Here is a 144,179-nt window from a genome sequence, read left to right on the forward strand (position 1 = left end):
TATATACAAGGAATGTTTAGACCTAACTATTTTCTTAAAAAAGAAGGCCAAGTATTTTGAAACTAATACCAAACTATTCCATTTTAGTTTCTAATTTTAAAGTATTGAATCTAAATTTCTAAGTGTAATTTTATAAATTGTTCTTAATTGAACTAAAAACTTGGTGTTTTGATAATACCAATTTTTGTTTTGTGAGCTCATACTATTTTTATTGGTATTTGTTTACATGGAATGGGAAACCAAGTTTTTTTGCAAGAATTACTTTTAGCTATGTTTTTTCAAAATGACATTTCTGTTGTTGCTTTTTTGGTTTAATTGTGTACTAATATTTTCAGTTATTAGTTTCATAGAAATTTGGCATTTGCTTCACTTTGTATCAGATCAACAAACAAGAATAGACAGTACAAATGGGTATTTGTTGGTTATTAGTTTTCAAAAATTTTATTGTCTATGTCATAGTCTCACCAAAGGTTCTAGTATGAGCTACATTATAAAAAGAATGTACATATGTTGTAATATTTCAATTAATAAAACAAATGGGTGATTGAGTCTGAGGACATGGATTGTACAACTAGGAATGGATAATTCCTATTAGAGATGATACAATTTATTATGTAAAGAAGAAACCTGGACTTCACAATAGGAATTAAAGACTTGGTGCACCATAAAGTAAAGGGGATGGTTTGTGAAATTAAATGGCATTAGAAAAATATTCAAGCCCATCTTTTTTGAAATAATACAAGGAGTAAGAGGGAACAAAATTTATAGAATGATTGTATGAGAAAGGATGCATTAGTAAGGGAGGGACAAGAAACTTGCTCCAAAAGAAAATGAGGCATTTGGAAGAGATGATGTGGATAGAGTACTAGATTCAATTTTACTGCAGACAAAAAAGATAAATATTGTATGATTACAATTTCCAATTAATGGGTTATGTTGCATTGCCAATGTAATAGATATGGGCAAATAGCAAGTGAAATATGTGTTGTTTTGAATATATCTGTGATGCAATTGTGAATTGAAATTTTCCTAATTTGTATATTGGTCGTGGTTATGATTATGCATGGGAACATGTGTCGTATGGTTCCATGAAAAAATAAATAAGTTAATATAGTAAATAATAGTAACTACAAAGTGTATGAAGTTAAGACTCAAGAAGAGTCCCATAACAATTTATCCTAAATGCTTATTGATATCATAAAAAAATCAATAAATGAAGTTAAGGATCTCAACTATCTATTCAAATTGCAAAACAAGTTCACTTCGAACAATTGGGTTCTGAGACTCTTTGTATTAATGTACAAATCTATACCAGAGATGTTGTGTTTGACAAAGATGGTGAATGTGTACATTAATATATTTGTTTACAAAATATTGTTCTAATAAGAAAACAATATGTGAAGGATCAAACGAATGTACTCGGGCCGATTATGCCTTGTTGTAGTGCTTGTATAGGCTTTAGCCCTTATTGTGCATGAGCCTCTATTCCCACCACAGGGAGCTTGGCAATGAGGATCACGAGTCCCTGTCAATATCCAAATTCCTTGGTTACTCATGAGAAATGTCGAGGAGCTACTAAGAGAGTTCATGAGCATTATAGAATAGTTGGTGTGTGGTAGGTGTCAGGTGCAATATTAAGGATATTTTAGGCATCCTTTTCCCCATTTTTTGCCATTTTTCCTCATTGAACCTAAAATTTCATAGTACAATGTCACTCCCTCTGATAAAGAAGAAATCTTTTTCTTTTGGCGTATTATTATGCTATTTTTTGCTAAGTATTGAATGAAATGATGCTTTATTTTGGATTACTAACCAAGGTATCTTTGGAAGAGTTATTTTGAATGTTTTTCTTTCAAGTGTTGCCATAACCACTGATAGAAGTGGGTGAAAAACTATTTCTATTACTTGTTATTACATGGTGTGAGTTGTTGTTACAACCTGGGTTTGTCATTTTCTGCTGTTACACCAAGACATTGTTGTTACAATGCGAATTGTCAAGACTGTAGCAGCCATTTTCAAAGGCAAGCTGTCAAGGGTGCATAAAGTAATTCCATGTGGAAAGTTAAGAAGATTTGAGCATTTACAATTGTGTCTAAACAAGAGTGGTGTAGCCACAACAAATCTTTATTAAAAGGAAGTTTGTAACAATTTATATCTTTTTATTATTTTTGTAGCTTAATCATCATGAGAATCACAGATTCTCATGACTAATTCGTTTTCCTAATTTTGGGCTTTGTAAAGACTTTATAAAATATCTTATTCTCATGTGAAGGAGGACGGAACAAAGACAATACCAAAATTTTGATCTTGTACTCTTCAACTATTTTTAATACAAACATATATCTGGTGATGTTACTACAATTTCTGTGTTGAATTTTTAACTAAGCTTACGTTTTACTCCTACACCCAGCTAGGGAGGAATGACCCTCCTCTTTAGCATGGATCACAATGTTGACGGTACTTGTTTCTTTAATATGTTAAGTGTGGATCTATTATTATTGTTGTACACATTCATTGTGGGATAGATACACTTCTGCTTTCATATTTATTGTGTGATGTTGCACAGGTTAATAAATTCCATGTTATTTAATTCTTGTTATATCTTTAGCTGATAGTGTATGCGTGCCTATATTTATTATGAAGTTCTTATGAAGTGTGGATTCTTTACTTGCCGAGTGTGTTTCATTTCTGTAGTGTGTCTTTTAATTCCTGCAAGTGTACATTTCCATTCTGGAAGAGTGTTGTAATTTCTGGAAGCATGTTCAACGATATTTCTTTTATTTTACTTGATTGTTACATGTATCAACATAGATAATGCAGATGCCTTTGAAATAAAAAGACTTACCCTAGTTTATAATTAACGATTATGGTCTAGTTACTTTAGGAAGTGATAAAATCGACCAAACATTTTGGCGCCATTGTCGAGGAAGGTTGTCAATGATACAGTCAGCCAACACTTTCTTTTAAAATTCCTTTTGATAGAGTATAACTAATTTTAGAGGCGTTGGGTGATAAGACAAGAGGTAAGAACTTGCGCATTACTCTAATATATCTGAGCAGGCTCACCACTGTAATAATTATGACACTTAGGGTGTGTAAACTTTTGAATTTTCTTTTGATAGAGTGTCTTTAATTTTATAGGCATTGGGTAGTAAGACGAGAGGTAAGAACCTGCGCATCACTCTAATATACCTGAGTGGGCTCACCACTATAATAATTAGGACACTTAGGCTGTGAAAATAATTACACATAGGGTCCATGTGTATAATGTATGAGTGAAGAAGAAGCAAAACATAGGAAATGTAATAAATCTACAGGAAAAATGGGTAACAAAAAGAATAAGAAAAATAATGATCAAGGGAGAAAAACATTCATCCAAGAATTGATCTCAAAAGAAGAAAGAGAGCAGTCAACACCACATAGGGACATGAGAAAAATAGGCCCATAGAAAGTTGTTGCTTCTACATCAAAAATAGGAGTATCTGGTTCCTTTTTTTTAGGACGCCATTATCCTTAAACTAGCATACAAACTCCCAAATCTATAAACTAAACTCAAGAACAACAAAGAGAAACTAGTGGCTAGGATTTTGGATTAGAAGGACAAGGGGAACCAGTGGGAAATATCAAGAACCAAAATTAGAACAACATTCTTTTGCTTTCCAATACCCAGACTCAGGTAGTGCAGTCAAACAGCTAGCCTCGGAATAATCTGAGAAATTATCACAAGAATCCTCATCTACAAAACATTTGTTCGAACAATATTTGTTGGCATTATGATTCTGGTATGGCTCTATGATACAGATGTTGTACTTGATGGCAACACCCTCAAGTGGCAATGCTCTGATCAGGCTCTCAAAATGTTGGAAATTAAGAGGTACGCAGGAGAATAGTTCAAAAGGTGCGTACCGGCAGGTACGCCAGCCAGGAAGTGCGTTCATACCCGCAGGTTACCCGTTCATGAGGTGTGTACCCCCATTTCACTCACTTCAAGGCAGAGAAGCGTGCTCACGTGGGGTTACTTATGTTTGGCCCGTGGTATTTAGCCCGCCATTCTTGATTCTATGGTTTTGGCCCGTGGTATAGGATCTATTTGAGCCCGGTTTGGATCTCTTGTATTGGTTATTGATGGTTTTGTCCCATGGTGTGAATAAGGGCTTAACTATAAATAGGGAAGGAGATCACTTGGCTAATGCATCTTTTGCAAATTGAATATCTTAAGATCTGAAATATTGGGTTATCAATTTAAAAGCTTGATCTATATAAAAGTGAAGTTGAAAGTGAATCTATGAAGGGTGATATCTCGGGCGCATGATCAGATCTGGGCATCTGGCTATCTATGGCACACTGGGGGACTGCCAATTCAGCCCTAACCAGAGGTACGCAGGTGATTAACAGTGGAAGTGCGTGGGTACGCACAGCAGAAGAAGGCGCACTGCGTGGGTACGCAGAGCAGAAGAAGGCACAGTGTGTGGGTACGCAGCGCGACAGAGGATCAGGTGCGGAGTTACAGTGAAAGTACGCGGCACTTCAGAAGCCGCAGGTGCGTAGATACGCGGCGCGATAGCATCTGAGAGGGCATGGCTACAGTAGCAGTACGCGACGCGATAGAAGCAGTGGGTGCATGGGCACAGTAAAGGTATGCGGCGCGTTTAAAGGAACAGTGCATGGATACGTAGAGCAGTTCAAGGATCTCTGCGGGTATACGTAGAGGTGCAGAAGCTGAAGTGCGTAGCAACGCATGCCAGAGAAAGAAAAACTGCATATCTATATTAAGGCATTTATTTGACTGACTTTTCTCTGTTGATAAGGTGTTCTGGGTTTAGTTTACTGTTACTATTGATCTGGTTACTGCAGTTGACTGGGTGATTTACTTGTACTTGATGATCTCTTGATGTTTATGGATCCAGTTTGAAAATTTATGAAAAGTGGTCCTTGAAAGAAAATAAGTAGGGGGGTTGTAGCTCCCTTCCAGGAGAGACTGGAAAATGAGAGAGAGTTGTAGCTCTCTGCAGGTTGTAGCCTGCGTACTGGTAAGGGACAGCACCAGTACAAAACCATTGTAAAAGGAGTTTCTAATTTGAAAGAAGATAGAGACATATTGCAGCAGGTGGTTTTCACCCACATTGGGTTTCCACCTTATATCTGGTATTCTTTGGTGTTACTATCTGTTTTTCTTGTTCATGCTCATTATTTTTATGATACTGACATGCAAAAATAATTCGAAGTATAAATAAGGAATATTTATTAAAAGAACTTGATAATACTGATTCACCCCCCTCTCAGTATTATTTCCAATAATTGGTATCAGAGCGGGTCCTTCAGAGAAGCTTGATCGCTTGAAGGAAGATCATTCATCATGAGCAACTACGAGAGGGAAGCATCAATCAGGCCACCAATCTTTGATGGGACAAATTTCAATTATTGGAAGGTAAGAGTTACTGCCTATCTTCAATCTCTTGGTACAGAAGTTTGGGATATCATAGATACAGGCTACACTTTTCCTTCAGCTACTCCTACAGATACGGCCGAAAAGAAGAAATATGAAACAAATGCTAAAGCAGTCAATACTCTGCTGGGATGCTTATCTCAAACAGAATTCGTGAAGGTTATGCAATATAAATCTGCAAAAGAAATATGGGACAAGATTGTCTTGAGCTACGAAGGAGATGAACAGGTAAAGCGTTCTAAACTTCAAACCCTCAGGATTTAGTATGAGAATCTCAGAATGTATAATGATGAAAGTGTGGCTAACTATTTCCTTCGGGTAGACGAGATTGTTAATTGCATGAAAAACTTAGGTGAAGAAATAAAAGAGGCTATTGTGGTTGAAAAAGTTTTAAGATCTATGTCCCCCAAGTTTGAATCTAAAGTATTTGCAATAGAAGAAAAGGAAAATCTATGAACTCTTACTATGTCTCAGCTACACGGAATTCTAACTGCTTATGAAATGAGAAAAGGAGGTCCATCAGACAGGAGAGAAGCTACTTTCAAGGCTTCAGGCAAAGGAGACTACTATGAAGCAAGTCACGCACCAGAAGAAGAAGAAGAATCAAATTTTGTCAGAAATCTTCAACGAGGTACTGGAAGGTTCAGAGGTAAGTTACCTTTTAAATGTTTTGCTTGTGGAAGAGTAGGTCATTATGCTGCGAAATGTCCTCATAAGGATAAGATTGACAAAGGAAAGGAACCTGCTAGATGGAGCAAGAAACAGAATGCAAATAAGAAAAGCTACTACACTCATGAAGATAGTGATGGTCTATCAAATAGTGATGAAGATGAACGAGGTAATGACTATAAACTTTTAATGGCATTTGAAGATGATGATTACATGGATGCTATAGATGTGGATAGCTTTCATGAAGAAATTTCTAGACTCAAGACATGTATAGAAGAAAAGAATATGATCATTGATACTCTACAATTTCAGATTGATGAAAAAGAAAAATATCTTGAAAAGTTAGAAGGTGAAATTGTTGGTCTTAGAAAAGAGATTGAGAAAACAAAGGCTATTAATCTTAAGTTTGTCAAAGGATCTGAAACTCTGGATGATATCATCAATGTACAACGTTCTCCACTAAACAAGACAGGTCTGGGGTATAATGGAGAAACTTCTCAGGCATCCACCTCAAAGAGTTATCTTGATGCAGCAAGAAGGAATGAGCAAAAGCACAATGGAGATCACCAGGTAAAGCAGGGACCAATTACATCAAGAACAAACAAAGACTATCAGGTAAACCAAGGGCAATCCGTCTTAAGGATGAACAAAAGCTACAACCAGCCACAGGTAAAATCCTCTCAATTTGCTTCAAGAATGAATGACAATAGAAATTACAATCATTTGGCCGGAAGATTTGATAACTGCAGAAGTTTCTTCAATGGACAATCCTTCTCTTGCCATAACTTTGGTCACAAAGCAGCTCAATGTGTTGCATATAAAACAATCATGACTAGAGAAGCTCAAAAACAAAGAAGTATGACCGGGAATACAAAAAGGACCTATAACAACTTTTCGGTTCTTGAAAATGAAGTTGAATGTTCTATTTGCAATAACTTTGGTCATGAAGATTCTGAATGCAGGAGCAGGTTTCAGCAGACAAAGGAACAAGCCTCAAGCACCAAAACATGGAGAATAAAGGAACCACAAACAGAAAGATGTGGGATAGCATTTTATGCAGAGGGACAGGAAAATCTATGGTACATTGACAGTGGATGTTCGAAGCATATGACAGGTGATAAAGAAAAACTTGAATCATATTCCGCTTTAGAAAAGGGAAAGAAAGTTTCTTTTGGAAATGATACTCCTGCAGCTATAAAAGGAAAAGGCACTGCTCAGTTAAAAGAAAAGGTCAAAGCTGGAAATGTTTTGTATGTTGATGGATTGAAGCATAATCTTCTGAGTGTCAGCCAGATGTGTGATCAAGGAACCGAGGTGATATTTAGATCAAATGGATGTCTTGTTCGTGATCTTGATACAGGTAAAACAGTGATCAAAGGTGAAAGAACTCCAAATAATCTATACATATTTGAAGAAGGACAACAACAATGCTATCTAAGCAAGGATGATGAACACTGGTTATGGCACCGGAGGTTGGGGCATCTAAGCTTTTCACAAATAAGGAAAGCATGCAAATATCAGGCAGTTCACAGTCTTCCAGATATCAAAATTCCAGACAACACCATATGCAAATCATGTCAGTTTGGAAAGCAAACCAGAACTAACTTTCCGGAGAAGGAAGGATCAGCTAGCATGCCTCTTGAGCTAGTACATACAGATGTATGTGGTCCTTTCAGGAAAAGGACACCTCGAGGAGAAGAATACTTGATATTATTCATTGACGATTTCTCCAGGTTTGTCTGGTTAGGACTTATGAAGCACAAAGATGAAGCATTCGAAAAATTCAAATCCTTTAAAGCCTTGGTTGAAAATGAATCAGGATACAAAATTAAGTGCCTCAGATCCGACAGAGGTGGGGAGTTTACCTCAAATGAATTTTTCGATTTCTGTGAAGAACATGGGATAAGAAGAGAATTCTCTACAGCTATAACTCCTCAGCAAAATGGAGTGGTGGACAGAATGAACAGAACAGTCCAACAAATGGCTCGTGCTATGCTTGATGAGTCTGGAACTCCCGCAACTTTCTGGGGTGAAGCTCCATATGCTGCGGTTGTTATTCTCAACAAAACAAATGTCTGGGTGAACAGCACTCAAACCCCTCATGAGCTCTGGTATGGTGAGACTCCTTCCGTAAAGCACTTCAAAATCTTTGGGAGCAAATGCTATATTAAGAATACTGATGAGCAACTTGGCAAACTTGAACCTAGAGCAGATGAAGGCATTCTTCTTGGTTATTCTCCACACAGCAAAGCATACAAGTGCTACAATAAAAGACTTGGAAGAATTGTTGACAGCATTGATGTAGTGGTTGATGAGAAGGGATACATTCCTAGGCAAGTAAATCATGAAGATATCGAAGAAGATGAAGACTACCCTCAAAGACAGAATGATGAAGAAGAAGAACCTCAAGAAGAACCAGAGGAGCAGATAAGGATAGAAGAGAAGACTCCATCCAGATATGTTCAGAAGAATCATCCAGAATCTCCGATTTTGGGGCAGAAAGAAGCAGGTGTACAAACAAGAAGAACAGTTGCAGAAGCTTCAAGCTATTTGGCATTACTCTTTTCCACTGAACCACAAAATGTGAAAGAGGCATGCAAAGATGAACGTTGGGTCAAAGCAATGGATGAAGAACTTGAGCAGATCGAAAAGAACAACACTTGGGAGCTGGTTCCTAGACCAAAGGATAAGAATGTTATAGGGACAAAATGGGTCTTCAAAAATAAATTGAATGAAAATGGAGAAGTAATTAGAAACAAGGCCAGACTTGTTTGTAAAGGGTATGCGCAGCAAGAAGGAATAGATTTTGAAGAAACCTTTGCTCCTGTTGCAAGACTTGAGGCCATCCGAATGTTCCTTTCTCTCTCAAGCTTTCAAAACTTCAAAGTATTTCAAATGGACGTGAAATCAGCCTTTCTGAATGGAGACTTGGAAGAAGAAGTATACATTGAGCAACCAGATGGTTTCATTCTTGGAAATGATCCAAATCTTGTATGCAGATTGAAAAAAGGCTCTCTATGGTCTCAAACAAGCTCTAAGGGCTTGGTACTATCGCTTGGACAAATATCTTCATCAAAAAGGTTTTTCAAAAAGATCAGCAGATAGCAATCTTTATATAAAAGTTGAAAACGACAAATTGCTAATACTTGTTGTGTATGTAGATGACATTATCTTTGGGAGCAATGAAGAAGCTATGAGTCAAAGCTTTGCCTTGGTAATGCAGAAATAATTCGAAATGTCCTTGCTGGGAGAACTGACATATTTTCTTGGTTTGCAAATCCAACAAAAAGAAGGAGGGATCTTTTTGTCTCAAACCAAGTATCTCAAGCAGATTTTGAAGAAATATGGCATGGAAGATGCAAAACCAGTATGTACACCCATGGTCACAGGATGTAGCCTCAATGCAAATGATGAATCAGCAGCAGTGCATCAACCAACCTACAGATCTATGATTGGAAGTCTACTTTATTTGACAGGTACCCGACCAGACATAATGCATGCAGTAGGAATAGTTGGAAGATTTCAGGCAAATCCAAAGGAAACTCATCTTCAGGCAGTAAAGAGAATCTTCAAATATCTGCAAGGAACTCAAAACTATGGCTTATGGTATCCTAGAGATACAGATCTCACACTTCATGCTTATACAGATGCAGATTGGGCCGGAAGCGTGGATGACAGGAAGAGCACAAGTGGTGGTGCATTCTTTATGGGTTCCAGATTAGTATCTTGGTTCAGCAAGAAACAGAGTTCGATTGCCTTGTCTACAGCTGAAGCGGAATATGTCGCTGCTACATCTTGCTACACTCAACTCCTTTGGATGATGTAGAGCTTGCAGGATTTTCAAATCACTTGTATACCACCCATCTCCATCTTATGTGATAATACAAGTGCAATCAGCATTTCAAAGAACCCAGTCATGCATTCAAAGACCAAGCACATACCGATCAAGTATCATTTTCTCCGGGAACAAGTACTTGAACAAAAGGTCAAGTTGGAGTATGTTCCTTCTAAGGAACAAGTTGCTGATATACTCAACAAACCATTGCCCAGGGAGACTTTTGAATACCTCAGGCAAAATCTTGGGGTTGTTGATGCATCATCTTGTTGTTGAATCTCTTCTGATGTACGCAAGGCTCATCTGGGGTATATGCGTAACAGGTGCTGGGTTGCGGATTGATCGAAGACCGAATGGCACAGGTTCAGGGGGAGCATATAATGCATTGTTGGCATTATGGAGGAAGTACAGAAGGAGATCATGGATGCTGGTCTGAATATTGCTGCAATATGTCCCTATCTCTTTCATGGTCATTTATGGTGTTTGGTGGATTATGGTTCTTCTTTGCAGATCTGGTTTATAGTGAGCATGTTCTTAGGGGGAGCATAACCCTTTGCCCTTGATGTCAAAGGGGGAGAATGACGTTGAGGATCTTGAGGTTGCCATCAAGTCCAAAGGGGGAGATTGTTGGCATTATGATTATGGTATGGCTCTATGATACAGATGTTGTACTTGATGGCAACACCCTCAAGTGGCAATGCTCTGATCAGGCTCTCAAAATGTTGGAAATTAAGAGGTACACAGGAGAATAGTTCAAAAGGTGCGTACCCATAGGTACGCCGGCCAGGAAGTGCGTTCATACCCGCAGGTTACCTGTTCATGAGGTGCGTACCCCCAGTTCACTCACTTCAAGGCAGAGAAGCGCGCTCACGTGGGGTTACTTATGTTTGGCCTGTGGTATTTAGCCCGTCGTTCTTGATTCTATGGTTTTGGCCCGTGGTATAGGATCTATTTTAGCCCCGGTTTGGATCCCTTGTATTGGTTATTGATGGTTTTGTCCCATGGTGTGAATAAGGGCTTAACTATAAATAGGGAAGGAGATCACTTGGCTAATGCATCTTTTGCAAATTGAATATCTTAAGATTTGAAATATTGGGTTATCGGTTTAAAAGCTTGATCTATATAAAAGTGAAGTTGAAAGTGAATCTATGAAGGGTGATCTCTTGAGCGCATGATCAGATCTGGGCATCTGGCTATCTGTGGCACACTGGGGGACTGCCAATTCGGCCCTAACCAGAGGTACGCAAGTGATTAACAGTGGAAGTGTGTGGGTATGCACAGCAGAAGAAGGCACACTGTGTGGGTACGCAGAGCAGAAGAAGGCGCAGTGCGTGGGTACGCAGCGCGACAGAGGATCAGGTGCGGAGGCACATTGAAATTACGCGGCGCTTCAGAAGCCGCAAGTGTGTAGATACGCGACGCGATAACATCTGAGAGTGCGTCGCTACAGTAGCAGTACGCGGCGCGATAGAATCAGTGGGTGCATGGGCACAGTAAAGGTACGCGGCGCATTTAAAGGAACAGTGTGTGGATATGCAGATCAGTTCAAGGATCTCTGCGGGTATACGCAGAGGTGCAGAAGCTGAAGTGCGTAGCAACGCTTGCCAGAGAAAGAAAAATTGTGTATCTGTATTAAGGCATTTATTTGACTGACTTTTCTCTGTTGATAAGGTGTTATGGGTTTAGTTTACTGTTACTATTGATTTGGTTACTGCAGTTGACTCGGTGATTTACTTGTACTTGATGATCTCTTGATGTTTATGGATCCAGTTTGAAAATTTATGAAATGTGGTCCTTGAAAGAAAAGAAGTAGGGGGGTTGTAGCTCCCTTCCAGGAGAGACTGGAAAACGAGAGAGCGTTGTAGCTCTCTGCAGGTTGCAGCCTACGTACTGGTAAAGGACAACACCAGTACAAAACCATTGTAAAAGGAGTTTCTAATTTGAAAGAAGATAGAGACATATTGCAGCAGGTGGTTTTCACCCGCATTGGGCTTCCACCTTATATCTGGTGTTCTTTGGTGTGACTATCTGTTTTTCTTGTTCATGCTCATTATTTTTATGGTACTGACATGCAAAAATAATTTGAAGTATAAATAAGGAAGATTTATTAAAAGAACTTGATAATACTGATTCACCCCCCCTCTCAGTATTATTTCCAACAATATTTAGAAGGATACTCACCAGAAAAAGAATCAGGAGAAATTCCAATGGGGGATAACAACAACAATAACGGAACAGATGCCACTGTTACCACTTTTCAATTTCCAATAAGTGATATAAGGGTAGAAGCCCCTATGAAAAATATCCCTCTATCATCCCTTCCATATTCCTAGGGATTGACTGCAGGATTTATGACTACACTTTAGATGCTCAGAAGCTAAACTATTTCCTACAACTCTGAAAGGAGTAGAATTAGATGGTTTATGGGTCTAGGTTCTACCACTATCTGAACATGGGGAGATATGAAGACTACATTTCTGGAAAAATACCAGGAATATTGTTGAACTAGAGATCTAGGAGAGGAGATATTCAGAATGACACAAAAGGAAGAAGAGAATTTAGAAGATCACGTGGAATAGTTCCATTATAGTCTACAAAGGTCCAAACATAGTGATCTGGATCCAAATATTTTGAAAATAATATTGGTTCGAGGAATGAGAGATTATCTTATCTCAAGAGCCATACGATGATATAATAAAAATTTTCTTAAGATGTTCATGAGGATCATCACGAGGAAGAAGCATGGCACAAGATTCCTCTGTTAAAATATAGAAATTTGCGAATGGAGGTGTGACTAGAGCTTAGATTGGAAACCTGTTCAAGAATCTCAAGAACAATCTTATCAGTAACTTATCTACCCAATTGAAAACAACACAAGTGAAAAAACCATAGGATGAAGTTGATAAGGCCTTTGTCATGTTCTGCCCAAAATGTAAAGAGAAACATTCCCTGAAGGAATGCAGAGTCAACAACATTAACTTATGAAATCTTTGTGACCTGGAGCATTCTATAGGCTATTGTCTAGAGCTCCCAAGATTGAAGGCATCACTTAAGGAATCAGTTGAGGAGGCTCAATCTTCTTACTTTATTGGGTCCAGGAAGCCTTGGTAACCATGACCACTAGTTATGTCTTAATATTTTTCTTTCAATCCATGGAATAATGTATATAATGCTTAGCAATTTCCATGGAAGTATCCCACTCCTCTAGCTCAATTTCCTTCACCATGGAACCACTGGTCTCTTTATCCACCTTTTTAGTATCCTCCATCTCAATCGTACTCTTGGCCTCAGAATTGGAGGGGAAACTCTTTAGGACTAGTCCCTCTTTCATTACGAGTGCAGCAACAATTGCAACTTCCACCTCTCTCATCATCTGCTACCACTCCTCCCATACATCCCCAATTACCTGTACAGTCTAACCCTAACCCAAATAATAAGTAAAGGTCATCTTTGTATGCTCTGTTTTGGGAAAATCATCCTAGATTGTTTCATTTCTTCAGTTTAAAAAGAATTCATGATCCTAATGCTCTTTTTAGAATCTCACTAGTATAAACCATCTCATCACTATAATATGAAGTGTAAAATAACTTGCCTACCTTTCCCCATCAGATGTCTTCAATTCTAATTCACTTTTCCCTAACCTAGTTCATTCTCTAACCTAATTCACTCATCCTTGTGACTACCCAACCAAATCAAATCAAACAATCCTCTACACTTTACATCTAGCCTAAAACCCTAAACTATCCAGCCCTCTTGGTTGTGATCCTTTGTTGAGATCCCTCTCCAGCTTGGTAGGGCAAGCTACCAAGTCAAAAGATTGGTCTTTGGTTATCGCAGCTGGACTCTTCCTCAGCCTTGGAGATCCGAAGGAGTGATAACAGTAGTAATACATGCCATTAATAAATTTAGGCACTTCATTATAGGTTATCAAGTATTTTTCCACACTAACCACTCTGCCATTCATTTCTTAATGAATAAACTTGTTACTAATGGTAGGGTTATGATGAGCCTAGGTATTGTAGCAAGAATGTTGCAACTCTCAGGGCTACCAACTTTACTTATCAACTCGGGTTTTGTAAAAACTTGGAGATGATTGTGATATATACACAAGTAGAAGTGAAGGTACTGCCTATTGTCATTGCTCATCTGGAAAGAGACCCCAGGGCTTCCAAGTCAGACTTCTAGAGGGTCAGAAGAAGCTTGATTTTGATGGAAGGAGAGAAAACCTATTCTAGGGGAGAGCTATTCTACTGTAGAAATTAAGAAAACAATCATGTAATGCTAAAATCACACCAAACCCTAGCTAACAAATTAAACAACTATACTAAGAAGAATTACTAGATCAATCACTAGCCTAATACTAATTATCTAAGTTGCACAAGTAAAAGCATCAAAACTAGACTAAGGGGTAAACAATGGAAACTAAGCTAAGTCTGGGTCTAAGCGGAAGAAGCAGTCGGAGGTCAAATTGGTGAAAAGAGGATGTGAGGGAGCAATAATGGTTGAGAACCATTGGATTAGGTGGGTGAAAGGCAAACGAACAGCTGAGATCGGATCGTAGGAGGGTACGTAGGTAGATGGGAAAACAAGGTTAACTACAGGATGGATGACTGAGATTATATCACCCGAGTGGAGTCAGGAGATGGATAGACAGGATTAATCGACAGATGGATGACGAAGATTAGATCACGGGCAAAAGAAACGTGTAGAAATGGTATCAAGTGATGCAATGGCCGTCAGATGAAGAGACAGATCGATGGTGGAGATTGGAGTGCTTAAAGGAATGTGTAGAAATGATGGAGTAGGTTTAGAGGTTGGTGAGCAGTATTTTTCATTCCCTCAAAGCTGTAAGCAGTTTTCTCAAATTTCATGCGATTAAACTCCCCGGCCGACATGTAGCATGGGGAAAAACCCATTTCATGTGCCCTCAGGTGGATAGCGATCAGAGAGAAATCCACGTGATATGGCACGATAGCTATTGGATCTGGTGAGGCAGATCAACAGTGGATTTTGACCGAGCAGGTCAGTGAGCGGGTGCATGATAGCTATCAAATCTGACGAGGTAGATCGATGGTTGGGATTTAAAGTGCACGAAGTCAACTACTAAAAGTGAATTCAAGCAGTGATTGGTTAGTTTTGCTGTGTGAGGTAATCTATGGGTAAAACCATTTGAACGTGGATTAACAACTTCTGCTTAGCTTTTCATGCTGAAGGAGAATGAAAGGGATGTGAGGGAGATCAAATGACGAGAAGAGAGTGAAGGAGCAGATGATCATAAAAGGAACATAGTAACAATGTAATGAACCCAGTTACTGTGTTAAACAATAAACTCCCTGTGAAAACCAAAACCCTGAGTTTTTGGAGTTGCTACAGGGTTTCTTCCTCACATCATGGTCCCAAAGGGAGGAAGTGAGGCCGAGACACCTATGAACAACCTTGTGGATATTTTTTTTGCCAACCTACTAACTGAATGAAATCATAAATAATCTACTATGCACTATTGTAATGAGACTGCAACTACTTAAACAAATGAACAGTTAAACCATAAACCTCTGTAATGGAAATGAACTACTTAAGCAAATGAATAGAAAACAAGAAACTACACTACTTAACAATACAATAAAGAGGAGCTTTGGCTGCTAGGGTCGTGCCCTAACCCAAGAGCTTCAACCCTCTGAGTTAACTCAGTGTTGGCTCAAAACAAAACTCATATTCATTATAAAAGAACACTGTATTACATCAAAACTGTTACAAGTCTGCACTTGGACACAAAGTAGAGTAAAATGTCCAAATACTTATAATGCTTGCTAACTAACTACTGGTGACTAAAAAAACTAAGGTCCTAAGCCTCTATTTATACATCTGAAGTATCCAATGACCTCCCTCAAAATTAGGGAGGTGCAGCTCCCAACTTAATGATAAACTTGTGCTTTCACTTTCACTAGCTCGGCTACCTTCTTGGGGAGGCTTGGCTCCTAGCTAAAGATAAACCTGTAATTTCACTTGCTTGGCTGTCTTCTAGTACACCTGATTTGGTTGTTTGCACCTTCGCTTACTTGGCTACCTTCTAGCACTCCTAATTTGGCTGTGTGTACTTTTAGCTGATGGAGGGATATCCGAATAGAGGGGTATTAAATGAGGAGGATTTACCTCCTGTAATTTCTCTCCCTTGTCCCATCCAAGTTTTTACCAAGGTATTTTACCATAGTTCCTTGCTTTTCCCTTTTATCCAACTCGAACTCATCTCATAAGCAAAATATAATCAAAAGTATGCAATAAGTTGTGCGAGTAGTTGGTTTGAATAAGTTAGGAGGTGAATTAAGGTGAATTAAGGCTTGGTGAGCACCATTATTGCAGCAATAATGCTTCAACTCCTGGGCTGCCTACTTTACTCTTATCAACCCGGTAGTTCGTAACAAACTTGGAAGCGACGGTGCTGTATGCACAAGTACTAGTTCTTACTACAGGCTATCACTTGGTCAGCTGGTGCAAGATCACTAGGAGCTCAAGCCAAATTCTATGGATTCCAAAAGAGGCTCTATATGTGATGAAAGGAAGGAAAGCTTACTCTATAGAGGCTACTCTAATTGCAGAAAGGAAAAATACTGAAATGTGAAGTAAACCTAGCAAACCCTACTTAACCAACTAATCTTCTTTTGTACAAAGCACTATGAAAACCATGAAATGAATGCCATTACCTACTCAAGGAAGTAAACAACTTCTACTCAAGCTATTTCTAGAAGTAAATGAGCAAAAAACATCTTTTTGGATTTTTATGTATTTTTATGTGAAATTGACATGCATGTATTTTATTGTGTTTGAAGGTGGAAGCGAATAGGTAGTGTTGAAGGGTGACTTCGGGGTTTGAGGAGATGTAGGATGGTGTAGATGGGTCCTAGGAGGTCTCAGGTGGCCTTCTGGAGTCTTTTCCCACACTCGACCTTCAAAAGAAAGCCTACAAGAGAATCTGCAGGAGGACACAGGGGATCTATAGGAGGTCTACAGGAGGATGCCGAGAGCAGTTTTGAAGGTTTTGAAGGTGTGAGAGTGGGTGGAAAGGGTAGATGAAGGTGGGGATGATGTGTTAGGGCATTTAGGTTCCACCAAGGATCACGAGGAGAGGGAAAGATGGTCGGGAGAGAGGAAGAAATCCTATGGAAAAATGCAGAAACTAAGGAGGATTTGAGGTGAACTTTGGGTGACCTATAGGGCATAGATCAGGGAGAGAATGTGATGTCTGATAGGCTGACTTGCTATGAGAAGAGATCTACTACAAAAGAACTGATAGTCAAACAATGAGATCAAGCAAGCAAGGAAATTAAGTACATCAAAAAACAGAATTTTGCATCAAGCTAATCTAAATTATGAGTTATGGAAAGAAATGCTAAAAAATGCTATAAGGAGAGAAAGCATGGAAGAATAATTATTGCAAAGGTAGAAATGAACATGGTGGAAGAGATCTAAACCAAAGAATTAACCTTCTAACAAACTGCAAACACTAGAAATGCTATGGAGAAGGAAAATCTATGTTTTTGGGGCAGCAAGAGGGTCTTTGCCTCATTTCATGGTCCCAAAGGGAGGAAAATAGGCCAAGGCACTATTTCTAACCTTTTTAATCTTCATTCTATCACTATCAACCTGCTATAGAGAACACAACTGAAAACAACCTTCTGAATCACCAAAAGCAACCTATTCTTAACCAAGAAAGAAATTCATCTAACAAAAACTGATCCATAAACTAAAACAAAGAATATAAATACAAACAAGAGGAGCTTGGCTGCTTGGATTGGGACCTAACCCAAGAGCTTCAGCCCTCTGATATAACTCAGTGCTAGCTCAAAAAGGATCTCATCTATATTATCAAAATAGTAATAGCAATACATGAAACTATCACCAAAAGTAAGCTCGAAGTTGAGTAGAGTTTTACAATAGCAATACTGCAACAAAAATTCAACAAAAATTCGACCCTAGTGAGGCCCTAGGCCTCTCTACTTATACAACTGAAGCTCCCAACAAATTTCTTAAAATCAGGGAGGCTTGGCTCCCAAAACTCGAGATAAACATAAGTTATCCTCCACTTGCTCGGCTGCCTCCTAGTGCATTGATTTGGTTGTTTGTACTCTGAGCTGCATAAGGGGAAATTCAAAGTGGGGAGTAATAAATGAGGGGGATTCCCTCCTATAAATCCTCTCATCTATCCACTTCGAATTATTGCTGCCAATTATCCATTGAATCTTTGACTTTGTCTTCAAAATTTAACAAAAATCTGCATTAAACACATATTAGACCTCATGGCATCATAACTAACCAAACTCACTCCATAAGCATAAATATAATAAAAAAACATGTAATAAGCTGAGAGAATGGTTGATTTAACTATGTGAGGAGGCAAAATGAGCCCATATAATTACCCATTAATGGGACTCATCGTCACCCCCCACTGAAGGTGTTGCTCATCCTCTGAGCAGCTTAGTCCATCTCTGTTATAGACATTTTTGTGCCTTACAGCTCTAAGCATGAAATGTCCATAAACCAAGGGATCCTAAGTCCCTAAAAGTGTTGTTCCTACCCCTAGAGGAACAAGGTCAACCAATTACAGCTTCTCCCAGAAGTTCTCCACCAGAAACTGCTCAGAATCAGTCAAATCAGGATCATTTCAGCTGCTCCACTAGCCAGCTGCGTTGCATAGCACCCCAGTACACTAGCTAGGTGCGTTGCAATGCACCTAAATGCACTACTAGGGTGCGCTGAGTGGGAAATGACAAATGGCAGTGTCATTCTGCGAGGTGGACAGACAATGGAAACTTCCAGAATCTTCCCCAATGACACTTGCCTCACTGAGTTCGACCAAAGATGAGTAAGAGGCTCTCAGTCTCCAAGTGGAAGCAAGAACTGACGGAGAGAAGCCACAAGTCAAATCATAAGCTGACTCATCCTCTTTGCATACATCTATATATGGATCCCTCATCCCAGAGATCTAGAGGCTGGAATTTTGTACTTTGCAGAGAATTGCTGTTGGTTTTGAGATAAAGATTAGTGCAGTGGGTGATTTATGCTTTGTTGGAGGTGAAGAGGGGATTCCTTTGCTGGGGGGTTGATGCTGGATCAGGAATCATCGGTTGTAACTCCTCCTCGACCTTCTTGTTATATCAATAAAACTATTTGAGTTTCTCCTACATGCTTGTGTATCAATGATGTTTTGTTATATTTGCATGTTTAGCTTAAATCTGATCCTAAGCTATTTATGAATGTAAATCCATGTCTTTGTGTAGTTTTCCTCTTCTGTGATCTTGCAGGAACTTGGTGAAGCTGGGCAAGTGAAGGAGCAGGTAGCTGGAAGCTGTCAAAGAGGAGAGAGACTGGATCAAAGGACTAGCGCAAGACACAGGTTAGTTCATCCTATCTCTCTTCATTTACAGTTCATAAAGAAGAATACGAAAGTAGTTTTCCTTTTGCTAAGGCACTGTCACACCTGAGTGGGATAGGGGCGTTCTGAGTAGACACTTTTCCCAACAACAAAATGGCGACTCTGCTGGGGATCGTGTCTAGTTAGTTTGTTTGTGTTTCTCTTGTTGTTTGTTTCATAAACACAGAAGTAGCAATCGAACTGCATTTGCCCTTATCAAATGCAAAGTAGACACCTGCTACTTCAATCCACTCACTGGATTTGTTTATGATTTGAAAAGCTAATTCACAAATGATCTGATGACCCTTTGTGATAGCTCTTAGTCATCCTTTAAATCATCCCTCTGATTGTACCTTACTGATTGCTTTTACTCGGCCAAAAACCATAGATTAAATTGCAAACCGTGACCCAGATCCCGGATAGAAGTCTCGTTTCTGCCCCAGCACAGGCTCTTTGAAGAGTTTCTGCATTTCAACGCAGGTCCCGAGAGGGCTACCTACACTGCAATTCAGTTTCTCTGTACAACAGGTGCGCTGATCAACCTTTGCCCTGTGCAGCTGAGGTTCTTTGCTTCATTTTGTCCAGTTTTATCTCTGATTTTTGCAGCCTGTGATCAGTGTGTGTACCTATCTGAAAACTCCTTTTCTTTGCCTTAATTCCGCCTCCTTTGTACAAAAAGACTGTAGATGTTCTTTGTGTGTTTTTTACATCATTTACAGTTTTCCATTGAAAGAGTAAAATAGTCATACTGTCGTCCTTGGATTTAGATCTGTTGTAAGTCTCGATTTTGATCTTAGGAGAAAGTTTCTTTGTTGTTGACAGTCGATTATACTTTTACTTTTACCTTTGGTTTGAATTTGTCACTTTCTAGTGTCGAAACGAGTGTTTATTTCAAAATCATAGAGTGTCGTAATATTCTCTACCTTTTTGATTTCGAAAAGAAGCTTGTTTGTGTTTTTCACTTGAAAGCAAATTCAGATTTGTACATCAACTTTCTTTTTAGGCATCAATATTAAGAAAGTGAAAACAAATACATGCATATGTGCATTTGCATATTGATAGTTTGTATGGCTTGATTTAGGAAAAGTGCATTTACAGTGTGCTCTTTGCTCTTTGAGAAAAGATTGTGTCTTTCTTTTCCCCTTGTAGCTAGGATTTTCATTGCTGAAAAGAGATAAAAGCTTGCTTATCATCTTTAGATTGCATTTAGGAATTACATCTACATCTCGTGGTGAACCCAAAAGGCAAACTTCATAAGAAAGATCAACTTAAAATAAATTGAATGAATCTAACAACGCATTGGAACTTAACGCACAACATAGAGGTCTAGGCTAGAGACGTGTTCCGGCGTCGTAAAACCTGGTAACTGTTGTCCTCACTGATGGTTGGGTGATTCCTCCACTGTGAGACGATAAGTGCCAGTACGGACTTGTGCTCCCACGTACCGTCAAGTATATATTGGGAGACCCCTATAGGCTTAAAACCTTTTATCCATAGGAAGCCGTGTCGGCCGCCCTACTGATCGCAATGCATCGAACACAGCATTCGGGAAGATTGACTGCCGTACCGTAAAACGTATTCTGCAGTTTTGTGATTGGTTTGGTACTCTCTCTACCTAGATCTCCAGAGCAGTCCCTTTTGTTCCTTTTCAGACTCCTTAACGGAAAAGGTCCATCTGAGCACTTGTCACTTCAGGCTCATTAAAAATCGAAGGATACTAGAGTCATCTTTTGTTTTTTCTCGACTCTTTAAAATTGAAAAAACAAGTTGTGTCTAAAGCGTCTAAAAATTTATTTTAAACGGAATATTCATCACCCTTTTCCTACGTTGATCTTTGGTGGCGAGTCTACCAACCAAGGAATTCCCCTTGGTGGAAATCCTAGTACCTTCTCCTCTTGGGGAGATGTTGGTGCACCCCATATGGCCACATTGTCGCTTCCAGGACTGACAATTGGCTTGCCAGTCTGGCTCTTCTCAACCAATGTCATTCGGAACACCACTATTCCTGAACAATCGAATCAGCAGTTAGACCAGTCCAGAGTTACCCACCAACCTTCTACTTCGTCTAATTCTTCCTCTCCTCCTTCCTCTTCGCTTGATGGGGCTGGCAAAGCCAAAAGTCAAGTTCCTAAGGAGAAGAAGGAAAAGAAGAAGAAAGAGAAGAAGAAGAAGGAGCCAAAAGTGAATGGGGGCAAACGAGTGTCGTCTAACAAAACTCCACACACTGCACCGACCAGGCCTAAATCGCCATGTGTCATTTGCAAGGGAGACCACTTTCACAGAGATTGTCCTTGCATCCCTCGGATACTAAGGGACTGGTCTCCCCGTTTGCACAATCCGGTGTCGTCAACCTCTGATGGCCATGTTGAAAGCACACCGTCAACTAGCGAAAGTGAAGCCTTAGGACGAAAAGGGAGAGCTAGATCTCCCTGTAAACTATGCGAAGGCGATCACACCATCCACCGTTGTCCCTTCTTAGACAAAGCTAAAAGAGTTTTGGATGATCGTCCGGTTTCACCGTTACGACTTCCTCCTGGATATAAGAAACTCTTGCCAAGTCCTTCGTTAGTTGAGAATCCAGCTGGCCCTCTCAAGTGGTCAGCTGAAGCGCCTGTCATTGAAGATGAACCAGATGAATCCATGCCCGACGAAAGTCAAAAGGTCGAGGCGGCAGTTGACCCGGTCTTGCCTTCAGAGGTTTTATCTTCGAATGACACAGTCACTGGAGAGAACAAGGATGACACCGTCCAAATTCTCTTCATCAACACAGACTCCGACGAACACGGGGGCAACCTACCCATTCCTTTACCGCAGGAAGGAAGTTCTTCAGAGCCGTACCCGGCCGTCTACTCGGTCCCACCTCTAAGAAACCTAGTTGTCTCCTTCGACTGGAATCAACTAGGCAGACCCCATTTACCAGCAAGCATACCATTCAGAATTATCGTCCAAATATATAGAATGGTCATGGCTGGTACCATCATAGATGAGGGGGCTTCTGTGAGTATCCTTTCCTCTACTGCTTGGAAAGTGCTTGGTTCACCATCACTTTTGCCTGAGATGAGAAATCTGACAGGCTTTGATAAAGGAACCAGTCGACCTTTAGGGATCCTTCCCAATGTGCCCATAACATTGAGAGGGAAGACAGTTCAAATGAACGTAATGGTAGTCCAAGGGCCCTTAGATTACAATCTACTCCTTGGGCGAGACTATATTTATTGCATGGGAGCCATCGTCTCCTCACTCTTTAGAGTAATGTGTTTTCCGCATGAAGGAAGAGTGGTCAAGCTCGTAGACCAGCTTTCATTTCCCGGATCACGCATAGCAAATAGTCATATACCATCCCTAAATGGTCTCTTCATGCAAGAAATGTCTCAATCCCCAGTCCGTCCTCCAGATGACTGAAACCCAGGGGGCATGCGTCCTGGTCTGCTTCGGCAGGAAAACTTCGGGAATAGGGTAGGTTTCTGCAGGAGAATATGACTATTCTGTACCCAGTCCGTCAGTGGAAGAGGGGTTATTCTAGAAAAAGATTCTCTTGTCAAAGTTATGTGAGTGGCGCGCGTCTCTGCTCACCTTTGTTTATTTCGGTAGACATCGCCGAGGAAGTGTTTCATTTGTAACGCGAATGAGACAATCTTTGGTAACCTGTAAGAGGTAGGCCTTTCCTGATAGAACAAATGTTTTGTCTGCAAATTGAGGGGTAACCTTGAAACCATATTTTATACCTGGGGGCATGCAAACCTTTTGGAATGCAAGCAAGGGGCGGCTATTTATTTTTTAAATTTTTAGGTCCTCCCTTTAAACCCGTAGGCTAACCCTTTAAACTCGTAGGATTAGTCGTTTCCTAACTTGCATAAAGAAAGGATGTGGGGCAAAAATCTAAATGTTGCCGTTTTATATGAGACATTCTTATCATATGACTGGATTATCGAGTAATTTTAGCACATAGTTCAATATCGTTAAAAAATAAACATAAGACCGAGCAAGTGTTTCAATCCGCATTTAAGCTCGTTAAAAAATGAACTATCCTCCGGTAAATAACCACCGTGAATGTAGCATTATCAGCCATTAAAGCCTTGGTCATGTTTGCACCGTCACCTCCACTTTCCCATTGGCCGATCATTCACCTCCATTGGATTGTTTACCCATTTTGAGGAACAGCTGCGAAGAGTGATTTCACTAGCCATCCTCGTGACACTGCCGTGATTGGAAAATTCCAAACCTTACCTCGAATCAACTGCTACCCATTTTATCACTCGTTCCTCAAAAGACGAGTCTTCTTTAAGGTCTTTTCATCTGACTCGTAAAATATGAAAAGATTGCTGAGTTTTGGCCTTCCAGCTCGTTAAAGTGACCGGAAGTGCTATCCCTCCTCTAGATTTTAATCTTTTTGGACCTGAGGGATTATTGCACAAAAATATCGAGCGCTTGTGTTGTTCGGCTCGTTAAAACTATCGAAAATTCATCCCTTCTATATTGTTTTATACTTTTTCGGACTTAAGGGATTAGATGACGAAAAAGGAATTCCGGAGTTAACTTTATGTACCTTTTCAGACTCTCTAAAAATGAAAAGGACCGAGTTATCTTTGTCGTTAGACTCATTAAAAAGATTAATAGCGACAAACTTGTCTTTAGACGAGAACGAGTTTCACTATCGCTAGGCTCGTTAAAACATAGCGATGGGTTTTCCCGAAGGGAAAATTATAGAACAAGCATATGTTATCCTCCTCAAGCTTGACAAAAATAAAGAGGTACTGGTCAGCAATGACTGGGGAAAAATTGGGAAGAAACTCAAAGAATCTTTATTGGTAGCAAGTCACTCTTGAACATGACACTTCCACTCCGTGCCTGAGTCGGGTTGGGTTGTTTCATTCACCGGTCACATCACCATGGTCATGCCATACCATCCACATTTGGGGTAAATGCTACCAATCCATCACATAAGTGTCACCGACATGTTCAAGAGAAGTCACCCAGAGAAGTCACCCGTGTCCCATCCACTACCATACATTATACTTCATTCCTTCATGACCGCCATCCTGAACCATATATCATCAGATCGTTTTCACCTCCATCAAAATCATTTACTCCGTTCTGTGTCATTGATGTGGGATTCATCAAGGCCCTCCTTTGATGGATCACTTCTTGTCGACACCAGCTCATTATCCAAGAAGTTGATCTAGGAACACCTCATTCAGTACTTTGAAGCTTGCATGCCTCAATGACAAGTTTCTCACTTCCGGCGACAGGTATACATCAATGACTTTCGACCGAAAGATTTTGCGTGGTGTTCGACGCCAAGTCCTTTATTCACACCACGTGAATTGTACTACAGTACCTTGAGGGTCATCATCCTTATCGGTGATTCCTCTCGCGCTTGTTAACAGTTTACATCATTGACTGGTAATCAAGCGATGTCTTTCCATGTTCGACTTCAAAACATTTTTCACATGGATCGACTTGTACTTCGAGTGAAGATCGGACGAGATTGAAGACCCCGAATCTAGTTTCATCCATCCGGGCTGCGATATATATTTAGGAAAAATAAAGACATTGACATGTACAACATTGCAGCACAGATAATCATCCTACCAAAAGGATGATGACTTCATCAAAATCATCAGTCTACCATCAGATGATTGTCTGTCCTGTGTACATAAAAATGAATTTATAAAGCTGAGCATGGGAATGCCCGCCTCAGCTAGATCATGAAAACAATATGAAGATAATGTATTGTATTGTATCTTATTGCAGGTCTCCTCCCAGCATTGAAAGAACTTCGGATCCTCCTAATAAAGCATTTCACCCGATAAATGGCGTCATACTTTAGGGGGCAACTGTTATAGACATTTTTGTGCCTTACAGCTCTAAACATGAAATGTCCATAAACCAAGGGATCCTAAGTCCCTAAAAGTGTTGTTCCTACCCCTAGAGGAACAAGGTCAACCAATTACAGCTTCTCCCAGAAGTTCTCCACCAGAAACTGCTCAGAATCAGTCAAATCAGGATCATTTCAGCTGCTCCACTAGCCAGCTGCGTTGCATAGCACCCCAGTACACTAGCTAGGTGCATTGCAACGCACCTAAATGCACTACCAGGGTGCGCTGAGCGGGAAATGACAAATGGCAGTGTCATTCCGCGAGGTGGACAGACAATGGAAACTTCCAGAATCTTCCCCAATGACACTTGCCTCACTGAGTTCGACCAAAGATGAGTAAGAGGCTCTCAGTCTCCAAGTGGAAGCAAGAACTGATAGAGAGAAGCCACAAGTCAAATCATAAGCTGACTCATCCTCTTTGCATACATCTATATATGGATCCCTCATCCCAGAGATCCAGAGGCTGGAATTTTGTACTTTGCAGAGAATTGATGTTGGTTTTGAGATAAAGATCAGTGCAGTGGGTGATTTATGCTTTGTTGGAGGTGAAGAGGGGATTCCTTTGCTGGGGGGTTGATGCTGGATTAGGAATCATCGGTTGTAGCTCCTCCTCGACCTTCTTGTTATATCAATAAAACTATTTGAGTTTCTCCTACATGCTTGTGTATCAATGATGTTTTGTTATATTTGCATGTTTAGCTTAAATCTGATCCTAAGCTATTTATGAATGTAAATCCATGTCTTTGTGTAGTTTTCCTCTTCTGTGATCTTGCAGGAACTTGGTGAAACTGGGAAAGTGAAGGAGCAGGTAGCTGGAAGCTGTCAAAGAGGAGAGAGATTGGATCAAAGGACTAGCGCAAGACACAGGTTAGTTCATCCTATCTCTCTTCATTTACAGTTCATAAAGAAGAATAAGAAAGTATTTTTCCTTGTTTGTTGCTAAGGCACTGTCACACCTTAGTGGGATAGGGGCGTTCTGAGTAGACACTTTTCCCAACAACAATCTCCTCATCTCTGATGGCCCTGGTGGCCTCCCTAGCATCCCAAGCTTCTGATGTTGTTTCCTCTTCCTTGTCATAGAAGCCTACTTTTTTGTCTATCTCTTCCCACTACCTCTGCTTTTCTTCCTTGGTTCTCCCTTCTAGCATGCCTAACAGCAGTGGTGGACTTAGTTTGAGGCCAATCTAATTGACTTACAACCTCTGCATTGAGTGCTTGTACATTAGCACTCTCCTTAGTGCCTCCTTCATCCTCATTGGGGAATGATATTCCCTGATTTTCAGACTGTGTGGTAAGGTGTTCCATCTCCTCATACATGCATGCACATAGTCATCCCCAAGTAACCTTTCCATGTCCTTAAAATGTGCAATGGCCTATGCTTGATCACTTATATATCTAGGGGCAATTTTAGGATTTCTTGCAAGCAGCTGGTGTGTGCTGATGAGAGCCATGGGATCTGATGGCTCAGCTCTGATCATTAAGGGCTCATTCTGCTCCTGTATCATCAACTTTATTATTTATGTTGCCCTTAACTCTTAATGATTCATCCATGAGGCCATGGCCATTAGTTATAGGTCCCCTAGCATAGCATTGAGGTCCCACACATTCATGTCTATGAGGGCCATCATGGAGATAGAATTCTGCCATTTTTGCCTTGTCTTCTGATGAACTTTGGTCACACAGGTCCATAAACTACCTATAATCTTGGAAAGGCATTATGCCTCTCTATGCCAAAGTATTGATCTGAAACTGTAGCCATTGGTCCTTGAGGCATAATCCATAGGATCTTGCTGGTGTTCTACATTGCAGTGCCTCCATGGATCAACTGGCCATGCATGCCAGTTGGGCCTCTTTCTCTTGCAGTTGTCGTCTTAGCAATTCATTTTATGTTTCAAGGTGATTTCTTGTGACTGCTTCTCTATTTCTGACAACACTAATTCTCTGCCCATTTCTCTGAGTTGATTCTCCATATGGCCAATATCTTGAACTCCCTTAGATTTGGCTATTTGCATCCACCTATGGGTCCTTATTCTTTCTTTTTCCAACTCAAATAATAGTGGAATTGCAAATTTTTATGGAATGATTCTTCCCCCCTCAAGAAGATTGTAGTAAGAGCCAAGACTAGGCTTGGGGTCAGGTTCTTGTTCCTCTGTTGCTTCCTCCTTCCCCTGTGGTTGTCCTTCTACCCTTTTATCAAGTTTTTCGGTCTCCTGTAGTCTTGACAGGGTCTCCTATAGAATAGTCTGTGCCTCATGTAGAATTGTTTTTGAGTCCTGTAGTTCTACTTTTTCCTTCCATGTGGGAGATCTGGAAGTCCCATTTCATAAGTGATAGATGCCTTGGAAGGGGATTCCTTTCCTTGGGCAGAGGGTGAATCTTCAATAACAATAGGCACTTTAGAAGAAGGCTGGGGTTTCCCTGTTTTGATCCTTGTGCTCTTCCTAGCCCTGAAATACATTGAGGTCTACCTCTTCCTCTTTTGTTTTGGTTTAATTGGGGTGCTGAGGGTAGTGAGAGTAGCTACTACCTCTCTTTCTAGGGTCTTAGGAGACACTTCTGTCTTTTCTGCCCCTTTTTCTCCTCCTTCTGTCCTTTTCTCTGTCTCTATTTGTTTTGTTTCTCCCTACTCTATTTTAGTTTCTTTCTTCATCCCTTCTTTCTCCTTAGTTTCTTCTCCTTCTCCCCCTTGCTACTCTTCCTCCTCACTATCAGAAGGACTGATATCATAGGTGAGGGCCTTTATGTCATCTTTTGCTGTCATGTTTTAGAAAATTTCCCATGCTATGGGGATTATGAATGTATGGAGGGCTTCTTCCACTAAAATTTTGATTAACCCATGGTGAGACTGCTGATCTAGACTCTCTGCCTTAAAGTTAATGCTGGAGTCTATGATGGACTATAGGAGGAAATAGGGGATGCTGAGTTTCTGGGGTGTTGGAGTGTCCATGCCATTTCTCAGCTCATGAAGGATTCTAAAATGGTAGCCATAAACTATGCTATACCTACCTTCACAAGAAACATGTTTGATGATTTGGTAACTAACCTCATCCCAAGGGTAGGGTATGCTTGTCCTTTTAATGCCATTTTTATCTTCTACAGGATGTTCATTGTTTTGGAAGAAGTTTTTCTTGGCAGCCTGTCCAATTGGTTTTTCATCTTTGCTCCAAGGTAATCCAAGAGGAAGGGTAGTAACCCTACTGATAAATTCTGGGGTTATTTCCATGGAAAGCCCTTTAAAAGTGATAGTGGCATGGGTTCTTCAGTGAGGGACTAAAGAAAGGGAAAATTCCTGAGCAACTTCCTCATCAAACCCTTAGAATTTCTCAAAAAAGGTCATCCAATTTGCCCTTTTGAATATGGCTACTACTTGGGGATTTTCATGGAGCCTGGTTGAATTAGTGGGCTTCTTCCTCATGCATCCTCTTTTCATTATGCTTATACCCTTTTGAACACCAAATGTAGAGATGGAGACAAGAATTTTTAAGAAAACAAGAAAACAGAGGAAAACTATGTTTTTTTTTTTAAACAGGCAGACATTTTTTATGTATTCCTCTTTTTTTATGGACTCAATTCCTTCTTAAAATGATATCATTCGTTGCACATATTGATAACCAAGGTGGGTATGCATGGAACCTACCTCCTCAAGCCAGAAATCGAGCAAAAACCCATGTTTTCTCCTTAAAAACAACTTACTGCCCCTCCTGTAGAACTGCCTGTAGGTACTCTTGTAGAACCTGTAAGTGCTCCTATAGAACGCCAATAGTAGGAGGATGGATGAGAGCGATGGAGAATGATGGTTCCAAGGCTGTGGGGTGACAAGGAGCTTGTTGCATCTAAGTTGACGAAGATAGAATGAAAGAAAAGGTGGTGAGAGTGCTTCGAGGAGAGTACTTATTAATTCTTTTAGTTATTTCCAATGATGGGGGTGAGTTGGAAGAAAAGTACGTTGGCCATATTTGGATCATTGGTCCCCACCTTCCTTGTCCTCATGGTTTATTTCTGCAATAACCTCTCATCATTGAATTGGAGTTTGCATACCCTCCACTATCTGTCCTTGGAATCTTTCTCTGAGTTGACTATGCGCATGTGTGGGTGACATCTTCGAATGAGTGCAGTCAACTAGATGAAGGTTGCAAAGTTTAACTGCCCACCTTTTCTCATTCAAATCAAACCATCTCATTCGCTTATGCATATCTTTCAATTACACAAATGCAATGGAGGAGTGCGTTAGTCACTTACCTTTGAGTCGAATGTATGTGTTGTGAGGTATTTTGGCTCCTTTTACTGTTGCATGCTTGTATTTCCTTTGCTGCATGCTCTCTGCTTTTTGATGTGTGGCTATTTGTCTTGTGCAGGTATCCTCTGGCTGGATCTAAGCTTCAGATGTCTCCTTCAATCCTCATGGTTGCACTTCTTTTGTTGTTGTGGCTTGATTTTAATGGGATCAGCTGCTATAGGAATTCCTACAGGAGCTCCTGTAGCTACTTCTCCCTTTGAAATTTTATCTTATTTCTATTCTGGGAGTTGTGAGGATGATGCCAGAGATGCTGATGGAGATGGAGAGGTGATAGGTAAGTTGCAGGTGAGATTTGAGGTGTTTCTGCCTTTACTTTTTTTGTTTTTTTCAAAAAACTGGTTTTCTGTGTTTTTCTGTGACAAGAAGGAAAAAATGATGATAATGATGTGATGTAGGTGTGGAATGGATGGAAAGGAGGGTTGATAGATATTGGAGGGATTACATGTTATTCATAAATCTTTCCAGGCCCTCAAACTTCTTTTTGGAACCATTTCGGGTTATCTGTAATTCCTACTAGAGTCTCCTATAGAAAACACAAGGTCCCCCGTAGAACACACAGTTTCTGAAAAAATAGCACAGTGGGGTGGAAGAAAGGTCAGAAATGAGGGAGAAGAGTTTGGAGGAGATGAAATAGGTGCTAGTGTGAGTGTCAGGCTTCTGTGGCATCTTCTCTTCCTCCCTGTGGTCCTCCTGCAAACCTGCAATGCACATTAAAATTCAATTTTCTTTTTCTTATTTTTATCTTTTTTTGAAAACAACTAGGGAACCTCAAGGAGGTTTTCTGCCTAATTTCTTGCCCTGGGCACCTCCAAGGGAGCTTTTCACCCAAGGATCTTATTCTCTTTTTCTTTTCTCTTTTTTTGTTTTGTTTTTGGCATCACTGGGCCGCCTCAGAAGAGGTTTTCAACTCAATTATGGGACTCAAGCGCCTCATGGAGGTTTTCACTTCAGTCCTTATTTTCTTATTTTCTTTTTCTATTTCTTCAGTGAGTGGGTGAAGTGGAGGCTAAGACATGCTCCACTACCATCACTTTCTTATTCAGATCTTCAATGAACTCTCGCTTGGAGAGGGGCTTCTTGTAAATTTTCAACCTATGTCCATTGACAAGCACGGGGATGGCTTCCTCATCAATGGTTTTGATTAGAACTGAACCATTGTCATTGCATTTTTCCATCTTGTAGGGTCTCAGCCATCTTGTCCTCAGCTTGCCTTTGAAGTCTTTATACCTTGAATCATAGAGCAGTGCCCAATCTCCCTCTTGGAATTGCTTCTCCTTGACATTTTTGTCATGCCATATTTTCCTCTGTAGCTAAACTACCTCTGTGTGTAGAAGGGCCTGCAATCTTTGTTCACACAATCCATTGAGCTGGAGTAATCTTTCCTTCTATGCATGGCTGAGGTCTAGGTCTATCTGAGTTTCCATCCTTAGTGTATTGAATTCAAATTCTGTTGACAACAAAGTCTTCTTCCGATAGACCAATTCATAGGGTGTGAACCTTGTGGTGGTCTTCCATGTTGTGTTGTAGGCCCAGGTGGCCTCAACTAATCTGTCCACCCAATATTTTCTGCTACTGCTCACTACCTTGGTTATAATTCCTTCCAAAGCTCTATTAGTGACTTCCACCTGCCCATTGGCTTGTGGATGGTAAGGGGTGGCAGTCATGTGCCTGATTTTACGATGTGTGAGTAGGTCTTCAATCAAATTGGAAGTGAACAAACTACCTTGATCTGTGACCAATTCTCTTGGATACCCGAACTTGTAGAATATGTTTTCTCTCAAAAACTCAACTACTTTCTCCTTTGTTGCTGCTTTGATTTCTTTTGTTTCTGCCCACTTTGTTAGGTAATCGGTGCACACAATGATGTATTGCTTTTGTTTTGAAGGAGGGTTGATAGGACCCACAAAGTCCATGCCCCACTTCTCAAATGGCTCAAAGGTCACTTGAGGTTGCATGGGCATCTCATCCTCTGGAGTAGGTTTCCCCATCCTTTGACACCGATCACATTGGGTGGTGTATCTCCTCACATCTTGATGAAGAGTGGGCCAATAGTAGCCTGCTCGCAAGATTTTGAAGGCAGTTCTCTTCGCTACAAAATGATCTCCACAAGGCCCGTCATGACATGTCAGGAGAATGTCAAAGACTTCCTCCTCCCCGACACATCTTCTCAAGATCCAATCTGGGTCGAGTTTGAAGAGATTACCTCCAATCTAGGTGAAAGGGGTGCTTTTCCTTACTATCTTGCTCTTCTCTTTTGAGGACAGGTGTGGTGGAAACTGTGCTAAAACCAAGTAGTTTGCTATATAATCAAACCATGGAGAGAGTACTGAAATAGAAAACAGATGTTCATCTGGCATTTGGTCATCCACCATTCCTTCTTTACCTGTAGGCAAATTTACTCTAGACAAAAAGTCAGCAACAACATTTTCTTTACCAGGCTTATCAACAATGGTCAAATCAAACTACTACAGTAAAAGCAACCATCTAATAATGTGAGCATTTACATCCGGTTTGTTCATTAAATATCTAATTGCAACATGATTAGTGTGAACAAAGGTTTGATAGGTTGTGATATAATGTCTAAATTTGTTTAAAGAATGCACAATAGCTAGGAGTTCCTTCTCGGTTACCATATAGTTCAACTCCGCCTTTGACAAGTTTTTGCTTATAAAGTATATGGCATAAGGTAACTTTTCATTAATTTGTCCTAAGGCTGCTCCTATTTCTTTGTTTGAGGCATCTGGTTGAATGTGGAAAGGTAGGGCCCAATTTGGGCCTCTCAAAATTGGGGCAGTCACAAGTTTGCTTTTTAAGGTATCTAGGGCTTCTTGACAGTTTTTCGGCCATACAAATTCGACATCTTTACCTAAAAGACCAAACAACAGAGAGGCTAGCTTGCTAAAATATTTAATGAATCTTCGGTAATACCCAGCTAAGCCTAGGAAACTTCTGACGTCTCTCACATTTTGAGGAGGTGGGACCCTTTGGATGATGGCAATTTTGTTAGGGTCCACCTATAATCCTTGTTGAGATATTGCATGACCTAGCACAGTCCCATCAGTCATAAAAAATTCACATTTTTCCAGACTGAGAGACAGGTTCATTTCAATACAATTGTCTAAAACTTTTCCTAGGTTAGATAAAGCTTCCTGAAAGTCAAAACCATAAGGAGTAAAATCATCCATATATATTTCCACTGCATCATGAACCAGTTTAGAAAATATACTCAATACCGCTCTCTGGAAAGTGGTTGGAGTGTTGCACAAACCAAAAGGAAGGACTCGGTATGCAAAGGTACCCCAAGGACACATGAAAGTGGTCTTATCTTGGTATTCCGGGCTGATTTGAATCTGATTGTACCCGCTAAACCTATCTAAGAAGGAGAAAAACTTTTTCCTCGCCAGACCATCTAACACTTGATCGATGAACGGTAAAGGAAAATGGTCCTTTTTAGTGGCTTTGTTCAATTCCCAATAGTCGAAACAAATTCTCCACTTGCCATTTTTCTTTGGCACTAGCACCAAAGGAGAGACCCATTCACTATCAAAGATGGGGTAGGTGAATCCTGCATCCAGTAATTTTTGCAATTCTTCCTTGACAATGTCTTTAAGTGCTGGATTCATCCTCCTTTGAGGTTGCTTGCAGCTTGACTAGTTTGTAATTTTCCTTAATGTATATATGATGGGTGCATATTGAAGGGTGCACCCCCTTCATCTCCTTATAACTCCAGGCGAAGGCATCTAAATGTTTTCTCAATAAGCTGCACAACTCCTTCTCCTGGGAAGTGGATAGGGATGGATTGATTTCCAAGGTTCTTTCTGGCCCAAACTCTATATTCTTAACACGGAGAGAGGTCGGGTCGGCCACACAGATATCAGTTAAGGGGTTGTTTTGGGTTTCTCTCACTATGTCCTCTAATGGTAAGACACTGGGGGGTGGATTCTGAATTAAATTCTCTATCATACTATCCTCATCTTGCAGTTTCCCCGCCATGGTAGTTTCTAATGCACAAAGTGCTGCAGAATAGATTTCATCCTCATCATCCTCCTCCAGCAAGAGAGGTAGATCATATTCTAGCAAGGGTTGGGCAAGAGGATAGAGGATTAACTGTTTGGACATATGCCTGTTCTTGATGGTAATGTTCCCAGCTTGATAGTTGATTTAGGCATCGACAATAGCCAACTAGGGTCTTCCCAGGATGAGAGGATACCCAGTGAGATTTTCCTTCGGTTGGAGAACTAAGAAATCAGCAAGGTACTCACAGGAATTAATGAAGACCATCACATCTTCCACAATCCCTTCAGGGGTCATGGTGGAGCGGTCTCCTAGCCGCAGTACTGACACGGTCTTCCTCAAGGAGCCCTGGAGGTTAAGTTTGAGCATTGTGTCCTTTGTCATCACATTAATGGCAGCTCCAAGATCAATCAAGGTATGTGGGATCATGGTGCCATTGATGTGGACATCAACTACTGGGCTTCTAGGGTCCAAATATTTCAGACAGATTACCTGCCCTAACATCAGGTCGGATAGTTGTCCTATGACATTGATGGTTGGGGCATCTCTCTTGCACCTTCCTGTATGCCTAAAGCACTTCTCTTTGATCACCCTATTGTAGATAGGAACATATTTTATGGCTTGGAGAAGTGGTATCTTCACACATAACTGTTTCAATTCTCCCATAAGTTCAGTTTCGTCTGGGTAGGCTGTGTTGTCCCAGATAGTCTTTCAGGAAATGGTGGAATTGCTTTAGGTTCACTTTCCTCTTTATCTTCCTCAACCTCCCTAGGTGGAGGTTGGCTATCTGGGAGTACTTTCCCAGATCTCAGGTTCCTCTCCAGAATCTCCATAGCATAAGTTGGGCATGATGGTTCCCCACTATATACTTGTTAAGCCTGTCTATTGTTTGGGTTTGGGTTCAACTGGGCAGGCATTTGGGGTTGCCTTGGTGGAGTAGGAGGCAATGGTTGTGGTTGAGTAGGTGGTGGAGGAAAAAGAGTAGGAGGAGAGTTGTGCTGGGAACTCCACCCCTGATGAGATACATTCCACTGAGGTTGTGGCTGAGCATAGGATTGAAATGAATGAGCAGCTAGTTGGGCATGATATTGAGATGGAAAGGACCAAGGAAGAGGCATGGACCAGGAAGGATGAGCAGGAGGGCCCCAAGAAGGTATGGAAGTGGCTTGGTTGGGGTTGTAGTATGTCTGGGATGTCCCTTGCATCCCCTGCTGGTATGGTCTAGGTCCATGCGATCTCCTTTGGTTCATGAAATAGAGTGGTTCAGTGGCTCTTTCGGCCCGTTGGTATACAACTTTAAGTATGGGCAAGGAAGGGCACTTATCTGTAGAATTATCATCTTCACAGACTAAACAAACCTCTATAGAGTTCAATGGACATTCATTCCTAGGATGCCTCCCGGTGCATCTAGGACAAAATATGGTCAAAGCCCTCTCTTCTTCCTCTTGTTTCCTTTCGATATGCAAGGTATCCATTTGCATGGCAAGAGTCTGTAGCATCTCACTCTTGAAGTCTTCTAGCATGTTTTCGAGTTCACCTTTGATGGATGAATTGGAAGAGGAGGTACTGGCTATGGGTTGACTCCCCCTACCTCTCTTTCTGGCTACTCTAGAATGGTTTCTAAAAACAGTCTTTATGTCCTCATAAGATAGTTGGTAGATGTCTCCCCCGGCTAGTAGATGGAGGGTGCCTAGAAGGTATTCTAGGATTCCCTTGAGTAGGACCAACTTCAAAGATTCAGGGTGAAGTGTCCACCTGGCCCTTTTGTAATTGAGTTGGAACCTCTCTTCATAATCTTCCAAGGATTCATCACTTCCCATGGTCGTTTGGAAGATTTTTTCTTTGGTATATTTTGACCTACAGTAGTCTCGATATTTGTCATTAAAGGCCTACTGCATCTGAGCCAAAGTTACGATGCTATTTCTAGGTAACCCCATGAACCAGTGCAATGCTACATCCTTGAGAGTAGAAGGGAATAGTTTCAACTTTTGCTCATCTTCTGCATAGTCATAGGTTTGATAGATGACAACAAACTCAAACAAGAAGGTGTCAAGATCTTCTGTAGTCAAACCATGGAAGTGAGGTAGGGCTGAAGGGCTTATATTCTTCATTTTTGTGTCCCCATTGGTCTTCCTAATGGGAAAGGTACCCTATATTCTCTCTCCATTTCCCCTAGCATTTCTGTTTTCAGCCATTGGCTCAGGAGGGATGCTTTCTTCTTCTTCTTCCCTTATAGTTTCTCCAAATATCTCTGGTTGTTCACCTAAAGGTTCTTCTTGATCACTGCCACTGAAGAAGAGAGAAGGTTGGCTGTGTGATGTAGTGGGGGTGTTGGGAAAGAATTTTCCTAAATTATCTCTATTCCTACGAGGCATGAGAGGAAATCTTTTTGGTTGGTTTTTGTTTGTTTTTTCACTAATTGTACCTGCAAAATTGAAATGGATTGAATAACACAAATTGCAACTAACTGAAATGAAATTTGCAGAATTGAAAAGGAAAGCAAGGAAATGCAAAAAATGAAAGAAACAACTATTCTACCTTTGCTGAAATGAAATTTGCAGAATTGAAAAGGAAAGCAAGGAAATACAGAAACCGAAGAAACAACTATTCTACTTTTGTTGAAATAAACTACTTAGCATAATGTTGTGATAGAAAATAGAAGAAAGCAGTAATCACAAAATACTTTGACACTTCCCCAGCAATGACGCCAAAAAGTGGTGAGCGCTAGTATTGCAGCAATAATGTTGCAACTCCTAGGCTGCCTACTTTACTCTTATCAACCCGGTAGTTCGTAACAAACTTGGAAGCGACGATGTTGTATGCACAAGTACTAGTTCTCATTGCAGGCTGTCACATGGTCAGCTGGCACAAGATCACTAGAAGCTCAAACCAAATTCTATGGATTCCAGAAGAAGCTTTATATGTGATGTGATTAAAGGAAGGAAACCTTACTCTACAGAGGCTACTCTAATTGCAGAAAGGAAAATGACTGAAATGTGAAGTAAGCCTAGCAAACCCTACTTAACCAACTAATCCTACTTTTGTAGAAACCACTATGAAAACCATGAAATGAATGCCATTACCTACTCAAGGAAGTAAACAACATCTACTTAAGCTATTTCTAGAAGTAAATGAGAAAAAAACATCTTTTTAGATTTTTATGTGAAATTGACATGCATGTATTTTATTGTGTGTGAAGGTGGAAGTGAATAGGTGGTGTTGAAGGGCGACTTCGGGGTTTGAAGAGATGTAGGATGGTGTGGATGGGTCCTAGGAGGTCTTAGGTGGCCATCTAGGGGCTTTTCCCACATTGGGCCTTCAAAAGAAAGCCTACAGGAAAATCTACAGGAGGACATAGGGGATCTATAGGAGGTCTACAAGAGGTCTATAGGAGGATTTTGAGAGCAGTTTTGAAGGTTTTGAAGGTGTGAGAGTGGGTGGAAAGGGTAGATGAAGGTGGGGATGATGTGTTAGGATGCCTAGGGTCCACCAAGGATCACAAGGAGAGGGAAAGATGGTTAGGAGAGAGGAAGAAATCCTATGGAAAAATGTAGAAACTAAGGCAGATTTGAGGTGAACTTTGGGTGACCTATAGGGCATAGATCATGGAGAGAATGTGATGGCTAATAGGATGACCTGCTATGAGAAGAGATCTGTTGCAAAAGAACTGACAGTCAAACAATGAGATCAAGCAAGCAAGGAAATTAAGTACATCAAAAAACAGAATTTTGCATCAAGCTAATCTAAATTATGAGCTATGGAAAGAAATGTTGAAAAATGCTATAAGGAGAGAAAGCATGGAAGAATACTTATTGTAAAGATAGAAATGAGCATGGTGGAAGAGATCTAAAGCAAAGAATTAACTTTCTAACAAACTGCAAGCACTATAAATCCTATGGAGAAGGAAAATTTGTGTTTTTGGGGCAGCAAGAGGGTCTTTGCCCCAGTTCATGGTCCCAAAGGGAGGAAAACATGCCAAGGCACTGTTTCCAACCTTTTGAATCTTATTTCTATCACTATTCAACCTGCTATAGAGAACACAACTGAAAACAACCTTTTGAATCACCAAAAGAAACCTATTCTTAACCAAGAAATAAATTCATCTAACAACAACTAATCCGTAAACTAAAACAAAGCATATAAATACAAGCAAGAGGAGCTTGGCTACTTGGATTGGGCCCTAACCCATGAGCTTCAGTTCTCTAAGGTAAATCAGTGCTAACTCAAGAAGGTTCTCATCTTTATTATCAAAATAGTAATAGCATTACATGAAATTGTCACCAAAAGTAAGCTTCAAGTTGAGCAGAGTTTTACAATAGAAATATTGCAACAAAAATTCAACAAAAATTTGACCTTAGTGAGGCCCTAGGCCTCTCTACTTATAAAACTAAAGCTCCCAATAGCTTCCTTAAAATCAGGGAGGCTTGGCTCCCAAAACTCGAGATAAACATAAGTTATCCTCCACTTGCTCAGCTGCCTCCTAGTGCATTGATTTGGATGTTTGTCCTTCGAGCTGCATGAGGGGGAATTCGAAGTGGGGAGTAATAAATGAGTTGGATTCCCTCCTATAAATCCTCTCCTTTTTCCACTTCAAATTATTGCTACCAATTGTCCATTGAATCTTTGACTTTGTCTTCAAAATTCAACAAAAATCTACATTAAACACATATTAGACCTCATGGCATCATAACTAACCCAACTCACTCCATAAGCATAAATATAATAAAAAACATGCAATAAGCTGAGAGAATGGTTGATTTAACTATGTGAGGAGGCAAAATGAGTCCATATAATTACCCATTTATGGGGCTCATCAAGGCCCATATAATTACTCGATGATGAGGCTCATCATCACCCCCCTACTGAAAACGTTTCTCATCCTCTGAGAAACTTAGTGGCTCTGGTAGCCTTTTTGACATATTATGCTTCTTCTGTGGTCTTTTCTTCTTGTTTATAGCAGCCCGCTTTCTTTTCTCCCTCTTCCCACTATTATTCTCTGATCTTCAAGCTATGTGGTAGTGTTTTCCATCTCCTTTAGGAGGCATGTATATTATCATTTCTTAGCAGCTTAAACATATCCGTAAAATGTGTACTCGCTTTCCTTTGGGCAGCAAGATACCTAAGTTTCAGCTGAGGATCATTTGAAATTAGATTATGGATGCTTATTACGGCCATGGGATTTGATTATTTAGCTACTTCTCTATCCCTGAAGCCACTTAGTCCTTTTGTTTCTTCCTGCTCTTTCTTTTTCGTTTCAATGCCTTCTTCCTCTTCTTTTTCAGCATCATGTTTCTTTGTATTAGTGTCTTCTTTATCCATTTCATCCCCATCTAGCTTTGTATCTTCTTCTTCTTGTTTTTCCTGCTCCTCACTGACAGAAGGACTAACACCATATATGAAGGTTTTGATGTCATCCTCTGTTGGTAAGTCATTTTAGACTATCCATGTTATAGGGATCCTAAGGTTTTGGAGGGCATCCTTAATGAGGATTCTGATAAACCCATGGTGAACTAATTATTGGGAATTTCCTTTCTTTTCTTTACTGCTAGAGTCCATGAGTGATTGCATCAAAAAATAGGGTATGCTGAGGCTTTGATGAATTGGTGTTTCTACCCCAAATATTAATTCTTCAAGCATTCTAAAGTGGTAGTCATAAAAACATTGTATCTACCATGACATGAGATATACTTGATGAGCATCTTGCTTGTGAGGCTTGAAGAGGAAATGAGAAAAATCTTTAGAAAATAGAGTTTCTTGTGCATCTAATACACTAGATTTTTAGAGGAAACTAGCCACCGTTTTACTTACAAACCAACTACCTCTTAACCTTACAAATTTTGATCAAATGATGCATATGAGTGACTGAGTAGGATACTTACCTATGGCCTTAATGCCACACTGTAGTTGTCAAAGATAAGAGGTGTTGTTGATGGTCATTCTTCTTCCTCCTTTGTTGTCTACTGATGGTTATCTTTCTTCCTCTTCTTCTATCTATTGATGGTGTCTATGACTGCAGATCTGATGCTACTGAATGGACAGAGGGAGTAGGAGTGTGTGTGAAGATAGGGATGATGGTAATGGATGAGGTGATGGGTCCCTGTAGAAAACACAATTTTCACCTGAATTAGAGCAATGAAGTGAAAAACAATGGAATTTATGGAGGGATGCATGGTAAGGAGTGGAGGAGATGAACATATGTGAGGCAGGGCCCCCTTTGGATCTTCTCTTTTCTCCTTGATTGTCTTTCTCATCCTCCTACAAATACAATTATGTTTTTTTCCTTTTTCTCTTATATATATATACATATATATATATATATATATATATATATATATATATATATATATATATATATGTATGTATGTATATATATATACATATCTATATCTATACACACACACACACATATATATAGATATATATCTTATTTTTTTTAAAAGACACTTAGGCTACCTCAGAGAGGTTTTCACCTAGGGATCTTCTTTTTCTTTCCATTTTTCTCATCCTTGGGCCACCTTATGGAGGTTTCAATCCAAAGATGGGACTCAGGTGCCTCATGGAGGCTTTCACCTAAATCCTTATTCTGTTTTTTCTTTTTTCAGTGACCTAATGAGGGAGGAGCTGAAACTTGCTCCACCATCAACACTTTCTTATTGATACTATCAATGAACTCTTGTTTAGATAAAGGCCTCTTCTACATTTTTATTCTGTGTCCATTAACTAGTAATGGAATGGCTTCTTCATCTATAGTTCTGATCTGCACTAAACCATTGTCATGGCATCTTTCCACCACATAAGGTTCGAGCCATCATTTTCTTAGCTTGCCCTTGAAGTCTTTATACCTAGAGTCATATAACAATGCCCAATCTCCTTCTTGAAATTGCTTCGCCTTAATGTCCTTGTCATCCAATATTTTCCACTGAAGCTGAACTATCTTTGTATGGAGGAGGGCCTGCATTCTGAATTCATCTAAGCCATTCAAATGGAACAATATTTCTTTCTATGCATAACTGAGATCCAGATCTAGTTGAGTTGCCATCCTAAATGTGTTATATTCAAATTCAATGGGTAGCAAAGCCTTTTTCCCATAGACCAGCTCATAGGGTGTAAAACCAGTGGTGGTCTTCCATGTTGTATTATAGGCCTAGGTGGCTTCAGCTAGTCTCTCTGCCCAATCCTTTCTGCTGCTGTTCATAACCTTGGTTAGGATGTTCTCCAGTGCTCTGTTGGTCACCTCCACTTGCCCATTAGCTTGTGGATGGTAAGGAGTGGAGGTCCTATGCTTGATTTTGTGATGCTTGAGTAGTTCTTCAATCATGCTAGAGGTGAATTGGCTGCCTTGGTCTTGACTAGTTCTCTGGGGTACCCAAATTTGTAGAATATATTCTCCCTTAGGAACTCAGCTACCTTTTCTTCTATTGTTGCTTTGATTGCTTTGGTTTTAGCCCAGTTAGTTAGATAATCAATGCACACAAGGATGTGTTTTTTTTTCTTTGAAGGAGGGTTGATAGGCCCAATGAAGTCCATGCCCCACTTGTCAAATGGCTTGAACGTCACTTGAGGTTGTAGGGCCATGTCATCTCTTGGATTGGGCTTTCCCATCCTCTTGCATCGATCACACTGAATATCATACTTATTCACATCCTGATGAAGAGTAGGCCAATAATAGCTTGCTTGCAGCACTTTGAATGTTGTCCTCTTTGCTACAAAGTGACCTCCACAAGGTACATCATGATAGGATAGAAGGATGTCAAATACTACCTCTTCCCTTACACACCTTCTCAAGATTTGATCTGGGCCAAGTTTGAATAGATTGCCCTCAATCTAGGTGAAGGGGGAACTTTTCCTGATTATCTTGTTCTTTACTCTGGAGGGTAGGTTTGGTGGGAACTATGCTGACACCACATAGTTTGATATATCAGCAAGCCATGGGGAGAGCACTGAAATAGCAAACAAATTCTCATCTGGTAACTGATCATCCACCATTCCGTCTTCACCTATAGGCAGATATATTCTAGACAGAAAGTCAGCAACAAAATTTTCCTTACCAAGCTTATCAACGATCGTTAGATCAAACTATTGTAATAAAAGTAACCATATTATGATTCTAGAGTTTACATCTGGTTTGTTCATTAAATATTTAATTGTAGCATGATCAATATGCAAAAATATCTGATAGCCTATAATGTAATGCCTAAAATTGTTCAATGAATGCACAACAACCATGAATTCCTTTTCTATCACGATATGGTTTAGCTCAGCCTTTGTCAGGTTTTTGTTGATAAAATAGATGGCGTAAGGCAATTTCTCTTCTACCTGGCCTAAGGCTGCTCCTATGGTTTTATGTGAGGAATCAACATGAATATAAGAAGGGAGGGCCTAATCTGGTCCTCTAAGGATTGGTGCAATGGTTAAACATACCCTTTAGAATGTCTAGGGCCTCTTGACAACTCTTTGACCATATAAATTCAAAATCTTTGGCCAATAATCCAAACAAAGGAGAGGCTAACTTGCTGAAGTCCTTTATAAACCTTCTGTAGTATCCAGCTAGCCCTGAGAAACTCCTAACATCTCTCTGCTTTTGTGGAGGTGGGACCCTTTGAATGGTTGCTATTTTGTTTGTGTCCACCTGTAGTCCTTGCTGAGATATGGAATGACCTAGCACAGTGCCTTCAGTCATTAAGAATTAACATTTTTCTGGATTGAGAGACAAGTTCATCTCAATGCATTTGCATAATACTTTTCCTAGGTTAGTCTGAGCCTCTTGGAAATCATAGCCATAAGGTGTGAAATCATCCATATATATCTCCACAACGTCATGAATCAATTAAGAAAAAATACTCAAGACTTCTCTCTGGAAAGTGGTAGGAGCATTACACATGCCAAAAGGAAGGACCCTATAGGCAAAAGTACCCCAAGGGCAGGTGAATGTGGTCTTATCCTAGTCTCCTAGGTAGATTTGGATTTGGTTGTACCCACTGAATCCATCTAGGAAAGAAAAGAACTTCTTCCTTGCCAGGCTATCTAGCACTTGGTCAATGAAGGGTATGGGAAAATGATCCTTCTTTGTGGCTTTGTTCAAATCCATATAATCGACACAAATCCTCCACGTCCAATTTTTCTTGGGAACTAACACTAAAGGAGAGACCCACTCATTGTCAGAGATAGGGTAAATGAACCCTACATCTAACAGTTTCTACAGTTCTTCTTTGACTGTGTCTTTGAGGGTTGGATTCATCCTCCTTTATGGTTTCCTGACTGGCTTACAACCTTCCTTGATGTATATGTGGTAAGTACACACTCAGGGGTGTACTCCCTTCATTTCCTTGTAGCTCCAAGCAAGGGCTTCTATGTTCTCTCTCAACAAGTTGCATAGTTGTTCCTCTTCTAAAGTAGAAAGAGTTGGATTAATCTTCAAGGTTCTATCTAGGCCAAATTCTATGGTTTTGACTCAGATTGGGTTGGAATTAGCCAAGCATAAGTCAATTTGATGATTTTTAAGTGTTTCCCTTACTTTTTCTTGTAATGGTAATGAGCTAGGAGTTGGACTTTGGAGCAGGTGTTCAATTAAATCATCCTCATCTTGCTGTCCTCCTCATATGATGGCTTCCAAAGTATAAATTTGGGCAGAATAAAGCTCATCTTCTTCCTCGTCCTCCAACCATAAAGGTAAATCATGTTCTAGGGAGGGTTGAGCAAGGGGGTATAGGATTAATTGTTTGGACATATTCCCATTCTCGATGGTCATACTCCCAGCTCTGCAGCTAATGTAGGCACTATTTGTGGCCAACCATGGCCTCCCAAGGATGAGAGGGTAACCAGTAAGCTTAGCCTTAGGCTGGAGAACTAGGAAATCTACAGGGTACTCCTAGGAATCAATGGAGAACATCACATCCTCCACAATTCCCTCAAGGGTGACTGTGGAACGGTCTACAAGTTGCATCACTATTATGGTCTTCCTTAATGACCCCTAGAGTTTAAGCTTGAGCATGGTGTCCCTAGTCATCACATTAATGGTAGCCCCAAGATCAATCAGAGTGTGTGGGACAATGGTGCCATTGATGTGCACATCAACTACAAGGCTTCAAGGGTATAATTATTTTGGATATATTGCCTTCCCTAGCATTAAGTCAGATAACTACCCAATGAAATTAATGGTAGGGGCATCCACTTTTCTTCTTCCTAGATGCTTAAAGCACTTCTCCTTAACCAGTTTATTGTAAATATTGACATCTTTGATTGCTTGGAGAAGGGGAACCGTTTCACATAGGTTTTTCAATTCTCCTAGAAGTTCCATTTCTTCTGGGGTAGGCTCGAGTGGTTGGGCTAATCTTTCAGAAAAGGGTGGATTTACTTTAAGGTTGCTTTCCTCTATGTCTTCCTCAACCTCCTTATGTGGAGAGGGAGGTTGGTTATCTGGGAGAATTCTCCCAAATATTAGGTTGATCTCCTGGATTTCAACAGCATAAGCTGGGTATGATGTCTCTCCACTGTACGTTTGTTGAGCCTGCCTATTTTTTGGGTTTGGATTTGGCTGGGTAGGCATCTGGGGTTGCCTAGGTGGAGTAGAGTGTAGGAGTTGTGGTTGGGTAGGTGATAGAGGCAATGGAGCTGGAACATTGTTGAATTGGGGCCTCCACCCCTCGGGTGGGATATTCCACTGATGTTGTGGCTAATTGTAAGGTTGAAATGACTGGCTGGATGGCTAGGAATGACACTAAGATGCATAGGACAAAGGAGAGGGTGTAGACCAGGAAGGATAAGTAGGGGGGCCCCAAGAAGGTGTAGTTGTGGTTTGGTTGGGTTTGTAATATGCATGGGATGATCCTCGCATACCCTGCTAGTATGGTCTAGGCCCAAGAGGTCTCCTTTGGTTGATGTAGTAAAGCTACTCATTGAGTCCTTCATCTCCTTGATATACAGCTTTATGTCTAAGTAAAGAAGGGCACTTGTCTGTGGAGTGGTTTTCTTCATAGACTGAGCAAATCTCAATACAGTTTAACGGGAATTCATTCCTAGGATGCCTCCTAGTTCATCTAGGGCAAAATATGGCCAAGGCCCTCTTTGCTTCCTCTTTCTTTCTTTTGATGTTCATGGTGTCTAATTGCAAGGAAAGGGTTTACATCATCTCACTTTTGAAGTCCTCCAGCATATTTACAATTTCGCCCTTAATGGATGAGTTGGAAGATGATTTACTGGCCATAGGTTGACTAATCCTACCCTTGTTTCTGGTTGCCCTATAATGGTTTGTAAAGATAGTCTTGATGTCCTCATAGGGTAGTTGGTAGACATCTCCTCCTGCTAACAAATTTAAGGTATCTAGGATATCCTCCCTTACTCCTCTAAGCAGGACCAACTTCAGTGACTCAAGGTGAAGTGTGTACCTGGCCCTTTTGTAACTGAGCTGGAATATTTCTTCATAGTCTTATAATGATTCGTCCTGGCCTATGGTAATCCTAAAAATATCTTCTTTAGTGTTCTTTGACCTATAATAGTCCTTATATTTATTGTTAAAGGCATGTTGCATCTAAGCCCAAGTTATGATTCTATCTCTAGGTAAACCCATGAACCAACGCAATGTTGCATCCTTGAGGGTGGATGGAAATAGTTTTAACTTCTGCTCATCATTTGTATAGCCATAGGTTCGGCATAAAACAACAAAATCAAATAGGAAAGTGTCAGGGTCCTCTATGGTCAAGCCATGGAAATGAGGTAGAGCAGAGGGGCTTATGTTCTTCATTTTAGTGTGCCCATTGGTTTCCCTGATGGGGAAGGCACCCTCAATTCTCCATCTATCTCCTCTGTCATTTAAGTGTTCAGCCATTGGTTCAGTAGGAATGGGTTCTTCCTCTTCTTCTTCCCCTATAGGTTCCTCAAATATGTCAGGTTGCTCACCTAAAGGGGCTTCCAATTCACCGTCAGTGAAGAAGAAAGAAGGTTGACTGTTGGATGCAGTGGGGGTATTTCACAAGAATTTTCCTGAATTATCCCTAATCCTACGAGGCATGAAAGGAAATGTTTTTGGATTTTTGTAAGATTTTCTTTAAAGCTGGAAAGTACTTTGCAGAAGGAAATTGTTGAATTGAATGAAAAACACTAACAAAAGGAAACTACTTGCTGAATTGAAATTGTTGAATGAAAGGAAACTAGATTAACTTGCAGAATGGAAAGGAAAGTAGATAAATGACAAATTAAAGAAAGAAACTAGATTACTTTTGCAGAACTGAACTAATGGAAGAAAAAACAATGTAAACTTTGAAACGGGAACTGATACTGTTACCCGTTTCGTAGAGATAGCAAAAAAGTGACCTGATTTTGAAAAGGGGTGATGCAGAACAAACATGTTTTTCTTAGAGCATAGTTTTTGGCACTTTAATTTTTTTATGTACATTACGTTTTAGAATCATAGTGATTTTCATGCTGATTTTCATGCTGATTTAAAAAAGTGAGTATTCTGCATCACCCCCTTTTTTTAAAAGACCTGTTTTTTGGCTTTAAATTTTCTAATGTATAAAATGTAAATAATTATTTTGTAAATTTGATCATTGTTGAAGTGGTCGTTTTCTTCACATTTTCTTGTTTTTTATTTTAATTTTAACTTTTTTTTTAGTGAGGTTTTTATTGTTTTGCATTTTTAAATTAGGAGGTCGATATTTAGAATTTTCGATATTCTACATATTTATACATCCTTAATTAATTTTTCAATCCACATGAAATAATTGTTTCTAAAAAACAATATTTTTTAACAATGGACATAAAAATAACCATTTTTAACATAAATATAACTAAAAAACTACACGTTTTGATAATTTTTTGCTAGAATTGACATGTCAAAATCGCAATTTTTATATGATAATTTTAACTAAAAATGGTTAAATAATAGCTTTTTTTATGAATTTCATGCCAAAAAAATAATAATAATCACTTTTTTTTTCAAAAAATAATGATTAACTTAAAAATCAATGCGAAAATCACATATTACAGATATTGAACGTATAACAACCCTAATTGAGTGTTTATTCTTCTCATAAAATGTCAAAGTCAAAACATTGCAAAGCTTGATTTACAAGCATAACTTAAATTTAATCAACAATGTCACGTAATCCAAACTCTTCGTTCTCTAGAGTTTCATCATTGCCTTCTTCCACAATATTTTCTGTTTCCTTTTGCTCATTTTCCTCTTCTAATGGGTCTTTGATGTCTGCGAATCTCGCACACAACCCCCGGCGCCCCAACCCTCTCAACCCCCCCCTCCACCGTCCCGGGCGCCCTCACCCGCCCCCCCAACCGACACCCCACCCTACCCCGTCGCCCTCACCCACCCTCACCCGCCCCCCACCCCGGCCCAGGCACCCTGCCAACCCCACCCGCCCGGGAGCCCACATAAACCCCCGCGCCCCAACCCTCTCAACCACCCCCGGCTCGGGAGCCCTCACCCGCCCCACCAACCGCCCCCCCACCCAGCCCCGGCACCCTCACCCGCCCCCTGGCCCGGGCGCCCTCACCCTTTCCCCCACCTGGCTCGGGCGCCCTCACCCGCCCAACCCGCGCGCCCTCAACAGCCCCCTTCCCGGCGCCCTCACCCGCCCGCCCTCACCTGGCGCCCTGCCCGGCAGGGGCGCGGGCTACCCGGGCCCCCGCCCGACAGGCGGCAGGGCGATTACCAGAATCGCCCTGCCGCTTGCCGGCCCGGGGCGGGGGCCACCCGGGTGGCGCAGACGAGGCAGGGTGGGTGAGGGCGCCCCCGGGGGGGGGGAGGGCGGGTCAGGGCACCCGGGCAGGGGGGCGGGCGGGTCAGGGAGCCGAGCGGGTGAGGTGGGTGAGGCCGCCGGGCGAGCGGGCAGCCGGGTGACGGCGCCGGGGCGGGCGGGCGGGGGCGCCCGGGCGGGTGAGGGCGTCGGGCGGGCGGGCGAGGGCGCCTGGGCGGGTGACGGCGCGGGGCGGGCGGGCGAGGGCGCCGAGTGGGCGGGCGAGCGAGGGCGGGCGGACAAGTGAGGCGGGTGAGGGTGCCGGACGGGCGAGGGCGCCCGGACGGGTGAGGCGGGTGAGGGTGTCGGGCGTGCTAGGGCGCCGGACGGGCGGGCGGACGAGGGCGCCTGTGGGGGCAAGACGGGTGAGGGCGCCGAGCGGGCGGGCGGGTGTGGGCCACCCGGGCGATTGCCGGAATCGCCCTGCCGCCTGCCCGGGGGGGGGCGTGGCCGAGGCAGGGTGGGTGAGGGTGCCCGGGGGGGCCGGCGGGTCAGGGCGCCCGTGCGGGGGGGCGGGCGGGTTAGGGCACCTGGCGGGCAAGTGTGTGAGGGCGCCGGGCGGGCGGGTGAGGGCGCCGGGGCGGGCGGGCGGGTGAGGCTGGTGAGGGCGTCGGGCGGGCGGGTGTGGCGAGTAACGGCGCCGGGCGGGCAGGCGAGGGTGGGCGGGCGAGGGCGCCGGGCAGCCGAGGGCAGGCGAGGGCGGGCGGGCGAGGCAGGAGGGTGAGGGCGGGCGGGCGAGGGCTCCGGGCGGGCGAGGGCGGGTGAGGCGAGTGAGGGTGCCGGGCGGGCGAGGGCGCACGGGCGGGTGAGGCGGGTGAGGGTGCCGGGCGGGCGAGGGCGGGTGAGGCGGGTGAGGGCGTCGGGCGGGCGGGCGGGCAAGGGCGCCCGGGCGGGTGAGGTGGGTGAGGGTGCCGGGCGGGCGGGCGAGGGCGCCCGGGCGGGTGAGGCGGGTGAGGGCGCCGGGCGGGCGAGGGTGCCGTGCGGGCGGGCGGGCGAGGGCGCCGGGCGGGCAGGCGGGTGAGGGCGCCGGGCCGGCGAGGGCGCCGGGCGGGCGGGCGGGTGAGGGCGCCCGGGCGATTCCCGGAATCGCCCGGGCGCCCTCACCGGCCCGCCTGCCCGGTGCCCTCACCCGCCTCACCCGCCCGGCGGGTGAGGCGGGTGAGGGCGCCGGGCGGGCGAGGGCGCCGGGCGGGCGGGCGGGTGAGGGCGCCCGGGCGATTCTGAGAATCGCCCGGGCGGCAGGGCGATTCTGGGAATCGCCCAGGCGCCCTCACCCGCCCACCTGCCCGGCGCCCTCGCCTGCCCGACACCCTCACCCGCCCGCCATCCGGGCGGGTGAGGCCGGTGAGGGCGCCGGGCGGACGAGGGCACGGGCGGGCGGGCGGGTGAGGGCGCCCGGGCGATTTCCGGAATCGCCCGGGCGCCCTCACCCGCCCGCCCGCCCGGTGCCCTCGCCCGCCCGGCGCCCTCTGTCACGCCCCCAATCTTTTTTTTTCTAATTGGGCGGAGCGGGGCACCACCGAACGCCCAATCTTGCCGACCGAACGTTTATGGACTACGCCTCAATCATAAATACTTAACTTATATTCACCAAGTGCATTAATCTTCATAAACATTAACATAACTCTTCATCAACATTTAACATAAATCAGCACCACATTAATAATCAACACATCAAGATTTGTGGGAGGGGCAACTCCCAAAGAGTTCGCCCAACCGAATTATATTATAACCAAATTACAACTGATTACAATGGTGCACCGGACTGAAGTCTCGGCCGCACACTCAAATGATATACAAACTGGCGTCGGGCAAACCCACGACCGCCCTCTAACCAAGATTACGGTTCGGACAAACGTCCATTTACAACAGCGCTGCCCGCGGCCGAGTTGGCTCACCTGAGCACTAACTCGCCGGTCGGTTCTGCGCACACCTCCAAATATGTAACAGACCCGCCGTCCGTTTACCACAGTGCTGACCCGCGGCCGAGTTGGCTCGCCCGAGCACTAACTCGTCGGCCGGTTCTGCGCACACCTCCAAATATGTAACAGACCTCCGCCTTCGTGCGCCGATGCTACAGCAAGGTAGCTCGCCCGAACTCTGACCTGCTATTTGACCTGCGCACTTCGACGTGCACTTAGAACCAAGTCACCGTGACCAAGATCCGCCTTACTGTTTTACCCCTGCTCGAGCTGCCCTCCTGCGGCCACGCTCTCACTGTATAACTGTTCGGCTTCACCCAATAACTCGACCTGCGCTCTGTTTTCGTTCACCCAACAGCTCGATAGATTCGCACTACAAGAGAGTGCGCATTTCCTGTCTCTATCTTTTGCGTATGGAGAGAACGCTCAAGACTTGCTTGAATGCCTTTGCTAGAATGAGCTCGCCTTCTTTATAGTCGCCCAGCTTGCCTCTAGGGGCTTCTATTCTTTCGGCCGACGCCCTTACTTCAAGTTTACGAAACCCCGAATTTCCTTTAGGGGCGGGTCGGCCCTTGCTTTAAGGCAAGGGCGACCACGCCCTTATAAACTTCGGTCCTGTTTCCTTAATTCGCGAGCCTTTTGCCCACTGTTCATTGCTACCCGCGCCCTTGTGTCGACTGTCACCCATGTTCCAGCTCGGCCCGCGTCCACTCGTGCCCACGTCCCAACTCGTGTCCGCCCTGCCTTCGCCCATGTCTTCAGCTCGCCACCTGCGCCCGGGTAAGGTTCGCCCTTGGGTCGCCCGCCCGTTTGGTGCGGGTCGCCCTCGGGTCGACCTGCCGATCGTTCAACCGGTCCTTCGTTTGCTGTCGCACGCCGCGTCCAGCTCGTGCCCATGTCCACTGCTGCACGCCGCGCCTTCGTTTACTGTTGTCTGCCTGGTGGGCGGGCGCGCCTTCGCCCGGCTCGCCGCCCAGTCAACTGTCGTGTCTGTCTGCCCGGTGGGCGGGCGCGCTTTCGCCCAGCTCGCCGCCCAACCGCCTGTCGTGTCTGTCTGCCCGGCGGGCGGGCGCGCCTTCGCCCAGCTCGCCGCCCAACCGTCTGTCGTGTCTGTCTGCCCGGCGGGCGGGCGCGCCTTCGCCCGGCTCGCCGCCCAACCGTCGTGTGTGTCTACCCGGTAAGCGGGCGCGCTCCTGCCCAGCTCGCCGTTCCGTTCAACTGTCATGTGTGTCCGCCCGGTGGGTGGGCGCGCTTCTGCCCAGCTCGCCGTTCCACCCGACTTCCGTGTGTGTCCGCCCGATGGGTGGGCGCGCTTCTGCCCAGCTCGCCGTTCCATCTGACTGCCGTGTGTGTCCGCCCGGTGGGTGGGCGCGCCTTCGCCCAGCTCGCCACCCAACCGTCGTTCAGTTTGTTCGCCCGCCGGGTCGCCGTGCACGGTTCGCCCGCCCGGCTCGCCCGTGGGTCATGTCACTTTCGTGCAAACCGTCGTGCACGCCCTGCCCGAGTCGCTAGGGCGTCACACTCTCCTCCACCCGAAGACGTTGTCGACCCGACAACTTATCCACCGCCAAGGTTGATTTTTACTATGGTGTAGGCTCCCTCATGCAAGGTGACCACCAACCTGCATAGAGTCTGTTTCCACCAAGTCTGCTTCATAATCAAGTGTTTATCATGCCCAGATCTATGGGAACCCCCATTTTCTGCTGCACGTCCTCATACCTGCTCAATCTCCAAGTGAGGGCTCATTGCCTTGAACAGCCAACAATGAGCCCGCCCCTTTTGCTTCCTAAGAAGATGTCTGGGGAGAGCTTGAGGGCTCTCCTTGGCTAATCAATTCGATCCACCTATCAGGATCTTCAACTTCCATTCTCCGTAGGTATGCTTCCCGGTTTTCCCTCTGGTTACTCGGTCTCACATACAGCTCCTCATCATCATCCTCATCTTCCACTATCTCTAGTCTTCTCGATAGTTCTGAGATACTATCCGAAAGTGTGCGGATGACTATCGTTTGTTCTTCAAACTTCGCTTCCAACGTAGTCAATCTCTTGTCCACCTTTGTTTTGTCCTCCATTTGCATGCCTCCCAATTTACGATCAGTCTTGCTTACCCCAATGGTTGGAACACCAATGGGAACATCCTCCCTTCCATCGTAAATGAAAAGCTTCCTCAAATGGGGTACGACCATGGCCTCAAACTGTTTCATAAACTCCATCCCCAATACTGCTTCATAGTCATCGATCCTCACTACGGTGAAGTCTACCTTCCCGGTCCATTCACCAAGTGTGGCATCCACCTTTTCGGCCGTACCAAGGATTGCTGTCGGGGGAGAGTTCACTGTCTTCATTTGTGCCTTTGTAGGTACAAATTTCAGCCCAAGTCTCCTTGCAGTGTCTTCACTCATGAAATTGTGTGAAGCCCCACTATCGACCATAGTGAGAACATCGGCTCCACCTATCTTCATCTGGACATATTCCAATTGGTTTCTTTCAGGATCCCTTCTAGAGGCTACTTCCGTGGTAGCAGCTGCTCCAAGGATCTGCATCATTCCTACGGAAGCATGATCATCCTCCTCAACAGGCTGTGCAACCGCAGCTATCTTCGGCTTAGATGGGCAATTCTTTACCGTGTGTGGCCCTTCGCATAGCCAACACTTCAAGGGCTTCTTGAACTTTGCGCCATCCTCTATCTTCGGAGATTCTTCTTTCTTCTTCTCCCTTGGTTTTTCAAACTTCTTTTTCTCATTAGAAGTTTCATCAAAATGGTCCACCAGTTTGTCAACTGCGGCAAAGGCTTCTTCAAGCGTCCTGATCTTCTGTCTTTTTACTTCGTTGCGGGCCCAAGGCTTCAACCCAATAATAAAGTTAAATACCTTGTCCTTCTCTGCCATATCGGGAAGTTCTAGAGCCGCACTTGAGAACTCCCGTTGATATGTCTGCAAGCTTCCGGTTTGTTTGATAAACTTGATCTTTGTCCTTGCCTCCCAAGTTTCATCTTGCGGACTGAAGTGGGTCTGCAAGGCCTTCTTCATATCGCTCCAAGAAGTGATCTCTTCAGCACTGCCATTGATGATTTGATCCACCCTTCTGCGCCACCACATCTTGGCATCGTTTGTTAGAAACTGAGCGGCCACCTTGACTTGGGTCTCACCATCGGGTAGACTCAATCGTTCTAGGTACTGCTCCATGTCCCATAAAAAGTTACCGAGTGTCTTTGCACTCCTTGTACCGTCATAGGATTCCGGCTCCTTGACCTTTACATGAGGCACTCCTCCACCTGAGTTATGCTTCATGGCTCTCTTCATTATTGCAATTTCATCATTAGCTTGCTCGAGGTTCTTACATACCTTGTCAAGAGCCCCTTTCAAGTTAGTGATTTCCGCGAGACCTTGGTCTCTTGATTCTTCGACTTCTTTGACTCTTCCTTCCAGCTGAGTGCACATGAATTCCGTGAACTCATACTGCCTCTTGAGTTCTTCATTCTGTGTACGAAGTTCCACCAATTCCTCCCTGAGTTTCAGAATAGCTTCTCGCTCTTTAACAAGCGAGCTCACATCTTGGCTCCAGGCAGATTCTAATGACTCCATTCTTTCGAATACTTTATCCATGAATTCATGATGAGGATCCTTAGCAGGCTCCTTCATTGTGTGACTGGACCCGGCTTGAGAATCGGCAGCCATCTTCTTTCGTGCTCTTGTCCCGACCATCCACTGTTCCCCAAGTCACCTGTATGCAGATTCACCTTCAATTTTCTTTCAACCGAGACAACCTTGTCTAAGTTAAAAATACTTCGAACCAGCTCGCTGACCGAGCTCTGATACCACCTGTCACGCCCCCAATCTTTTTTTTTCTAATTGGGCGGAGCGCGGCACCACCGAACGCCCAATCTTGCCGACCGCACGTTTATGGACTACGCCTCAATCACAAATACTTAACTTATTTTCACCAAGTGCATTAATCTTCATTAAACATTAACATAACTCTTCATCAACATTTAACATAAATCAACACCACATTAATAATCAACACATCAAGATTTGTGGGAGGGGCAACTCCCAAAGAGTTCGCCCAACCGAATTATATTATAACCAAATTACAACTGATTACAATGGTGCGCCGGACTGAAGTCTCGGCCGCACACTCAAATGATATACAAACTGGCGTCGGGCAAACCCACGACCGCCCTCTAACCAAGATTACAGTTCGGACAAACGTCCGTTTACAACAGCGCTGCCCGCGGCCGAGTTGGCTCACCCGAGCACTAACTCGCCGGCCGGTTCTGCGCACACCTCCAAATATGTAACAGACCCGCCGTCCGTTTACCACAGTGCTGACCCGCGGCCGAGTTGGCTCACCCGAGCACTAACTCGCCGGCCGGTTCTGCGTACACCTCCAAATATGTAACAGACCTCCGCCTTCATGCGCCGATGCTACAGCAAGGTAGCTCGCCCGAACTTTGACCTGCTATTTGACCTGCGCACTTCGACGTGCACTTAGAACCAAGTCACCGTGACCAAGATCCGCCTTACTGTTTTACCCCTGCTCGAGTTGCCCTCCTGCGACCACGCTCTCACTGTATAACTGTTCGACTTCACCCAATAACTCGACCTGCGCTCCGTTTTCATTCACCCAACAGCTCGATAGATTCGCACTACAAGAGAGTGCGCATTTCCTGTCTCTATCTTTTGCATATGGAGAGAATGACCGTCGTGTGTGTCTACCCGGTAAGCGGGCGCGCTCCTGCCCAGCTCGCCATTCCGTTCAACTGTCATGTGTGTCCGCCTGGTGGGTGGGCGCGCTTCTGCCCAGCTCGCCGTTCCACCCGACTTCCGTGTGTGTCCGCCCGATGGGTGGGCGCGCTTCTGCCCAGCTCGCCGTTCCATCTGACTGCCGTGTGTGTGTCCTCCCGGTGGGTGGGCGCGCCTTCGCCCAGCTCGCCACCCAACCGTCGTCCAGTTTGTTCGCCCGTCGGGTCGCCGTGCACGGTTCGCCCGCCCGGCTCGCCCGTGGATCATGTCACTTTCGTGCAAACTGTCGTGCATGCCCTGCCCGAGTCGCTAGGGCGTCACACCCTCACCCGCCTCACCCGCCCGCCCGGGTGAGGCGGGTGAGGGCGCCGAGCGGGCGGGCGGGTGAGGGCGCCGGGCGGGTGGGCGGGTGAGGGCGCCGGGCGGGCGGGCGGGTGAGGGCGCTGGGTGAGGGCGCCCGGGCGATTCCGAGAATCGCCCGGGCGCCCTCACTCGCCCGCCCGGCGGGTGAGGGCGCCGGGCGGACGAGGGCACGGGCGGGCGGGCGGGTGAGGGCGCCCCGGCGATTCCGGGAATCGCTCGGGCGCCCTCACCCGCCCGCCCGCCCGGCGCCCTCACCCGCCCGCTCGCCAAGCGGGTGAGGCGGGTGGAATCGCCGGGGCGCCCTCACCCACCCGCCCGCCCGGCGCCCTCGCCCGCCCGGCGCCCTCACCCGCCCGCCCGCCGAGCGGGTGAGGCGGGTGAGGGCGCCGGGCGGGCGGGCCGGTGAGGGCGCCCGGGCGATTCCGGGAATCGCTCGGGCGGCAGGGCGATTCCGAGAATCGCCCGGGCGATTCCGAGAATCGCCCGGCGCCCTCGCCCGCCCGGCGCCCTCACCCGCCTCACCCGCCGGGCGAGTGAGGCAGGTGAGGGCGCCGAGCGGGCGAGGGCGTCGGGCGGGCGGGCGGGTGAGGGCGCCTGGGCGATTCCGGAAATCGCCCGGGCGCCCTCACCCGCCCGCCCGCCCGGCGCCCTCGCCCGCCCGGCGCCCTCACCCGCCCGCCCGCCGGGCGGGTGAGGCGGGTGAGGGCGCCGGGCGGACGTGTGCACGGGCGGGCGGGCAGGTGAGGGCGCCCGGGCGATTCCGAGAATCGCCCGGGCGGCAGGGCGATTCCGGGAATCGCCCGGGCGCCCTCACCCGCCCGCCCGCCCGGCGCCCTCGCCAGCCCGGCGCCGTCACCCGCCCGCCCGCCCGCCTGGCGCCCTCACCCGCCTCACCCGCCCGGCGGGTGAGGCGGGTGAGGGCGCCGGGCGGGCGAGGGCGCCGGGCGGGCGGGCGGGTGAGGGTGGGTGAGGTGGGTGAGGGTGCCGGGCGGGCAGGCGAGGGCTCTCGGGCGGGTGAGGCGGGTGAGGGCGCCGGGTGTGTCACGCCCCCAATATTTTTTTTTCTAATTGGGCGGGTGCGACACCACCGTGCACGACCAATTTTCACTAATCATGCATATGGGCTACGCCTTTAACCGAAACAACCATATGTTTACCGATTTAACTTCTTCTTCAAGCCGATAACATAACATCAACCGATTATATCATAACCATATAAATCTTAATCTTTAAACCAATGTGCTTCAACATGAATAATTAATCATTGTTCTTCACATAAACAATTATAACATCTTCATATCTAACACAAACCGATCGGCAATAAGAACACATATATGGGAAGGGCAACTCCAACCGAGTTCACCCACAATTTTATATTATAGAACTTCCTTTCAATAATACATATACATGAGTATGCCGGCTAACATACGGCCATACTCATAATCAATACAACAAGGCACGATAGGCCTTAATAATAATACATCCAAATCTGCAGCTTTCTATGCAAGCGAGTACCCTTTGAGACACTTACATAAACCTGCACCGAACTGTGTATACGACTGTCATAAACCAGTCTTCAACCGACACTATAAAACAGTCTTTAACTGTTCTTATAGCTGCGTGCATCCTCCACTGTGAACAACCTGTAATATCTCTCTCGCTGTGCTGATGTCCGAGTGACTCATACACTCGTCATAACCTGCGCAATTCGTATATTAATCCTGTTGTTCCAACCGTGGCTCTAAACCGAGACAACGTACTGTTTATAAGCTTCCGCGTTACTGCTCGAGTACTCCAACTCTTCGCAAGAACTACGCAACCGTATAACCCAATCTGCTGTCCAATACCGTAACCTCAACCGAGTCTCCACTTCGCATAACAGACCTCCCAAAATATGCGAAGTCCCTTTTGGCTCAATATGCATAAGACATGCGCATTCCCCGAACCTTATTCGCACTATTGGTCTTTATACGAAGGAGAGATATTGAGCGAATAACTGATGCCTGAAATGAGCTCTCATACGCTCATATATATACGCTTCCCTTATGTTTGTAAAGGGGCTTCACCGCTTAAGGCCGACTCCCCCTTTTAATATAAAAAGCTCACGTATCATTTTAATTTACATTATTTTAATGAACCTCCATACATTATCTCTCCATAAAGTATGTCGGTTATCAATATAAGCCCACGCTTTATCACATACGCCCATACGTTCTTGCTGCCATGTGTAATGCACTCACGTCTTGGATGTAAAGTGGCTGTTTTGTTTTATTTACCATTCATATACGCACTTCCTTTTATAATATAATGGCTGCTCCATTATATCCACATAAGCCACGTATAATATATTTTATTTCTTTTTCACATATATTATATTTCACCCTTCGCTCCACGCATGGCTCCATATGACATATGTTGGCTTTATTTCTCCATTATATATGTCCTTCCTACGTTTTAATGGCCATCCCATTATACATATCAGCCCCGTATAAATGGTTATTATTTTTATTCTCATATGTTCCGCTTATTTGCATAAGCTCCACATATCGTATTTACATACGTTCTTCCTCACATTTTAATGGCTGTCCCATTACATGTGTATAAGCCCCGTATAATGCTTCCCACATCTCGTTCGACACTTGGCCACATCCCGGCCAATGTGTCTCCAATATCTCGTCGCACTGCAATTCTGTAATACCGCCGTCCGCCGATGGTTGGAAGAGCGCCCAGCGCTCGACCTCCCGCTGTCTCGACTCGACCCGCGTCCGGTCTATCCGCAGTTCTCTACCGAACTGTTCACCCGACCCGCGAACCTTGCCTTCGTGTCTGTCTGCCCGGTGGGCGGGCGCGCCTTTGCCCAGCTCGCCGCCCAACCGCTGTGTATGTCTGTCCGGTAAGCGGGCGCGCTCCTGCCCAGCTCGCCGTTCAACTGTCGTGTGTGTCCGCCCGGTGGGTGGGCGCGCTTCTGCCCAGCTTGCCGTTCCACCCGACTGTCGTGTGTGTCCGTCCGGTGGGTGGGCACGCTTCTGCCCAGCTCGCCATTCCACCCGACTGCCGTGTGTGTTTGCCCGGTCCGCACTCGTCTACCCGAGCTCGTCCCGTGTTGCTCGTCCGTCGTGTACGGGTCGCCCAAGTGTCGGAGGTCTGCCCGCCCGTGTCAAAACGCGCCCGCCGTCGTGCACGAGGGCGCCCGCCCATCGTGCACGCCTGCCCGAGACCCGAGGGCGTCACATTCTCCTCCACCCGAAGTCGTTGTCGTCCTCGACAACATATCATCTTAGTAGCTCTCTACCAAGACTGCATCACCATCGTGACCCCATCACCTCAAAGTGTCTCATCGGTCTCCACATCGAGTCACTCTTCCAAGCCATGTCCTGTGCACGTACTTCGGAAGTATGCATCCCATACTGCATCAAAGTCACCTGACCTCAGCTCCTCAATGCAACAGACCTCTAAGTCACCATATATGATGTCCCAAAAGTCACAACGATCTCATGTCATCATGAGCTCCATAAACCATCCTCAACCAACACCTCAGCATGCACACAAGTCTCGGCCAAAAGGTCCCTGCAAGGTGCCTCAGCTCTCCATGTAGTCAGAATGCTCCATAGTAGCTCACAACTCCATCCAAGTAATCATCTTTCTATGTGCCTCATTCAGATCCATGAAGCCCTCCTCATCATCTGTAACGTGCTATCTTGAAGTCTCCAACCTGATGTCCATGACTATTTTGCCCATGTAGTTCAACCAAGCACATCACAACATCGGTCATCCTCATCCAAGCTGCAATCTTCGGTTTAGTGAACTCGGTCACCAACCACATCATTATGAGTTCCTTCTCCATAGCTCCTCCACCAAAGGTTCACCAAGACTACCTTTTGGTTCCGGCCATGAGAAGTCAAGGGTGTGCCCTCCAATCAATCCATGAGTCATGCCGGGCACTTAGCCATGGGGCTAAAGCATGACCCCCTCATCTGCAACGATCATCAAGTTCCACCCTTGTCTGGAGGTCTTGCCCTTTCCATCTCAAGGTAGCAAGCATCCTCAACAAGTTCTTCAGCAGGTAACAACCCTTGTATCCCCATACAAGGCTCCATCATGCTCAACCATGGTAAGTAGTCTTCATACTTAGGTAAGCTGATCTCACCCTCTTCTACACATGATTCATCTACCAAATGATCAAATGAAAAACAAGCATCCACACTTACTTTATCAATATGAGGTTCCTCCACATGAGTGACCTCCTCCATCCATGTACACGATCCTGGGTCAACTTGAACAGCTTCAAGTCCATCCTCCATCATGTTTGCAACAACATCATCTATTACGGCTTCTTCTTCCGGGTTTGCCCAACCTTGCTCCATTGTCCAACCGAGTTGAAGAAGCTCCCTTTTAACACCTTTTTCCAAGGCTTCAAGTGTATCCTGAATTCGGGGATGCCCTCCTTTCATCCTTTCCAACCTGTATAAGATGTCCAAGAGGTTCCCTTTACGTTCTTCAAAATCTGCCATACCTTGTACTTTGCCTCCCATGTGAGTGTCCTCACTCCTCCATGTTGATAAGCCACACGATCCTGGTTCGCCTTGAACATCTTCAAGTGCTACCTCCATCGGGTCCTCATCATCTTCGGCCATCAAGACTTCCTCTTCTCGGTTTGCAACTTCATCCATTGCCTCACTGACCTGAAGAAGTCCTTCTCGTCCAAGTATCACATCAATACCATCGGTATTGATCACCACGAAAGTCAGCTGCCCTCTACATCCTTCGAACTGTACCGGCACACCTTGAACCAAGCCCACTGCCAAGTCCCACTCCCAGTTCTCCATGGTAGACGTCAGCCCCACTTCCTCAACCAACCGCAAAGATATGAGGTTATATGAGCCACCTGTTTCTGCCAACGCTTGAACATCTTTGCCACAGACCTTCAAGGTTACAAGACCTTGGTTGTTCGCCATAACCGTATCTTCACTTGCCAACTGCTAAATGCTACAACGCCCGGGTCCGTTCGGGCTCTGATACCATCTGTCACGCCCCCAATATTTTTTTTTCTAATTGGGCGGGTGCGGCACCACCGTGCACGACCAATTTTCACTAATCATGCATATGGGCTACGCCTTTAACCGAAACAACCATATGTTTACCGATTTAACTTCTTCTTCAAACCGATAACATAACATCAACCGATTATATCATAACCATATAAATCTTAATCTTTAAACCAATGTGCTTCAACATGAATAATTAATCATTGTTCTTCACATAAACAATTATAACATCTTCATATCTAACACAAACCGAACAGCAATAAGAACACATATATGGGAAGGGCAACTCCAACCGAGTTCACCCACAATTTTATATTATAGAACTTCCTTTCAATAATACAAATACATGAGTATGCCGGCTAACATACGGCCATACTCATAACCAATACAACAAGGCACGATAGGCCTTAATAATAATACATCCAAATCTGCAGCTTTCTATGTAAGCGAGTACCCTCCGAGACACTTACATAAACCTGCACCGAACTGTGTATACGACTGTCATAAACCAGTCTTCAACCGAGACTATAAAACAGTCTTTAACTGTTCTTATAGCTGTGTGCATCCTCCACCGTGAACAACCTGTAATATCTCTCTCGCTGTGCTGATGTCCGAGTGACTCATACACTCGTCATAACCTGCGCAATTCGTATATTAATCCTGCTGTTCCAACCGTGGCTCTAAACCGAGACAGCGTACTGTTTATAAGCTTCCGCGTTACTGCTCGAGTACTCCAACTCTTCGCAAGAACTGCGCAACCGTATAACCCAATCTGCTGTCCAATACCGTAACCTCAACCGAGTCTCCACTTCGCATAACAGACCTCCCAAAATATGCGAAGTCCCTTTTGGCTCAATACGCATAAGACATGCGCATTCCCCGAACCTTATTCGCACTCCTGGTCTTTATACGAAGGAGAGATATTGAGCGAATAACTGATGCCTCAAATGAGCTCTCATACGCTCATATATATACGCTTCTCTTATGTTTGCAAAGGGGCTTCACCGCTTAAGGCCGACTCCCCCTTTTAATATAAAAAGCTCACGTATCATTTTAATTTACATTATTTTAATGAACCTCCATACATTATCTCTCCATAAAGTATGTCGGTTATCAATATAAGCCCACGCTTTATCACATACGCCCATACGTTCTTGCTGCCATGTGTAATGCACTCACGTCTTGGGTGTAAAGTGACTGTTTTGTTTTATTCACCATTCATATACGCACTTCCTTTTATAATATAATGGCTGCTCCATTATATCCACATAAGCCACGTATAATATATTTTATTTCTTTTTCACATATATTATATTTCACCCTTCGCTCCACGCATGGCTCCATATGACATATGTTGGCTTTATTTCTCCATTATATACGTCCTTCCTTACGTTTTAATGGCCATCCCATTATACATATCAGCCCCGTATAAATGGTTATTATTTTTATTCTCATATGTTCCGCTTATTTGCATAAGCTCCACATATCGGGTGTACATACGTTCTTCCTCACATTTTAATGGCTGACCCATTGCATGTGTATAAGTCCTGTATAATGCTTCCCACATATCGTTCGACACTTGGCCACATTCCGGCCAATGTGTCTCCAATATCTCGTCGCACTGCAATTCTGTAATACAGCCGCTCGCCGATGGTTGGAAGAGCGCCCAGCGCTCGACCTCCCGCTGTCTCGACTCGACCCACGTCCGGTCTTTCCGCAGTTCTCTACCGAACTATTCACCCGACCCGCGAACCTTGCCTTCGTGTCTGTCTGCCCGGTGGGCGGGCGCGCCTTTGCCCAGCTCGCCGCCCAACCGCTGTGTATGTCTGTCCGGTAAGCGGGCGCGCTCCTGCCCAGCTCGTCGTTCAACTGTCGTGTGTGTCCGCCCGGTGGGTGGGCGCGCTTCTGCCCAGCTCGCCGTTCCACCCGACTGCCGTGTGTGTCCGCCCGGTGGGTGGGCACGCTTCTGCCCAGCTCGCCGTTCCACCCGACTGCCGTGTGTGTTTGCCCGGTCCGCGCTCGTCTACCCGAGCTCGTCCCGTGTTGCTCGTCCGTCGTGTACGGGTCGTCCAAGTGTCGGAGGTCTGCCCGCCCGTGTCAAAACGCGCCCGCCATCGTGCACGAGGGCGCCCGCCCATCGTGCACGCCTGCCCGAGACCCGAGGGCGTCACAGGGCAGGTGAGGTGGGTGAGGGTGCCGGGCAGGCGGGCGAGGGCGCCCGGGCGGGTGAGGCGGGTGAGGGCGCCGGGCGGGTGAGGGCGTCGTGCGGGCGGGCGGGTGAGGGCGCCGGGCGGGCGAGCAGGTGAGGGCGCCCGGGCGATTCCCGGAATCGCCCTGCCGCCCGGGCGATTCTCAGAATCGCCCTCACCCGCCCGGGCACCCTCACCCGCCCACCCGCCCCTGCCCTCGCTCGCCCGACGCCCTCACCCGCCTGACCAGCCCGGCGGGCGGGCGGGTGAGGGCGCCCGGCGGGTGAGGGCGCCGGGCGAGCGGGCGGGTGAGGGCGCCCGGGCGATTCCCGGAATCGCCCTGCCGCCCGGGCGATTCCCGGAATCGCCCTCACCCGCCCGGGCACCCTCACTCGCCCGCCCGCCCGTGCCCTCGCCCGCCCGGTGCCCTCACCAGCCTCACCCGCACGGGCGCCTTCGCTCGCCCGCCCTCCCGACGCCCTCGCCCGCCCGCCCGACACCCTCACCCGGCTCACCCACCTAGGCGCCCTTGCCCGCCCCGCGCAGGGCGATTCCAGGAATCGCCCGGGCGCCCTCACCCGCCCGCCCGGCCGCGCCCTCGCCCGCCCGGCGCCCTCACCCGCCTCACCCGCCCGCCCGCCCTCGCCCGCCCGCCCGCCCGACGCCCTCGCCCGCCCGCCCGGCTCCCTCACCCGTCTCACCCGCCTTGGCGCCCTTGCCCGCCCGGTGCCCTCACCCGCCCGGGCACCCTCTCCCGCTCGCCCGCCCGGCGCCCTCACCCGCCTCACCCGCCCTGGCGCGCTCGCCCTCCCACCCGCCCGTCGTCCTCGCCCCCGCCCGCCCGCCCAGGCGCCCGGGCGGGGGGGATTGGCAAGGTGCCCGGGCCGGGTGGGTCGGCGGGTGAGGGCACCAGGGCCGGGGGGCGGGTGAGGGCGCCGGGGCCGGGTGGGGGGGCGGTTCTAGGGGTAGGTGAGGGCGCTCGGGCCAGGGGAGGGGGGCGTTGAGAGGGTTTGGGCACGGGGGGTTGTGTGGGCGCTCAGGCGGGGAGGGTTGCACGGCGCCCCGACCGACGAGTTGGGAGGGTTGGGGGGGCGGGGGTTGAGAGGGCGCCCGGGCCGGGCAGGGGGAAGGGTGAGGGCGCTCGGGCAGGCGTTGGGTTGGGTTGGTAGGGATTAAAGGGGCCAGGGGTGTGGGTTGTGGGTGAAGGTAGTAAGGGTGTCGAGAGGGGGGTTAGAGGTAGGGGACGAGTCGTGCTGTGGCGCCCACCCTAGCATGTTATGGTTGAAAACATGTTAAATTTATACTTAGGAAAGAAAAATGATATTCTACCAAAAACATTAATGTGTTTTTTTTCCTCATAAACAACTTTGTTTGACACATAAAAATTTGGTTTTATTAGCATTTTTTAAAAATGTTGAAAATTGACCCTAAAAAAAAAATCATTATTCCAGTATCATCACTTTCATTTTGAAGCTATATTTTGCACGAAAATTTCATAGTAAAGTTCGTAGTTACTGCCATTTTTAAAACATGTTCAAAATTAACGCCTAAAAAATAAAAACATCGTTCTAGTATACACACTTTTCGTTTTTAGCACTGTTTTTGATGTTTTTTTGGGGTTTTTTGGCCAGAGTTCCCGTTTTGAGTTTATAGTTCCCGTTTCAAAGTTTACATTGTTAAAATTGAAAACTAGAAATATAAGAAAAGAGCAGTAACCACTTCTACTCTGACGCCTCCTCAACAACAGCGCCAGAAAGTGATAAGCCTAGGTATTGCAGCAAGAATGTTGCAACTCTCAGGGCTACCAGATTTACTTATCAACCCGGGGTTCATACAAACTTGGAGGTGACTGTGCTATATAGACAAGCAGAAGTGAAGGTATTGCCTCCTGTCACTACACATCTAGCAAGATACCGTAGGGGTTCCAAGCCAGACTTCTATAGGGTCAAAAGAAGCTTGATTTTGATGGAAGGAGAGAAAAAATATTCTAGGGGAGATCTATTCTATCGCAAAAATGAAGGAAGAAATCATGTAATGCTAAACTCAAATCAGACCCTAGCTAACCAATGAAACAACTATGCTAAGAAGAATTACTAGATCAATCACTAGTCTAATGTTAATTATATAAGTTGCATAAGTAGAAGCATCAAAAATAGACTAAGGGGTAAACAATGGAGACTAAGCTAAGTCTGTTTCTAAGCGGAAGAAGCAGTTGGAGGTCAAATTGGTGAAAAGAGGACGTGAGGGAGCAACAATGCCTGAGAACCATTGGATCAGGCGGGTGAAAGGCAAATGAATGACTAAGATCAAATCACAAGAGGGTATGTAGGTAGATAGGAGAACAGGGTTAACTACAGGATGGACAACTGAGATTATATTGCGTGGGTGGAGTTAGGAGATAGACAGATAGGATTAATCGACAGATGGACAACGATGATTAGATCATGGGCAAAAGAAACGTGTGGAAATGGTATCGAGTAATACGATGGCCATCAGATCAGGAGACAGATCGATGGTGGAGATTGGAGCTCTTAGAGGAACGTGAAAAAATGAGGGAGTGGGTTTAGAGGGCGGTAAGCAATATTTCGTTTGCCCTCAAAGTTGTAAGAAATTTTCTCAAATTTCACGCGATTAGGCTCCCCGGCCGACAGGTAGTACAAGGAAAACACCCATTTTGCATGCCCTCGGGTGGATAACAATCAGACAGAAATCCACACAATATGGCGTGATAGTTGTTAGATCTAGAAAGGAAGATCAATGGTGGAGTTTGACCTAGATGGTTGGTGAGTGGGTGTGCGATAGTCATCAAATCTAATGAGGCAGATCAACGGTTGGGATTTAAAGTGCACGAAGTCAACCACTAAAAGTGATTTCAGGCAGTGATTGGTCAGTTTTTTTTTTGTGAGGAAATCTATGGGTAAAAACCATTTGAACATGGATTAACAACTTTCACTCAACTTTTCATGTTGAAGGAGAATGAAAGGGGTGTGAGGGAGATCAAATGACGGGAAGAGAACGAAGGAGCAAATGATCATAAAAGGATCAGAGTAACAATGTAATGAACCCAGTGACTGCGTTAAACAACAAACTCCCTGTGAAAACCAAAACCCTATGTTTTTGGAGTTACTGTAGGGTTTCTTCCTCACGTCATGGTCCCAGAGGGAGGAAGTGAGGTCGAGACACCTGTGAGAAACCTTGTGGATCTTTTCTTTGCCAACCTACTGATTGAATGAGATCATAAATGATCTACTCTACACTATTGTAATGAGAATACAACTACTTAAACAAATGAACAGTTAAACCATAAACCTCTGTAATGGAAATAAACTACTTAAGAAGATGAACATAAAATAGGAAACTATGCTACTTAACAATATAATAAAGAGGCGCTTTGGCTACTAGGATCGATCCCTAACCCAAGAGATTCATCCCTCTAAGTTAACTCAGTGCTGGCTCAAAACAAAACTCATATTCATTATAAAAGAACACTGTATTACATCAACATTGTTACAAGTCTACACATGGACACAAAGTATAGTAAAAGGTCTAAATACTTCTAATGCTTTCTAACTAACTACTGGTGGCTAAAAACACTGAGGTCCTAAGCCTCTCTATTTATATGTCTGAAGTCTCCAACGACTTCCCCCAAAATTAGGGAGGTACAACTCCCAACTTAATGATAAACATGTGCTTTCACTTTCACTAGCTCAGCTGCCTTCTAGTAGGGAGGCTTGGCTCCCAACTCAAGATAAACTCATATTTTCACTTGCTTGGTTGTCTTCTAGTACACCTGATTTGGTTGTTTTCACCTTCACTTGCTTGGCTGCCTTCTAGTACTCCTGATTGGATGTGTGTACTTTCACCTGATGGAGGGATATTCAAATGGAGGGGTAGTAAATGAGGAGGATTTACCTCTTGTAATTCCTCTCCCTTGTCTCATCTAAGTTTTTACCGAGGTATTTTACCATAGTTCATTTATTTTACCTTTTATCCTTGCATTTCCCTTGTTTTTATCCTTCATTCCTGCATTACATGCACATTAGACCACATGGTAAAATATCCAACTCTAGCTCATCTCATAAGAAAGATATAATCAAAAGTATGCAATAAGTTGTGAGAATAGTTGTTTTGACTAAGCTAGGAGGTGAATTAAGGTCAATTAAGGCCAATATAATTACTCAATAATAAGGCTCATTAGGTTACACATTGGTTGTTGCTGGTAAAATAATGTGATATAACAATCTTAGATAAACCTAGAAAATATAATGTAGTGGCTGATTTTCTTTCTAGGGAAACTATTAATAGTGATTGCATGTCCTTTGAGGATTATTTCCCAGATGAATATCTTTAATTTCTATTTCAACTCACTCACCGTGGTATGCAGACATATCTAACTACCTTGCTGCATGGATATTTCAACATCATCTATCCTCAAAAGAAAAGAAGAATATTTTTCAGTAGAGTGCAAGATACTCTTGGGTAGAAGGATATGTCTAATACATAGGGCTAGATCATCAAATCAGGCGTTGTGTGAGAGAGGATGAAATTTTTGACATCCTTGGAGCCTACCAAGAGGAAACTTGTGGGGGACACTTTTTTTATAAAAGGACATAGCATAAAGTTATCTAAATAGGATATTATTGGCCTACAATATTTGAGGATGCAAAGAAATTTTTGAAGGGATGTGACAATTGTCAAAGAATGGTTCAACCACTCCGGTCAAATAAAATTTCATTATAACTTAAAATAGTCTTCGAACCATTTGAGAATTGAATTTGGCCTTAGACATTGTAGGACCATTTAATCCTCCATGTTAGTAGAAGTCCTACATTCTAGTGTGTACAGATTATGTCACAAAATGGGTTGAAGCAAAGGTACTAACCAGGGAAACTGAACAAGTTGTTTCAATTTTTTTATTTGAAGACATTTTTTTCACTTTAGAGTACCTTAGGAAATAGTGACATATGGAGGACCACAGTTCACATCTCATTTAATCCAAAGGTTAATTGATAAATTCAAGATTTGTCACGGAGTTACCTCACCATATCATCCTCAGGAAAATGGTCAAGTGGAGAGAACTAATAAGGTTATTGAAGGAATTCTCACTAATATTATAGCTAGCAACTGGTGGAACTGGGCTAATAAAATTCCAACAGTGCTATGGGCATATATAACTACATGGAGAAATGCCACTAGATTTTCACTATACGAATTCTTGTATGGTAAAAACCCATTATTTCCCATTGAGATCAAAATAAAAACACTCAGAACAACATTGCAAGTGAACTTGGATTTGACTACAGCTCAAAAAGATCGGTTGAACTAGTTAAATGAACTAGATGAGAAGAGGTTGGTTTCCATCCAACAAACAAACATCATCCAGTGATAGAGGGATAAGAGACATGAAAATTTTATAAAAAAGAAGGTGTTTCAGAAAGGAAATTGGGATTTACTGTATGATTCATGATTCAAAGACTTCAAGGGGAAGCTCTACACTAGGTGGCTAGGTACTTATGAGGTGGATACAATATTTGACAATGGGACTGTGAGTTTAATTACCATAGACATTGCCAAAGTGTCATTTCTTGAAAATAGGCATCGTCTTCGGTTATATAATAAACCAACCTCAAAGGATTCATTTGCCAACATTGTCTCAGGATCTGATCTCCAAGGTATGAGAGAAGGGGAAATTCTCCCATGCTATCAAATTCTTAAATTCCATTAAGTGTAGCAGTTGAAAACCAACTTTTGTTGGTAGTTGATACACCAAAAAAGTAAATAAATAAAAATAAAAACAATAAAAATATAAGAAGATCAATAAATAAATAAATAAATATGCCTGCGAAAACCTCATGTGGGGCGCAGGTAGATAGCTGTACCAGCTGAAAATCATGTTGTGGTAGCTGATACACATTTTCCTTTTAATAAGTTATTTAACAACATGATATCTATGATATATAGGTAACCACATGTTGGTTACAAGCCCGTTTTTATTCATTTCATTTTATTATTTTGAGAATTCTTTTGTAGGCACAAAATTGTAATGCACTCAAAGGAATACATTGTTGTAATAAAGTGTTGTTGCAAACTTATTCAACCATCATGGAGAAACTTTTTCTATTACATTTGTAGCAGACAGTCTGATGGAGATGACTATTGCATGAAACCACTTGCAGTTGTTCTCTTTAATAATCACCATCACCAGTACTTCACTATCGGCACCAATGAGATCACCCTCTGGTAAGTCATTCAAAAAAGGAATTTTTTTTCTTTATTTAGCAATTATGCTAGTTAATACGTCATTTCATTTTGATGACCAAGGATGAACTTTTCATTTAAGTTGGGGGGGGGGGTGTGAAAAATCATTTTTTGATTTGTCACATAACCCGGTCTGAAGTGACAAAACCCATTAATCATTACCACATTACATGATTGATTACCTCATTAATTTGAACCATATCCAAGTCATATTTTCACACCTTTGAATTAATGATGAAATGACAACTTGTATCGCACAAATCTTCGACTTGATATCCTTTCCTATTGCCTTTATATCTACCCCAACATAGATTTGCACCCTCATTGCACATATTTTTCAAGAATTGTGATGGCTAGTAGGAGAAAGTTCATAGTGATCATTGCAACAATTAGTGAAGAGTTTGTAACAATGAAGGATGGGGGGATCAGCAATGAGGCATTAATCAGATTCCACCGAGGCTTTGGAAAAATTCCCAAAATCATACCAAATTTTTAGAGAAGCAGGGTGGATTGAATTTTTTGAGTGACTCGAGGGGTTGAGTGAAATTGTTGCTTTGGAATTTTCTCGAAATATGAATGGGAATCAAACAGAGGTTAGAGGCCTAAGACTTGATATTATGGAGGAAGTGATTTGTAGATTAAAAACACTTCGACCTGAAGGGAAGAGGTGGTTCAGCTAGAAAATAAATGATCTAGCCCTTAAAGTTGAATCATTCTAGGGAGAAGTACAATTGGTCAAGGAGGGAAGAGGAATTGACCACCTTTCCCTTCCTCAATCGTGGAACGATGTTTCTATGTTCATTATCAAGTACATTACATGTGAGGGGTGCTTGATGATAGTTTTCAACTATCATTTTCCATTGCTGAGCCATATTTGGCATGGGAAATTAGTTAATATTCCCTATTTTCTGTTGGAAAATTTGAAACATATGGATGCCTCAGTAAAGGTAGCCTTGCATTTAGAGAACCATATTACCAATCATGGCCTCATAAAATTGACCATAATGGAAGCTCTGGAACAACAAGGAATAAATTGGGAAAATTTTATTAGTGAAGACAAAGAAGGCCCATGACAGAGACAAGCTGAAACTCATACAGATGCTTTGGGGAATGTTGATGTAGCTAAAGAGTAGGGACAGTCTTCAGGAATTAGAGTTAGTAAGAGTTCTCTTAAGAAGACAGTGGTTGGAAGAATACTGAAGAAAATGGTTAAGGTTGTTTCTCAACTAGAACCCTTGCCACCGTCCAAGAAGAAACAAGAACCCTTGCCACCATCCAAGAACAAACAAGAATCCTTGCCACAATCCAAGAAGAAACTAGAACCCTCACCACCATCCAAGAAGAATCCAGGCATGAAAAAATAACAAAAGGAGAAGTAAGAAGAGACAAAGAAGCAAAAGAAGAGGAAACATACCAAGCAGGAAAACGCTTCTTCATAAGGTAAGAATGAAACTGAACCTTGCTACTTAAAATTAAGAAGGTAGAAGCAGAAAACAAGGAATTAAGGTGGCAATTAGGAAGTAGAAAAATGAAAAAAATGGTTATAGGTCTCAATATATTAGTTGAGGTTGTTGATAAGTTAGGATCAAAACCACACAAGGGCATTTATGTATAGCATGTGTTGAGGGTTTGGAAAAAATAGGGTACAATATTTGTGTTGCAGACACCATCTCAGAAGGAACCAAAATAGAATCATAGGAGGCTAATACACAAGAACCCATTGACGATGCTACTGACACACAAGAACCAATAGTTGAAATGAAGAACCACATGGTTTTTAACCTAAAAAACGATACGCAAGAACCTATTAATGATGTTGCTGATACAGAAAAACCAACAATTGAGACAAAGGTTTTCAAGGAAGAAACATTGGGAGATGTTCCACAAGAACTTGTCAATGATGCTACTGATACAAAAGAACCAATAGTTGAGATAGAGCAACTCAAAACATGAGATTTTGTTACACCCTCTATTGCTATTGTACATGAAACTGCATAGGACACTAAAGAGGGGTGGCATTCAGAAAGACTTTTTCTGGTATCGGAATTGCAAAATTGGAAGAAAATGGAACTTTCCTTGAAAAAGGGAGTGATTTCTTTTGAAGAACATAAGAAGGTTATTCATACCCTTAAGGATCAATGGGCTGAAGAATTGCTGATAGAAAAGTTGATAAAGTGGGAAACGAGGAAAGTTGAGATGGAAAAGGATAAACAGAGATGACAACTACAACAAGAGGTCAAGAGGTTGACTGAAGAGAAGGGTAAAATGTATGAGTCAGCCCTAAACCTTTTAGGTTGTAGGTCACCATCTCCTTCCTACCCAATCTTCTTATGGTAGAATTTAATTGTTTTCAGTTGAGATCCATCCATGAGAATAGACCCTACAAGAGAAATTCCACTAAAAATTTTTGCGATGTATTTCGCTCGTGCGATTTTGATGAGAAGAGTTTGTCATGACAACTCTTCCTGCATAATCTATTTATTGAGCATTCTAGTTTGCAGATGGTTGTAAACATTTCCCCCTATGTTGGAGATTTGCAGCCACAGGCTTTCATATCTTTCATGAGGAATCAAATTGATTGGCACCTTGCCACAAAATCATCTACTACAAATGAATAAAAGGAAACCCTAATGATAAGATTAGAATCTAGTATGGCCACTATTATGAGGCGTGAATTCAAAAAGTTTCTCTACCACGATAGAACAACTATCTGTTAGGCCCCTATACTACTATTGTAACCCCTTATTCTTATTAGTATAACCCACTCATTATATTGATGTACCCATGTAGTGCCCATATTGTTACTATTGTGCCTCATAGAAGCCCACTATTGTTATTATTGTGCCCTTACATTATTATTGTTATGTCGGCTCTAATTATGTTATAACCCTTTAGACTCCTATATATAGAAAGGAGGACTTTTCATTTGTATCATCCAAGAATTGTTCATTTATGTAATGTAAAGGAGGTTACCCCCTCGAAGAGGCTGAATTCTAAGGCGTTGATCTATCTTTTCTATCTTTTCTTGAGCTGGTTTCATAACATTTTGTATCAGAGCTTTGGATTCTAGGGTTTTGCTGCTCCAAACAAGGCATCGTGGAATTTTCGCTATAACTTTTTTTCTGTGACGTTATAGAAGTTGAAAAAAAAACCCATTTGAGAAGAAATCACGTTGAACCTCAGGTCAAAATTGCAGAGCTTTTCGCGCTATATTTGCGGAGATATGATCTGAGGAAGTTGGTCTTTTTGCAGACTCCTGAATTAAATTCCAAACAGGTGACCTAGGGAAAATCGTCATAACTTTCTCTCTGGGGATCGGATTGAAATTTCATAAGAAGGTACAGAAAGAGGATGGACTTTAGTTTCTTGTATGCATTTTTCAGATCCAAAGGTTGAAACCGTGACACGTGGCACTTCATACAATTTCGATCTTCTGGAAAGGTCTATAATCAGGTCATCTTGGGAGATTGTGCATAACTCTTTCTTAGAGAATCCAATTTGGATCAGACTGGTGGCATTGGAAAGGGGACACAGAGGGCTACTATAGGTCACAATTTCAGAACTTAAAGATCCGTAAGTACAGAGTTATAGTCGTTTCAAGTTCGAGCTTCTAAAATCAAGGAGAAGAAAGATGAGGAAGTTTGATGGCAAGGATCCGGTAAATTGGATACTTCAGTTAGAGCAATATTTTGATCTACATGGTGTAAAACTATTACAAAAGGTATGTATTGCATCTTCATATTTAGAACTAGATCAATTTTTATGGTACGAAGGGCTTTGTTCTCGTAAACAACTTGTTACATGGTCAATTTTCACGGAGGAAATGATAGCACATTATGAGGATACAAAGAGCAACACCACAACAATTGGAAAGAGTAAAAGGGCTTTGTGACATAGTGGAAAGAAAAATTATGGAAACCAGGAAGCGTACCCCTCACAACTATAAAGATGGAAGTGTTGTTTCTCCTAGCCTTCCACAACCTACAAGGGTTACACCACAACAATTGGAAGAAAAAAGAGAAAAAGGGCTTTGTTACAATTGTGATAGCAAATGCACTAAAGGTCATAAGTGTGCTGAGAAGAAATTATTTTACATAGAATATGAAGAGGAGGAAGAAAAGGATCAAGAAACATCAAAAGAAGAAGATATAAGCCAGGACCCCACCCCAGAGAAAGAAGAAATGAATCAGACCATATCTTGTAAAGCATTGGCAAGAATTACCACTCCTCAAACTCTCAAGATAGAAGGACATATCAAGAAGAAAAAGGTGCAAGAAGTGAAAGATCACATCGAGAAAGAAGAAATGAATCCAATCATATCTTGTAATTCATTTTTCGAAATTATCACTCATCAAATTATCAAGATAGAAGGACGTATCAAGAAGAAAAAGGTTCAAGAAGTGAAATATCACATCGAGCATCAAGAAATGAATCCGACCATATCTTGTAAAGGATTGGAAGAAATTACCACTCCTCAAACTCTAGAGATAGAAGGAAATATCAAGAAGAAAAAGGTTCAAGCAATGAAAGATCACATTGAGCATCAACAACAAGTTCTCCAACTTTTAAAGGATAACACCACTTCGGTGTAAAATCAAACGAAACAATAGGTAGATCAACATCGTAGTGAAAAATATTTTGATGTAGGTGATTAGGTATTTTTACTGCTACATCTCAAGCAAGCTATTTATGAGAAGGAAATGTTGGCAATACTACATACACTTAAAAAATGGCGACCTTACCGAATGGGAAGACTCTTCAAGGATGAGGATGTGGAAATATTGTTTTGTGCTATTTATATTATCCAACCAGGTTGGATAAATGAAGCAAGGGATGAATGGAAGAAGGACGAAGAAGTATGGCCACTTATTCAAAAGTTGCAAAAGATCCCAATTCAAACAATATTGCCAGAAATTGAAGAGGAAGGAAAAATCATATTGGAACCCGGAGCAGTCACAGAAACAAGAACCCGACAGCTACGAAATCAATCAATTTCAGAGTATCTCATCAAGTGGAAGAAATTACCCACTGAATATTCCACATGGGAGGACAAGAATTTTATACAGAAGCATCAAGAACTACTCAAGCATTGAAGACAACGCTTTTTGAAGGAGAGGGGCATGTTAGGCCCCTATACTACTAGTGTAACCCCTTATTGTTATTAGTATAACCCACTTATTATATTGATGTACCCATGTAGTGCCCATATTGTTACTATTGTGCCCCATAGAAGCCCACTATTGTTATTATTGTGCCCTTACTGATCTAAATTTGAAACTACTTGAAATTTGTTTGCAAGGTATTCAATTCATAATTAAACATGTTTAAAAGATTTCCATGTCTTGCAAAAAGAAAACAAATGAAATTTTCAGCTGTTCATGACCCATTCAAGCATAGCAGAGTTATTTCCTTTTACTGTTTTAACACATTAAAATGAATTTGTGCTGCAAAATAAATCAACCACAAATGAAAAAGAAGTTGAAAAAGCAGTTCACCCCCTCCAGGGCTACGTCTGCTGGGTCCAAAGCTCCCAATCGGGCTTGTCCTTGTTTTTATTAAATGCTCAAATAGAAAATATGGCTGAATAGAAGCATCTACAGGAGAAATAGATGGTAAAAATGGATTCAAAACACTTGAATCCTTCAAGATTGACTATTGGATCACCTCCAATGGATACCTGCAACCCTATACAGTCTTCACAAAACTGGGCCCTGGTGGCTCCTAGAACTTTCACGGCTCCAAAACCTCTGCAAATGACCTTAGATGGCTGTAAGACCTACACCAATGGCTTCAGAAGGTTGAAAATACCCAAAATAAAAAAAAAATCGTCCAAAACCGACTTTCCTAGCCAAAGTTATGGCCATTTAAAGTTTCTCCAGTTTGCCCCTTGAAAAACTCCAGCTAACTTTAGTTAACTCTAGTTAGCTCTGCCAATTATGGCGGGTCCGCCAAATTTGGCGCTCCTGCCAAAATTCCGCCAAATTGACTGCAATTACATTTAATGTTTGGTGGTTGCCTCAGATTTCGTGCCCGGAGGAATATTCCTTTTTTAATTTTTTTTTTGAAAAATTAAAATTTCTAATATTATGGACAAATTCCTCTTTTTGCCATAACTTCCTCATACGGTGACCGTTTTTCGAACCGTCTATGGCACCAGAATCGAGAAGAAGAGCACTTTCCAGCCATTCAACTTTGAACTAGTTCTAAGCACTTTAAATTTTTAGAATTTTACGACACTTAGGACATGAGCACTTGATCATGCCTCCCCATTGGGAAGCTTTTGGACCCCAAAAGCCTTCGACTACCTGTTAAAGAGGTGAGGGTACAGCTCCCTCACTCTGTCCACCTCCATCCACTTTCCCTTTTTCGGTTTGCTGCCTTTGAAACCAACCCAAACATAATCTACACTGCCCCTTCTTGAAGTGTGTGTCCTTCTATCAAGGATTGTATCTTCTTTCAGCTCATCTAAGAATTCTGGCGAGAAATCTTCTATAGGTGGCAGCTGAACAGCATTTTCATGATCAGCAATCAAAGGAGGTTCATACAAACGTAAGTTCTCCACATTGACAACAGAATACATTTGCATGTAGGAAGGCAAATCTAATTGAAAAGCATTATTTCCAACCTTCCTGAGGATTTTGAATGGACCATAACGAATAGGCTTCAGCTTTTTACCTTCTCCTTTCATCCTTTCCTTACTAATGTACAGCCATACCTCATCCCCTTCTTGAAACTTGTGATCGACTCTATGCTTGTCATGTCTTTCCTTGTACTTGCCTTGACTCTTCTCAAGCTGTTCTTGAATTTGCTGATGTATTTGCTGAATTCTTTCAATGAATGAACGAGCTTTGTTAATGTCACTATGTCCCTCAATGGCAACATCTTTCTCAAGAATGAAATCAAGAGGTGATTTTGGCAAGTAACCAAAACAAGCTTCAAACGGTGAGGTGTTTGTGGAAGAGTGCATGGCACGATTGTAAGCATGCTGTATGTAGTGCAAATGTTCATCCCAAAGCTTGGGATGCTTGCTACAATAACCTCTCAAGAGGTGCACAATGGTTCTGTTCACAACTTCGGTTTGTCCATCTGTTTGCAGATGGAAAGCAATACTTTTCTTCAACTTTGTGTCCATCATCTCCCATATGTTGGACCAAAAATTCCCCACAAATCTGGAATCCCTGTCACTAATAATGGAAGTAGGCAAACCAAAGTGAATCCATACATGATGAAAAAATAATTCAGCAGTTTTTTCAGTAGTTATAGTTTTCTTACAAGGCATAAGTATACACATTTTGCTGAAACGATCAACTACTACATATAAATAATCATGCTGCTTTCGAGATTTTGGCAAACCTCCTACAAAATCCATAGAGATGCTCTCCCATGGTCTAGAAGGTACCGACAAAGGAGTATACAAACCAAGCTTCCTGTTTCTAGGCTTGCTTGTAGCACATAATGAACAACCTCTTATGAACCTTGAAACATAATCTACCATGCGAGGCCAATAGCAATACCTCTGTAGATGTGCAACTGTTTTGCTCACACCAAAATGGCCAACAATAAGAGAAGAATGAGCTTCTCTTATGACATTTATCCTCTCCCCCTGTGGTATACACAACTTGCCCAAATGAAACAGCAAATTGTTATGCATGTGATAGTCATTTTCCTCTACATGATTTCCTTTACTCAAGTTAGCATACACATCTTTAAAGTCATCATCAGATGCATATTGTTCTATGTAACTATCATGTACAATGGAATCATTCTTAAGTAAAGTAACAGCACCAATAATAGGCCTTGAAAGCATATCAACAACCTTATTCAAAGTACCTTTCTTATACCTTATTACCAAATGGAACTGTTGCAAGAAGCCCATCCATCTGAAGTGTCGTGACTGTTGTAACTCGCTTTGTGATTGCAAGTACTGTAAGGGCTGATGGTCGGTATGTATAACAGTTTCTTTTCCCATCAAGTAGTGTTTCCACTTTTTGACGCTTTGTACCAACGCATGCAACTCCTTATCATATGTAGGATAATTTACAATAGCACCATTAAAAGTTTTAGAATGAAAAGCAATAGGCTTACCATGCTGTAGAAGAACTGCACCCATAGCATAATCACTAGCATCAGTTTGTATCTCAAATGGCTATCTCAAATCTGGTAATGCAAGGACTGGAGCTGAACTAATCTTCTCTTTCAAGGATTCGAAAGCTTTTTGCTGCTTGCCTCCCCATTGGAAAGCATGCTTCACACTTGTCACTGCATGCATAGGAGCTGCTATAGAAGAGAAGTTAGAGATAAACTTCCTCCAATATTGAGCTGCACCCAAAAAACTTCTTACCTCTGTTATGGATTTGGGAGTAGGCCACTTCACAATAGCCTCAATCTTAGTAGGATCAATTCTGAAAGCACCTCCTCCTACTATGTGTCCCAAATAAACTAAAGAAGTCTTTCCAAATTCACACTTTGACATTTTAAGAAATAACTGATTCTTCTTCAAAACATCAAGTACTTTTCTAATATGCATGACATGATCTTCTCTAGACTTGTTGAAAATTAAGATGTCATCTAAGTAGACAATAATGAAATCATCAAGAAAAGGACGCAAGACATCATTCATTACCTGCATGAAAGTTGCAGGTGCATCGCACAAACCAAACGGCATCACAAGCCACTCAAAGAGTCCTTGTTTGGTTTTAAAGGCTGTCTTCCAAATGTCACTTTCTTCAATTCTTACTTGATGATATCCACTGCGCAACTCTAGCTTAGTGAATTATCGAGCATCTTTTAGCTGGTCTAGCAAATCATCTATCCTTGGGAGTGGGTAACGATTCTTTACCGTTATCTTGTTCAAGGCCCTGAAATCAACACGCATACGCCAAGTGCCATCTTTCTTTGGAATCAATACAATCGGTGACCCACATGGCGAAGTACTTGGCCTTATGAAACCCTTGTCCAACAAGTCCTTGATTTGCTTCTTTATTTCAACATTCTCCATAATAGACATACGGTACATGCCTATGTTTGGAAGAGGACAATCTGGATGCAAATGGATTTCATGCTGAATCTCCCTCTTAGGAGGCAAACCTGTAGGCTCCTGAAACATCTCATGATATGCATCAACTACATCATACAGATCTGATTTAAGTTTTGGATCACAATTGCAAATGACTCATGATTCACATCAACCTTGGGCTTAATCATAAGAAGAAAAAAATTCTTACTTGAATTGACCAGCCTTTTTACCTGTCTTGCATTCACCATCGCTATATTTGTCTTCTTGCGATGAGCTCTAACAATGAACTCCTTGCCATCTTTGAACAGATGATATTTGTTTTCATGGCGATGAAAGATAGATTTCCTGTCAAACAAGTAAGGACTTCTCAAAACAATTCCTGCTATATCAAAAGGTACCACATCAAGTTCAACTGTGTCAATAAAATGTGCCGTAATTGCAAAGCGCAATGTGCACTTTCTTGAAACTTGTAAATTTGCATCCTTGCAAATCCATCCAAGTGGATATGGCTTCCGATGTGGAACGGTCTCAAGTTTAAGCTGCTTGACCAAGTCCTCTGATATAAGGTTTGCTTGTGACCCACTATCAAAAAGTGTGTCAATTTTAGTATGTTTTGAAATCACCCTCACATGAAACAGTTCAATTCTTTCTTCCTCATTAGGAGCTTGTACATGGCAGTTTGAGGTACTAGTGCTGGCTTGAGTTTCAATTTCTTTTCCCTTCAAGTTTTTCAAACCCATGGCTACAACTTTGGTTTCATCACCTAAATCTTCCCCTAAATCTTGTGGTGTAGATGTAGTAGCAACAATTTTCTGTTTCCCTATGGATTTGTTAAATTGAGGTCTTTTTTCAGGATATAATTTCCAACAATTTTTCTCCTCATGGCCTGGTTTAGAACAGTGTTTACAGATCACTTTCTCACTCTCCTGTTTGAAAGATGCATTCTTTTTGCCCTTTCCCTTGGAGGTTTTCTCTTTGTTTTTCCCCTTGGGGGGTTTGTTTCTACCCTCTTCAAATGTGTTTTTCCCCTTGCCTCTAAATGTGTAGCTTGGACACAAACCTTGTCTAGGCTAGTAGGGTTAAACATCAAGATGGTGTGTCTAAGGTAGCTATGCAAGCCACCAATGTATTTCAGCAAGGTTTCCTGGGTCTGCAAATATACCCCTAACAAGAGAGCTATTCTCCTGAATTCTTGGGTGTATTCTTGGACACTCTGACCCTTAAGTTGTCTGAAATTTTGCCAATTCATAATGGACTTCTGCATGTGAGCAAGAGGATAAAACTGTTTTTTAATGGCTAACAAAAATTCAGGCCATGTTAAGGTAACCTTACCAAATTTCTTGATCTCCTCTTTAGTCTTGGCCTCCCACCAGACCAATGCTGCTCCATCCATTCTCAAAGAAGCCAACTGAATCTTTGTGGCATCATCATGCATATTCTAGATCCTCAAGTAAACTTCCAACTGCCTAATCCAGTTGTCAAGCTTTTCTGCATTCACTTCACCATTAAACATAGGTAATTCAAATTTTACATCAAGCTTCAAAAAAGGACTTTTTCCAGAGGATCTATGCTTATGAACAGAAGAAGACGAGGATGCAGAGGAAGAAGGTGAAGATGGGGGTGGTGGAGCACCATTTCCTCCATGTCCTTTCTTGGAATGATATTCATCCTTCTTACCTCCTGAAGAGCCCTCTCCTTCATGTGGATGTTTGGACCCTTCTCCAGCCAATTTCTCATTTCTTTCTTGGTACAATATCCTCACCATTTCAGTGAGGTCCAAGAAAGCCTTTCTAAAGACTCTTTCTTCTTCTCTTGGATCTGTCTCGGTAGGAATTTCTCCTTCATGTTCAGACATCCTTGAAGCTTCTGCTGAGATCCTTGAGGGTGAAATTGAAGGTGGAGGTGATGGCTCTCTGGCCTTCCTTGACTGAGGATTCTCTCGTTCTCTAGTCAACTGTCCTTCCCCTCTTTTGAGTTTCAACCTGGTAAGCATCAATACTTTGCAAGACAGTTAGAAGATCTTTGCACAGAACCCTGAGCTCTGATACCAACTTGATCTGAATTTGAAACTACTTGAAATTTGTTTGCAAGGTATTCAATTCATAATTAAACATGTTTAAAAGATTTCCATGTCTTGCAGAAAGAAAACAAATGAAATTTTCAGCTGTTCATGACCCATTCAAGTATAACATATTTATTTCCTTTTACTGTTTTAACACATTAAAATGAATTTGTGCTGCAAAATAAATCAACCACAAATGAAAAAGAAGTTGATAAAGCAGTTCACCCCCTCCAGGGCTACGTCTGCTGGGTCTAAAGCTCCCAACCGGGCTTGTCCTTGTTTTTATTAAATGCTCAAATAGAAAATACAGCTGAATAGAAGCATATACAGGAGAAATCTATGGTAAAAATGGATTCATAACACTTGTATCCCTCAGGATTGACTATTGGATCACCTCCAATGGATACCTGCAACCCTATACAGTCTTCACAAAACTGGGCCCTGGTGGCTCCTAGAACTTTCACGGCTCCAAAACCTCTACAAATGACCTCAAATGGGTGTAAGACCTACATCAATGGCTTCAGAAGGTCGAAAATACCCAAAATCAAAAAACAATTCATCCAAAACCGACTTTCCTAGCCAAAGTTATGGCCATTTAATGTTTCTCCAGTTTGCCCCTAGAAAAACTCTAGCTAACTTTAGTTAACTCGAGTTAGCTCCGCCAATTATGGCGGGTCCGCCAAATTTGGTGATCCTGCCAAAATTCCACCAACTTAACTACAGTTACATTTAATGTTTGGTGGTTGCCTCGGATTTCGTGCCCGGCGGAATATTCCTTTTTTAAATTTCTTTTTGAAAAATTAAAATTTCTAATGTTATGGACAAATTCTTCTTTTTGCCATAACTTCCTCATACGGCGACTGTTTTTCGAACCGTTTGTGGCACCGGAATCGGGAAGACGAGCACTTTCTAGTCATTCAACTTTGGACCAGTTCTAAGCACTTTAAATTTTTAGCATTTTACGACACTTAGGACATGAGCACCTGATCACTTACATTATTATTGTTATGTCGGTTCTAATTATGTTATAACCCCTTAGACTCCTATGTCCTACTAGGGAGGAAGGGTCCTCCTCTTTAGTAGGGATCATAGTGTTGATAGGGTATTTCTTTCTTTCGTGTGTTAAGTGTCGATTTCATATTATTGTTGTAAATGTTCACTGTGAGATAGATACACTTCTTCTTTCAGATTTATAGTGTGATGTTACACAGGTTAATCAATTCCATGTTATTTAATTCTTGTTATATCATTAGTTGATAGTGTATGGCACACTTATCTTTATCTTGAAGTTTTTATGAAGTGAAGATTCTTTCCTTTCTGAGTGTGTTTCATTTCTACAGTGTGTCTTTTAATTCCTGCAAGTGTACATTTCTACTTTGTAAGAGTGTTGTAATTTCTGCAAGCATGTTCAATGATATTTCTTCTATTTTACCTGGTTGTTACATGTATCAACACATATAGTGTAGACACCTTTGAAATAAAAATGCCTATACTGGTTGATAATTAATGATTGTGGTTTAGTTACTTTAGTAAGTGATAAAACCATCCAAACAACAGGTGAGGTGGAAGCCTGATGTAAGGTGGCTCCAAGATTTTCTCAGAGAAGAACTGTAGGAGTGCCTGTGCCACCATGAAAGGAATTTCAGACCCAAAGGAAAATAAGCAGCACGGGATAAAAATTTCTCAATGTAACTATCACCCAAGCTCAAAAGGGGTAACGTCATGGAATGTCTTAGGATGACTTTGAAAAAGTGGTGAGGTTCTCATTTAGATCGAAATGAATTCCCGAGAGTAGCTCGCAATCGAGAGGATTAGTTGGAGGTACATCATCCAGTAGCACACCTCGTCTCTGAGGATAGTGTATAAATGTCGACTAAAAACTATGCATGGTGCAAAGCTAAAGGGCCATGACACAACCATTCCTGAAAAATAAGAAAGGATGTTTAGTGTCGAGCAATAGGGGAAAACTATTGAACTTATACGAAGAATTGGATATGACTTAACCTATTGCAATTAGAACTGTGGGCAGGAAAACTTGTGATTGGGCCATAACGACTCTCCTATTGTATGAGTAGACATCACACATGGATTATCTGCAGGGTTCAAGCGATGAGGCAATTAACAGAGAGTTGGTAGGATGGAGTAATAGTTACATAATAGCATAAGAAAAGTAGTGTCGAAAGCCACTTACTTCAAGCTTGGGAGGTTGGTCCATATTCATTTGTATTCACTTCGAGTTGGTAGTCATGTGGTCGGAAGGTTGGGTAGTGAAGAGGTTACATTTTTTTTCAAAATATTTTTGGATTCAATGTTTGACTTAATATTGGGCCGATTGTACAGTCGAGAGGTCAAATAGTCAAGTTTTTTTTGTCTTATGACAATTATTCTATCGTGAGCCTGACTATACCATATTCAAAAAGTTTCATTAGGTCAGAAAATGTTGAGGTTAGGAAGTCTAGTAGTTTGATACTCAGGAATATTGAGGTTTGGAGGTCGAGCAGTTTAACAGTTAGGAAATACTGATATCAAGAGTTCGGTTGGATTATTTATAAAATTCATAGTCACTCGGTGTTCTAAGATGGGTCGATCGAAGGTCAGGTTGTTTGACAATACAGTGGTTTTATTAGGTCGGTAGTTTCACAGTCAGACATTGTCAAACTCAGGAGGTTAGGTAGTTTGACAATTGACAATGTTGAAGTCAGAGGTTAGGATGATTATTTATAAAAAAGTTGTAGTCACCCCATGTTGGTAATTGGGTGGTTAGAAGGTCGGGTAGTCGGAAGGTCATATATTTCTTTTTACACAATGTTTCTGGAGCTCAATTCGAACATAATTTAAAAAAAAAAATTGTTTAGGGATTTTATTTTTATGCATTTTATGATGAACAAAAGAAAAAATTGTAGAACAAACAAATAAATGAGACTAGACTTTCAGTAACTAACTTTGAAACCACAAAAAGTACAAGATTACTGTTGAGATTGCCATGTTTTTTTTTCTTTTTTCTTTTTGTGAGTCGAATGTACACTCAGGTGGTTAGATAGTCTGGATTTTTTGTTTGTTTGTTTTATGATTCATTTATTCTATCCTGACTTGGAGTAGACCATACCATGGTGAACTCATTAGGTATGTTTTCATAGTCTGGCAATACCAAGGTCAGTAGGTTGGCCATATTGCAATTGCGAGTAGACCATAGCATGTGTGATATCACAATTGAAGAAGAGGAATAGGTGTTAAGGATCGGTCCCCGACAAAGCCTAGTTGCGCTGCGATATATTGTATATCGCAATCGAAGGAGGGCTAGTGGATGCGAAGTGGCCCCGACAGTAATTGTCGATTGCAATTTGTGATAGGACTGTTGGAGGTGATGTTTTATACATTGAGATTTATAATCTCAGTAATTCCGTGTTATCGGAGAATGCAAGTTGGGTTGATACGTTGATGCTTTAAGCACCGATTGTGATTGTGATGGGGTACTCAGATGCGATATCTTATATATTATGTTGTATAAGCCCGATGGGTCTGTTGTATCACATGCCACATGATATAAGGGCTAGTTTATACACCAATGGAATGTTGATTATCAAGAACCGTCGATAGCATCAGCCACTGAGTTCAACGGGTAGTCAAAGAGGTTTCATACAATATTTGAAATGGGTTTCGCCATACTTGTAAAGGTTTGTTTCATGTATCATTCAGGCCCAAGATCCCCAGTCTTAAGACAATCTTGCCTACCTAACTTGGCCTATGGTTAGAACTACCTGGGAGTTGAGAAATTGCCACCATGCTTGTATAAAATACCCTTTTGTGTTGGAAGAAGGCGGGAAGGACTGGATGATTAATTCAAAATCCATTGTACAATAGACCTTGACCCTGGAAATAGGCTGGGGCCTCGCCTTGAGTAGCAGGGAGGTTCTGATAAGTTTTAGAAGGGTTGATTATCGAAATTGGGAGCCTGGATAGGCGTTTTTGCATAATTTTTCGCTAGGAGTTCAATGGTACTGTCTTTTTTCGAAACTGGGCTCTCCATTCTTTGTCCATCTTCCATCTCAGAGGTATAAGGATTGTAAAGACTCTTTATTGTACTTTTATCTCTTTTTATATCATTTAATGAATGAAGGCATCCCCATTATTGAGTAGGGTCTGGAGACATAGTCCAAATTGGATGAACTTCGTAATCAAATCATTGTGTCATGGTTTTCGTGTCCTTTTGGTTATTTCCGCATTTTTTCTATGTTTTTAAGTTCTATGATTAAGAAGCTCTATTTTATGTAATTCTGATACATTTTCAAGTAAAAGACATTGGATCACATAGTTCTAATGGGGCAAAGTAAATAACCAAATGTCCTTAAGATATTTGGATTCTATGATTCTGTGCCACTTTTCTCAGATATTAATGTCACCAAAAATTATTAGGAAATTAGGTCAGAGTTTCTTTTGCAGCTTAATCAACTTTTTTGGCTTACCTATACAAAATAACTTGATCAGCCACTTCTCTCAAAGAAAGTATTTATGGAATATATTGGGGCAGGAGATGGGGACCAACTTCGCTGCCAAAAACTTTGATGTAGGAAAATAATTATTCAACAAACCAACAACCCATTGATTGTAGGCCTTCTTTTAGATTAACGCTTACTCTAGGAGGTATTGTTCCAAACAGGACTTGATGCAAAGGAATCAAAGCATAGTGACAAATATAATAAAAATTGTATTTAAAATTAGACTCCCATAGAATAGGAGCATAATTTTGAATCGATAGTCGTTGGTCGGATGGGTAATTCCATTTCATGAGGGGAAATGGAATCGAGAAAACAATAACATATAATAAATAGGCGGACATATAAAAAATATAATTGAACTCAGGGGGAGATGACAATGACAACTTCATTGAATCTATGATATTCAGTGACAACAAGTTAGCCCAGTTTAGGTGTTTCCCCTAATTATTAAGGCTATGAATGATTGGGATCCATTTAATTTTGCAATACTCAGGATCTTGCTCCCAATATATTATGCTTAGAATTTAAATAAGAAATCTAACAGACTTATTAAAAATAACTATTGGATTGTCCTTTTTTCCATTGAGCTTGAAACCTTCTTCTTCTTCTCTTAACCATTCTTCAATTACTATATCACAATTCTCTTGACATGTCTTCAAGACAATACTTCGAAAATTATGAAGGAACTCGAAATTAAGTCGGATTTGCAGGAGACTGATCTTATATATGGTCGATAACACCTTAGATTTCCATGAGGCTATCACAATTTCTTGATGGTGAGATATTGTTTGGGTTTTAATATCAACCCGAGAGAGAATACATGAAATCATGTCATAATAGGGAAAAATTGTGGCCCTAGTTTCTACTTTAACTCTATTGCTCTAATTGCTTCAAACGATTTTTTATTTTTTTTAGTAGCTCTTGGACTTTTTAACCAGTCCCTTTTTTCAAAGAATTCAAATATCTCTTTCTAGGTCATCATACCTATTTTTTGTGTCTTGTAGGTCGAATTTGATATGAGTAATGCACTGATATTTACTTGTTGTGCTGCTCCAACATCCATGTTCTTAATATTTTCTTTAATATGATATATTTTTTTCTTTGTTGCTACAAACTTCCCTTTTTTCTTGTTGTATAACCTGTAAACAATAACAAAGGATATATAAATTTTACTTATTTAAAATTTGAAATTGAATTCAAGAATTTATAAAGAAATAACGTTATGCTTACACATAATTTTTTGAAACTGTTACCGTGTTTCCTTAATTGAGTGGTTCTTGCAACATAACTTAAGAAACAAGCATGCAACCAAAACACCCTAAAATTTTAAATTTGAAATTGGCTATTTTGATTTTTTTTAGCATTTTAAGAGCTATAAATAGTAACAAAGCGTATATAAGTTTTGATAATTCAAAGTTTGGAATTGAATTCAAAAATTTGTAAAAAAAAATAACATTATGCTTGCACATTTTTTTTTGAAACTTGTACTGTGTTGCCTCAATTCAATTCTTCTTTGAACAAGAGTTAAGGGAACAACAGGAGGACAAAATACCTTAAAATATTTAATTTGATGATAAAATGTTTCCTTTTTTTGACATTTATAACTTGTCAATGTGAATACAACATACATAAGTTTTGATAATTTAAAATATGAAATTTCAGTCAGGAATCTCTAAAAAAATGTGGTTATGCTTATAGAGAGGTTTTTGAAAATGGTACTCGGTTTACTTAATTCAAATTTTCTTCAAAAACTACTTCATAAAAGAGCATGCAGGCACAATAGCTTAAAATCTTAAAATCATGTTTAGAAAAACGTGAAAATCACAAATGGACGTGTGCATTGATTCCTTGTAAATAGGTCAACTGTTTTTGTTTTCAGGAATCGAGAAAACATTAAAATATTTATTATTGGTTTAACAAATAATCAAATGAATGTGAAATGGGAAATTTTGAAAATATTCATTAAAAAGTGCACTACACATAAATCAACAAGATTAATATTTTGTTCGTTTTAATTTGATGATTAATTTGTTATATCTTGATTCCAACTATACCATAGCTAGATTTTCTCTTTATTGTGCTGATCGTGTAGTCGAGAGGTCAGACAATTGGGTGTTTTTTTCTTTTTTGATCCAACTATTATATCGTAACCCTACCTATACCATAGTTGAGTGGTTTCATTACGATGGATAGTTTGAAGGTCCAGCAATGTTGGGGTTCGTAGGTCGCCGAAATTATATATAATAAAATTCCTACTCCTCATGACTTTCTAGTCGCGTGGCTGGAAGGTTGTGTAGTCTAGATATTGATTTAAAAAAAATGTTTCTTGATCCATTATGTGACTTAAGTCTCCAAAAAATTTTTTGTTTAACACTTCTTTTTTGTGTTTTTTTGTGATGCACAAAAGAAGAATGGCTCCTTATAAACCTGATAATAGGAATGAAAATTATTGCCTAGATTTTTAAATTATATCTTTCATATAAAAAAAATACAGAACATGGATCATAGAATGAGTGAGTATTGCTTTTTGGTTTCAAATCACAAAGAACATTAGCAGTAACACAAAGGCTTTTTATTCCTATTATGTTCAATTAATTTATTGTCCATGTTTTAACTGCAATTGAGAATGAAAAGTGACTAACATATCCAATTCTACCTTTAGCTCTTGTGCACTATTTACTTAATATTAACAATAAAGACTCGATTAGTAAATGTAAAAATAAAATTTTGGATTCTAGTAACTTGAAATTAGTGATTAAGGCTGAATTTGGTAATTTCTAAATAATTGTTTACATGTGTCATAATTAAACTTACTAATGTAGACTATGTTTGATAACTACAAAGAAAATTGTTTAGGAAATTGAAAGCATATTACATACTAGCTATACATAGAACTATTCCTCCAACAAAAATATAAGGTTGTTTTGATTTTTTAATCAAAGATATTTTTGAAACAAAATGTTTTGAAGACACTTGTATCATGTGTAATGATATTGCAGTGAAAGCAGTGAACAAGAACCATATCAAAATAGTAGGGACGCATGAGTAACAAAATTTTTGGATTTTGAATCGCTGAAAAAAGGAGGGTATACCTAATATCACCACATATATCATAGCTATCATGTTTTTCAGTTGTTTCCTCTCTTGTGGCACAACTTAGCTGCAAAATAAACAAGAGGAAATATATGAACATTGACCAAGTACATGAAAGGAAATAACACTGATAACAACATACATACATACATACATACATACATACATACATATATATATATCTATATATATATATATATCTATATATATATATATATATATATATATATATATATCAAGTAGAATCCTAAAAGAGGAGTAGGAAAATGGAATATTACTCAATGATTGGAAGATATACATTATGTCCTTTGTTAACAAATATCTATTAATAAGCACTCTGATTAGGGTTGCATTGAGATGCTTTGTATGTCGAAGGATCTATGATTGAATTAATGTTGATCATTGTTTTTTTATTCATAGCTCACTCACAGAATACTATTTCTATACCTTTAGTTAAATTGAATGAGAAAATACAAAGAGAGATATGAAAAATAAGGCAAACCTGTAAATTTTGTTATGCTAACAATGAGGGAAATAGATGAGTATCTAGGACACATGGTGGTTCTAGTGTTCGAGAACCATGAAATTTCTTGCAAGGTTAGCAATTTAGACAATATAAGCACAGATAAAACATAAAACATGTATAAATTGTTTTATATGTGACAAAGAGCATTTTTTCCCTTATACATGAAAGCATGTTTTCTTTTTTTATTGTTGTATTACAATAACAATAACTATATTTCACAATATATCAATATTGAGCTGAAGCACATAGGGAGACCTTGTAGAGGCCTAGTACAAAAATCAACATATCATAATTTGTCTTGTGAAAGAAATGCCTTAGTATCAATTCGAAGAAAAAAAGTTCAAGAAGGAAAAGAGTAAAACATGTTATTTATGACTTCTTGGTTTACCCAGAAATGAGTTTCACATCATTGTTGTTTTTCTAGTTTCTAGATTCAGTGACCTACTGTAGCAACCTATACCATTTTGCAAGCAAAAAAAAAAGTATAATATGAAACCCATAAGAAAGGAAGTATAATGAATTATTCACAAAGCCACATGATAAAACAAATATTGAGATTGAAAATCATAAAATTATAGAGAAAACTATGCATTGTGAGGTTAATTATCATATTAACATTAAAATATTAAAATGTGCAATACATACAGACTAGTTTCAGTTTCCGAAATGAGTGTATTATTAACTGTATCATGATTTTGTGGATGTATAATACTGCTATATTGAGTATATCAAATGGAAAATGAGTGTAAACAAATATTATTTCATAAAATTTCAAAACAATATTAGATAATAGGTAATAAGTGCTTAAAAAACACATACCTCTTTATCCATAAATTGACATTTTTCTACTCTCTCAGTCATTCCACTTTTGAAGTGTGTGGCACGTGTTTTGGATTGTCATTGACCTCAACTCATTGATTCATTGATAATATGGGTACAATAAAAACAAGTGGCTAGAGAAGAACTGTAGACACATTTTCTGTTATACTCTGTAACTTTGTTTTATCATGTTCAGGTGACATATGTTTCCTATTGGTGTATTGATGCAAATAACAATTTTTGTCTCCAATTCAAGGCTAAATTAAAATGAATTATCATTGAAAATAGTTCTACTATGCTTAATGAATACAAGGATAAAAGAACTTGATTCAACGATTGAACAAATTTCAACATTTTAGAAGTAGGTGCATCCAAACTTATAAGTTTAGTGATATTTTTATGAATCATAATGAGTTCCATATTGTTACAGTGAAAGAACAGACTCCAGAGTGACATGAGAGATCGAAAATGAGAAATACCAATGATTCAAAAATTATTTTACAAATTTCTCAATATCATGTTTACAATATATCTAGAGCACTAAATTGTATGTTAAACAATAAATACATAAAATTCCTAAGGACATATTGTTACAAAAAACACTATGGTAGAGACAAACTAAAATCTATCATAATTTCCAAGTAAGATTAATAACATAGGTCAATGAAAAATTTATCATAAGAGCTCATAGTTCAAAAAAAATAATATACTTATTATTCATAGAAATGACAGTGTGCTACAAAAAAGGAATCACTGATTTCAAATAATACATATATCATTCAGCATCCATCAAAGAATCATTATCATAGGCCAAACATTGGAAACTATTAACATGTGTTGTGGTAAACAATAAGCTATTAGCTTGAAATGGAAAAAAATGTGGCTACAAAAATGATGCATGCACCTGACCATGCATCACTAATGAAAAAGAGCCAAAAAAATTATCCGACATCATTTCTATATAACTTAGCATTAGAAGAACCACGGTTTCCATAATCTATAGCTAAATTTGCAATTTTTTTGTAACCTAGTATGCATTATAAAAGAAAACAAAGAATATTGGAAAACATAAATAAGATGCACATTTTGTTAATTCATTAGATAACAAATTCACATTTATATATAACTACAATGCAACACTATATAGCTTAGGAAATAAAATGCCCTGTGCATGAAACCCAATTAACAAAAGCACATAAGTTGTGAACACACACTTGTGCAAATATAAAAATAAGATTTCTGGAAGATTCGATATATGTGAAGAAAATAAAGAGCACAAATGTCTCAATGCCCCTGTAGAAGCCCCCCCTTTTTGACATAGAACATTTCATTGAACATATGCATAAATCAAGCAATTGAGATATTTGTAGTTTTTTTTTTCCTAAGACAAAACAATTTCACAATTTACAGGAAAATGAGAATTCAAATTAATATTGTAACAACGAAAATAAAAACACGCATATGTATATAATATGGTATAATGAATTTTCTGTAGGTATACAATGTGTTTGTGCAACTAAAATATTGTCGTACTATTAACAAAATGATGCAATGGGTTGTCATAAATTTTCAAAAGAAGAAGTTTCTCTAGTAAATATGCACATTAGTTTCCATATATGCATCACAAAAAATAAGTAAAAAATAATTGAGTAGCATAGTCCAAGTAGCTAGTATCAATGAAACCACAATCTATTTAGATTATATTTAAATCTCTGATTTCCTTTTTTTTGATGAACTGAAATGCATTTTAAGAAGAGACAAAAAAAGTAGGAAAGAGAAACGAGATATAAAATCTCTTAATTTATTGCACAATAATATAGAATTTGGATATAACTACATCGCACCACTATATAGCTCAAAAAACAAGAACAAAAAAGACTAATTATAAAGTGAACTGTACATGAAATTTTTTTTATGCAAATAGCCAAATAAGGATGATTTGATCTATGGAAAAATAAACTGAAAATACAACTATCTCAATTCTCTTGTAGTGCCTTCTTTTAACATATAATATTCAATTGTGCATATCTTGAAATGAACACATTGATACGCATGCAACTATTTTGTCTCCTTACTTTTGTTTTTTTTCCCTAGCATAACACAGTTCCATAATTTACAGCAAATGATAAACGAAGCCAATAATTTAATAGTGTAGAGAAAATATTGACATATATATAATGTGGCATACTAACTATTCTAGAGTTACATTATGTTACTGTGGAACTAAGATCTCATTTTCTTATTAACAAAAAAAAATGAGACCATAGTCTCATAAAAATTTGGTATAACTAAAATATCATATTGCATAGTGTGCATTTTTCTCTTTGTTTTCATCTGGAGTAGGAAAACTTATAGGGAAAAGAGAAACAAGAACTAGTTATATAAAAAAAAAGAAACAAAAGAAAGTATTCTTGATTGATATATTTCAGCACATATCCAGAAAGCACTTGATTAAATGTTTTTTTTGTTTTGTAATTATACAACCTGCAATAAAAGAGAAAACGTTTATTAGTACTTTTGTACGTATTTGTCAATTATGAATTGGTTCCATATAGAAAATAAAAAATGAAAAAGAAATAATAACTTAATTGGCAAAATGTATGAACTTGATGGACGAAAGAAGATTTTTGTCTGTTGGTCACAACTCTTTCATTTTAGTAATAATGTTGTTAACTGTTAAAGTAAAATGACCCCGAATACAAATTTTTCTTAAATTGAATTGAAAATTTTAGATGATATGCTTTGCATGTATTGCTGAAAGCTTGTCTAAACAATAACTGGGAATTGTTCTTTTAGTTGTGGCATTAGTAACATATAATGAATTTTTCAATTTTGAGTTTCCAACATGCATTCAACATTGTGCTCATAGTTAAATGTTGTTCCATCTTAACAAATTGTGCATTTATCTATGGTTGGTTGAACGAGTTATTTGCATTTATTGTAAATTCACTGAAAAGGAGGAGAGAAAACATTTTTGGCTTTCATAATTGCCTGAATCTGTGTTTTTATTTTTATTTTTTCCCCAAGGAACAATGAATTGTTATATCCAATATGTATTATCAAAATCCAAGATTTTGCACTTCAAACTAAAACTATTATTGCTTGGGTAAAGAAGATATTGATAAATATGCTTGTGTTCTTGATATTACAAAAGACAATAAATGTGCTCTTACACATTCATCATTCAATGGTTCAAGAAAATTTGTTGATCCAGAGTGTAACTGTTGAATCCTTTTCACTTCATTTCTGACAATGTTTTAACAAATAGAGTGGAGTCATATTTGATGCCAATTCATACTATATTTTGAAAAAAATGCTCTCTATGACTATCGTTCAATAGAAGTTGTAGTCAATCCAGAAAAATATTTTTGGCTAAGCAGTCTATGCAAAAAAATAATGAGGTAATTGCTACCTTTATAACAATGCAAAACAAAGATATAATAACATAGTTTCAAAGAAACTATTAGCTTTTTGTTCAAAATGCAAGTATAGTTATTATAATAACAGACTTACAATTGCATTATCCTCTGCAACTTCACAATATTTTATATTTAGTTCTAGTTTCTTTTTATTTTTCTGGAAACCTATGTTGGAAATAATACTGAGAGCGGGCATAAATCAGTATTATCAAATCAATTATTTAATTTTCAAAACTGATTTGTAAATGCCACTTCAGCTTAGTGAACTAGCATGTATACGCAACTGTACTTAATGCAACTAGCATATATGCAGAGGTATTTTGATTTACCCAAATTATCATGCATTGAAATTTAACCAGTATATCAAGAATTCATCAGACAGTGTAGTAAAATAGAATAAATCAACACACATGAACACCAAGATATAAGGTGGAAACCCAATGTGGGTGAAAACCACCTGCTGCAATCGTCTTTGTCTTCTTTTAATAATAAGAAAATTATGTTTACAATTTTTGTACTGGTCCAGTCTTATATCAGTGCGCAGGCTTTTACCTACAGAAGGCTACAACCTTCTCTCATTCTCTAGTTTCTACTGGAAGGGAGTGACAACCCCCTAGCTCTTGTACTAGCTGATATGTTTACTAGTATGTAGGTGTCGGCTTAAAAAAGTCTACAACATTCTCTTTTCTTCCAGGGACCATGTTTCATAAATTTTTAGACTGGATCCATCAACAACATCATTCAATCATCAAATATATCTCCATAAACCAATCTCCTTTTGAACCAACCACAACCGAATCAACCAGTCATTCCATCAATCTGATCATTCGGAATGTTGTCACCAGAATACAGTAACCAGAACCCAATCCAGAACCCAGAACACTACAACAACAAAAATAAGCAACTAAAACATATTTTATAAGGTATACGCTACTTCCATGTGTCAAACTTGCTTTCATATGTGCTTTCCTCAAAGCGAACTACAAATCAAATTTATGATGTACATGTTGCTTTGATATGAAGAACCAACATGTATACACTCCTTTTCTAAAGTGAACCTGCGTACAGGTCTATAAATGATGATTTAAACTTTACAATTATTCCAGACTTCATTCATACCCAGATCATCATATTTACAGACTACAACATGCGCCAGTTATTCAGATACATGATCAACCCACATAAAAATAATCCACTTCAAGCCTTAAGATCCAGTTCAGATCAATCACAACACCATAAGCCAATAGCCTTCATATTAGATCTCACACTTCATCAAATATTCGATACTTGAACACCGAGGCCTAATGATCTTCTCCTCATTTTATAGTTTTAGGCCTTTCTCAATAGCATGGACCAAAACCACTTACGACCAATACCTTGGACCCAATACCTGGGGTCAATATCTCAGACCAAATACCTTGGACCAATACCATGGATCAAAATACCATGGACCAAATACTTCACACCAAAAATTTAGTTTTCCAAGGTATACATGCTTTTCCTTTTGTGAAAGTGAGTGCATACATATACACGACTTGTATACAGCGAACTGTGAGTATACGTGGCTTGGTCAATGGTGAACCTACGTATCCCTCTCTTTCTTCATTCTGTGAAGAATGATATGTAATTATTTTCTATTTACTTGCTATACTGTGATTTTTCATCTGAGTGAGTTTATTCCTTGAAGCTGTCCTACAATTCATCACATCTGTAAACACTACTATCATGCATTCTGTCACATCTGATATATATTCCATATACAAGTGAGTTGTTCTGATACAAATGGGTTTCCATCAAGTACAACACATACATCATAATTCCAACAATACCCCCCTTTGGACTTGATGGCAACAACCACACCAAGTCACTCTCCCCCTTTGAATCAAGGGCAAAGAGTCATGCTCCCCCTAAGTGCATGCTGAATTCTCTGATATGCTTAAGTGTGTTGATTGAGCTCCCATGATCAAGTCCATGCTCTCCCTAAGCATAAGCAAAGTCTACAAAAAGATGTTCTAAAAGAAGAACATGACTTTATACATACATCACAAATGACCTTCCTATCACTAATGACTCATACATACATCCATCTCCCAACCAAGTGGGGATATACCAAATTTGACTCATCCACCCAACCAAGTGGGGATATATCAATTTTTTATACATGTCAAAAACAAGAAACATTACATCATCCATCCCATGCATAGTGGGGTTACAAATTAGGTATTTTCATGGCTGTTACATTAAAAGATATACATGACATATATAACGGAGACCAAATATCTTAAACAAGACCATGATAGTCATCAACAACTATCATATGATCTACACCATCAGCAGCATCTGTCAACAGCATCCAGACCAGCAACCTGTATATGTCCATCATTAGTTCCCAAAATATCATCAACCATGTTCTCCCCCTGAACCTGTTCCACCTGTTCACTGTTAGATCTGATCATTGCATATGTTAGTAAGAGATATCAAAGCAGCATCATCAATTAGATCAAGTTATCAACAACTTTATGAGGACCAATATATTTCCACATGTTATTAGCAGATTGAAACCATTATTAAGCAGACCAGATAATTGGCAGAACCATAGCAGACCCCCCCCTTTTTTTGAGTCTGGCCCACTGCTTTTCTTCAAACCAACATATACGCGACTGTGCCCACAGAAACTCGGGTATGTACGTGACTACACTTCATGAAACTCGCGTATAACCACCTTTCACTGACGAAAATGGGATTTAACAACAAGATGATGCAGCAACTACTCCTAGCCTTTGTCTGAGATATTCAAATGTCTCTCTAAGCAGTGGTTTAGTGAATATATCAGCAACCTGTTGTTTGGAGGGAACATATTCCAATTTGACCTTTTTTTCAAGCACTTGTTCACGTAGGAAATGATATTTGATGGGTATGTGCTTGGTCTTCGAGTGCATGACTTGATTCTTTGAAATACTGATGGCACTTGTATTATCACATAGAATGGATATGGGTGGAGTGCATGTGATCTAAATATCTTGCAAGGTTTGCATCATCCAAAGTAGTTGTGTGCAGCAAGATGCAGCAACCATGTATTCTGCTTTAGCTGTAGATAATACAATTGAACTTTGTTTCTTGCTGAAACAAGACACTAACCTAGAACCCATATAGAATGCACCACCACTAGTGCTTTTTCTGTCATCAACACTTCCTGCTCAATCTACATCTGTATATGCATGAAGTGTAAGATCTGTATCTCTAGGATACCATAAACCAAATTTTTGTGTTCCTTGAAGATATTTGAAAATCCTTCTGACTGCCTGAAGGTGTGATTCCTTTGGATTTGCATGGAATCTTCCAACTATTCCCACTGCATGCATGATGTCCAGTCGGGTACCTATTAGATAAAGTAGACTGCCAATCATGGATCTATAAGTTGGTTGATGTACTACTCCTAATTCATCATTTGAGCTAAGACTGCATCTTGTTACCATTGGGGTGCATACTGGTTTAGAATCTTCCATGCCATACTTTTTCAGGATATATTTGAGATATTTGGTTTGTGAGAGAAAAATGTTGTCTTTATATTGTTGAACTTGTAGACCAAGAAAATAGGTAAGCTCACCAAGCAAGGACATTTCAAATTCTTGCTGCATTACTGAAGAAAAATTCTAACTCATGGATTCTTCATTGCTACCAAAAATGATATCATCAACATACACAACAATTATTCGCAATTTATCAGTGTCCATTTTTGTATTAGATTGCTATCTGCTGACCCCTTTGAAAAACCTTGTTGGTGGAGATATTTGTCAAGACGGTAATGCCATGCCCTTGGAGCCTGTTTTAGACCATAGAGAGCTTTTCTGAATTTGCATACAATTTTTGCATCATTTCTAACAATGAATCCTTTTGGTTGTTCAATATAGACTTTTTCTTCTAAGTCTCCATTAAGAAAGGCAGATTTTACATCCATTTGGTATACTTTGAATTTCTGAAAACTAGAAAGAGCAAGAAACATTCTTATGGCTTCAATTTTAGCAACAAGTGCAAAAGTTTCTTCAAAATCTATACCTTCTTGTTGAGCATATCCTTTACAAACAAGTCTGGCATTATTTCTAATAACTTCTCCATTTTCGTTCAACTTGTTTTTGAATATCCATTTAGTTCCTATGATATTCTTATCATGAGGTCTAGGAACTAATTCCCAAGTATTATTCTTTTCAATCTTCTCATGTTCTTCATTCATGGCCTTGGCCCAACATTCATCTCTGCATGCTTCATTTAAATTTTGAGGTTCAGTGGAAGATAGTAATGCTAGATAGCTTGAAGCTTCGGCAATGGCTCTTCTAGTCTGTACACCTACCCATTTTTCTCCTAAAATTTGAGTTTTTGGATGATTTTTCTGAACATACCTGGATAGAGTCTTTTCTTCTATCGTTATTTCTTCTTCTAGTGCTTCATTGGTTTCTTCTTTAGAATCTGCGTGATTTGATGTGGGAAAATGATCCTCATCTTCTTCATTGTCATAATCTTTGGTTTTTATTTGTTTTGGATTTTTTTGTGCTTCATCAACCACAACATCAATACTTTCCATAATTTTCCCAAGTCTTTTATTGTAACATTTATATCCTTTACTTCAGGAAGAGTAACCAAGAAGAATACCTTCATCTACTCTGGGTTCAAACTTACCAATTTTTTCATCAATCCCGATGTAACATTTGCTTCCAGAAACTTTGAAGTATTTTATAGTAGGAGTCTTACCATACCAAAGTTCATGTGGAGTTTGAGTGTTGTTTACCCGAAAATTTGCTTGGTTGAGAATAGTGACGACGGCGAATGCAGCTTTTCCCTAGAAGGTTGTAGGAGTTCCAGATTCATCTAGCATAGCACGAGCCATTTGTTGAACAGTTCTGTTCATCCTTTCTACCACTCTATTTTGTTGAGGAGTCCTTGCGGTGGAGAACTGCCATTTTATTCCATGTTGTTCACAAAAGTCAAAGAATTCATCTGAGGTAAATTCCCCTCCTCGATCAGATCTAAGGCATTTGATTTTGTGATCTGATTCATTTTCAACCAAAGCTTTGAAGGCTTTGAACTTTTCAAATGCTTCATCTTTATGCTTTAAAAGACCTATCCAACACATTCTGGAAAAATCATCAATGAACAATATAAATTATTCTTCTCCATGAGGTGACATTTTCCTTGATGGTCCACATAAATTAGTATGAACAAGTTCAAGAGGCCTACTAGCTAACCCTTCCTTTTCAATGAAGTGAGATCTCATTTTCTTACCGAATTTACATGATTTTCATATAGTATTTTTTCAGGAATGTTGATATTTGGAAGATCATGATCAACCTGGAATCTGCATGCTTTCTTATTTGAGAAAATCTTAGATGTCCCAATCTTCTGTGCCATAGCTAGTTTTCATCATTTTTTCTTAGATAGCATTGTTTTTTTCCTCCCTTGAGTATGTATAGGTTGTTTGGAGTTCTTTTCCCTTTGATCACGATTTCCCCTATATCAAGCTCATGAACAACACATCCATTTGATCGAAACACTACTTCATTACCTTGATCACACATTTAACTCACACTCAACAGGTTATGCTTTAAGCCATCAACATACATAACATTCCCAGCTTTAACTTTTTATTTCAAGAAAATAGAGCCTTTACCTTTTATGACAGCAGGAGTGTCGTTTCCAAATGAGACACTCTTTTCCTTTTCTAAGGCATTATATGAGTGTAGTTTTTCTTTATCACCTGTCATGCGTTTTGAGCATCCACTGTCGATGTACCACTGGTTTTCTTGTCCTTCTGCATACAAGGCTATACCACATCTTTCTATTTGTATTTCTTTCTTTCTCCATATTTTGGGATTTAATGGAGTTTGCTTCTTTTGAGATATTTGCCGAAATTTACTCCCGCATTCAAATTATTCATGGCCAAAGTTGTTATAGATTGAGCATTCTATTTCATTTTCAAGAACATAAAAGTTATTATAGGAACTTTTCTTGATCCCTGTCACATTCCTTTGATTTCACGCTTCTCTAGTCATGATGGTTTTGTAAGCAACACATTGAGCAGCTTTGTGTCCAAAATTATGACATGAGAAACCTTGACCATTAAATAAGTTCCTACGATTATCGAATCTACTGAATTGGTGATTGTAGTTTCTATTGATATTTTTCTTTGAAGAAAATTGAGTATGATTTACCTGAGGTTGGTTGTGGCTTCTGTTCATCCATCAAGTAAATTGAGCTTGATTTACCTAGTGATCTGCTTTATGCCTTTGCTGATGAATGTCAAATTGTTCATTGCTCTTTCCTGCATCAAGATAGATTTTAGTGGAGGTTGATGGCTTCTGTGATTGAGATGTTTCTTCAGTATATCCAAGACCTGTATTTATCAGAGGAGAGCACTAAACTTTGATAATTTCATTTAAGGTTTCTGATCCTTCAACAAATCTAAGATTGAGAGCTTTTGTTTTCTCAAGATCCTTTCTTAGACCCACAATTTCACATTCTAGCTTTTCATTGTGTTTTTCTCTTTTAACAAGTTGGTATGTCAAGGTATCTATAATTACGTCGTAAGGCGTTTCTCTCTGAAATAAACTCCCCAAACTGCTATCCTGTCAAAATATGTGCCATTCGATTTCGTTGTTAGACGATTGGGGAATCATTAGCCGTCGATTTGACTTGAGCAATCGGTTCATACGAAAGGAAAAGAAAAAAGAAAGAACCCTTCCCAACGCTTAATCATATATTCTGCTCTGACAGATAGATGTCATGTCATTTAAAGATTTCGAATGCCACAACGTCCCGACGCATGCTATTCCAGGGTTTCGAATTTTTATTTGGGTTGGGTATTTTGCACAAGGTTTTTGTATGTCTTTGTTTGAGCTGTTGTGAAGACATGGCTTTTTTCGCAAATGGCCAGAGCAAATCCTCTCGCTCACGTGATAGCAACAGCAACGACTTCGATTCACAGGAGCAGAGATTCTACGCAAAAGTAAACCGTGCCGGACGCCAGCGCTCTTCCTCTCCCTCTGCCTCCCCGTCCGACTCCGAGCAGGAGGAGGTGAGCACCCGCCCAGCACCGGAGAAGCCCGCAGCTCCGCCTTCGCTAAAGAAGAATCCAAACTCTTCGGACAGGTCTGCAGTTCGAAACTGGAGCACCCCGTGGGAGCCGAACCCTAATATCCCCACTGCTTCAAAGGCCGAGAAGGGCGTAGCCGTAAAAAGAGCTAAAGATGTTGAAGGCCAAACCGAGCCAAGGAAGAAACCGGCGTCCAAAGGAAAGAAACCCCGTGAAAAAGAAGTCCCGGCTTCGAACCAGATTACTGCTGGAGAAGACCAGATTACTGCTGGAAAAGACCAGACTTCTGCTGGAAAAGACAGCCAAGACCAGATTACTACTGGAAAAGACAGCCAAGACCAGATTGCTGCTGGAGAAGACCATACTTTTGCTGGAGACCTTGGGGTTAGAGCTCAAACGCTGAAGGAAAAATGGCGAGAGCTTGAAATTCTCGAGACGCAGGCTAGAATGATGCGGTACGCATTGCTGCATGAGAAATGCGCCTTACATCTTGAATCGCTGAAGTCACCCAGAAGCAATTCCAGATCCTCCTGGTATTCGCATCTTTACTTCTTAAATTTTGGCAGTAATAGAATGCAATTATAATGATGTATATCGTACAGTTTTTTGGTTTTACGTATGAGAGCAGAAAGGGGGAATGCAAAATCCTCATCTTCACATCGGTTACCTCCTATTACGTCAACTTTTGGTAGTTATAGTCACTATAATGATGTATAGCATATGGGCTGTAGGCATTTCATTTTGAAGGCACATAGAATCGACAAAGCATCATTTTAATTTTGGTGCATACGCTGGCCTTTCATTTTCAAGGCACATAGAATCAACAAAGCATCATTTTCATTTTGGTGCATACAGTGCGTATGCTACCTTTTCCTTTTGCTGTTCACACATGTAATCAGTGGGCTTGTGCTATCGGATGGGCTATCAATTTGGCTGGCATATATACAACTCTAAGTCGCATATATTCAAGACCATCAAAATTTGACTGAATGGTAACTGAAGGATGTTCATAAAAAAATTCTGGTTTTGAGCTTTTAATTGTCTAAATGATTCTGATTTTGACCCTATTTTTTGTGTAGGATTGTTATACTATAAATCGTAGGTTTTTGAATTTTGGATTTGAAATTTCAAGTAGAAATGGTCTTATGATATCTTCGAAACTACTAATATGTAAGTATAGAATAAACAAATGATTCTGATTCTGACCCTGTCTTTTCGTGTGGGACTGCTGTACTATAAATTGTAGGTTTTTTATTTTGGATTTGAAATTTCAAGTAGAAATGGTCTATGATATCTTCGAAACTACTAATATGTAAGCTGATCTCGGACTATCTTTATTTTGGGGCAGGACAATGAATTTAAACAACAAAGAAGTTTCTCTACAAAATAATTTTAAGGCTGCCAAGTGTGCTGTTACAAAAATTCAATATTTGCATGATTCATGAGCATATAGGATTCGAGAGCCCTATAAATGATGTTTATATAATACCAAGGATTATACTTGTAGTGAGCTGAAAGACACTCAAATAAGCAACTGGAGCCGTAAATAGTTGTTCGAGTCCTTTTTGTTTGTGTTTTAAACTCGTGTGAACTTTCTCTCATATATATATATATATTTAAAATAAGTAGATATATATTATATTAATTCGGTAGGGATCAAATTTTTTACTTTCTTCTTCACTTAGATTTAATTTTTAATTTTTATATCTAATATGGTGAACTTATAAAACATGTAAAGATATTTAAAAAAATTATGTTGGAGATATATTCAATATTAAATTTTTAATGGTGGTAAAAAAAATCCTAATTTTATAGCCTAGTCTAGGTAATCCTTCAACGATTAAGAATGGAGCAAGCACCATTCTTAAAGAGATGGTTTAATCCTTCAACGGTTAAGAATGGAGCAAGAACCATTCTTAAAGAGATGGATTAATCCTTCAACGGTTAAGAATGGAGCAAGCACCATTCTTAAAGAGATGGTTTAAACTTCTCGCATTTTTCTTCAAAGCAAAATCATGCTTTTTTTTTTACATGACCACCTCCTTTGTAGATTGTCTTGGTTAAGGAGCTTGTTTCTCACATGACCACCTTGTGTGTAGATTGTCTTGGTTAAGGAGCTTGTATTTCAGTATCAACCATGTCAGGTCTACTGCATCTTCTTTGAAATAAATACAATTCTGAATTGTTCTTCGATTTCATCTCGGGTATTGGTCTCAGTTTGACCTCTTCTAGGGTTTTAAGGTTTTTGACTGTATGTCTGATATTAAAAGTAACTTATATAACCCTCTAACTTCAGAAATATAAATATGATTGGTAGAGAAAGTTGTAAAAAGGCATTCGTCCTTTCAAAGTAACTTATATAACCCTATAACTTCATAAATATAAATATGATTGGTAGAGAAAGTTGTAAAAAGGCATTCGTCCTTTCAAAACCAGCAAAATTGAATATTTGAGTTTGTTGTTCTCTCTGGTAAGTGTAGTGGTATGGTGGCATTTTGATGTTCGACTTTGGACAGTAAAAATTATACTAATCTTAAAAAGCCTTCCGAAAAAAACCTTCATTTACAGAGTCATTTTTCTTGTTCTTTTAATGACTATATTGAAGAGGGAGATCCAGGAATCTGATCTCGGACTATCTTTATTTTGGGGCAGGACAACGAATTTAAACAACAAAGAAGTTTCTCTACAAAATAATTTTAGGGCTGCCAAGTGTGCTGTTACACAAATTCAATATTTGCATGATTCATGAGCATATAGGATTCGAGAGCCCTGTAAATGATGTTTATATAATACCAAGGATTATACCTGTAGTGAGCTGAAAGACACTCAAATAAGCAACTAGAGCCGTAAATAGCTGTTCGAGTCCTTTTTGTTTGTTTTTTAAACTCGTGTGAACTTTCTCTTATATATATATATATATATATATATATATATATATATATATATATATATATATATATATATATATATATATATATATATTTAAAATAAGTAGATATATATTATATTAATTCGGTAGTGATCAAATTTTTTACTTTCTTCTTCACTTAGATTTAATTTTTAATTTTTATATCTAATATGGTGAACTTATAAAACATGTAATGATATTTAAAAAAATTATGTTGGAGATATATTCAATATTAAATTTTTAATGGTCATAAAAAAAATCCTAATTTTATAGCCTAGTCTAGGTAATCCTTCAACGATTAAGAATGGAGCAAGCACCATTCTTAAAGAGATGGTTTAATCCTTCAACGGTTAAGAATGGAGCAAGAACCATTCTTAAAGAGATGGATTAATCCTTCAACGGTTAAGAATGGAGCAAGCACCATTCTTAAAGAGATGGTTTAAACTTCTCGCATTTTTCTTCAAAGCAAAATCATGTTTTTTTTTTGACATGACCACCTCCTTTGTAGATTGTCTCGGTTAAGGAGCTTGTTTCTCACATGACCACCTTGTGTGTAGATTGTCTCGGTTAAGGAGCTTGTATTTCAGTATCAACCATGTCAGGTCTTTTGGCTTCATTAGAGACTTGAGTTTCTACCATTTCCAATTTTCATTGACTTTGGCTTCATTGGAGACTTGAGTTTCTACGATTTCCAATTTTCATAGACTTTTCCAAATTGCTAGATGGGTATTTTGTAACCAAGGTCATGTTTATGCCTACATAAAAATTCAGACTTCTCCATGACACTGTAATAAAGAAATCATTACGGATACTCTTAGACGTTTCATCATAGTAAGGACAAATACAATATTTTTCAATTTGGAATGGACCATTTGGGGTTGGGCTTAAAAAATAAAAGCAAATTGATTGACAAGTCCAACAACAAATAACAAAGGACTTGAGGTTTTAAAGTAGGTCACTAAAGACATGGCTTAGGACCTCGCATATAGAATAATGGATAGTTTTCACTTTTGAAATAGAAACAAATTGAAATGCAAAATGGCCTCATGTATACTTGATAACTAACATGGCAAGAGTTTAAGTTAGATTTCATGCCTTTGACAAATTATAGTAGTTTAAAAGAAATTTTAGAAACTAAAACATTTCATTTTATAGTACAAACTTGGACCTCACCATCAAACCATAAAGAGGTTGGACACCACCAAGGAAAGAGAGGACCCCATGGTGGTTCCTTCAATTTGTTCATAGCATACTCCTTTGAAAGAGAGAAAAGTGAAGGAAAGACAAATGATTGATGAGGTTAAGGGTTTCCTGATCCACAAGATAAAATATAACGCTAAGGGCCTTAAGGGCAAGAATTTTGGTAAATAAAGATACCACATCAAAACTAACCATTACATCATTATCATTGAGATGAAAAGGTTTGTTTTTAGATGAAATTAGCAGAATCTTTAATAAAGGGATGGGTCAACCAACAAAGGTTTGGAGTTTGTTGGTAAGGAACTTAGTAAGAGCATGGGTGGGCGTTACAATAGTACTCACTGTGGGCCAAAGGGATATCTTTATTGTGTAATCTAGGTTGCCTAGATATTATAGGGATCTAGGGATTGTGGGGGACAAGATGCTTTTGGAAACAATGGTGAGTATAACATATTTTGTTAGTTCAAAGTAATATATTTTGAATTTACATTCTAGATTATAATAGAAGAAATTTTATTGCTTGGTAGGGTTGAAATTTAAAAGACAAGTTTTATTGCTTAATAGTGTTGAAATTTAAAAGATTTAGATAATAAAATATTTTGTTAGTTCAAAATAATATATTTTGGATTTATATTTTCTAGATTATAATATGAGAAATCTTATTGATTAGTATGGTTGAAATTTAAAAGTCTGAAAGCACAAACACCACCTCCTTTGTAGATTGTCTCGGTTAAGGAGCTTGTTTCTCACATGACCACCTCGTGTGTAGATTGTCTCGGTTAAGGAGCTTGTATTTCAGTATCAACCATGTCAGGTCTTTTGGCTTCATTAGAGACTTGAGTTTCTACCATTTCCAATTTTCATTCACTTTGGCTTCATTGGAGACTTGAGTTTCTACGATTTCCAATTTTCATAGACTTTTCCAAATTGCTAGATGGGTATTTTGTAACCAAGGTCATGTTTATGCCTACATAAAAATTCAGACTTCTCCATGACACTGTAATAGAGAAATCATTACGGATACTCTTAGACGTTTCATCATAGTAAGGAACAAATACAATATTTTTCAATTTGGAATGGACCATTTGGGGTTGGGCGTAAAAAATAAAAGCAAATTGATTGACAAGTCCAACAACAAATAACAAAGGACTTGAGGTTTTAAAGTAGGTCACTAAAGACATGGCTTAGGACCTCGCATATAGAATAATGGATAGTTTTCACTTTTGAAATAGAAACAAATTGAAATGCAAAATGGCCTCATGTATACTTGATAACTAACATGGCAAGAGTTTAAGTTAGATTTCATGCCTTTGACAAATTATAGTAGTTTAAAAGAAATTTGAGAAACTAAAACATTTCATTTTATAGTACAAACTTGGACCTCACCATCAAATCATAAAGAGGTTGGACACCACCAAGGAAAGAGAGGACCCCATGGTGGTTCCTTCAATTTGTTCATAGCATACTCCTTTGAAAGAGAGAAAAGTGAAGTAAAGACAAATGATTGATGAGGTTAAGGGTTTCCTGATCCACAAGATAAAATATAACACTAAGGGCCTTAAGGGCAAGAATTTTGGTAAATAAAGATACCACATCAAAACTAACCATTACATCATTATCATTGAGATGAAAAGGATTGTTTTTAGATGAAATTAGCAGAATCTTTAATAAAGGGATGGGTCAACCAACAAAGGTTTGGAGTTTGTTGGTAAGGAACTTAGTAAGAGCATGGGTGGGGGTTACAATAGTACTCACTGTGGGCCAAAGGGATATCTTTATTGTGTAATCTAGGTTGCCTAGATATTATAGGGATCTAGGGATTGTGGGGGACAAGATGCTTTTGGAAACAATGGTTAATGGAGAAGAATTTAATGGTTTTTGTAATCGTGAAGGTGATAAAGGTAATGTGGCTTTGGAGAGGGTTTTATAAGGTGATGGTGAAAAGAGGATTAAGAAGTTTAGATTCATGGGCTAGTGTGTCCATGACAATGGAGGCATTGCCTTTATCTGCTTGCCTTTTTTCTCTTTCAAAGGAGGTTGCTATGAACAAATTGAAGAAACTTTCATGGGCTCCTCTCCATCACTAGTGGTGGTCAACCTCTTATATATGGAACAATATGAAAAGGCCACCTTGAATTCCTCTCCCCTTAAACCCAAATTTTGTATTCATTTTGTGGACGACACCTTTCTAATTTGGCCTCATGGCCACCTTTCTTTGGACTCTTTCCTTACCCATCTTAATAACTATCCTCACATCCAATTTACCGTGGAAATCCAAGAGAAGAATAATTCCCTTGCACTCCTCGATGTCCTTTTTTCCCTTACACATCACATTTACAGAAAGAAGACTCATACATACATCTACCTTCTTGACCAATCCCAACATCACTATGAGTAGAAAGTTGTTGCCCTCAAAACACTGGTTACTCAGGCATCTCATATCTCCACGCCCTAATTCCTTGATTAAGAGAAAACTGTAGGTTTTAACCCTATACAGAAATTACCTACAAACGAATTCTTAAAAAAAAGAAGAAAATATTCAAATTTCTTTGAAAGATCTTTCATACCATCCATCTCTACATACATTTGAATATAGTTTATTATTAATTATCATGCAATTTAGTTTGTTAGCAAATATAGCATTAAAATTATATTTTAAATATGGAATTATAATTTAATGTCTCTTCACCGTAGTTGTTGTTAAACTTCAACCTCTCTTTGGTTGCCAACATCCTTATTAGTTCCCAAAGGATCATTTTCTTCTCATTTGTCACACTATGTGGCATGACCATATATATTAATGATTTTGATAATACACAGTATACCCTATATATTTACCTCATATACATATCATGTAACATTATCCATATCATTTGGCCCCCAAGAAGAAAGAGTGATTCAATTTTTCTAGGCGCTAAAAATATCAACAAATAATCAAGTTGAATTTTTTGTGCTTTGGAGGGTTTTGAAAATGGCTTCCTCTAGAAGTCTTCACCAATTATCACTTTTTGGACTCTATGATAGTCATCCATCAAGTGATTAAACTTCAAGGAAATAATGAGCAGTTACTCCGCACAGATCTACATCAAATAATGCTAGCTACGAACAAATGTGATCATATTGAATTCTTCCACGTCAAGAGAAACCTAAATAAGGAAGTCAATGTCTTCGTCAATTAGGGAGCACAACTAGAATAAGGAATATTAAACATAATTGACAATATAATATTTTTTTCTTAGAATAAATTATTTGGTAGAATTCATTTGTAGCCTTTGCACTTGCAAGTAGATTCTACATTTGGCATTAACACAAACTAATCTGTCTTGGGTTTGCAATGTATGTCAACTTTTACAAACATAAATTTACCAACTCTTATACTGTTTAGCTAGGAAATTAATACTATGTATCCTTTTAAAGTTTCTTTTTGTAATATGTTAGACAACATTATAACTGGCCTAGAAGGTTAGCCACTACACATTGCTTCCTTCTGTCGGAAAAATGGCCCTTGAGAGGTTTGTCGCTAGAAAAAACTCTTTGCAATTTAGTTTTAGAAATTAATACTTAGCATTTGTTTTGATGTGCTTCCTTCAAAGTTAAACATTATAAGTGCTTGGAGAGGTGTGAGAGGTGAACCACTAAGCACAACTGAGAGCATAGATTTCTCTAGATCAGAAATGCCTAATTATACAATCCCTTCTAAATTAAACATATCAATCTCAATTTCATCATAAAAATAATAAATATTTAAACATAATAATTATAATCTCTTTGGAATAATCTCGAAATCCATTGGCCACCTCCAACAACTAGAAAAACTAAATCGTGCTCTGAACCAATTATCGAGTAGTATAAATGCAACTCTTGGGAAATGTTTACTGCAACTAGACTTATCATATAATATGCTCATAGGGCACATACCTCATCAAAATTGAGGGTCTCCATTCATGTAGGCCTAGGTAAGCCTCTTGTAAAGTTAAATTAGTTTATTACCTATTTTTTTATGCAATAATTTATGTTGCAAAGGAACAGTTCCAAACTAGACAACATCTACATCATATAACATATCACATCTCTCTTCATCTATGTTCTTCTTCCATATGCCACCAACTTATCATGTTTCACTGGAGAAGGCCTCTTTTCCTAGTTTGTTTTGAGAAGACAAGGCACGTATTATGTGGATTAAAATTTGGAGGAGTGGGAGCATGGGATAAGGTGGTTTCTTCTTCATATCGCCAATCTTTCCTACTGCTCCCATTCCTATTTCCTTCACTATACATCCCTTCTTTGCAATGAGTCTCTGTACTAATATGAAAATTTTGGATCTTAGTTTTACAACAGTAGATGGTTTATGTTTGGCTATTATAGCGAGTGGTGCCAAAATGCTCAGGCATTTGAGCGTAATAAAAACGAGCACTGGTTAAATATTGTCTCCGTATATTTGTATATTCCTTATCTTTGAAGTCTGGACAACTATCACAATTTGCAAGTTGCAACTAAGGCGCGTTGAATATGCTTAGATGTACTTTTATGGTCATTATCATTAATAAAACAAAACAAGTACATGAGATATCATTGACATCCATGTGGGATAATTTAAAATATAATTGAAAGTGCTAAATGGTGTTTTTAATTTTTTTTTATTAATGATATCAATAAAAAAATAATGAACAAGTACATGACATATCGTTGACATCCATGTGGGATAATTTAAAATATAATTGAAAGTGCAAAATGGTGTTTTTAGAACTTGTTTATTTAGATTTCTGTTTAATTAATAATATTTCATCTATATTAAATGTATTATAATTATTAATAATTAAAAAATAAAATAACAATTATTATAATTTCCAAAGTTATGAGAATATCTCATAGTACCCACTCATACATAACTTACTCTATATAATTTGGCACATTATTGCATACTTTTTTTTTTGTTAGTTTACTTCATATTTTAAAAATAATAGTTTACTACATATTTTAAAAATAAATATTTTAAAAATTAAAATACGACTTATTATAAATTGAAATTTAAGAAAAATGATCTTAAAATGCATTATTTGAACAAAATATTGCAGCTTGAAGACTCTTATATGTGATATGTCTCAGCCCTATTCAAAGTTGTAAAGTGTGTTTTCTGATGATCTCCTTGTTACTAGTGGTAATGCTTCGAAGGACAAGGGCAGTCCTTTGATAGACAACAAGATGGGGCAAATGAATGGAGAAAAAATGATGGGAATTGAATAAAATCAAGTGGTCAACTAAAGAAGAATGAGGTTCATCTGAGGATGGGAATGTTGTTTTTGATGGCAGGTCACATCCATTGCAACAATTCGGATATAAAGAACACCCACTCTAGGATTTCATGTTTCTTGGCTCCGTGATGAAAATAATGAAGACAAAATACATGTTAATCTGTTACTTGTGTTCTTTGATGGAAGTTTTGTAATGAATGACTGAAAAATACACGGTGAGAGAAAAATGCATATTATGCTAATTAAAGAATGTTTTTCACTTGTTGAACAGTATTGAATTTAACACACTAACACTTTACAACAATGAACTAACAATCTTCATGATGAAAATAGTAATATGGAAGATTTATCTGCATAATGGAAAAGACAATATGGGATATTCCAATCACGTTCCAAGGTATTTTTTAAAATGTGGATGTGAGAAAAGGTTGTTATGGAAGGTGTTGCTTGTATATGGGAAATTTCCTAATCATGGTGTGTAATCCTAATGTTGATAGATATGTCTACTTGTTGTGGAAGGTGTTGTTTGTATATGAGAAATTTCCTGGTCATTCTGTGTAATCCTAATGTTGATAGATATGTCTACTAAGTGGTTCCAGTTAATGGGACATTGATGTGAGCATTCAATATAATTTTATTCTTTATCAAATTATTTTTTTGTTGTATTTTCGTAATTCAATTTATGCCTTACGGCGTTTCCTTTGCAACATTTGGTGCAAATGCTAGTCATATGATTTTCTTCTAAATAGATTTTGAGTTTAGATATTTCTTCATAAAGGTCATCTTCATCTAAAGCATCCAAGAAATCATCATCTTCATAAGCCATCAGAAGTCTATAGTCATTACTATTTTCATCTTCATCAGTATTTCATAAACCAACACTATATTCATGAGTATAGTAGCTCTTTTTACTTACACTTTGTTTTCTATTCCATTTTGCAGATCCCTTCTCTTTATCATATTTATCTTTATGAGGACATTTGGCACTCTACCACAGCCAAAACATTTGAAAGTTAGTTTACCTCTGAATCTTTCGGAACCCGTTGAAGCTTCTTGACAAAGTTTGCTTCGTCTTATTCTTCTGAAATATGTCCTGATTCATTGAGTTCTTCATTTCCTTTTGTTGAAGCTTTAAATGCAGCTTCTCTCATATCTAATGCACCTCCTTTTCTCATCACAAATGTAGTTAATGTGAAGTTGTGTCATAGTAATAGTTTGTAGATCTTGATTTTCTTCAATGGAAGATACTTTTGATTCAAATTTAGCAGATAAGGATCTTGAAATCTTTTCAACTAAGGTAACTTCCTTTATCTCTTCACCTAGATTCTTCATGCAATTAACAATCTCATTATACGTAAGAAGTAATTAGCTATACTTTCATCATTGTGCATATTGAGAGTTTCATATTGAATTCTGAGAGTTTGCAGTTTAGCACGTTTTACCTGAGAGTCTCCTTCGTAGATTAGAACGATTTTGTCCCATATTTCTTTGGCTAATTTGAGCTGCATAACTTTGACAAAATCTGATTGTGACAGACTTCCCAATAATGTATTGACAACCTTGCCATTGGTTTCATATTGCTTTTTACCTGCTATATCTATAGGAATTGCTGATGGAAATGCATATCCTCCTTCCACAATTTCTCGTACATCTATTCCAAGAGATTGAAGATAGGTTGTGGTTCTTACCTTCCAATAAACAAAGTTGCTCCCATAAAATATTGGTGGTCTGATGGATCCCCCACTTTCTTGATTTCTCATGATGATGGATCTTCCTTCAAGCTACTTCTGAAGGACCTCCTCTGATACCAATTGTTGGAAATAATACTAAGAGGGGGGGTGAATCAGTATTATTAGATCAATTATTTAATTTTCAAAACTGATTTGTATATGCTACTTCAGCTTAATGAACTAGCATGTATACGCAACCATACTTAATGCAACCAATGTATATGTATAAATCTTTTGATTTACTCCAATTATCATGCATTGAAATTTAACCAGTATATCAAGAATTCATTAGACAGTGCAGTAAAAATAGAATAAAGCAACACACATGAACACAAAGATATAAGGTGGAAACCCAATGTGGGTAAAAACCACATGCTACAATCGTCTCTGTCTTCTTTTAATAATAAGAAAATTCTATTTACAATTTTTGTACTGGTGCAGTCTTATACTAGTATGAAGGCTTCTATGTGCAAAAGGCTACAACCTTCTCTTGTTCTTCAGTTTCTACTGGAAGGGAGCTACAACCCCCTAGCTCTTCTACTAGCTGATATGTTTACTAGTATGTAGGTGCCAGCCTACAGAAGGCTACAACCTTCTCCTTTCTTCCAGGGACCACGTTTCATAAATTTTCAGATTGGATCCATCAACAACATCATTCAATCATCAAATATATCTGCATCAACCAATCTCCTTTTGAACCAACCACAACCGAATCAATCAATCACTCCATCTGTTATCGGGAAAAGTGTCTATTCAGAACGACCCTATCCCACTAAGGTGTGACAGTGACCTTAGAAACAAACAAAGAAAACTACTTTTGTATTCTTCTTTATGAACTATAAACGAAGAGGAATAGGATGAACCAACCTGTGTCTTGCGCTAGTCCTTTGATCCAATCTCTCTCCTCTTTGAAAGGTTCCAGCTACCTGCTCCCTTACTTGCGTAGCTTCACCAAGTACCTACAAGATCACAGAAGAAGGAAACTATACAAAGACATGGGTTTATATTCATAAAAACCTTAGGATCAGATTTAAGCTAAAGATACAAATGTAACAAACATCAATGATACACAAGCATGTATGAGAAACTCAAATAGTTTTATTGATATAACAAGAAGATCCAGGAGGAGTTACAACCGATGAGTGATCCAGCATCAACCTCCCAGCAAAGAAGCCCCTCTTCACCTCCAACAAAGCATAAATCACCCAATACTCTGATATCTATCTCAAAACCAACAACAATTCTTTGCAATGTACAAAATTCCAGCCTCTAGATCTCTGGGATGAGGGATCCATATATAGATATATGCAAGGAGGATGAGTGAGCTCATGAATTGATTAGTGGCTTCTCTCTGTCAGTTCTTGCTTCCACTTGGAGACTGAGAGCCTCTTACTCATCCTTGGTCGAATTCAGTGAGGCAAGTGTCATTGGAGAAGATTCTGGAAGCTTCCATTGTCTTTCCACCTCGCGGAATGGCACTGCATTTGTCATTTCCTGCTCAAAGCACCATGATAGTGCATTTAGGTGCGTTGCAACGCACCTAGCTAGTGTATTTGTGTGTTATTGAACGCAGCTAGCCAGTGGAGCAGCTGAAATGATCCTGATTTGATTGATTCTGAGCATTTTCTGGTGGAGAACTTTTGGGAGAAGCTGTAATTTGTTGACCTTGTTCCTTTAGGGGTCGGAACAACACTTTTAGGGACTTAGGATCCCTTGGTTTATGGAAATTTCATGCTTAGATCTGTAAGGCACAAAAATGTCTATAACAGTTGCCCCCTAAAGTATGAGGCCGTTTATCGGGTGAAATGCTTTATTAGGAGGATCCGAAGTTCTTTCAATGCTAGGAGGAGACCTGTAATAAGATACAATACAATACATTATCTTCATACTGTTTTCATGATCTAGCTGAGGTGGGCATTCCCATGCTCAACTTTATAAATTCATTTTCATGTACATAGGACAGACAATCGTCTGATGGTAGACTGATGATTCTGATAGAGCCATCATCCTTTTGGTAGGATGATTATCTGTGCTGCAATGTTGTACATTTCAATGTCTTTATTTTCCTAAATATATATCGCAGCCCGGATGGATGAAACTAGATCCGGGGTCTTCAATCTTGTCCGATATTCACTCGAAGTACAAGTCGATCCATGTGAGAAATGTTTTGAAGTCGAACATGGAAAGACATCGCTTGATTACCAGTCAATGATGTAAACTGTTAACAAGCGCGAGAGGAATCACCGATAATGATGATGACCCTCAAGGTACTGCAGTACAATTCACGTGGTGTGAATAAAGGACTTGGCGTTGAACACCACGCAAAATCTTTCGGTCGAAGGTCATTGATGTATACCTGTCGCCGAAAGTGAGACACTTGTCATTGAGGCATGCAAGCTTCAAAGTACTGAATGGGGTGTTCCTAGATCAACTTCTTGGATAATGAGCTGATGTCGACAAGAAGCAATCCGTCAAAGGAGGGCCTTAATGAATCCCACATCAATGACACGGAACAGAGCAAATGATTTTGATGGAGGTGAAAACGATCTGATGATATATGGTTCAGGATGGCGGTCATGAAAGAACGAAGTATAATGTATGGTAGTGGATGGGACACAGGTGACTTCTCTGGATGACTTCTCTTGAACATGTCGGCGACACTTATGTGATGGATTGGTAGCATTTACCCCAAATGTGGATGGTATGGCGTGACCATGGTGATGTGACCGGTGAATGAAACAACCCAACCTGACTCGGACACGGAGTGGAAGTGTCATGTTCAAGAGCGACTTGCTACCAATAAAGATTCTTTGAGTTTTCTTCCCAATTTTTCCCCAGTCATTGCTGACCAGTACCTCTTTATTTTTGTCAAGCTTGAGGAGGATAACATATGCTTGTTCTATAATTTTCCCTTCGGGCAAACCCATCGTTATGTTTTAACGAGCCTAGCGATAGTGAAACTCGTTCTCGTCTAAAGACAAGTTTGTCGCTATTAATCTTTTTAACGAGTCTAACGACAAAGATAACTCGGTCCTTTTAATTTTTAGAGAGTCTGAAAAGGTACATAAAGGTAACTCCAAAATTCCTTTTTCGTCATCTAATCCGTTAAGTCCGAAAAAGTATAAAACAATACAGAAGGGATGAACTTTCGATAGTTTTAACGAGCCGAACAAAACAAGCGCTCGATCTTTTTGTGCAATAATCCCTTAGGTCCAAAAAGATTAAAATCTAGAGGAGGGATAGCACTTCCCGTCGCTTTAACGAGATGGAAGGCCAAAACTCGGCAATCTTTTCATATTTTACGATTCAGTTGAAAAGAGCTTAAAGAAGACTCGTCTTTTGAGGAACGAGTGATAAAATGGGTAGCAGCTGATTCCAGGTAAGGTTTGGAATTTTCCAATCACGGCAGTGTCACAAGGATGGCTAGTGAAATCACTCTTCACAGCTGTTCCTCAAAATGGGTAAACAATCAAATGGAGGTGAATGATCGGCCAATGGAAAACTGGAGGTGACGGTGCAAACATGACCAAGGCTTTAATGGCTGAAGTACTACATTCACGGTGGTTATTTACCGGGGAATAGTTCATTTTTTAACGAGCTTAAATGCGGGTAGAAACATTTGCTCATGTCTTATGTTTATTTTTTAACGAGCTTGAACTATGTGCTAAAACTGCTCGATGCAGGTTTATTTTTTAACGAGCTTGAACCCTGTGGTAACATTGCTCATTGCAGGTTTATTTTTTAACGAGCTTAAACCCTGCAGTAACACTGCTCGTGGCGGGTTTATTTTTTAATGAGATTGAACGTCGCAGTAACACTGCTCATGATAAGTTTGCATGCCCCCAGCATAATAACGTGAATCGAGGTGCATGCCCCCCAAGCTTCATTGCATTCAACTTGGTGGTTAGAATGAAGGTTTATCTTTGAGATTTGGAAAGGGGATTTGTTCCATTTTTTAATGAGGTTGACACGGTAAAAGAACTATCCTCATAATCCACCTTGTCTACAGTATTTGATAGAAAATCAAAAACTAAAGGATGATTAAAGTTGCTGGAATAATCTTCGTGGTAAATCAGAAGATGGGGGCAATGGTAGTAATCTTCCCATGGTGCCTCTCCTATCATCATTGATTGAATGATTCCTTCGTTTGTAGAATGTACATGCGACCAAGGATCTGAAGAGGTACCATATTCCTTAGACCTATCTATCCAAACACTCGATGAGTGTTGATTTGGGTTTGCCCCCCAGGCAAAGAAAATTGATTGCTACAATATTTCTAAAATGGCAATGATCCATGCTAACAAAATGTTTAGGAATCTTCTGAATCCATTAGATATAGAAGATTTCATATTGTAGGTTTCCACTGTGGCCACTTCCGCCAGATTACTCGAAGGCAGTAGAGCAAAAGTACCCATTAAGGCAGGGTCTTTTAGGAGGCCTACTCCAATATTTTGAAGCGAATGATTGCTTCCATGGATCATTAGAATGCTTCCTGTAACTTGTGAACTGTTGGGGAGAAATGTTTGTTGGTCAACGATTGTAATTCCTCCTTGAAAGGGAAATGCAATCTTCCTGAAGTAGGTCGACACAACTGCGGCCATGGCATATATCCAGGGCCTTCCCAGTAGGATGTTGTAATCGAGGTTTCTGTCAATTACTTCAACATCAATTTCTACTGTTTTGCCCCCTAGTTCAACTTGCAAGTTACTTAAAATCCCATATGGAGCGTATGATCATCCATAAAATGCTTTTAATGTCGTTGACGATCTCGACAAGGGTGGTGACCCTAAATTTTTCCAGCAACTCATCGACATAATACATGTGGATGCCCCCTCATCAATAATTGTTCGATGAACAGTTTTGTTGAGGGCTTTCACTTGAATAAGGAAAGCTAGTTGAGCTGGTAATTGAGGGTCATATCCTTTATGATCAAAGGCCACAAGATTGGAATCCATTGGGCCAATCCCACCTATTGCTGATAATAAAGCTTGCTTTTGGGAGGGGCAATTTTGCGGTACCTCAAGTGTCGACATAGCGTACAGCGATTGGGCCAGGTCCTCTACTATATTATAATTCTGTGCTACTTTTGCACGAGGATTAAATGTCAATTTGTGTACTACTCCCTTTGGCGACTTTATCATTGGTTCAGGAATGGTGGGTGGCACAACTTCAGTCAAAGTTGTTGTTGAACTACCAGGTTGTTCATTAGCCTTGTTATTCGACAGCTGTGGATTCCCGTAATCTTTATTCCTTGTCAAAGCATCATTTTGCTGCTCTGAGATAGACAACATAAGAACTTGGGATCGAGAAGCATTTTGATTAGCAACCAGTTTGGTTCCCGGGTTTGGAAATGGATCAGTCAATACTGCTGAGGTTTTTGAACTATTAAAGAGTTTCTTAACTTCAGCTTTATGTGGACAATCTCTCGTCCAATGATCCTCATCGCATATATGACACCCCGCAGGGGGTTTCCTTTGCCTAGAAGGGTTTGTAGAAGCTTTATCGTGCTTCTTTTTTCTCCCTTTCTTTTTCTTCTTGCCTCCTGGTTGCTTTAGTTGTTTGCCCTTGTCGGTTGACATGGCATTTACTTTCGAGGCAAGAAGTTCCTCATTTGCATTTTGACCGGAAATCTTACAGGCCTTTTTAGATGTAGCCTTTGTCGATTTCATGTCTGTTGTGCCAATCATGCCATCACCGGCATGATAGTCATTGTTTGATTTAGGAGGGGGAGGAGTTGAGAATTCCGGTCTAGGAGCGTCAGGTATTTTATCGTAGAGCGTGCCGGACTGAGTGTAAATCAAGTCCAAGTATTGCGCACGAGCAATAACCTGCTCTTCGGTGACAACTCCCCCTTTTGCCACATCTTCCGTGATGGAAGGCAGTAATGACTTGATAAACCATTCAGCTAAGAGCTGATCGGGAACATATGTTTTCACCATTCTACGACGACGTCGCCATTCATGTATATGATTAGATATGTGAGTGGCCGTCGTTTGTTTGAAGTTGGTAAGAATTTCGGTTCCCGTTTCGTACCTTATCGGTAACTGAAAATGGGTTAAAAAGGTTGTGGCTAGGGTACTGAAGTTGTCGAATGAAGCTCTAGGAAATTCGATATACCATTTTGCTGCCGGACCAGTTAACATCCTCTGAAAAAGGCAAAGCCTAATCGAATCATCGTTTAGGGTGTTTGATGAACACCACAGATGAAATGTCATCACATGATTCGACGGGTCTTCACCTGGATTTCCATTAAATTTAGGAATATCTGAAGGAAGTTTATGCGGAATCGCTGGCCACCAAGGGGCATAAGCAATTGGATCATTCGTCAGCCGGTTTAGATCTGGTAATTCTAGAGTTGCTACAAAGGGCAACTATTGATTCAGGTTAGGCGAAGCATACCCAAGATAAGATGGAATCGCCTGAGCAGTGGGTCTTTGCATACCAGCATACTGTATTTGATGCTGGAAACTTTGACAAGGTTGATGGGCATAACCGTTGTAATATGATTGTTGATAATCGCTTTGGAAATGCAGTTGCCCATTACTTACAAAGTCTTGTTGCTCAGGTCCTTGATATGATTGCTGGAATGGCGGTTGTTGAGATTGAACAAGCCCTGGTTGTTGGACCATTTGTTGTTGTCCAATACTGGATGATTGACCAAGATGAGGGGTCATAATACTTGTTTGAGCCTGAGTCGCTCCAGATAAGGAGGCACTAACCTAAGGTTGTGATTGAGTCGTTGAGACAAGTGGCTGTTGTATTGCAACCTGAGAAACTTGGGGTTGACATACAACAAGTAGCGCTTGTACTTGCGATGCAGTCATGATAGTAGGTATAGTGGGAATATTCGACACAGGGTGGACTGGTTGCATTGAATATACAACCCTTGGTTGTTGAGGCAGTATTGGTACCCAACCGCTAGATGTAATTCCAGTTTGACCTGAACTTTGTTGTAAACTCCCATATGGTTGTTCTCCGAGGGGGAACAATGGAAAGGCATACTGTCCGCCATATGGTGGCAATCCAGTACTTAAAGGGTAGATTGGCCTTTGAAGACACATTGGATCAACTTGTTGAGTTTCAACATAATAAATACCAGATGATAATTCGGATGACGAAAAAGGAACAGACCATGTCGTCGAAACAGTCCCTGATTGGACTCCGGCTTGTTGTTGATAACTTGCCGGGACAGATGGTATACAATTGAACATCGTTGGAGTAGCAACAGGAGGCTCTGCCACTACTGTGTCGGATGACACAGTCCTGGATGTCGACGGTTTATCAGACATATCTAGTCTATCCAAAAGATTTCCTAGCGATTCTACAAGAACTTGTGACGAAGGGAGACTAACTTCGAAGACCAACAAGGGAAAGGTGATGATTATTCCGTTTAAAATAAATTTTAGACGCTTTGACACAACTTGTTTTTTCAGTTTTTAAGAGTCGAGAAAAAACAAAAGATGACTCTAGTCTCCTTCGATTTTTAATGAGCCTGAAGTGACAAGTGCTCAGATGGACCTTTTCCGTTAAGGAGTCTAAAAAGGAACGAAAGGGACTGCTCTGGAGATCTAGGTAGAGGGAGTACCAAACCAATCGCAAAACTGCAGAATACTTTTTACGGTACGGCAGTCAATCTTCCCGAATGCTGTGTTCAGTGCATTGCGATCGATAGGGCGGCAGACACGGCTTCCTATGGATAAAGGATTTAAGCCTGTAAGGGTCTCCCAAAATATACTCGACGGTACGTGGGAGCACAAGTCCGTACTGGCACTTATCGTCTCAAAGTGGAGGAATCACCCAACCATTAGTGAGGACAACAGTTACCAAGCTTTATGACACCGGAATACGTCTCTAGCCTAGACCTCTAAATGTTTTGCATTAAGTTCCAAAGCGTTGTTAGATTCATTGAATTTATTTTAAGTTGATCTTGCTTATGAAGTTTGCCTTTTGGGTTAACCACGAGATGTAGATGTAATTCCTAAAATGCAATCTAAAGATGATAAACAAACTTTTATCTCTTTTGTGCGATGAAAATCCTAGCTACTAAGGGAAAATAAAGACACAATCTTTTCACAAAGAACAAAGAGCACACTGTAAATGCACTTTCCTAAATCAAGCCAAAAAGACTGTCAATATGCAAATGCACATGTGCATGTATTTGTTTTCGACTTTCTTAGTATTGATGCTAAAAATAAAGTTGATTTACAAATCTGAATTTGCTTTCAAGCGACAAACACAAACAAGTTTTTTTTCGAAATCAAAAGATAAAGACGATTACGACACTTTAAGATTTTGAAATAAATACTCGTTTTTGACACTAGAAAGTCACAAATTCAGACCAAAGGCAATAGTACAAGTATAATCGACCATCAACAGCAATCAAACTTTCTCCTATGATTGAAATCGACACTTGCGACAGATTTAAATCAAAGGACGACAGTACAACTATTCTACTTTTGCAATGGAAAACTGTAAACGACGCAAAAAACAGACAAAAACATCTACAGTTCTTTTGTACAAAGGAGGCGGAATAACAGCAAGGAAACAGGGGTTTTTAAATAGACATATACTGATCACAGGCTGCAAAATTCAGAGACAAAACTAGAAAGAATGAAACACAAGAACCTCAGCTGCACAGGGCTAGTCTAATCAGTGCACCTGTAACATAGAGAAATTGGATTGCAATGCAGGTTTCCCTTTCGGGAAGTGCGCTAAAATGCAGGAACTCTTAACAGTACCTGCGCTGGGCCAGAAACGAGAATCTGTCCGGGTTCTGGGTCACAGTTTGCAGTTTAGTCTTTGGTTTTTGGCCGAGTAAAAGCAATCAGTAATGCACAATCAGGGGTAGATCTATGGAGGGTCTAAGAGCTATCACAAGGGTAATCAGATCATTTGTAAATCAGCTATTCAAATCATAAATAGATCCAGTGAATGGATTGAAGCAATAGATGTCTACTTTGCATTTGTTACGGCAAATGCAGTTCGAATGCTACTTATAAGTTTATGAAACAAACAACAACAAGATACACAAACAAACTAATTAGACATTGTTCCCCCAGTGGAGTCGCCATTTCGTTACCGAGAAAAGTGTCTATTCAGAATGACCCTATCCCACTAAGGTGTTACAGTGACCTTAGAAACAAACAGAGAAAACTACTTTTGTATTCTTCTTTATGAACTATAAACGAAGAGGAATATGATGAACCAACCTGTGTCTTGCGCTAGTCCTTTGATCCAATCTCTCTCCTCTTTGACAGCTTCCAGCTACCTGCTCCCTTACTTGCCCAGCTTCACCAAGTTCCTGCAAGATCACAGAAGAAGGAAACTATACAAAGACATGGGTTTATATTCATAAAAAGCTTAGGATCAGATTTAAGCTAAAGATACAAATGTAACAAACATCAAAGATACACAAGCATGTAGGAGAAACTCAAATTGTTTTATTGATATAACAAGAAGATCCAGGAGGAGTTACAACCGATGATTCCTGATCCAGCATCAACCTCCCAGCAAAGAAGCCCCTCTTCACCTCCAAAAAAGCATAAATCACCCAATACTCTGATATCTATCTCAAAACGAACAACAATTCTTTGCAATGTACAAAATTCCAGCCTCTAGATCTCTGGGATGAGGGATCCATATATAGATGTATGCAAGGAGGATGAGTGAGCTCATGAATTGATTAGTGGCTTCTCTCTGTCAGTTCTTGCTTCCACTTGGAGACTGAGAGACTCTTACTCATCCTTGGTCGAATTCAGTGAGGCAAGTGTCATTGGCGAAGATTCTGGAAGCTTCCATTGTCTTTCCACCTCGCAGAATGGCACTGCCATTTGTCATTTCCCGCTCAACGCACCCTGATAGTGCATTTAGGTGCATTGCAACGCACCTAGCTAGTGTATTTGGGTGCTATGCAACGCAGCTAGCCAGTGGAGCAGCTGAAATGATCCTGATTTGACTGATTCTGAGCATTTTCTGGTGGAGAACTTCTGGGAGAAAATGTAATTTGTTGACCTTGTTCCTTTAGGGGTCGGAACAACACTTTTAGGGACTTAGGATCCCTTGGTTTATGGACATTTCATGCTTAGAGCTGTAAGGCACAAAAATGTCTATAACACCATCAATCTGATCATTCAGAATGCTGTCACCAGAATACAGTAACCACAACCCAAGCTAGAACCTAGAACACTGCAACAACAAACAGAAGAAACTAAAACATATTTCATAAAGTATATGCTACTTCCCTGAGTCGAACTTGCGTGCATACGCGCTTTCCTCAAAGTGAACCAGCGTAAAGATCTGCAAAACAAATTTATGATGTATACGCTACTTTGATATGAAAAACCAGCGTGTATACGCTCCTTTTATAAAGTGAACCTGTGTACAAATATGTAAATGATGATTTAAACATTACAATTATTCCAAACTTCAGTCATACCCAGATCATCATATTTATAGACTACAACATGCGCCAATTATTCAGATACATGATCAAACCACATTTAAATAATTCACTTCAAGCCTTAAGATCATGATATATCAATAGATCTTATCCTTCATCAAATGCTAAGGTTCATCCTTGGTTCAGATCAAGCACAACACCATAAGCTAATAACCTACATATTAGATCTCACACTTCATTAGATATTTGATACTTGCACACCTTGGCCTAATGATCGTCTCCTCCTTTTATAGTTTTAGGCCTTTCTCAATACCATGGACCAAAACCACTTAGGACCAATACCTTGGACCCAATACCTGGGGTCAATACCTTAGACTAGATACCTCGGGCCAATACCATGGATCAAAATACCATGGACCAAATACTTCGGACCAAAAATTTAGTTTTCCAAGGTATACGCGCTTTTCCTTATGTGAAAGTGCATGTGTGCATATACGCGATTTGTATATAGTGAACCTACGTGTATATGCATCTTTGTCAATGGTGAACCTATGTATATCTCTCTTTCTTCATTCTATGAAGACTGATCTATAATTCTTTGTTGTTTACCTGCTATACTATGATTTTTCACCCGAGTGAGATGATTCCTTGAAGCTGTCTTGCGTTTCATCAAATCTGTAAACACTACTGTCATTCATTCTGTCACATCTGATATCTCTTCCATATACAAATGAGTTGTTCTACTACAAGTGGGTTGCCATCAAGTACAACACATACATCATAATTCCAACAACCTATTACTACTGGTCCTATTGAACCAACTACATATGCATCACTTGAAACACCTAGACTATGTATTGTTGTATCTATAGCCAACCTACATTTTTTGCAAACCTATGCAATTGATTCAACCATGGTTTTTTCCTGTAACACTATGCAACATTTTACATCTCCTCATTCATAAATACCCTTGTTTATTATTGAAAAATATGTAATTTATACACTATATCCTACAGTAACCATGTTTTTGAAACACTCTATAAGATTATTTCCCATGTTCACTATGATAGTCAGTTGGCCATGTCTATCAACCAAATCAGTGTGTAGAAGTTGCGCTTTTGCATGAGAGTTAGGAATTTCAGTTTGTGTTGGCCCATAAATAACCAATATATCGCCTTCAATGTTTTTTGCATAAGCTCCTGAGCATATTTCAATGATTAACGAGGATGCTAATTCCATTATTTTTTCTATGGTTATATAGAAAGTAAAAAAAAAAAGTCTTCAAAAAACACTCACATTTATTAATGAACATATGTCATTTGACTCTACAAACATTCAATGCAGCACAAACTTGACCTTTTTGGATTCTCATTTTCCACCATTTATTTTTCCAATATTTGTTTGCTAGAGCTAGATGTTTCCATGATATTGTTCCAAATGACTGGACCAATCATTGTAAAAAGATGAAATACAAGTCATCAAGTAAGGGAAAAATGTGTAAACAACATTTAAAACAATGTATACTCTAAAATGATAAATTATATATACATGAATTATGTTTTTTGTTGGCATTATGATGCATGTGTTGTACTTGATGGAAACCCACTTGTAGTAGAACAACTATATGGATACTAGATGAATCTACAGGACATATCATAGGTGATAGAATGATGGAACGGGGATGAATCTATAGGTCAGAGGTGACAGAATGATGGGAGAGAATAATGTTCAAAGGTTTGATACAGGGGGATTGTTAGTGTGTGTTGTCCTTGATAATTGATGAATGAACTAACTGATAAAAGTATAAACAGGATGTGACAGAATGCATGGTAGTTGTGTTTACAGATGTGGCAAAATGCAGGGCAGTTGACAGAAATCAGTTCAGAAGTGATGTATGATGGAAAATCACATTATAACAGGTCAATTCGGAGGTAACAAGGCAATGGTATAGAAGAATAGGATGTTGGAACAAAGGACTATAGATCAGAATCAAGAAATTGAAGAAAAAGGATGTTTTCAGGTATGTCAAGTTGTATACGTTGGTTCACTATACAAAAGGAGCATATACACGTGGGTTCATTGTACAAAAAGAGCGTATATGTAAGCACACAATTTCACTAGAGGAAAAGTGCATATGGGATGAAGAAATAAGGAAATTAAGTTGAAAGAATACCAAGGGTCAATACCATCGTATTAGCCAACAATATTGAGCGGAGTAACGGTTATTTGATCTTGTCTAAGAATACCACAACTTCTAAGTGTTGTTTTGGTCCGAGGTATTGAGAAAGGTTAAAACTATATAAGGAGGAGAAGATCAAGGGGCTAAGTGCGCAAGTAATGAATATCTTATGAAGTGTTAGATCAAAATAAATTATGCATGTTATGGGTTTCTGATGCTTTGCTTGATCTAGACTCAGTATGCACCTAAACGTTTTATGATGGATGAGATCTAATGATGGATCAGGATCATATGGACTTATCAATATGAGATCTAATAATGGATAGGCTAGATCTGAGTGCTAACAAATGTTTTGTGCTTTAAATGCTATGATATGGGTATATCTAAATACTAGAATAGCTGCGAAGTTATAAGTTTTTATCTACAAATATGCATGCTTGTTCGTCTTGTGAAGGTGCGTATACACGTTGGTTTAGAACTTCCAAGTAGCGTATGCAAAAGAAAAGCCCGTTATTCATAAATGACTGATCTATCAATCAATGTTATTGTTTTACTATTGTCTGTCAATGATGTCTTTGTAGATCTGAAAGTAGAACTGAATGGATAAGGAGATTGAGTCTAATTGATTGATTGATTAAGTGAGGAGGGTGATCTTGGCTGTTGTATGGTTATATCTATAATTTGATAGTAGATCTTCAAATTTTACTGGTTGGTACAGTTTTGATTCAGATGTTTTTATGATTTAATAATTTTAATACACAGATTTTTTAAAGGAAGTAGCGTATACACACAGGTTGGATTCATTGAAGTAGCATATACATTCTGACACATGACTTTGGAGGTTACAATTGGTTCTGATTGTTGATGCAGTGTTCTAGATTTAGATCTGTGTACTGGTTATAGTGATCTGTCTGTTCCAGTTAATTGGTTGAATTTTTATTAATGTTTGAATGAATGGTTGATTCAGTTGTGTCATAGGTTCAGTGATTATTTGGTTCAGCGTGTCAGAAGTTTCAGTGATTGATTTATTTACAGATTGATGGTTGGGCTTCATTTATTTCAGAGATTGATGATCGGGTTTCAATGATTGGCTGACGCAGATGTATTTTTTGGATGTATTGCAGTGGTGATTGATTTTGAGCTTCACTGTTACTAATGGGTCTAGTGTGAAAATTTGATGAAACGTGACCTTCATATTGTGTTTTTTTGCACTAGGCGCATCCAATCTAAAAAATTATGAAACGTGGTCCTTAGAGGATACTAAGGGTTGAAGCCTTCAGTGAGGAAGTCAAAGCTTCCCACCAGTAGTGGTTGGTGATTAGATCAGGGGGTTGGATCTCCCTTCCAGTAGTAGCTAGAAAATGAGTGAAGATGGTAGGCCGACGCCTATGTATTGGTAAACATATCAGCTAGTACAAGAGCTAGGGGTTTGTAGCTCCCTTCCAGTAGAAGCTAGAGAATGAGAGAAGGTTTTAGCCTTTTGTAGGTGGGTGCCTGCGTACTGGTATGAGTCTGCACTAGTACAAGATTGTAAATACATTATTCTTTATATTAAAAATAAGACAAAGACAACAACAGTAGGTGGTTTTTCTGCTGTGTTGTGTTTCCACCTTAAATCTTGGTGTTCATGTGTGTTTCTTATGTGCGATTGTTTATTCTGTTCTTACTGCACATGGATGTTGTTTAGTTTTTAACAAAGCATGGACACAGTGATTAAAGATCAACATATGATGAATTAACTTAATCATAAGTTCATTGGATATACACTGGTTGCCTTAAGAACAATTGTGTGCACAAGCAAGTTCGCTTCACTGAAGTAGCATATATAAATATGATTATGAAATGGAAAAAAGTATTAATTTGTAAATACTGATTCCCCCCCCCCCCCCCCCCCCCATCTAAGTATTATTCCTAATAATTAGTATCAGATGGAGTCCTTTGGCAGAAGCTTGATCACTTGAAGGAGATTCGTAGAAATAATGGGAAAGAAGCTAAAGAAGAAGGCACCTCAGAAGAAGAAGGCACCTCAAAGGAACAATAACAGCAGGAGAGACAATTGGCTATTATGTGGAATAAAATCTTCAGATTAAGAGTCACCTTAGAATGAAGATGAACAAGCAAAAGAATTATCAGGTACGAATTTCTTGTCCTCTTGTGATACATTTCTCTGTTCATTTGAAGATAATGAATGTGATAGTGAAACAACTGAATTTTCACATATGAGTGAAAGAGAAAGAAATAAAATAGAGGTAGAATTTAAAAATCTCACAGACACAATTAGAGATCAAAAATATCTAATTAATAAAAGGGAATGTGCCTACAAAGAAGAAGTTACTAGGTTAAAAGCTCAGTTGGAGGATGGAAACAAAATCAAGAAAAAATACAAACAAAAGGAAGATCAAAATCAAAGGTTGTAGGATGAAGTGACATCATTGAGAAATGAAGTGAAAAAAAGGACACAACAACCAAGGAACTTATAAAAATAACCAGTTACTGTGAAGGTCTTGAGGTTGTGGTCATTTCTCTAAAAGAAAACCTTAAAAATTAAAATAAGCATAATGAATAACTACTTCAAGCATTTGAAGAACAAGAAAATGAAGTTCTCGAATTAAGGTAACAAGTGGAAGAAGGAAGGAGAGTTGAAGAATTCATGAAGAAGTAGTATCTTGAAAGGGAAGACCAATATTAGGTTGAGGTGAATATCCTAAAAGGTAAATTAGAATAAAAGGAGAAACTTTTGCGATTTCAAGATAGTACTAAGATTTTGGATGATATTCTTAGTAGTCAAAGGTCTCCTTCCATCAAATCTGGTCTTGTTTTTCATGAAACTGATAAAGGTGAATCTAGCTCACAAAGTGAAGTAAGGAACTCTAGTGCAAAATCTGAAATGCTCAACAAGGAGATAAGAGGTCAACCCCATCAACGACCAAGGAAATAAAGTCTTCAAATAAAATCATTTACTCCTAACCATGGAAGTGTTAATTGATTCTTTCCTCTGATGAATAATGTTGAATGTTTTATATGTCATAATTTTGGACATGTTGCAGCAAGATGCAGAAGTAGAATGGTTCAAGCTAAATAACCGTCACACAGAAAGATGATCAGCTTCCATGTACTTTGAGGGATATTGTTTTTCTTGCAATATGTTTGGTCACAAATACATTGATTGCTTTAGAAGGAATATGAAATGTATAAGATGTTATGGTTGTAACAAGTTTGGGCATATCGCAAAAGAATGCAGGAGAAAATTCCGGCCAAAATACCAAAAGGAGCAAACATCATCCCACTCCAAGGTATGGAAGAAGAAGGAATTACAGTCAGAAAAATGTGGCATAACTCAGTATACAAACAAAACAAACTTAGGAGGAACTAAAAGTATGAAATTTCAGTGTTCTAATTCTCATATGTAGTTATCATGAATACAAGTCATGTATATATGTGAGTTAGAAGCTTCATAGTCACGTATATACACGAGTTAGAAGCTTCAGAGTCACGTATATTCTGGTTTGATGTAGAAGTAGTAAGACAGACTTAGGAAAAGGGGTCTGATATGGTTCAGTCAATTATCAATTATCCTTTCTGTTCTGATTGATGATGATTATAGTCTATTGATGATATGTAGAAGTGATTTTGACCCTCATAAGTTGTTGATGACTTGATGTATAACTAGTTGATGATGATGCCTTGATGATCCTTACTAATATATGTAATGATCAGATCTAACAGTGAACAGTTGGCACAGGTTCAAGGGGAGAATATGTTATGCTTCTAATAATGCATTGTTGGCATTATGTTTAGAAGTCTTTGGTACTTATGTTGTTGAAGTGTTTAAATGATACATCATGCTATGTTGCAGTCATGAGTTGCCTATGATGAAATATCAGATGATACTTATATTGCTTGAGCCACATAGATGTTATTCAGATCAGATTTATGGATGACTGTGGATTACCCTTTTGATGATGCAGATAGTAGATATGGTATGCTTTTTACATGGTGATCTTCATAAGGACAATGAGAAGAACAAAGATTTAATACACGATTTCATTATTTGATAAGTGTCATTTCTTTCATGTTGCTTTCATCATGCCTTCAAAGATGCATAAGTTATGGATGAGGATTCTTGGCTCTCACATGGTTGAGGATTGCTGTTGTTGATGGTATCAAGAAAGCTTGACAAATGAATATGAGCTTATGGTTTTCTAGATGAAAATTTCTATCTCTTTGATGGATACACATTATGTTGGATACATGGATGATTACTTAAGTTTCATATTGATAAATATTGTTGGTTGGCCAAGAGAATGGTGTTATTGCAAGTCTCATGAAGACATATCGATTTGAAGACATGGGTATTCGGAGACATGGATTACTTAGTCAGATAATGATGATGACTTCTTACTTTATGATGATAGGTTTGATACTCACATATGTTGATTATCACGGTTGATGCTAATCAGGTGTGGGATATTCCCTAGTGATGATACATGGTTGATATATTCAAGGTTCTTGTGGAAAGATCACGTAGTTCTTGATGATGATTTTATGATCATAGATGATGACTATGGTGTTTTCACATACATATGATATGATGTGAATGATTTTGTGTTACTCCTTGGAGATATGACATATGCTTAGTTGATTCATGGAAGGTTATGATAAGGCCCTTTCTACTAAGGAAACATCATAAGTTGATATTGATGAGATCGAGAGGATGAGTTGATATCTATATGCATCATACTTTGATGATATTTACATTGTCATATCTTTGGAACTGATGATGGACATATCCAAGTTGTTGGTCTAGATTCTACTGACAGATACTTATGGTGCAGATCAGTTATGGTGTATGATAGTTGTTGATGACTATCATGGTCTTGTTTAGATATTTGGTCTTTGTTATAAATTCCATGTATATCATTTGATCTAAAGGTCATGTAAAGGCCTATAATGTAGTAATTGTCATATTCAGTCATGTATGGACTTTTTATACCATGTCAAATATGCAATCCCACTTGGTTGAGTGGTTGAGTCATTTGGTATATCCCCACTTGATTGGGAGATTGATGTATGTATGAGTGATTGGTGATAGGAATATCATAATCACATAGTTAAGTTATAGAGTCATGCTATTCTTTTGGAAAATATTTTTGTAGACTCTGCATGTGCTCAGGGGGAGCAAGGATAGTATAGTGCATCTCAACATGTAAAAAGGGGGAGTTCAATCAGAGAATTCAGCGTGTGCCTAGGGGGAGCATAATCAATGTTCACATTCAACTGTTCAGATATGGAAGTCTTCATTTAACGTTGGTCAATCAGGCCCTTTCCCTTGATGTCAAAGGGGGAGAGTAGCTTGGTGTTTGGAGAGTAGCTTCATGTTTAGAACAACTTGGTGCTATAGGTTGTGGTGACCAAACACGTAAGTAGTTTCCATCAAGTCCAAAGGGCGATATTTTTGGCATTATTATGCATGTGTTGTACTTGATGGAAACCCACTTGTAGCAAAACAAGTATATGGAAACTAGATGAATCTACAGGACAGATCAGAGGTGACAGAATGATGGAACAAAGATGAATCTACAGGTCAGAGGTGATAGAATGATGGGAGAGAATAATGGTCAAAGGTTTGATACAGGAAGATTGTTAGTGTGTGTTGTCCTTGATATTTGATAAATGAACTAATTGATAAAAGTATAAACAGTATGTGATAGAATGCATGGCAGTTGTGTTTACAGACGTGAAAAAATGCAGGGCGGCTAAGAGAAATCAGTTTAGAAGTGATGTATTATGGAAAATCACATTATAATAGGTCAATTCAGAGGTAACAAGGCAATGGTATAGAATAATAGTATGTTGGAACAAAGGACTATAGATCAGAATCAAGAATTTGAAGAAAAATGATGTTTTCAAGTATGTTAAGTTGTATATGCGGGTTCCCTGTACAAAAGGAGCATATACACGTGGATTCACTGTACAAAAGGAGCACATACATATGAACACACTTTCACAAGAGGAAAAGCGCATATGGGATGAAAAATTAAGGTGAAAGAATACCAAGGGTCAATACCATGGTATTAGCCCACAATATTGAGTGGAGTAATGATTATTTGATCTCGTCTAAGAATACCATAGGTTCTAAGTGTTGTTTTGGTCTGAGGTATTGAGAAAGGCTAAAACTATATAAGGAGGAGAAGATCAAAGGGCTAGGTGCACAAGTAATGAATATCTTATGAAGTGTTAGATAAAAAGAAATTATGCATGTTATGGGTTTCTGATGCTTTGCTTGTCTAGACTCAGTATGCACATAAGTGTTTGATGATGGATGATATCTAATGATGGATTAGGATCATAATGAATTATCATTATGAGATCTAATAATGGATAGGCTAGATCTGAGTGCTACCAAATGTTTTGCACTTTAAATGTTATGATATGGGTATATCTGAAGATTGGAAAAGTTGCGAAATTATAAGTTTTTATCTGCAAATCTATAGGCTGGTTCACCTTAGTGAAGGCGTGTATACATGTTGGTTTGGCACTTCCAAGTAGCATATCCAAAAGAAAAGCATGTTGTTCGGAGATGATTGATCTATCTGTTAGAGCCTAGATTTGTCTCAGGCTGAAAAGACAAGGTTCTAGGTCCACATCAAACCACGCTCAGCCTCGTAGCTAGCCCTACGAGGACAGGAGAGGGCTATCTCCAGGTCAATCTCGGAAAAAGTTAATTAATGAGGCTCGAGATGACTAAATTGGTAATTTATCTTAGGCTAGGTATGAAGTACAAGGAGTTTGAGGTTGATTTTTTAAGGTTTTGTTGAATCAAAGGAAAAGGCAATTTTGGGTGCGGGGATGAGACACAATTTTTGCAGAGGTCTACTTGGGGCAAGGTAGGTGATCGTCTTGATGCTTTTAAAGAGAATGAATGGGTAGATCTGACTGGTGAGAAGCTAAGGAGAGCAAGAAGCTTTCAAGGATTCTCCTTAAATAGACGAAAACATGAAAAATCAAACAAACTTAAAGGCAGAGCATAACAATCTATGGATTCTACCTTAACACTTCATTTGTTCAATTGCAGAAGATGAGAGAAGGAAAATGATACACATAACAACTTACAATTACTAAAAGAAGCACACCATCAACACATAAAGCCACAAGGATCCCAAACAGTGCTGCAAAACCTTGGTCTTTCCTTTGCCAAAAATGCAGAAGTGAATGTACAATATGGTGTCAAGCTTTTCCCAAAAGTCCAAACATGAAAATGACTTAGAAATTACATAATATAGGCAAGCCAACCTCTTCCCTTGCCTCTAGGGGTCGAGCTCATCATTATAGGAGCTGTTTCAACCAATTCTAAACAAACCACTACAATCTAGGCAGTCAAAACAACTTGCCTCTATAAGGTAGGAAACTGATTCATTCATTAAATTTTCACTCTTTCGTGAATGAATCTTCTATAAAAAGTAACTAAGTGTAAAAATTACATCATTTTCAATCAATTACATCAAGAGAAGTCAAAAATTACATCACAAATCAAAACTAGTCAAACTGGTCGAATTTCTGAGCTGAAAGATGAAAAATTGGGCAAAACCTCTATATGCGCCACGCTACTTTGCTGCTGATTTTTAGGCCCTTTCTGAAGTCCAAATTGAGCTTAGGTTGGCTTGTTGGAAAGCCCGGCCTGTCTACTTTCCAACCCAAGTGGAATTTTCCAATTTGGTGTCCATTTACCCCTCCAAAAGTGCATTCTCCCAAGACTGCTTCCTGTGTGTCAAAATAAGGGTAGTGAGGTCATTTTTTGCATGTTTTTTTGACCTTTTGGGGACCCAGAACTTGCCCAAATTTCTTGTCCAAGTACAAAAATTCATGATTTCTCATGAAAAATCAAAAACTGCAAGCCATTTGTGATTTGGAGCTCCCAATCCTAAGCGTCGCGCAAGGTGCGCGACGCATATAGGGAAAAAGCCTGTCTTTTAGCACAAAAATTTCAAAATGTAAAAAATTTCTCCAAATTTCTTAAAAAGTGAAGGAGGTTTTTCTTTCTTGGCCTGTTGTGGACAAAACCACTCTCATGTTTTCAAAATTCATATTTTATTGCTCAGAAAAATCATTTGAGTGAAACCTATCCCGATGTGTGGAACAAGGGAATTGTCGAAATGAAGGGGATAAGGGGCTTATAAATTCTTGAGAAAATTTTGGGAAGTAGGGAGGGATGTTAGGAAGTAGGGGAAAGTGGAATCTCAGAGATTGAGCGAGGGGAAGGGTTACAAAAGGGAAAGACACAGGCCCAACCTAGAAAATTGCCAGGTTGTAGCAAGAAACTAGGATTTGTGCGAAAATGAGGAATTTCGGGGATCTCAGTGATGGGAAGTGTTTGATAAGGTACTTTAAGGATAGGGGAAGGTGTATGAACATCCAGATACAAATTTTTCTAATGATTTGACCATCCAAGAGAAATTGCCTTCAAAACCCTAGGAGAGGGAAATGAACCTTGCCTAGGCGCAACTGAAGCATGAACAAGGTGTAAAATGACCCATTGGAACCTGACATGATGATGAAAACCCTCTAAATGATGGTAATAGTGACATAGACTGACATTTGGACAACTTTGAAAGGAGTGAAATCAAACCCTAGACCTAATGCCTAGTGACCAAATTTTACTTGAAGACTCACTGAAATGACAAAATTTGACCTTGACACTCTGAGACCACTTTGTAAGAGCATATTTGATCAATGGAGGAAGGCTGGAAAGACTGACACTAACACTATCTAATCAGTGTTGTTGTTTTACTGTTGTCTGTCAATGATGTCTTATTAGATCTAAAAGTAGAACTGAATGCATAAGGAGATTTAGTTTGATTGGTTGATTGATTAACTGAGAAGGGTGATCTTTGCTGCTGTCTATTTATATATCCGTAATTTGAGAGTAGATCTTCAGATTGTTACTAGTTGGTACAGTTTTTATTTCGAGGTTTTTATGATTCAGTACTTTTGGAGGTATACGCAGGTTTTGTTAAAGGAAGTAGCGTATACATGTAGGTTGGCTTCATTGAAGTAGCCTATACATTCTAACACATGATTTTTGATGTTACAGTTGGTTCTGGTTGTTGATGCAGTGTTCTAGTTCAGATCTATGTATTGGGTACAGTGATTTGTCTATTCCAGTTGATTGGTTGAATTTTTATTAAGGTTTGAATGAATGGTTAATTCAGTTGTGTCAAATGTTGAGTGATTGTTTGATTCAATGTGTCAGAGGTTTCAATGATTGATTGATTCAGTTATGGTTGATTCAAAGATTGATGGATGGGCTTCAGTTATATCAGATATTGATGATTTGGTTTCAATGATTGGTTGATGTAGATGTATTTTTTGCATGTATTGCAGTGGTGATTGATTTTGAGATTCAATGTTAATAATGGGTCCAATGTGAAAATTTGATGAAACGTGGCCCTCATATTGTGTTGTTGTGTACCAGGAGCATCCAATTTGAAAATATATTAAACGTGGTCCCTAGAGGATACCGAGGGTTTAAGCCTTCCCTGAGGAAGTCGAACCTTACCTCCAGTAGTGGCTGGTGATTAGATCAGGGAGTTGGACCTCCCTTCCAGTTGTAGCTAGAAAACGAGTGAATATTGTAGGTCGACGCCTACATAATGGTAAATATATCAACTAGTACAAGAGCGAGGGGGTTGTAGCTCCCTTCCAATAGAAGCTGGAGAATGAGAGAATGTTGTAGCCTTCCGCAGGTGAGTGCCTATGTACTGGTATGAGTCTACACCTGTACAAGAATGTAAACAACTTATTCTTTGTTTTAAAAATAAGACAGAGATAACAACAGTAGGTGGTTTTTCTCCCGCATTGTGTTTCCACCTTAAATCTTGGTGTTCATGTCTGTTTCTTATGTGTGATGGTTTATTCTATTATTACTACACATGTTTACTTTTTAATGTCTAATAAAGTAATGATGCACTAATTAAAGATCAACATATGATGAATTAACTGAAGCACAAGTTCACTGGATATACGTTGGTTTCCTTAAGAACAATTGTGTGCACACGCGAGTTCCCTTCACTGAAGTACCATATATAAATCTAATTATGAAACGGAAAAATTTATTGATTTGTAAATAGTAATTCACCCCCCCCCCTCTCCCCCTTCCCTCTCAGTATTATTCCCAACATTTGTATAGTATTATTAGCCATTTTTCGTGGCTATGTGGTAAACATGCATAAGTTACAATAAAGAAAATATTTTATAGATTTCATTGACAAATATACATATAGTTCACTTTTGGAAATGTGTTATTAAGAATTACCATGGGAAACTTTTTCCTTTTTTTTTATCGAAAGAAGTTGCAGAGGAAATCATGAAATATCAACTACAAGCTAAAGAAAATAATACTATTCAGTAAATGGAGAAAAATGCAACAAAGTGAGACCAAAAATGCGTAAATTCATATCAAGCATGAAATAAAAAAATTATAGTTATACAAGAAAAACAAAACAAATAATTTATGTTCATGGTTTGAAGACTTACTAGAATTTGATATTTGCATGACTTTATTGTTTTCTTGTTTGTTGTTGTGCATAATTTCATTGTTTTTCAATGTTTGCAGATCAAGGCATATGTCAAAGGTGCACATTTGCAAATGTGACAAATATTGTGACAAGTCAACAATGAAATTGTAGAATAGGAACATTGGAAAAATGACTCAAGGAAACAACAAAGATATGGTAAGACAAATTGTATGATGATATGTCCAATAAGCATTAAAGTCATGGAAAGAAATAATAATAGTTGAAAGGTTTGTACAAAAGTGGTCTATCATTGAGCTATAGTCAGGTCGTTGTTTTTTTTGTATGAAATTTGAAGCCATTATTTTGCATAAATGAAAATAGCTTTTTTTGTTGATGGCTAGTTTGCAAAATGTCCAAATTGAAATCACCAACAATCACAATTGGGTAGTTGTTGCATGTGTGCTCTAAAATGGTTTTGATGAAATTAATTATCTCTTCAATGTTTTCATTTGGGGCAATATATATCTTTGCAACTATAATGGTTTTTTTTAGCATGGAATGTTGTAGTTGTTGATTCAATTTGGTCTTTTGTAATAGTGAAATGATTCTCCACCACAAATTGTTTTCTATAGTTTGTGGGAATTCCATGTAAATGGTATAAATGTATGTAGTCATATTTTCTAGAAAAATAACAGATTCGATGGAGGCGATTTTTCTTTTATTTCTTGGAAACAAAGAATGTCAGCACTCATTAGATCATAGTCAGCAATGATATCTTTGAAATTCAAAGATAAAATACGAGTGTTCAATGAACATATTCCAAAATCATCAATTGTTTAATTTTGATATATGTTTTATTCAAGCTCATAGGAGGCATTTTTTCTAAGTCTATTTAGCTCAATAGAAGCTTTTTCATTGAGAGAAAAGTTACTATGTTCCAATTTTTTAATAAATACAAGGATTTAATATCTTTGACATGAGAAAGTGTAGTATAAACAATTCCATGTTGCCTAACTCCCTTTGGGTCAAAAGCCAATCTGTCCAATGTTAACCCTTGTGATTGATGTATAGTTCATGCACATGTCAGTTGAATAGGAATTGGTTCTCCTGTAAATATAATTTTGTTGTTTGATTCATTATTACTACAAACTCTAATAACAGGTGTCCATGTAGAAATTATTCCATCTTTGTAAAACTGCGCCATTTTTTCCCATTGAATAGTGCCAACAACTGGATCAATGAATTTGATCGAAATTACACCATTTTCAAATGCTATTGATGCTCTAAAAATTCATTTAGCACCATTCACCAAGCCATCTTGAATACTATAATTTCTATGAATTAATTCAACAAACATATTTTCTTTTAACACAATAGAAGATGGAAATTCCAATTTGATCTATTTATTGTGATTTATATTTGTTGAGTCAATTGTTGTACCATATGCATTTAATATAATTGTTTCTTTGTTGATAAGAGACAACATTCTTTCATTATGTTCATGTAAATTATTTTTTAAATAAAACAAGTATGGATAAGTTGGATCATTTGGTGCTGATCTATAATAATGTTTGTTCAAGAATGGAAGATCATCATCAGTATGTGAACATGTCGTAATTATGTTTTACATGGAGACACTTTTTTTATTATATTATCACATTACCTATTTTAGTTCATAAGTTTTCAAATTTTCTTTCCAAAAATTGTAAGGAGCATTGGTTCCTTTAACATGCGGTTGTACAAATATCCAACAATCACGTACAAGTTGTGCTTGACATAGGTAACCAAAAAATATTATGTCAAGGTTCCCAAACATGGAAGATGGAGTATGCATAATTTTGTGGAGTCGTTTGTCAATGCTATAAAGAAATCTAGACCTAATTAATGAAGCCTCAACTATAAACATAAATTTAAGTTGTTCATATTCTTTGCTCAATACATTGAGTGTGTTAGAAGGCAATGACACCATTTTACTTGGTGAAAGTGGAAAATGCAAAGCTGAATGGAATCTAACACCATGTGCAATATATGCAGCTTTGCTAGTAAATACAATTATTAGACTTTTTTTTTCAAAGGGTCACTTTGTAAGTTTTTGTTATAAATTTGGACGAGTGCATGGTAAAGCGCTTGTGTAGTGAATGTTTTTCCTGTACCTCCACCTCTAGTGATAAACAAATAGAAACATTTACTAGGATTATTCTTTTGACATACAACTATTTGTTTGATTATTGATTGTTGCTCTTAATTTAATTATCTCATAATTTCAATGTATTCCAATGTGTCCTAGTTTTTGTCCTTTTATCTCTCCTTTGTGAATAGAAATCCAAGCTGAGTTAGAAACCTGGTTCATCAAAAATAAAAAATATGATTGTAATATGTGTTGAAACATCACCAAACATGTGCAACATTTCCCATTGTGTAATTTTTTGATATGAAAAGTGATTGATAACATCAATTAGGCAACTTGATCCAAAGAACAATGTCAGAAATTTCAGTTCTTCAGAGAATTTGTCTTGGAAAATGCCTACCGGACAAAACCCTTTAGAAGATGCAATCTATGTTATCCTTGTATCAAGATCATGGATAAGGTGGGACTCTAAATAACCATAGACAAGTGTTTCAATTTCTTTCTCTATATCATTATATGCATTTGGTGAGTTGAGTTCCTTCACTTTTGGACTATCGTTCTAATGATCTTGTGTACTTTGATCAAAATGTTTTTTCCATTTATAGTTGATTTCTATTTGTTCGATCTTTTATAGAGATGTGTTGCACAAGTCATCTAATGCACACATCACTTTCTTGGGTCAAATATTTCACGACAAATAGGAATTCTTGTATTCCAATTTTATTTTTAGCATACTTCCCATTCTGATATTGTTATCAATTTCTCTAGGCAATGCTCTGTCAATTCTATCTAGACTAGAAGGAACATTTAATATTGTTCCTGCTAATCCAAGTTGTGATATTTTGTAACCAAGTTGTCTTATTTGTTCAAAATCCATCTTTGGTGCCACTAACATCTTTTCCAAATATGTGAATTGTGCAACAAACATCAATTTTTCATTTCATCGAATATAAAGAGGCGATGAAAATGTAGGGACTTTTTCATTGAGTATTGCATCAATACAAGATTTTCATATTTTTTGATTGATTTTAATGGTTTTGAACTCTGAAACAGGCATTAGATAGAAAATAGTAGATAATATGTCTTTATTAATAGATTGCATGTCCTTTCCAAAGGACAATATATCACAAAAGAAAAATGCATGTGTAGGTGTGTCTTGGATTGATAGCAAATATGCCTCAATTTATTTATTTGACTTTACATATTGTTTTTGTGCTTATCGTATTATAGCACCTTGTGCTCCTATTGTAGATTCCAATTGATGTAAGTGAGTATACTACTTACTATAGGCATTGGAAAAAGAATTAGGGTCTTCTTTGAAATGTGCATGTGTTTTAGATATTGGTATATGCATAAGGTACATGAATTTTGAACAAGTTTTTTATGAATAGAATCTCAAGGAAATATCTTTTGTTTCTATATTCCATCCATATATATATATATATATATATATATATATATATATAGATGTTGACATCAAGGAGTTCATATATCCATTGTATTTCAAAACGGTTTCCCTCGATATGTCAAGATGCATATGGCATTGATAAATTTATAATATAGGCTTGGTAATCATTAATACATTTCTCTTGTTCAATGTTTTTAGCACTCAGGTGTTGTTGTAAGAAACTAATAGATTTATCACCATTGCAAATTAAACAATTGTAAAAAGTTTGTGCAATTGTTTTTTTGATATTAGACATATGAAATCATGATGCAAGTTTGGAAATAGACTCAAACAAAGAGTGATGATAGACATTGAAATCTTGTCGGTAGATCATGAAATTTTGTTCAAATAAGATTTGCTCAATTGACAATATGTTAAATTCTCCATGTGAGAATTGGTATGGGAAAATGCATGGGCTAATCATTATATATATTGAAGCTACATTTTCTATTGTGTTAAGTAGCAATAATGGTTCAAAATTTCCACATGTAGGATTTTGATTATGTAGAAGAATATTATATTGATAGCCATGAATGTCTGAATTGAATTGTAGATATGCTTGGCCATTTGTAAATAGCCAAACATTGACTTGAACTAACAACCACTTAGATAACCATTTTATACAAAATGCACCCCCCCATAAGCTAATGGTAGTTCAAGCACAAATAGAAGAAGGTGTAGAAAACCCTTTCAAGCACATTTCAAGATCATTAACATGATTAAGATCTTGAAGGTATTAAGGAGTAAATTTTGTATGAAATTAATGAAAAGCATCATCATGTCCATGATATAAGCAATGTCGAAAGTGGTTAACAATTCCATATCACATTTCAACTGAGCTATAGCGAAATTGAAGAAGAACAACAAATGAGTAAATCAAACAATCACCATGATGATAGAAGAAATGCTCTAATCTATGTAGATTGAATCTAGATAGCTTGTGACCAATTTCTTGCACTTTTCATCCTTTAAACACAAAACTATTTTTCGTTGCCATAAAGTATATTGAGAGACACTAATAATTTTTCCAAATGTGACAATGATTTATAGCATTAAGAGCATGGATTACATTTAATGTACAATCAACACATATGATATTAGGAAAGTTTTAGACCTCATGTATTATCTAGTCTACATTGTCTTTGTGGTTATCTTCTCTCTTTGTTTTCTTGTTTCAAAATACTTCGAAAACGAGTACCTAGAATTGTGACAAAAGAGTAGTTGAAATTGCCATAAGCAACCATGAAGATTGCATTTTTTTGAAATTGAAATTTAAAACTAAAGACATTTATGGAATTTAAAATAATAGCAACAAAAGCGTTATTATAATTTTAACAAATTTCAAAACATAATATTTAATTTTCAAAATTCTGTAAAGAATTTTCACAATTAATGTAAATTCATTTCAAAATGTATAAATCAAATAGAATCCAATTATTAGCTTCAAAAACAAATTACAATATATCTTTCTATAATAAACAACTCCAATTTAAGATAACAAGCATAAAACTACTTAAAGCAATTATCATATTCATAAGCGTATTGAAATAATAAACAAATTCAAATGCTTATTACTAAAAAGCTATCAATTGCACCATGTTTAAATTACTAGCCTATTGTTGCACTATAAATACATTATGCTATGAAATAAAATGTAAAGTATTTAGCTTCCTAGTGTAGTGCAATCTTTTTTTTTAAGACTTGGTGCAAATGGATATAGCTCCAATTGTTTGAGCATACCTATGGCCAACACATGACCATATTATTTTTTTTTACATATCCACATCATAGAATTTGGACAAGTTCCCATAGCTAGTGTGTGCATATACAAGAACAAAACCCAAGCATAATTGATAGACTAAAAAGACAACGCATGAAGTTAATGGAAAAATGGAAAACTAGAAAAACTAAAAATTGATATTTCTATGTAGCAAGAAGAACCAAAGAAAAATTGTAAGCATATTTATCAATAAAACAAACCACAAATTGTTGTTTTTTCAACAAATAACTATGCAACGTTTTTTTTGCCATAAAAGATCTAGTCGTTTTGTTATACGCGTGATTTTAGAATTCCTTTATCTAACTTTTCTCTCTATGATTTATGTGACAGTAAAATCAATTACTTCAGTTCTACATACTTTTTGTTCATGCATAGCTATACATACTTCAAATTTATTTGTGATCACACATTGGTCATTAAGATATTGACATACTTAGAATGTGATTACAGGGGAATAGGCAACAACGGATGGAATGCTACCATTCAATGCATTAAATTCTATCAAAGCATATATGTGTGTGTGTGCCTGTGTGTGTGTGTGTGTTTAATATATTTTATGCAACTAACAACGACAAAAAATGGGTAATGTCATTTTGTATCATATTGTTTACTAGCCATTGAAATCATTAACTATTATGTCATAAGCAATAAACAACATTCTAGCGACACATGACTAAAGGAAGCACAAATAAAAAACCATTGCTCAATTGCAATCATAGAACCATAACTACATCAAATTGCAAACTAAGATGGGAAGGCTAAATTTGTATCATATTGATTTCTAGACATTGAAAGCATTATCTACTATGCCATAAATAACAAATATTATTCTAGCCAAACATGACTAGAGTAATTGCAAAAAAAACCATCACTCAATATTAATCATAGTTCTATAACAACATTAAATTAGATATGTACTTCAGTAAATATGTCACTTTGAACAAAACATATTGCACCAAAATTGTCTATAAATGCAATAATTTAAGCTTCCATAGCCACTTATCTTGGAATATATATTCTAAGTAGACATACACAGTAAAAATGACTATGAGATTTAGGGGTTCATTTAATAACTCTTGATTTTAGAATTACAATATGTGAAATTTGTTTCTCACTTGAGCGGTAGTGAATCAACAAATTTAACATCTAAGTTATCACATAAAAAAAAGATTCTTGCATGTTGGCCTTTGACAGTCATTCATTGTTCTCTAGATTTGAACAAAGATATTGCATGCAACAACATAAACATTTGCACCAATTAAAGTAGCAACTAATCCACCTGCCATGGAAATTTCATTCAATCCACTCATTTTTTTCCTCTTCTCTGATTTATTTGTAGAATGAAATTTCTGAGTATTAGTCTCCTCCTCTTTTATAAGTTGCCGCAATGACTTTGAAAATTAGATAACTACACATTCCATGAATCAAAATCATTCAGAATTGCATAGCACTATTCTATAGCATATTCCACCCAAAGTAGAAGCACCTAAAACTAGTATATCATCAAGTCAAATATTGATTCTACAATGTAAATAATACTACTCATTAAAGGCTTTTTAGTATCAACTACAATAAATAATACCAGGAAAAAGTGTTCTAAAAACTAATTTTAGTAGTGAAATATGTTCAATTGTAAGCAGATTGAACATTGTATTTCAAATCATACCAAATGTCAATTGGCCAAAAACATAAAATCTAAGTATCTAAAAGTATTTGAAAAACCTTATAATTGTATTGAAGTGTTTAGACATTAAATACTATCAAATATGTTCAATTGTAAGTAGATTGGACATTGTATTTCAAATTGTACCAAATGTCAATTGGCCAAAAAAGTAAAATATAAGTATCTAGAAGTATTTGAAAAACCTTATAATTTTATTAAAGTGTTTAGACATTAAATACTATTAAACACCACAATTACAAATAACAAAGGTTGTAATGTTCTTTATTCCTTCTAGTTTTCATTTGTCTTTTTATTGCTTTCCACTTATTTTGAAAAAAAAGAGAGCACATAATTGCTACATAAAACATTAATATTATTCCATAATTCAAAAATTCTTTGAAATTTTAACTTGTAATCTAGCCATAAGTACCATGTAATTTAATCCCAAATTAATGGAAAACAATAAAGTTCATTTAAAATTTCTAAAAAATCCATCAAGTTTTGGATATTTCTAGCTAGATAAAAGTATTCAACACTTTAAAATTTAGAGCAAATTAAAAGTTGCAAAAATGTATAGAACATTCGAAACATTACCATATCCTACCTATAAAATAAAAAACACATGCAAAGTCAAATATTTCTCAGGTAATATGGAAATTACTTTATCGAATCCTAAAAATATCTATTTCAAAGGCCCATCATAAAGATTATGAAGGAATTAAACCAATGCATGATATATATACATAAAACACATAGATATAATAATTTATATTAGCAATTTGTATCCATGACTCCATTAAAAAATAATAATAAAAAATAAAAATAAAAATAAAATTGTTAAGCTTGGCAGGACCTTCTTTCTCTATTTATAAAAAACAAGTTTACACCACATATGTGAGATAGGTGGCCTCAACTTGCCCAGTGGCAAACCAAGTCTGTTGGCCACCTATCCTCATTATAATCCATCCAAAAGTAATATAGTTTCAATCTATCTAACCAAGATATATATGTATCAGTATCATGATAAGAGTTTATTTCTCTATGTATCATAAGCATGCATCATTAAAAGTAAATGCTACCCACAAGAAACAAAAAAAACATCTACGAAACTGACTAATCTTGTTCTTATTCCGATGCAGACTCCACCAGAGTCGGGTCTTTGGCTGAGTCTCCAGGTATGTCATCAAGCTCGATAATGCAAGGAATGTGCCTTTGGATTCGATCTAGGTGGATGTCCTGATTACACAGCCGAAATTGAATTTTCTGCAAGTATTTTTTGTAATTGGGCATGTCCTGGAGGGTCATAGCCATCCCCACTGACATTTTCTCCATTGCCTTGCCCATGAGGATCTTCATGAGCCAGTACAGATATAATGTCTATTTAAACTGAGTGAGTCTGCACCTGGTACTCTCATGATTCAGGATTACAGCCCGCCAATTCTCCATTTCCTCTTTGAACTCATCCTCCTGTTTTATCTTCTCCTCCCATTCTTCCAGAACCTTACAGATTTCTGCATCCGTTCCTTCCCTATAAGTTGTTGTCGCTTCGCTGATGAGGTGTTCTACAAGCTTCCTCCCACGCCTAGGTTCTGAGGTACTCGGGTCTGCTGCATAAGTCGATTCCCTCCCCCTTCTGTTGTGTCCTCTTCCACGTATAGGTCAGGCCATCTCTTCTCTTTTCCAGGCCTATTCACACATGATATGCATTAGCTCTTGTGGCATGGTCTCATGCCTCTCCTAAATGATGCAGGTTCCCCTCCCCTCACGTTTCCCATCGCAATTGCCTCTGCCCAAGTGCCCCTCTGCCCCAAGATGTAGTGCCTCTCCTCTGTCTGATGCGTCTGCACCACTCTTTTGCCTCTCATTTTTTTTGCTCACTTGCCTTACGATAGCTTCACCAGCTCTCTAGTTATGCCAATGCTCCCGCATATTCATAGGGATGGTGTCTCAGTTCCAGACCCAAATTATGCTTACATCTCTCATTTCCAGCCCATCGAGCCGGGTTACTGTCACTCCCACTCACATTTCCTTCCCTCACCCCTTTGCCCAGTGCTGCTGCCTCTCATCTCTGTCGAGAAGAGATTCCTCTCTTCTCTACTCTTCCCATGGCCCTCGCGCATGCTTAGCTACAGTCTCCCCACCCTCCCTAGTATACGAACTATCTCATTCATTCACAGGGGGTTTCTCAAAGTCCTAGCTCCGATTTTCTCTCTTGGTTCTAGCCTCTGGCTCTAACTTGATCACCATCCCCCCCATCTTACGCTGGTCTCCCTGGCCTTCTCCCCAATTTCCCTCCCCGGTCTTCACCCACACCCCCCAGCCATGCATTAACATAGTAAAGATACTAATGGGCTTGTAAGGCTAGGGAAAATACGTGGAAATAGTTTGCAGAGGTCATTGCTAGTAGCTCCATTGTCTTGCACCCTCGCTCCTCCTTCCTCCCGTAATCTCGACTATACTCCTCTCTCTGTCCCGACTTCCTTCATAATCCAAATCTACCTTGCTCTGTCCCATCACCTATCCTACCTTAACCTCCTCTCCTCCCTCTCCACCTTGGCCCTGACTACCACTTCTGCAATGTCTTCTGTCAAGTAGCATGCGGGAGGCCACTGCACCCATCGCCATGAGTGTGTGGGGGGCGGTGGGTGGCACTCTTCCCTTACATACCATAACTACCATATCTGGTCAGCATCCTTGCCTTCCTCAAACACGCACCCTGATCAGGGCATGACTCCGTAATTTTATTGCTCAAATCAATCTTCATTTATTTTTATTTTGTTACCAATAACATATGTTCATTGAATATCAAGCAATGCATCATGATTTACAAAAACCACTAATAAAAATAATATCATGTTTCTAACTATACATCACTTAATAATATATATATATATATATATATATATATATATATATATATATATATATATATATATTATATATATCAATTAATTACAATTAATTATTCCAAATACTTAATTTACAAATTATATGAATGAAATTAAATTAAAATTGAAATAAAATTTAAATTTACATTCACATTACTTTTACTTTTATAAAGGTTAGTCAAAATAATCAAAACACTCACTGAAACTTTAATTCATTTTGCAACCATCCACAATTTTAAGTAAAACCAATAAAGGTTAACAATTTAGTCACTTGCCACAATTAAAAATAATTAGGATCCAAAGGAAAAAAAAAAAAAAACATGTTCAACAAACAAAGTAAAAGTGATCTTAATATAAAATGATAAAACCATAATATATATCTGTATATATATATATATATATATATATATATATATATATATATATATATATATATAGGTATATTAAGTATCTAAATATACTTAATATTTCAGAATCCATTCTCTAAAATTGTAATTTAAATATATAATTTTCAAATATAAAACAAAATTGATTTAAGATGCTTCCATGCAGTATTGTGGATGGTGCCGATTTGGTCAGAGACTGTCAATAGTCGAGAGTGTCTAGAGAGACCATTCAAACGACAAGTCCGACTTCTGACCTCGTAGTCAAACCTGCCTTTTGAATTATTTTAGTAGAGACCACAAAAATAAATATGTAAATGCCTATTGGTCATGGAATGTCATAGCACTATTCAAAATACAATGCTGACCTCAGATCTCATAGTTAGCTGACCACTGAATTTCATTTGGCAAGGCCCACAAAAGAAACATATATGTATAATTGGCCTCTTTATAATATATAATTTATTTATTTATTTCTTCAGATTACATATTATTTGATAGAATTAGTTTATTTTTTTTGTCAACAAAAACATAAATTGAATAAATTATACTTATAACATAAAATGTTTAAAACATGGGAACTAATTATCCCATTCTCAAAAGAAAAAAATGAAATATTGACGCTGTAGTTGAATTGGCCAGGGAGTGTAGCTAGAAGTGTCTAGAGAGACCATTCAAACCAGAATGCCAAACTTCGATCTCATAATTGGGGCCGGTCTCTGACTTGCTTTCAGTGGGAGCCACAATAGAAATATATTATAGTTATATGTAACTTCATAGAAAACTCGACCTCTGACTTGATTCTACAAAGGCCCACAAAACAAACATACGTGTCTATAATCTATTATTTTGTTTTTTAACATAACATATTATTTAGTAAACGTAATTTAAAATACTTTATTATTTTATCACTAAATAAATAAATTCAACAAATTACTTTTATAAGAAATTTAAGATTTATTTTATAACATATCAACTCATGATAAAATTCATCATAAACCTCATTTAAGTCATTTATAAGAAATAATAATAATAACAAAAACAAACCTAGATTTTGAGACGAATTGGCTAGGGAGTGTCAGTAGTTGGGAGTGTCTAGAGAGACCATTCAAACGACATTTTCAACCTCCAATCTCAAAGTGGGGGCCAACCTCTGGCTTGATTTTAGTAGGAGCCACAAAAGAAATATATTCATATAGTTATGTGTGTTTACAACAACCACCTCCGACTTCATACTCAGCCCGACCTCCGACTTGCTTCTATGAAGGCCCACAAAAAAAACATATGTGTCTATAATTTATTATTTTGCTTTTTCACATAAAGTATTATTTAATAAATGTAATTTAAAATACCTTATTCTTTTATCAACAAAGAAGTAA

The sequence above is a fragment of the Pinus tabuliformis genome, chromosome 6, assembly GCF_031772625.1.
Source record: "Pinus tabuliformis cultivar Carrire ecotype Pingquan chromosome 6, CPIR1, whole genome shotgun sequence".
In the NCBI taxonomy this organism is placed as follows: Eukaryota; Viridiplantae; Streptophyta; class Pinopsida; order Pinales; family Pinaceae; genus Pinus; species Pinus tabuliformis.